The sequence below is a fragment of the Salmo salar genome, chromosome 11 (genome assembly GCF_965601325.2).
Source record: "Salmo salar chromosome 11, fSalSal1, whole genome shotgun sequence".
NCBI classification, from domain to species: Eukaryota; Metazoa; Chordata; class Actinopteri; order Salmoniformes; family Salmonidae; genus Salmo; species Salmo salar.
The window spans coordinates 82,900,450-83,044,628 of NC_138301.1; the positions used below are offsets into that span (position 1 = coordinate 82,900,450).

The 144,179-nt window shown below is 43.7% G+C and overlaps 3 protein-coding genes, 1 long non-coding RNA gene and 1 other non-coding gene across 28 annotated transcripts; 2 read left to right on the top strand and 3 right to left on the bottom strand.

Annotated features, from left to right (window-relative positions):
* Positions 1 to 10,084: 10,084 nt before the first annotated feature.
* On the bottom strand, positions 10,085 to 10,212 carry LOC123725284 (U6atac minor spliceosomal RNA). Its single transcript, XR_006757785.1, has one exon. It is a non-coding gene; the product is annotated as a U6atac minor spliceosomal RNA (small nuclear RNA).
* Positions 10,213 to 10,508: 296 nt separating this feature from the next.
* LOC106562964 (uncharacterized) lies at positions 10,509 to 17,174 on the top strand. The gene is made up of 2 exons (XR_001319151.3): positions 10,509 to 14,952; positions 15,058 to 17,174. It is a non-coding gene; the product is annotated as an uncharacterized LOC106562964 (long non-coding RNA).
* LOC106562963 (formin-binding protein 1) lies at positions 16,119 to 119,736 on the bottom strand. Of its 21 annotated transcripts, none has more exons than XM_082958099.1 (17): positions 119,431 to 119,736; positions 76,382 to 76,497; positions 66,074 to 66,130; positions 65,770 to 65,917; positions 49,484 to 49,546; positions 47,746 to 47,850; positions 41,900 to 42,028; positions 40,806 to 40,952; positions 38,911 to 39,114; positions 36,150 to 36,338; positions 27,822 to 27,857; positions 23,725 to 23,834; positions 23,318 to 23,450; positions 22,860 to 22,990; positions 22,567 to 22,739; positions 22,197 to 22,355; positions 16,119 to 20,217 (listed from the first exon to the last, which is right to left on the bottom strand). In XM_082958099.1, the coding sequence occupies exons 1-17, from the start codon at positions 119,452 to 119,454 to the stop codon at positions 20,210 to 20,212; spliced, it is 1,932 nt and encodes a 643-aa protein (XP_082814225.1). In that variant the 5' UTR covers positions 119,455 to 119,736; the 3' UTR covers positions 16,119 to 20,209. The 21 variants fall into 21 exon arrangements, with proteins under 21 accessions (XP_082814225.1, XP_082814222.1, XP_082814221.1 ...); XM_082958096.1 differs by lacking the exon at positions 119,431 to 119,736 and adding an exon at positions 109,855 to 109,939 and having other exon boundaries at positions 22,567 to 22,736; XM_082958095.1 differs by lacking the exon at positions 119,431 to 119,736 and adding an exon at positions 109,855 to 109,938.
* A 3,633-nt stretch (positions 119,737 to 123,369) lies between these two features.
* On the top strand, positions 123,370 to 129,874 carry rexo4 (RNA exonuclease 4). Of its 3 annotated transcripts, none has more exons than XM_014127945.2 (9): positions 123,370 to 123,390; positions 125,341 to 125,571; positions 125,724 to 126,085; positions 126,384 to 126,536; positions 128,264 to 128,457; positions 128,636 to 128,724; positions 128,822 to 128,896; positions 129,007 to 129,081; positions 129,179 to 129,742. In XM_014127945.2, the coding sequence occupies exons 1-9, from the start codon at positions 123,385 to 123,387 to the stop codon at positions 129,326 to 129,328; spliced, it is 1,335 nt and encodes a 444-aa protein (XP_013983420.1). In that variant the 5' UTR covers positions 123,370 to 123,384; the 3' UTR covers positions 129,329 to 129,742.
* Positions 129,875 to 131,237: 1,363 nt separating this feature from the next.
* LOC106562965 (calcium channel flower homolog) lies at positions 131,238 to 139,176 on the bottom strand. 2 transcript variants are annotated; one of them, XM_014128117.3, is made up of 6 exons: positions 139,038 to 139,176; positions 138,472 to 138,644; positions 134,815 to 134,887; positions 134,556 to 134,681; positions 134,027 to 134,134; positions 131,238 to 131,630 (listed from the first exon to the last, which is right to left on the bottom strand). In XM_014128117.3, exons 2-6 carry the CDS (start codon positions 138,575 to 138,577, stop codon positions 131,543 to 131,545), a joined length of 501 nt encoding a protein of 166 aa, XP_013983592.1. In that variant the 5' UTR covers positions 138,578 to 138,644; positions 139,038 to 139,176; the 3' UTR covers positions 131,238 to 131,542. The 2 variants fall into 2 exon arrangements, with proteins under 2 accessions (XP_013983592.1, XP_013983591.1); XM_014128116.3 differs by having other exon boundaries at positions 138,472 to 139,066.
* Positions 139,177 to 144,179: the final 5,003 nt, after the last annotated feature.

Here is a 144,179-nt window from a genome sequence, read left to right on the forward strand (position 1 = left end):
TGAGGGTAGTGCATATGGCCCAGTACATCACTGGGGCCAAGCTTCCTGCCATCCAGGACCTCTATACCAGGCTGTGTCAGAGGAAGGCCATAAAAATTGCCAGACTCCAGCCACCCCAGTCATAGACTGTTCTCTCTGCTACCGCAGGGCAAGCGGTACCGGAGCTCCATGTCTAGGTCCAAAAAGCTTCTTATTAACAGCTTCTACCCCCAAGCCATAAGACTGCTGAACAGCTAATCAAATGGCTACACGGACTATTTGCATTGAACCCCCAGCCTTTTTGTTATGCTGCTGCTACTCGCTGTTTATTATCTATTGTCTACACATAATCACTTTACCCCTACCTACATGTACATATGACCTCAATTACCTCAACTAACCTTTACCCCCCCCCCCCACACACATTGACTCTGTACCAGTACCCCCTGTATATAGCCTTGTTATTGTTATCTTATTGTTGCTCTTTTATTTTTAACTTCAGTTTATTTAATAAATATTTTTCTTCACTCTTATTTTTCTTAAAACTGCATTGTTGGTTAAGGGCTTGTAAGTAAGCATTTAACTGTAAGGTAACGGTAAGCTAACACCTGTTGTATTCGGCGCATGTGACAAATAACATTTGATTTGATTTGAAGAAGAAAAATGGTTACATTTCTTTAAAAAATGAGTAATGTTCTAGGAATGTTCTCCAACTAGTTTGACGTTGGGAATGTTCTCAATAGTTCAGAGAATGTTAAGAAGCAACCTTATTCTGTGGGAATTTCAGTACTTCAGCATAACGTTTCCAACACGTTTACTCATGGTTTTATTTAGTCATGTTCTCAAATTGTACATAGAACATTGGGAAAGCTTTACATAAAAACCACAATAAAGCTTTAATAACATTCAGAGAATGTTCTAAGAATGCTATTTAAAACATACATTCCATCCTCAGCGTCAACAAAACTATCTCTATCCTCTATCTTGTTAAGTGGGTTCAGGTGTGTTGGCCACGCCCGATCTTAATGAGTGCTTCGTATGGGTAAAAAAACACAGCCAAACCCTTCCTAACGACGCTGGGCCAATTGTGCGCCACCCGGTCGTGGCCGGCTTCAACAGAGCCTGGACTCGAACTCAGAATCTCTGGTGGCACAGCTAGCACTGCAATGCAGTGCCTTAGACCACTGTGCCACCCAGGAGGAATTCAGTGAAAGTTTTAAAGTTCATAAAAAAATTCAAATAACTTATCATTTCCAGTTCTCAGAGCATTAATAAAACCTTCCAGGAAAACATTAAAGGAACAAGAGTAAAACGTTCCCAGAACAGACAAAATTTTCACTTCTGTTCTCAGAATGTTTAAAAAATGGTCATTTTTACCACTCGGGAAATATATGGCTAGGTTCCCATAATCATAGTGAAATCATAAACATACGTTCCCACAACTTCCAAGGAACCAAATGTGCTAGCTGGGTAATGACTACAAGACTAGGAGAAAGGAGACTAGAAAATGAAAAGTGATCAAGAAAGATAATGAAAGGAGAGGGGATGAGATGAGATGGCCTCAGTTCTCTTGGATCAGTCTGTCTGGGCCATAACCCCATGATCACTTTCAGTCAATAATCCTGCCCCTCTCACCACAAGCCAAATGCCAGCAACTGATCCTTGGCCCAGCAAGAGGTGATTTTTGAGAAGAATTAAATCAAAATTAATAATTTTTACATTGTACCCTTTTCTATTTTTTCATCAATATATTTTTCTTAGCATTTCCAGATGTTTCTCAGGGAATAAGCACATTTCTTGGCAGGACATAGCTCTCCACTGCTAGCACATAATGCCCCGAGAACCATATGTTTCTTGGAACTTGGTGAGAACGTGGTTGTCCTATGGTTATTTTGCATACAACTTTCCCAACACTTTCTGGGAATGGTGCAGGAAAGTTGGTTGGCTATGGAACATTCTCAGCACATTTAAGGAACACACAAAAAAAGTAATAGTCTTGGTATTTCATTACTTTAACAGAATGGGTTTTTTTTTTGTATTTTATTATTTTACCCCATTTTTTCCCCTAATTTCAATTACGATCTTGCCTCATCGCTGCAACTCCCCAACGGGCTCGGGAGAGGCGAAGGTTGCGTCATGCGTCCTCCGAAACATGACCCGCCAAACCACACTCCCTAACACCCGCCCGCTTAACCCGGAAGCCAGCTGCACCAATGTGTCGGAGGAAACACTGTTCAACTGACAACCAGAGTCAGCCTGCAGGCGCCCAGGCCAGCCACAAGGAGTCGCTAGAGTGCAATGAGCCAAGTAAAGCCCCCCACGTTCTAGGAACGTTCCCCAACTGGGAATGTTGCTACATGCAACAATTTCTAATACACTGCTCAAAAAAATAAAGGGAACACTAAAATAACACATCCTAGATCTGAATGAATGAAATAATCTTATTAAATACTTTTTTCTTTACATAGTTGAATGTGCTGACAACAAAATCACACAAAAATAATCAATGGAAATCCAATTTATCAACCCATGGAGGTCTGGATTTGGAGTCACACTCAAATTTAAAGTGGAAAACCACACTACAGGCTGATCCAACTTTGATGTAATGTCCTTAAAACAAGTCAAAATGAGGCTCAGTAGTGTGTGTGGCCTCCACGTGCCTGTATGACCTCCCTACAACGCCTGGGCATGGTCCTGATGAGGTGGCGGATGGTCTCCTGAGGGATCTCCTCCCAGACCTGGACTAAAGCATCCGCCAACTCCTGGACAGTCTGTGGTGCAACGTGGCGTTGGTGGATGGAGCGAGACATGATGTCCCAGATGTGCTCAATTGAATTCAGGTCTGGGGAACGGGCGAGCCAGTCCATAGCATCAATGCCTTCCTCTTGCAGGAACTGCTGACACACTCCAGCCACATGAGGTCTAGCATTGTCTTGCATTAGGAGGAACCCAGGGCCAACCGCACCAGCATATGGTCTCACAAGGGGTCTGAGGATCTCATCTCAGTACCTAATGGCAGTCAGGCTACCTCTGGCGAGCACATGGAGGGCTGTGCGGCCCCCCAAAGAAATGCCACCCCACACCATGACTGACCCACCGCCAAACCGGTCATGCTGGAGGATGTTGCAGGCTGCAGAACTATCTCCACACATTATCCACGGCGTCTCCAGACTGTCATGTCTGTCACATGTGCTCAGGGTGAACCTGCTTTCATCTGTGAAGAGCACAGGGCGCCAGTGGCGAATTTGCCAATCTTGGTGTTCTTTGGCAAATGCCAAACATCCTGCATGGTGTTGGGCTGTAAGCACAACCCCCACCTGTGGACGTTGGGCCCTCATACCACCCTCATGGAGTCTGTTTCTGACCGTTTGAGCAGACACATGCACATTTGTGGCCTGCTGGAGGTCATTTTGCAGGGCTCTGGCAGTGCTCCTCCTGCTCCTCCTTGCACAAAGGCGGAGGTAGCGGTCCTGCTGCTGGGTTGTTGCCCTCCTACAGCCTCCTCCACGTCTCCTGATGAACTGGCCTGTCTCCTGGTTGAGCCTCCATGCTCTGGACACTACGCTGACAGACACAGCAAACCTTCTTGCCACAGCTCGCATTGATGTGCCATCCTGGATGAGCTGCACTACCTGAGCCACTTGTGTGTGTTGTAGACTCTGTCTCATGCTTCCACTAGAGTGAAAGCACCGCCAGCATTCAAAAGTGACCAAAACATCAGTCAGGAAGCATAGGAACTGAGAAGTGGTCTGTGCTTACCACCTGCAGAACCACTCCTTTATTGGGAGTGTCTTGCTAATTGCCTATAATTTCCATCTGTTGTCTATTCCATTTGCACAACAGCATGTGAAATGTATTGTCAATCAGTGTTGCTTCCTAAGTGGACAGCTTGATTTCACAGAAGTGTGATTGACTTGGAGTTACATTGTGTTGTTTAAGTGTTCCCTTTATTTTTTTGAGCAGTATATTTTACTGTGAGAAAATATATTTAAGTGAATTCATTAAGCCCTAATCTATGGATTTCACATGACTGGGAATTGGGCCTCACAATGGGCCTAAGGAGCTCATCACAGTATTTCTGTGCATTCAAATTGCCATCGATAAAATGCAATTGCATTTGTTGTCCATAGTTTATGCCTACCCATACCATAACACCACAGCCACCATGAGGCACTCTGTTGACAGCGTCGACATCAGCAAACTGCTTGACTACATGACGCCACACAAGGGGTCTGCGGTAGTGAGGCCGGTTGGACGTACTGCCAAATTCTCTAAAATGACGTTGGAGGAGGCTTATGTTAGAGATATGAACATTCAATTATCTGGCAACAGCTTTGGTGGCCATTCTGGCAGTCAGCAAAACTTGAGACATCTGTGCGCAATGTAGAGTGGCCTTTTATTGTCCCTAACACAAGGTGCACCTGTGTAATAATCATGCTGTTTAATCAGCTTCTTGATATGCCACACCTGTCAGGTGGATGGATTATTTTAGCAAAAGAGAAATTCTTACTAACAGGGATGTAAACAAATTTGTGCAAAATATTTGACAGAAATACGCTTTTTGTCCATATGGAACATTTCTGGGATCTTTTATTTCAGCTCATGAAACATGGGACCAACACTTCACATGTTGCGTTTATATATTTGTTCAGTATAGTTCGACAAAATTAGATCACCAAATTCTAACACTGCACCTCTGCACGTCTTTCCCTCTCTCCATCTTTATTCCTCTCTCTCTTTCCCTCTCTCTCTTAAAAGTTCTTACGGCTGAAATCCTGTTAACGGGATCGATATGACAACAGCCAGTGAAAGTGCAGAGCGCCAAATTCAAAACAGCAAAAATCTCATAATTAAAATTCCTCTAACATACAAGTATTGTACACCATTTTAAAGATAAGATTCTCATTAATCCAACCACAGTGTCCGATTTCAAAAAGGCTTTACATCGAAAGCACACAAAACGATTATGTTAGGTCAGCACCTAGTCACAAAAAAACATACAGCCATTTTCCAGCCAAAGAGAGGAGGCACAAAAAGCAGAAATGGAGATGAAATGAATCACTAACCTTTGATGATCTTCATCAGATGGCACTCATAGGACTTCATGTTACACAATACATGTATGTTTTCTTTGATAAAGTTCATATTTACATTGGCGCGTAAACATATTTACATATTTACAGTTTACATTGGCGCGTTATGTTCAGAAATGTTTTCAAATCAAAATCAAATGAAATTTATTTATATAGCCCTTCGTACATCAGCTGATATCTCAAAGTGCTGTACAGAAACCCAGCCTAAAACCCCAAACAGCAAGCAATGCATGTGAAAGAAGCACGGTGGCTAGGAAAAACTCCCTAGGAAAAACTCCCTAGAAAGGCCAAAACCTAGGAAGAAACCTAGAGAGAAACCAGGCTATGAGGGGTGGCCAGTCCTCTTCTGGCTGTGCCGGGTGGATATTATAACAGAACATGGTCAAGATGTTAAAATGTTCATAAATAATAATAATCATAGTAGTTGTCGAGGGTGCAACAAGCACGTCCGGTGAACAGGTCAGGGTTCCATAGCCGCAGGCAGAACAGTTGAAACTGGAGCAGCAGCACAGCCAGGTGGACTGGGGACAGCAAGGAGTCATCATGCCAGGTAGGCCTGAGGCATGGTCCTAGGGCTCAGGTCCTCCGAGAGAAAGAAAGAAAGAGAGAAAGAGAGAATTAGAGAGAGCATATTTAAATTCACACAGGACACCGGATAAGACAAGAGAAATACTCCAGATGTAACAGACTAACCCTAGCCCCCCGACACATAAACTACTGCAGCATAAATACTGGAGGCTGAGACAGGAGGGATCAGAAGACACTGTGGCCCCATCCGATGATACCCCCAGACAGGGCCAAACAGGCAGGATATAACCCCAACCACTTTGCCAAAGCACAGCCCCCACACCACTAGAGGGATGTCTCCAACCACCAACTTACCGTCCTAAGACAAGGCAGAGTATAGCCCACAAAGATCTCCGCCATGGCACAACCCAAGGGGGCGTGGGGGGGGTGCCAACCCAGACAGGAAGACCACGTCAGTGACTCAACCCACTCAAGTGACGCACCCCTCCCATGGACGGCATGGAAGAACACCAGTAAGCCAGTGACTCAGCCCCTGTAATAGGGTTAGAGGCAGAGAATCCCAGTGGAGAGAGGGGAACCGGCAAGGCAGAGACAGCAAGGGCGGTTCGTTGCTCCAGCCTTTCCGTTCACCTTCACACTCCTGGGCCAGACTATACTTAATCATAGGACCTACTGAAGAGATAAGTCTTCAGTAAAGACTTAAAGGTTGAGACTGAGTCTGCGTCTCTCACATGGGTAGGCAGACCATTCCATAAAAATGGAGCTCTATAGGAGAAAGCCCTACCTCCAGCCGTTTGCTTAGAAATTCTAGGGACAATTAGGAGGCCTGCGTCTTGTGACCGTAGCGTACGTGTAGGTATGTACGGCAGGACCAAATCGGAAAGATAGGTAGGAGCAAGCCCATGTAATGCTTTGTAGGTTAGCAGTAAAACCTTGAAATCAGCCATTGCCTTAACAGGAAGCCAGTGTAGGGAGGCTAGCACTGGAGTAATATGATCACATTTTTTGGTTCTAGTCAGGATTCTAGCAGCCGTATTTAGCACTAACTGAAGTTGTTTTTTTTGCCTCCAAAAGCGCCGGTGACTTTGCAGAGAGCCACATCAATTTACAGAAATACTTATCATAAACTTTGATAAAATATACAAGTGTTATGCACAGAATTAAAGATACACTTCTCCTTAATGCAACCGCTGTGTTAGATTTCAAAAAAGCTTTACGGCGAAAGCAAACTTTGCAATAATCTGAGTACAACGCTCAGACATTAAAACAATCCATACAGATACCCGCCATTTTGGAGTCAACAGAAGTCACAAATACCATTATAAATATTCACTTACCTTTGATGATCTTCATCGGAATGCACTCCTAGGAATCCCAGTTCCACAATAAATGTTTGTTTTGTTCGATAAAGTCCATCCTTTATGTCCAAATACCTCCTTTTTGTTTGCGCGTTCAGTCGAGTAATCCAAATGCACTGTGCTCGCGCAGTAAGTTCAGACGAAAAGTCAACAAAGTTATATTACAGTTCATAGAAACATGTCAAACGATGTATAGAATCAATCTTTAGGATGTTTTTATCATAAATCTTCCATAATATTCCAACCGGACGATTCCTTTGTCTTCAGAAATGAAAAGGAACACACCTAACTCTCACGGGAGCGTGCGCTATTGAGCTCATGTCATTTTCTCAGTCATCTGATTCCAATGGCTCTTATTCTCTCCCCATTCACAGTAGAAGCATGAAACAACATTCTAAAGACTGTTGACATCTAGTGGAAGCCTTAGGAAGTGCGAAATTACCCCACAGACACTGTATACTGGATAGGCAATCACTTGAAAAACTACAAGCCTCAGATTTCCACACTTCCTGGTTGGATTTTTCTCAGGTATTTGCCTGTCATATGAGTTCTGTTATACTCACAGACATCATTCAAACAGTTTTAGAAACTTCAGAGTGTTTTCTATCCAAATCTACTAATAATATGCATATCTTAGCTTCTGTGCCTGAGAGGCAGGCAGTTTACTCTGGGCACCTTCTTCATCCAAGCTACTCAATACTGCCACCCATCCATATTAAGACAGGATTTTTCAAATTGAATCTATACAGAAATGTTTTTGTAAAGGAAAACAATAATGAGGAAACTGTTCAGACAAGGAGCTGGCTTTGCATGGCTATGCTGCGCAACCAAACATGAACCCATGTATCCTATGACTCATAAGATGTAGAGCGCCAACATACACCATTTGAATTGCTAGTTTAAATTTCATGTGAAAATACTGTGACAGGAAACTCTACTCTTTACACCCGCAAAGTTCATTCGATCCCACAAGATTGCTTGCAGCAGAGAGAGAGAGAGAGAGAGAGAGAGAGAGAGAGAGAGAGAGAGAGAGAAAGAGAGAGAGAGAGATGCGGTATCTCTCTGGTTGCTTGGGGTTTAAGGTTTGTGACACACAGATCTCAGGTCTCCTTCTCCCCAGATTAACTTTGCTTCCACCTTTCTTTCCCCTACTAATTAGCACTCAGCAAATGAGAGAGGCAAAATTATAGGCTAGTCAGCGGAGTGACTGCCCACTGCCTGCAGGAAAGTGAAAAGTCGGTCCTAAACTTCAGGTCCTAAAACATAGGCAGGCCTGCATTGTAAATGGATAACATCATCAAGAGATGTCTTACGACCACCAGCTAGGCTACTGTAGCTGTGAAAGTGCTAAAAGGGCGTGTTCATGTATAGTCCACACACATACTGTAGGCCTATCTATCTACAAATGGATGCAAGGGGAGGCAGATATAATTAATCTAAATAATTAGTCTATTATTCTATACTGCTTCTCTGTAACCTTGTAGGCCTTATCCCCAATAACCTTTTTTAATAGTTAATATTGTAGGCCTTATCCCCAATAACCTTTTTTAATAGACTGTTGTTGACAATGTAAAGGTCTTAAAGCCAGCTGGCAGTTGACCATGGTCATGATGTTGATGTAGGGGAGTTGGACAGCATTTGGGGCTTTTTGTTGGGACCAGCACAGCACTGAATAAGCCATGGAGCTCCACTGGGCTGCAGACAGCCCCGGTCCAAAGAGTACTTCAGCGCTCAGTTCAGCCTCAGCTAGCTGTGTGGAGGGGAGCAGATCGGCGGTGACAACATGTTTATTCCAGATGGAGAAGAGGACCGACCAACCAACAGACCCAGCTGCTGCTGACCTACGTTTTACTCTCACATCTTTCCCTTTTCGCCCTGCTTTTCAAAATGAATCCCCCTTTCTTTCTGCTCCGACCATGGTTAAAAATTGCTGTTCTTTCACTAATTGAATGAAAACAAAACAAAAACAAATAGAATAATCACCATGGATTTGAAGTGGGCTTTATTTGATTTTTTTTATGTGGATACTTGTGTCAACCCACGTTTGTTATTTTGTTTAGGCTAGCCTACCTGACAGCGTGGGGTTTGTTGTCAGTGGTCCAGGGACTCTTGACTCCTGACTCTTCACTGATGCTGTCTGTGTTTTGACTGCTTTTCCTTTAATTCAGTTCTCATGAAGTACACATACTCATTTCAACGGAAATCATGCAAACAGTCTTGGCTGTGAAAAAGGCTCCCATGATTGAGAATTACTGAGGAAGGGAATGGAACTGATGACACACAACAGGGTTGAGCTCTGCAGTGCAGGGTGTTAGAGATACGGCCCCTCATTTTTTCCTCTAGAGCTGAAATTGAACATGACAAAAACCTAATAGAACAAAACCTAAAGAACTTGTTCACCTCTATACTGGCACAGACTTTAATATCTCAGTAGCCGGAACTCTCTCAGTTCAGTCCAGGCTACTACCCCGCCTCAAGGCCTGCCGGCTACAACATCAAAATCTTATCAAAGTCATTGATGAGAAAGGTTTGATACTGGTTTCAGTGGGGTGCACATATTAGATAGAGCTATAGCAGTAGAGAAACCCAGTCATACACTGCTGCAATACCTATCCCACCAGTCTGCCTGCCTGATGTAGGAGCCACAGACACACACACATACCGAGGTGTCCTGCTGTGGTCTGGGCAGAGGGCCCTGATGTCTTACACAGAGACAGAGACAAATATTTGAGCAATCTTTATTACAGACCCTTCAGCCGCAGGCTAGGCATAACTTTTTGAGGGATATGGATTGAGGCAGGAATTGATCTTGTTCTGTCTTTGGTAGAACATGACTGCTCTCTTCTGGTCATTGAAAAAACTTACACAAAGATTTCAATATGTAATTAAGACGCATTCTCATCTGCAGTACAGTGTTACATGTTGTTATCGGTTTTGTTTTGTTTTGGGGCATGAGTAGCAACTTAATTTTGTGAATATTAATGCCAATTGATAATTCTTCAAACCAAAAACAGCCAATGAAATAACTGTCCTAGTGAGGATAATGGTTCATAATTCTTATCATGCTTTTTGTGTGTGTGAAATACATATTTCTGTGAGTATTAAATAAATTTCAAGATGTATCAATTAAAAACTTGGTTGAAGATGCCACGAAGTAAGTGGCAATGCCTTAACCATATGTGTGTTGAAGGCCACTAGGGCCTCTTCCATCCTTGTCAAGGGGAGTGCTAACCTTCTCTCCTTTCATACAACACAACAACACAGTGGAAATTATCGCTATATAAACCACTGCTAGCATATCAACTTCTCGGTCATGGTTAGTATAATTTTATCTACCCTTTTGGGCAAATATACAATAACAGGAAAAAGTACTACTTCGCCATGCGTGCAATATTTTCTAACATCCAAATCAGTGGTTATATACGTTTTATTCTTTGTATTAATATATATACCCAGAATGCAATTTAATTTTATTTACATATTATTAGTGTGGGCCAATGACATTAAGTTATAGATACGACGTTTTTCAATCCAGGAAGTCAACAAAATATTTTCGAAATGGAACCAGGTCGTTTTAAAACAAAACGATACGCTAAGAAACAACTAGGTGTCTGATTTTCGTTAGTTGTCTACCTACTTTCGTCCTCGTCTCGAAGACTAACAATGTTGTTTGTTTGTAGTTCGCTGCGGTTTTCTCCCCTCCAGCCTCTATCAGCTGATGCCAATGATGTGTACAGTATGAAGTGTTACGTGTGAGACGTTGGTATATGAGGCGTTATACGTGTCTATACCTCGATTGTAAAATGTAATATTCAACTAACAACTGGTGTTTTTTTGTACTTTTTGTATTTTATTAGGATCTCCATTAGCTGTAGCAAAAGCACCAGCTACTCTTCCTGTGGTCCACACAAAACATGAAATATTACATAATGCAGAACATGAATAGATAAGGACAACTCAAGGACAGAACTGCATACATATTTTTTTTTTAAGGCACACGTAGCCTACATATCAATACATACAGAAACTATCTAGGTCAAACAGGGGAGAGGCGTTGTGCTGAGAGGTGTTGCTTTATCTGTTGTTTAAACCAGGTTTGCTGTTTATTTGAGCAATATGACATGGAAGGAAGTATCGTGCAATAAGGGCTCTATATAATACTGTACGCTTTCTTGAATTTGTTCTGATTTGGGGACTGTGAAAAGACCCCTGGTGGCATGTCTGGTGGGATAAGTGTGTGTGTCAGACCTGTGTGTAAATTGACTATGCAAATAATTTGGGATTTTCAACGCATGAATGTTTCCTCAACTCTTAGCCGAGAGACTGGCATGCATAGTATTTACAGTTGAAGTCGGAAGTTTACATACACTAAGGTTGGAGTCAATAAAACTCGTTTTTCAACCACTCCACAGATTTCTTGTTAACCTGTTATGGCTAGGGGGCAGTATTTTCACGGCTGGATAAAAAACGTACCCGATTTAATCTGGTTACTACTCCTGCCCAGTAACTAGAATATGCATATAATTATTGGCTTTGGACAGAAAACACCCTAAAGTTTCTAAAACTGTTTGAATGGTGTCTGTGAGTATAACAGAACTCATATGGCAGGCAAAAACCTGAGAAGATTTCATGCAGGAAGTGGCCTGTCTGACAAGGTGTCGTTCTTCTTGTCTCTGTTTATTGAAGAGTGAGGATCTTAGCTGTCCCGTGACACTTCCTACGGCTGCCATAGGCTCTCAGAAGGCGGCAAAACGCTGAATCGTGGCTTTGCAGGCTCTGGCTGAAACAAAGTAGCGCGTTTGGGTAGTGGCTGGTTACAGTACTGTGAGACTCAGGCTCGTGCCCGCGTCGACCGAAAGCTTTGTTTTCTTTCCTCTGTTTAGCTAAATGGACATTCCCGGTCGGAATATTATCGCTTTTTTACGAGAAAAATGGCATAAAAATGGATTTTAAACAGCGGTTGACATGCTTCGAAGTACGGTAATGGAATATTTAGATTTTCTTTGTCACGAATTGCGCCATGCGCACGACCCTGATTTACCATTTCGGATAGTGTCTGGGACGCACGAACAAAACGCCGCTATTCGGATATAACGATGGATTATTTTGGACCAAACCAACATTTGTTATTGAAGTAGCAGTCCTGGGAGTGCATTCTGACGAAGACAACAAAAGGTAATCAAACTTTTATAATAGTAAATCTGATATTGGTGAGTGCTAAACTTGCAGGGTGTCTAAATAGCTGGCCCTGTGATGCCGGGCTATCTACTGAGAATATTGCAAAATGTGCTTTCACCAAAAAGCTATTTTAAAATCGGACATATCGAGTGCATAGAGGAGTTCTGTATCTATAATTCTTAAAATAATTGTTGTGCTTTTTGTGAACGTTTATCGTGAGTAATTTAGTAAATTGTTAGCAAATTCCCCGGAAGTATGCTAGTTCTGAACGTCACATGCTAATGTAAAAAGCTGTTTTTTGATATAAATATGAACTTGATTGAACAAAACATGCATGTATTGTATAACATAATGTCCTAGGTGTGTCATCTGATGAAGATCATCAAAGGTTAGTGCTGCATTTAGCTGTCTTCTGGGTTTTTGTGACATTATATGCTAGCTTGAAAAATGGGTGTCTGATTATTTCTGGCTTGGTACTCTGCTGACATAATCTAATGTTTTGCTTTCGCTGTAAAGCCTTTTTGAAATCGGACAGTGTGGTTAGATAAAGGAGAGTCTTGTCTTTACAATGCTGTGAAATAGTCATATGTTTGAAAAATTGAAGTTTTTGTATTTTTGAGGAATTTTTAATTTGCGCCACGCCTATCATTGGATATTGGAGCAGGTGTTCCGCTAGCGGAACGTCTAGATGTAAGAGGTTACAAACTATAGTTTTGGCAAGTCGGTTAGGACGTCTACTTTGTGCATGACACAAGTAATTTTTCCAACAATTGTTTACAGACAAATTATTTCACTTATAATTCACTGTATCACAATTCCAGTGGGTCAGAAGTTGACTGTGCCTTTAAACACCTTGGAAAATTCCAGAAAATGATGTCATGGCTTTAGAAGCTTGTGATAGGCTATTTGACATCATTTGAGTCAATTGGAGGTGTCCTTGTGGATGTATTTCAAGGCCTACCTTCAATCTCAGTGCCTCTTTGCTTGACATCATGGGAAAATCAAAGGAAATCAGCCACATACAAAAATTGTAGACATCCACAAGTCTGGTTCATCCTTGGGAGCAATTTCCAAACGCCTGATGGTACCATGTTCATCTGTACAAACAATAGTAAGCAAGTATAAACACCATGGGACCACGCAGCCGTCATACCGCTCAGGAAGGAGACACGCTCTGTCTCCAAGAGATGAACGTACTTTGGTGCGAAAAGTGAAAATCAATCCCAGAACAACAGCAAAGGACCTTGTGAAGATGCGGGAGAAAACCGGTACAAAAGTATCCATATCCACAGTAAAACAAGTCCTATATCGACATAACCTGAAAGCCCGCTCAGCAAGGAAGAAGCCGCTGCTCCAAAACCGTCATAAAAAAGCCAGACTACCATTTGCAACTGCACATGGGGACAAAGATCGTACTTTTTGGAGAAATATCCTCTGGTCTGATGAAACAAAAATAGAACTGTTTGGCCATAATGACCATCGTTATGTTTGGAGGAAAAAGAGGGAGGCTTGCAAGCCGAAGAACACCATCCCAACCATGAAGCACGGGGGTGGCAGCATCATGTTGTGGGGGTGCTTTGCTGCAGGAGGGACTGGTGCACTTCACAAAATAGATGGCATCATGAGGGAAGAAAATTATGTGGATGTATTGAAGCAACATCTCAAGACATCAGTCAGGAAGTTAAAGCTTGGTCGCAAATGGGTCTTCCAAATGGACAATGACCGCAAGCATACTTCCAAAGTTGTAGCAAAATGGCTTAATAAGGACAACAAAGTCAAGGTATTGGAGTGGCCATCACAAAGCCCTGACCTCAAACCTATAGAAAACTTGTGGGCAGAACTGAAAAAGCGTGTGTGAGCAAAGAGACCTACAAACCTGACTCAGTTACACCAGCTCTGTCAGGAGGAATGGGCCAAAATTCACCCAATTTATTGTGGGAAGCTTGTGGAAGGCTACCCGAAACGTTTAACCCAAGTTAAACAACTTAAAGGCAATGCTACCAAATACTAATTGAGTGTATGTAAACTTCTGAACCACTGGGGAACGTGATGAAAGAAATAAAAGCAGAAAAAAATCATTCTCTCTACTATTATTCTTACATTTCACATTCTTAAAATAAAGTGGTGATCCTAACTGACCTGAGACAGGGAATTTTTACTAGGATTAAATGTCAGGAATTGTGAAAAACTGAGTTTAAATGTATTTGGCTAAGGTGTATGTAAACTTCCGACTTCAACTGTATAAAAGCCCTCTAACTACAATGAAGAGGAAGACGTGCCGCTTTGTTCTGGGCCAGCTGCAGCTTAACTAAGTCTTTCCTTGCAGCTTTCAACCACACAGCTGGACAATAATCAAGATAAGACAAGACTAGAGCCTGCAGAACTTGCTTTGTGGAGGGTGGTGTCAAAAAAGCAGAGCATCTCTTTATTACGGACAGACCTCTCCCAAATCTTAACCATTGAATCTAGATGTTTTGACCATGACAGTTTACAATCTAAGGTAACACCAAGTAATTTAGTCTCCTCAACTTGTTCAACAGCCACACCAGTCATTACCAGATTCAGCTGAGGTCTAGAATGCCGCAATAGAGTGATTATTGGAAGACACTACAACTCCTCATAACAGACACGTGTAACGCCTGAAATGTAACGCCTCATACTGCATTCGGTTACATTCTACTATTGTTTACTTATTGTGCATCGTGTTCAATGGGCCAAGAGAATGAAAATACAAGCGACAGAACGTAGCAACACTTTCCTGTGGATATCTCCAACTCTTACCGCCAAAAGGACCAGCAGCATGTACAACCGGTAAAGTAAGTGTAAATATCATTTTATTCAACATTCTGGCTTGTAGAGACTGTCTTTTTTAGGTGCGACTTCGGTCAGACAGAAAATCCATGGAGTAACCATGATAACAGTCTGATGTTTAGGCAAGCCCCAAGACAGAGACTCTCCAACCCTAAGTTGTCCAACCATCCCTACTTCACCCTGGAGAAGCTGGGGCCTGTGCTTAGACCGCTGGAGGTACAGTCAGAGACCTGAACAGCGACTCCTTCAACTCTCTCCCTGTCTCTATCTGTTTCTTGCTTGTAGTCTTGTTTTATTCTCGCTCTGAACAGCTGCTACCTCATTTAGTAGGTGTATGGATGCTCTGTTTGTGTAACGGCATTGTTGTCAACTCCTCTTTCTCCTCTTTCTCTAATGTTTATCTTCACTGATACGCCAGTATTTTAAAGTGTGCCCGACAACTGATGTAAAAGGGCTTTATAAATACATTTGATTGTACCCAAGTCTTTATACTGCATGTATTGGTTATCTAATCTTTCTCACTGGTAGGGTTCTGTTTTTTCAGATGGTTTCACTACAACAGGTGATGATACCAGGCAAGTAATACGCCAGTCATCTGACGATTTCACTATCAATACTTTTACTTTTCTTCTGACCAACACATTCCTCGCCTTTCCCAACTTCCCCGTTCTCCCCCAGTGGACAGTGTGCGACTTGAGTTTAATCAGTTGTCTGTGGTGGATCGTGGACTTGTGCAACCTGTGGTTATACTGGACCTCGCTCAGGTAAGCTAACACCCTCCCCATTCTCAGGTGATTCACCTGGTATTGTCACAATTGTATTCAGTTCTAGTCAAGTTTATTCCATTTTAACCTCTAACCCAGGTTGTTTGTTCTTGGGAAAAAAACTACTTGAATGACTAAACTACTAAACTGGGCAGAAATGACAAAAAGTGTCAACATTAGCCTGCTAATAATCACTGAAACAAAAGGTAGACAGTCAGGGACCATCAGCATTTCCAAACATGATGGAAAGAGGAGTATTTGTGGGGCTATTTGACAGCAGAACGAACACCAGTCTTAGACTTGGAGAGCATCAGAAGCTCCAAAAATGATGGATAATGGAATTTCCCCCCTCAAATTGTCCTTGCACAATGTGGCAGTGTTGTTCTCCGGACCACAGCGAAGACTAGTTATTTTCAACATGTATTTAATTGGCACAGTTTACACAATACAAAGTATTCAGTGCTCCGAAACGCAAGCATATACCAAATGGAACACAAACAAAAAAAAGTGCGAAACACACCATTTGGCAGACTTTACAAAACAAAAACAATAAAACAAAGTCTTATCAAAGCGAGAGAAAAAAGTAACGGTAGGTCCTTTTAATCGTTAAAACCTTAAAAATAGACTGTTTATTTCCTTTTTTTGTCTTAGTTGAATCAATATTTATTTATATATTTATATATATTCTCTCTAATTCCAACAAGCCATTTCTTCTGTACAGATGCGCTGGGGCCAGGCTGAAGGTCTAGGATGGTCTGAGTCCAGCATTAGCAGGAGGAGATAAGCAGATTCCCCTCTATACTGGCTCGCTTCTGAGTGGGTCTATCTGTCTGTCAGCGCACTACAGATATGCAACTTCTGATGGTCTGCATGGAAATCAGTTTTGCCTTTTCACTTCTCACAAACAAAACAACTGCCAAATGAATATCTACAATAATCAAAATAAGAGATGGACGGATGGGAATAGCAAAAGGAGACTTTGACCTGACCTGATTCTCGGCCAAAGAACTTATAGATTTGCGCTGCTTCTATATCATGACAAGTAACTGGGACTCCAAATGATGATGGATCACTGTTCGTTTGTTGTTCTAATGATAATATACAGGGTTTGCATTGATACAATTTCAGTTGCTGCTCTTTGAAATGTTGCTTGAGTAGGAATATTGTAATAAAAAAAAGTTTCAAGACACTCTTGAGCCTGGTCAAAGTAGTGCACTAAATAGGGAATAGGGTGCCATCACTAACGGCTTCATTAGACAAAACAAATATGTGTTATTCATTACTTCATCTGCGGTGACTTCAGGTAGATCAAACAACTGGTTTCATCATTATAGGTGGTTTGTAATTCAGGTGCAACAGTTTTCCAGCTAAAGAAACATCTAGCTACAAAATAAAAAGCTAAAATCTCTTCGACCCAAAATTGGTAAAAAATAATGACAAATAAAATGAACTAAATAAAAAAATGTAAAATGTATGTGCCTTTGAGAGAGGGAAACAGTGGACATCATCATCTCTGTAGATGTTATGGGTAATCTACCTCGACCGCCGCATAGAAAATAATACCCCCCCCCAAACCTTTATAAAAAAAAAACAAGAGACGTCTTGACCTATTCAACATACCACAGATAATAGAATGACATCTGTCTTTACACTAAGTGGTAGGATAAATCCATAGAGAGAGATAGAGGACTTTAGTGCCTAAAAGCCCATTTTATCATGGGCAGTGCCATTGAGGACTTTCACCATTTTGAAGTAGTCAACTGGGTGGGACTTCCTATGGGTTAAGGAAGGATCACATAATTCCATCCAGGTCACCAGGAGGGATCAGCCAATGAAGTATACGCATGAGCAAACATTCCATAACTGCAGGTGGCAGTAAATTGCCAACCTTGGCTTTAAACCTGTTTAAACCTGTTCATACACACTCCAGCTGGCAATATGCACCCTTTTAGTTTGTTTGCCAACTCGTGGTAGAAGAAAATGGACTACTTCAAAATGGAGATGGCCTCAATGGGCTGCCCATGCCCTCACAGATGCCATAATGGGACAGATACAATGATGCGATGTCTATCTAAGTCTATGGATTAAAGTAGTTAAGGCCCAAAATGAAGTCTGTCTCGTCTCATATTCAGTCACACACAACCTTGTGGGAAAGAAAGTGTGTGTGTGGATCACAGTATTACAATACTTCCATATACAGTAGTAAGTGGACCATGCAAATTACATGAGAAATTTAACTAATCCTCAAGTTTTCTTCCGGGGACATTCTGTCTGTTGGGTAGGATATACAGTGGAGACGTTAAACAGCACAGTATGTATCCACAGGATGAGGCTAGTTGAAGCTAACGGCCACTTGCCTTCGACACACTTCTCAAACATGTACAATGTCAGCCAACAACATTACATACAGTATAACAAATTGACAAATTACATTTTATAACCATGTACTGTATGCATAAAATTATTCAGAAACAGAAGTTTCGGAATCCAAAACTTTCTTAGCTGAGATTTTGAGCAGGAGGAGTTACTGTGAGGGAGAGCACACACTCACTGTTAAAAAAACACAGGTAGGTGAACATGCTTTCAGAGACGAGGAACAGTCAAACAGCAACAAAACAAAATAAGGAAGAGCTTGTAGAGGATCCCCAAGCACAGAACCCAAAAGGTGACAAACAGGTTAAGAAGTGTAACAGGCAATGTGTGTTAACTGAAATAAAAAGCAACATGGGCAAATCAGTAGGGTGGCGAGCCAAAGAGGAGACAGGGCATGCATGCATACTGCACGCACTGCCTGAGAGAAGCCCCATCCTAAGCTGTGACATGGCCATCAACGCAGCCAATGACCAGCATCTGCCACCTGTTGGTGGAGGGGTTTGAGGAGGGGAGGGGTGTGGCCAGAGAGAGGAGCAGACGGGATCAGTGGTGTAAAGTACTTAAGTAAAAATATTTGTAAGTACTACTTAAGTCATTTTTTGGGGGTATCTGTAATTTACTTTACTATTCATATTTTGGACAACTTTTACTTTTACTTCACTACATTCCTAAAGAAAATAATGTACTTTTTACTCCATACATTCTTCCTGACACCCAAAAGTACTTGTTACATTTTGAATATGTTGCATTTCACTCACTTATCAAGAGACCATCCCTGGTCATCCCTACTGCCACTGAGCTGGCGGACTCATTAAACACGAATGCTTCGTTTGATATTTGTTTGAGTATTGGAGTGTGCCCCTGGCTATCTGTTGATTAAAAAAACAAGATAACAGTGCCTCCTAGTTTGCTTAATATAAGGAATGTGAAATAATTTGTACTTTTACTGATAATACTTAAGTATATTTAAAACCAAATACTTTTATACTTTTACTCAAGTAGTATTTTAATGGGTGACTTTAACTTTAAATTTAGTAATTTTCTATTAAGCTATTTTTACTTTTACTCAAGTATGACAATTGGATACTTTTTCACCGCTGGATGGGATGCCAGTAACAACACATGATGGTATGGTAGGGAGAGAGTGCAGGTGAGGTGAAGTAATGAAGTAAAGTGAACCTGTCCCCTTTCCCACCCCAACCCCTCTCGGTCCTGGAGCTCCTAGTCCTGTCCACTCCCCAGTCACGTATGGAGGATGTACATGATACTGACAGACACCACAGAAGACACACACTATAAATGAAGCTTTTTCATACACACATACAGTAAGAAGACTAACCGGTCCATGTTTTAGTCCATTTGAAACCTGCAAAATATGGAGCTGCAGTCTGAGAGAGTGGAATGACTGCGTTGTTTCCATTGGAACTCCACGGCTCTCCAAGTGATGCTGAATCTGGACGGTTCCTTCTGTGATGATGGCTCTGAGTCAATGAGTGAGTGAGAGAGAGATACTGCAACTGTATCCACCTGATTGGTTTGGATGCTAGGGTGGACTGGAGGGACACGGTTTGGCTTCCTGTCCAGCCTTCCTGTCTGATGGTCTGGTCAGGTGAGATGGTATGGGTGGGGTGTGGGGGGAGATTGTGTTGCTTCTTCCCCCCTTCCATGGGGGGGAGCTGGTCTTGTCTCTGACCACACCCTGCAGTGCTTTAGGAAGGGGGTTGGGGAGGGGCGGCATGGTAGCGGGTTGGGATTTGAGGCGAGAGAGCTAACAGCCGCCATGGTAACGCCGCGTAGCGGAAGCTGAGTTAGTACATCGAGAAGCAAAGCTTTGCAGGGACAACGGAAGCAAAATTATAAATGTGTAATGGACTATTAAAAGATTTACGGGTGCAAAATTGGGATGCTTATTATTGTTGCTTCTGGTCAGAAACTGTTGCAAAAGAAGAGAACTCTACGTATGTATCGGGTTGGAAATTGAGATACATCATAATCGGTCTCCCGTTTTTGTCTCGGTCATGTCTCTCTCTCTTTCTGACTCTATGACAATAAAAGGAACGTGAATGTGGTTGCTCTGTCTCCGAGGCTGCTTGCCCTGCCATTTCTGAGCCAGCCTCTCACACTTTTAGGAATCTGCAATTTGAAAGAAAAATAAAAATAAAAAAAAAATGAAAAAAGAACACGTTAGAGAGAGATCTCAGGGAAAGAAAATGTAGTTCACATACTAAATGAGGTGGAAGAAGAACTATTCTTTGCAATTGCCTTTGAAAGGAAATAATATTGTTCTCTGGTGTTAATATCAGTTGCTGTATCTTAAAAGTCATATTTTTTTATGATACTGTTTCTAAATGTTAATCTGGTGTGTGAATCTCTCATTTCCAAAAAACAAAAAGAGACACTTAAGCTTATAACAATGTCAAACATGCACCAAAACATGTTATGTAAAAAAAAGAAAAAAAAGAGAAAATGACTACCAACATAACATGCCTCACATTTCATTTGGACCCCCGTTTAGCAGGGGGATGAAATGGTTGTGTTAATAGCACTGTCAGAGACGGGATTACTTTCACCGCTATAGGAGAAAGAGTTGTGGAAGCGTATTTGTTGAGCTTTTTGAGATTTGACAACAAAGTTGGAGTCTCTTCCAAGTTGCCTTTTGGGCCTATGTTTGCACAATTCAGTAATCTTCAAAAGAGAAATGACTGGATATTTTAGAGGCATAAAACAGTTTCAACACCATACTGTAGCACAGACCATGCTTCTCAAATGGACTCATCTGCACCGAGGTGCTAATCAAAACCCATGCATGATCTGGCAACCAAGCACCAACGTTACAATCAGCCACACAACAAAAATTCTGTTCTCACAACGTTCTCACCGAGAATGAGGGAGAGAATAATGGTACAGCTCATTCTCAATCCTGAATTCCTCTACAACCGTTCTGGAAAATAAAGGCCCAGAAAAAGAAATAGCTCCTTCCTTGGACCTTTTAGTCTGTGACATTGGTGCATCTTAACAGTAGATGAGTGAGACAATCCAGGATAGAGGAGTTGATATTCACTGAGCGCTAATAGCCTCCTGAGCTACAGAATGCAGTCCTATGTATAGGGGTGAAGCATTGTGATTCGGTACATTCATTTGTCACAGTACAAAAAAAATATGATTGCATATGTTTTTTGTTGTTTTTTTTTTACAGCAGAATCAAATAATAATTTGCTTATTTTTACATTGTACAATCTAGCATGCTTTACTACTGGAGACAGCAAGCAGGTTTTTTTTCCCCACACACACGATCCCGTGGTTTAACCCCCAAAAAATGATTATATTATTTTGTTCTCTCCAAATATCACCTCGATACTGGCCTCTGTGGGAATATGATTCAGTGGTTAAGACCATCAACATATGTAGTCGAACATACACACACTTACATTTTGCCTTTTTGTTTTCATCCTGACCACAACTCTAGTCTACCTTTGAGGCCAGTTGCTATATGATAAAGTATACCTTTGTCAGGTGATAAGAACATTTTTGGGGAAATATGACGGCATGCATATCAAGAACAAAAAAGCACTCATTGAAATAGTCCTTACAACCGGCCCTGATTCCCATTGAGTTGACTGGAAGTAACGACAGACAGTTCTCCTGGCAAACAAGAGGAAACGAGGAGAGAATTCTCTCAGAGCCAGTGGGAAAACAATGCTCCGGGGTCAAGTTTCCCCTTGGTACAGATCTAGGATCAGCTTCCCCACCCCCAATCATGACCTTAACCATTATTGTGGGAAATGTAAAACCAACCCAAGATCAGTGTCTAGGGATAACTTCACCCTACACCAAAAACAACCAATACCTCTTTTAAAACTATCCTGTCTCCCAAATACATTGAGATACCCATCACATACAACACCACAGTGCATGGGGCCGGTCTCAGCTACATGGTAATCATGACAGAGGCACATGGAGACTTCTGGTTGGTCCATCATTCAGAGTGGAAGAGAGTGGGAGGAGTGTACTCGACTCCCCAAGCCCCCCCCCCCCCCCCCCCCCTGAAAATGAAAAAAAAATGCCCTCGGCCCCAAAAGAAAACCCCTTCAGTTAAATGTATGTCATAGCACCTTTGGCGTTTGTTTCCAAAAAGACCTCGACATAAGATGTGGGCACGTAGCCTTCCTCCTCTTCGTTCCTGCGGACACGTGTCCAGCCGTCACCTTTATCCTCCTCTATCACATACAACAGCTCTCCCTCCGTCACTGATATAGTCCCCTCATTATGACCTAGTGGAGGGGAGGGGGAGGAGGAAAAGAGATGGAATGAGAAAGAGAGAAAGTGAGAAGGAGAGGGGGGGAAGAGAAAAGGAAGAGAGAGAGAAAGCCAGTAAAGTGTCAAAACAAGGTGGACGAGTGTTATTGTTGCATATCTCTCAAATAGTCAAATAGATGTTCCAGCCCACATTACCCGTGTTGTTGTCTCTGATTGGTGTATTACCTGTTAAAGGTGTATTACCTTCAAATTGGTAGATGGCTTTACAGGTGCCGATGGTAGGCAGCGTCTCCTCATCCCCATCGTCAAACTCATCATCAAACTCTGGAGTGTTGGCCACGGCCACCTTGACCTGAGTCTCTGAACTCTGCTCCTCTGTGTAACTGCCATCCGGGCTGCTCAAGGACCAACACACACACACATAGTAACTATAGCAACCTCACAACACAACATTACAGTAACAAACTACAAAGTGTTGAGTAATGGAGTGTGTGTGTGTGTGTGTGTGTTTACTGTACCTCTCTCTGTCCTGTGCACAGTTGTTGGCAACTGTGCTACTGTTGCTGTTCTGTGTCTCGTACAGACCACTCTGTCTCCTGGGAGGATCGCTCTTCGATGGTAACCTCCCCTCCACCTCAGCTAGCCATCCCTGGTACACACGCGCACACACGCATACGTTAGGATTGTGAGATGAGATTTGCTAGAGTAGTGCAGTCCAGAGTCAGATATAGCCTTGTTACTAAGGCTCCTTGCTCTTTTACAAAGCCAGAACAAATAGCAGCCGCCAAGGCAGTGCATCATTTCCAAATAAGGAAGAGAACTCAGGAGCACTCTACTGTTTGATCTAATAATGAGGTACTGTCTTAGCAAAGCCGAACAAGATAACTATGCTACTAACAACACGGAGTCCGTCCAGCATCTAGAAATAGAGTACATTCCTGTCTGGGATAGGTCGAGAGGGTTTATCATGACTCACCTCGAATTTCTGCACCTCGGACTGCAGTTTCTCGATGTTCATTGCCATCTCTACTATGCGGGGGTCCACACTGGCAGGGTCACCCATCTGAGGGTTCTTCTCATACACCCCCTTCATCTTAGTTAGGGCATCTCTGACGGCCAGAGGAAGAGAGAGTGACACATGAATACTCAAGACATACTCCGACAAATAGATAGCCCAGTCTAATGCTGACCAAGCCAACCACATTTCCCCTAAATCTACCCGAGTATCTATATCCATCCCGAAGTTTTACTGGGCAAATTTTGGTCCATAAATTGGCTGACAGTAAGGACTTGGGGGAGCTTTTAGGGAGGAGTTATGACATCATTTCCATACAAATATGGCTGAGGCTTACGTTGCAGATACAGACACACACACACACTTACTTCTGGTCCATCTCTTTCTGGATGTCCTTGTTTAAGTCGTCTATCTTGGCCTGAAGCTTCTTTCTTCTCTGCTCTGGGGGCAGGTGGCTGAAGTCCTCTGGTCCAGAGCCCTTATGGAGAGAGAGAAATTAAAAATGTAAAAAAGAGAGAGATAGTGGAAGAGAGGAAGAAAAAGTAAATTTCAGGAGCATTCTACATCGTGTCTCTAAACGGATGAATATACAGTATAACATATTCTAACACCCCTCTCAGATGTTCAGTATCTCTATGTAACACCAGAATCCTTCAGGTGCAGTACCCCCCCCCCCCCCCCCTTACAGTAAAGCCATTGGGATGAATTAATTTCCCACCGTTGAGGGTTGTGTGTCTGATAGAGGTATGATGGCTGATTAACCAGAATTAGATACTGCAGCTCTAGCCTCTACCGTACTTGTGAGCCATTCAACCACCTTTCACCTATTCAGTCCCAAGCCTAAAATTATATTAGGATGTATCACATTACTTCATATCCAGTCAAATCACATTTCGGTGTTCATATTTCAGTATCACCATAACTGTCAAGAGAGAAGCGTAAAAGGAGGTAGTGTTTCTGAAATGGAAACTGTGGGGCCATTTAAGGGCAGACAGGATTGCATTTCCTAATAAAGGAGCTTCCTGGATAGAATAAATATCGATCATCTCTGATGATGGTGAGTCATTCTCTCTGTTTTCTGTGTTCAATTGGGCCTGCTCCACTTTCCAAAGCTGCCTGAATATGTCCTGTATATACTGCAGTTCAGAGATACACCACTTGGTGGTACTATTTGGTTACATTTCTTACATACACTTAGGTAATTATTGTGTTACAAATCACTGTACAGCAATACAATACAATGGATAATTATACATTAATTAACTGTCATGGTATTGTTAGCAATTAAAATGGGATTCATTGTTGCTTTCCTCACATTTTTATATGTTGCTTTCAGATTGGCTTCTTTGACTAGCCATAGTATTCATGGTATTTATCTGATCATGTGCTCGGACTGGATATATTAAGGCTCAGACCACTATACTTGTAACATAAAAGGGACAAAGGTCAACGTCCTACTTCGCCAGGGGTCAAGGGTCAGAGGTCACTGGGGTTTACTGGTGAGAAAGCAAATATAAACACAGCAGCAGGCCAGGCTACCATGGCGATGATCTTCCTTACCTCATCTAGCTGCACTGCGTGCAACACTTACCAACCAGATAACATGCAACATGGTCTGGTTCATGCTCAAATTCATACTTACAGAATTTATACAAATGGTTGATCACTAGAATAAAGAACACCCTGCTTGCTGTTGATTGATGACAGGTGAAAATTATTTAATGAGACAAGGTGCTATACAGGTGATACACAATATATACAAAATTATGTGGACACCCCTTCAAATGAGTGGATTCGGTTATTTCCGCCACACCTGTTGCTGACAGGTGTATAAAATTCGAGCACACCGCCATGCAATCTCCATAGACAAACATTGGCAGTAGAATGGCCTTACTGAAGAGCTCAGTGACTGTCAACGTGGCACCGTCATAGGATGCCACCTTTCCAACAAGTCAGTTCATCAAATGTCTGCCCTGCTAGAGCTGCCCCAGTCATCTGTAAGTTCTGTTATTGTGAAGTGGAAACGTCAAGGAGCAACAACGGCTCAGAGTACTGAAGCGCGTAGCCCGTAAAATCGTCTGTCCTCGGTTGCAACACTCATTCCTGAGTTCCAAACTGCCTCTGGAGGCAATGTCAGCACAAGACCTGTTGCAGCCGCACACAAACCTAATGCCAAGCGTCGGCTGGAGTGGTAAAGCTAGCCGCCATTGGACTCTGGAACAGTGGAAACACGTTCTCTGGAGTGATGAATCACGCTTCACCATCTGGGTTTGGCGTATGCCAGGAGAATGCTACCCGCCCCAATGCATAGTGCCAACTGTAAAGTTTGGTGAGGAGGAATAATGCTCTGGGGCTGTTTTTCATGGTTAGGGCTAGGCCCCTTGGTTCCAGTAAAGGCAAATCTTAATGCTACAGCATACAATGACATTCTAGATGATTCTGTGATTCTAACTTTGTGGCAAAAGTTTGGGGAATGCCCCTGTGCACAAAGCAAGCTTCATACAGAAATGGTTTTCCAAGATCAGTGTGGACTGGCCTGCACAAAGCCTTGACCTCAACCCCATCGTACACCTTTGGGATGAATTGGAACGCTGACTGCGAGCCAGGTCTAATTGCCTAACATCAGTGCCCGACCTCACTAATGCTCTTGTGGCTGAATGGAAGCAAGTCCCCGCAGCAATGTTCCAACATCCAGTGGAAAGCCTTCCCAGAAGAGTGGAGGCTGTTATAGCAGCAAAGGGGGGCGGACCAACTCCATATTAATGCCATTGACTTTGGAATGAGATGTTCGACAAGTAGGTGTCCACATACTTTTGGTCATGTTGTGTATCTTTACCCAGTAACTTACCTGTTCAACATACATTTCACACTCAGATATACATTTGTATATCTACTTGATTACATTTAATCACTGGTAACTGATCTTGATCATTTCTAATCTCTTGCCAAAGGATTTGTTTGACATGCATTTGTCAATGTTGACCACTCAATAATTATTACTACACACAAAGTTATGAACTAATGATTATCATGTGACTTATGTTATTGTGGTTGACTAAGGCGGTTCTACAACAATTATTTCAAGGCAGACGATTCTGTAGTTTATGATTCATCAACTCAAAATTCCCACAGGGCTCAATGTAGAAGTCTGATGCAGAGGACTTGAGTACTGTCATAGATGGAATTTCAAATACGTTTCTACCTAATCTCATCCACCACCAACTCTCTCTCTCTCCAGCAATTGAGCCTGGGGAAGAGGTTAGTTTCTACGTAGAATTAGGAATCAGAATATTAGAATGGACATGAACCTTCTTATGATGGGACCAAAATCTGCCATTTTGGTCAAGGAGTTGGTCAAACATGGTTTGCCAGTGCTGTGATAAGACATTGTGTAAAATAATGCATTTACAGAATTGATCTTTGAGAGGAATGATTCCATAAATGTTTCCAAATTATCAGCCAATATGCCAACATTCCATTCTAACAATGCAGTCAACCCACAGCCAATACAGTACACTGGCTGAAGTCAGTTGATGATAAGACATTGACAGGTTGTAAACAAGTATTGATATTGTATCATATAACAGCACTCACAGATTTCCAAGAAAACCAAAATTCAGACATTTATGCCTGTTTACATATATTTTACACATTCAATTGGTATAAAACCTGTATAAACTCTATTTATAATTATATGACAATATTTTAGGTTGACAATAATTCCAGTACACAATTACTGATATATGCCTTACTTTTATTTTCCAGGATTATGTCTCTACTGCCATTCATTCCAGTAAGACTGGTTTTGATTATTTCTCTCTGACCAATATGGATGCCATTTTCACCCCATTCTGGAACGTTGAGGGTTTATGACATAGCCCCTCTAGTAATGTAATAGGATCTCTGAGTGTCTACCTGACTGAGACAAAAAGCTCAATTTCATTTGTTCCCATCTGTTCTGCATTTCAGTGGAAAATACTTGATATTCCTGGAAGGCTCGGCATCGTCTGGACGTTTTAGTTTAGCTCTTTTTGGGCCATTAATTTCTACATCAGAACCACTCTGAGCTTGGCAGCTAATGCTGAAAAATATCATCTTTAGAGGCTTGCACAGCGCATACTAAGAACACTGTTAAATTACTATTTATCAAAATCAGCATGTATCACATCTTTGATTTTACAGTATCTACCCTATATCTTTGATATCAGCTATGATTATGATGTATCTATTGGAATCATCCATCTTTGCTTCTAACGAGTATGAGGACAAATCAAAGGGGATGGAACTAGCAGACAGACAGACGGACAGACAGACCTAAGTTCAAATACTATTTGAAATCATTTCAAATACTTGACTGAGCTTGTCTGTTGCGATGAAATGAAAGAAAATGATTTCAACGATTTCAAATAGTATTCGAAACCCAGGTCTGACGGACAAACAAAACATTAACTGTAATTCTGATCACCTCAATAAGATTCCGGACGTGGGAATTGAGTGTGATCTGCACAGAGCACACAGGCACAGTGGGGAGAGACACAACAAACAAAAATAATACACACACACATACACACAAAAAACAAAAATTATGAGACAACAACAAGGGTCTGCATCTGCAAAATCCATCCTCATGTCACAACAAAAGGACTAAATAAATAAAAGACAACGGATGAAAGGAACCAAACACTAACAAACAGCGGTCACACAGAATTCTCAACCACGTTGCGGTACTAGGTGGACGTGCACACGACCATCAGAATACGGTTCACGCCACGAAGGTCATGCAGTGTTACGGTCATGCTTACCAGCTTGAGAGAAAGCTTCATGGGTAGAAGAGAGGCGAGAGAAACGTCAAGAAGAGCAGGAGAGAAAGAGAACAGATAAAAGTCAGACAACAGCAGAATAACACATAGCAATTGGCCATTGCGGTTCCTCCTGGTACTGCATGCACATGTACAGCATGTCGTTAGTTGTTGACATGGATATTGAGAAGAAAAAGCAGTTCCTTAGCCAAACTTCACCATATGAGGAAAATAATTGGGTGTTTCAAAACCTGGAAAGGGGAAGGTAGAAGTCTTGGATGCCTTGTATATGATAGATTGCTGCGGTCATTGGATTCGAAGATGTTCATCTTGACCAAGGTGATAACCAGAGCTTTCACAACTGAACAGCGAATGCATAGACCCATCAGGTATGAGAGCATTTGTGAAAAATGACAGATCAGATACGTGAGGTGCAACAGGTCTGAGGCTCTTTGCAGATGCTGGTTCGTTTGGACGCTCCCACAGTTTGTTTTGATTACAATGGAAAACAAAATCTGCAATACCTCAGCGAGATGCTATTCCAAGACAATAACCGGTCATTCTCAGGACTATCTATCTCCCTTTATAACGTATGGCTCTAGTTAACTCCTTTCTCATCTGGTGAAGTTCAACGTCAGGTTTCAGGGATGAATGACAAAATAAGAGTTGGGTTTTAAAATGACTTGAGGTGATGACAAGGAAGCCAACTCACAAGTCTAGACTGCACAGGACGGCGATTGAGAGCGAGCAAAGTGAGAGAAGGAGAGACAGAGAGAGAGGTGAGTCGAGACACCCACTGCAGGAAAACAGGAGGACAGAGGATGGATGATAACACACCCCTCTCTGTTCTCCCTGTACCCCCTCCCCACACACACACACACACACACAATGACAGCATTTAACAGCAGGGGGCGCTGGCTACGTGTGTCACAGTAAAGCATGATGACAGTTCACATGTTCACGTAGAGACAGTATGTTTCAAACAGTGACATTCACTCATGGGAGAGGTGAGCCTGAGTGCCAGTCTGTTTGGGCCAGTCTGAGTTGTCAAGAAAGCACAAACAGACTAGCACTCAGACTAGGGAGAAGTTGCTCATAGATTCAAAGCTATACCAGGCAGGATACATGCCCATGAGCACAAGTAATCAGGAGCTAGTAGCAACCTTCTTTATCAATGAGTTCAGTCAGATCAAACTACAACCATAACCACTTGGTTCATCAAAGATTCATGATTAATGATAAGTTTGATTTAAAGGACAATTAAGGCAAATGATAGAAGAAGAAAAAAGAGAACTGGAAAAATCATAATGTGAGAGGTTGCTTCGGTTTTATTGCACATGTAGTGATTGCACTATTAAAGATGGTTATAGTTTATTGTGAGCTCCATGGTTATAGAGAGGAGCGATACTTTTAACACCCACTGGGTCGCTCCAGCTTTAATCCCTGTAATGACTTATTATGAGGACGTAGTTTGTAGGAAACAAAGGAAAGAGATACTTTAACACACACTGGGTCGCTCCAGCTACAGTGAATGACCTGTAATCCAGTTAACAGCTCAAGGGCTGCACTCGGGGGCCATGATGAGGCCAGGCTATACTCCCTTTGGTCCTGTAATCAAGTCATTCACCTGGAATGGCCTTCGATCAGCCTCCCCATCGTGCCTAATTATCCCTCTCTACACCTCTCGACATTGAAAATTGTTCTCACTGTGCTATTTCCGTTAAGAACTGCTGGTGTAATAGACAGGGGAGGTCTGTTGTTCACTAGTATCTGTTGTAGCTGAGTGTATAGGGTCAAAACGTGACTTGTCAGACATCTCAGACAGATGGGTATATACAGGTACATGGTATACAGATAGGCTATGGTGCCATGGTGCCAGCACACAGAAGGAAGCACTGGAGGGGTGAATTCTGGGTAGACTAAACCCCCCAAAAGTGTTATGAGCACCACAACCCAATGTTGTGAACCCCAGAAAATAAGATGAAGGAGAAAATGGTGGGGAGACCATCATTCACCGTGCTTCAATCCCACTTCCTTAGTTTAAGGGTAGTGCTTGTGACACTTTGAGAATTGACCCCTAAAAAATGTGCACTGCAGCAGGAGTCCAAGGCGATTCTGGGGTTGGTGGTGTTGCAACAGAAAGCACCGCAAGCTGAGATGTGGGACAGGAAATGAGGTAATCCCTGGTTCTGATCATTTGGATACTGTGGTCTTATGACAGGGCAGAAGGGCCATGTGAAATACAGTGAGGCAGTCACAGACACTAGCCTCATTTAGAAGGAAACAAAAATATCTAAAATGGCAAATGTGTCTAACTGGAAATACATTATTATTTCTATGTATTGTCCTTGTTTTTTAAAGAAAAGCACATTTTTTGTCCATTAAATGAGCATCAAATTGATCAGAAATACAGTGTAGTCATTGTTAATGTTGTAAATGACTATTGTAGCTGGAAACTGATTTTTTTTTAATGGAATATCTACATAGGCGTACAGAGGCCCATTATCAGCAACCATCACTCCTGTTTTCCAATGGCACATTGTGTTAGCTAATCCAAGTTTATAATTTTAAAAGGCTAATTGATCATTAGAAAACCCTTTTGCAATTATGTTAGCACAGCTGAAAACTGTCGTGCTGATTAAAGAAGCAACAAAACTGGCCTTCTTTCGACTAGTTGAGTATCTGGCGCATCAGCATTTGCGGATTCGATTACAGGCTCAAAATGGCCAGAAACAAAGAAATTTCTTCTGAAACTCATCAGTCTATTCTTGTTCTGAGAAATGAAGGCTATTCCATGCGTGAAACTGTTCCATGCGCAAACTGGCTCTAACCAGAATAGAAAGAGGAGTGGGAGGGCCCAGTGCACAACTGAACAAACGGACAAGTACATTAAAGTGTCTAGTTTGAGAAACAGACGCCTCACAAGTCCTCACAAGAAGGCCAGCATCCCGGAGTCGCCTCTTCACTGTTGACATTGAGACTGGTGTTTTGCGGGTACTATTTAATGAAGCTGCCAGTTGAAGACTTGTGAGGCGTCTGTTTTTCAAACTAGACACTCTAATGTACTTGTCCTCTTGCTCAGTTGTGCACCGGGGCCTCCCACTCCTCTTTCTATTCTGGTTAGCGCCAGTTTGTGCTGTTCTGTGAACGGAGTAGTACACAGCGTTGTACGAGAGCTTCAGTATCTTGTCAAATTTCTCGCATGGAATAGCCTTCCTTTCTCAGAACAAGAATAGACTGATGAGTTTCAGAAGAAAGTTCTTTGTTTCTGGCCATTTTGAGTCTGTAATCGAACCCGCAAATACTGATGCTCCAGATACTCAACCAGTTTTATTGCTTCTTTAATCAGCACGACAGTTTTCAGCTGTGCTAACATAATTGCAAAAGGTTTTTCTAATGATCAATTAGCCTTTTAAAATGATCAACTTGGATTAGCTAACACAATGTGCCATTGGAACACAGGAGTGATGGGTTGCTGATAATGGGCCTCTGTACACCTATGTAGATATTCCATAAAAAAATAGTCCGTTTCCAGCTACAATAGTTATTTACAACATTAACAATGACTACACTGTATTTCTGATCAATTTGATGTTATTTTAATGGACAAAAAATGTGTTTTTCTTTCAAAAACAAGGACATTTCAAAGTGACCCCAAACTTTTGAACGGTAGTATATATACTGTCAGTGTATCATCATTATATGAGACTACTGTCTGTGCTACACATGGCTGAGACACAAACATATAGTTCCTAATTAAGGCACGCACGCACGCATTGGCCAACATACACACTTACGACATATTGTCTGGCCTCGAAAGCGTACGTGGGTATGCCCTGAGTCCTCCAGTCTTTGTGATAACAGAGCGAGAGAGGGCGAGTAGGAGGCTGCTGCCATGGTTATGAGAGAGAACAACACAGCTTCATCAATCAGCACAGGGCTACTAATGAGGCTAATGGGTTTACTCTCTCTCTCTCCCGCACACACACACACACACACACACACACACACACACACACACACACACACACACACACACACACACACACACACACACACACACACACACACACACACACACACACACACACACACACACACTCATTCAGTGACTTACATCATCCATCTCTCTTTCTTTCTGTGTTTTCTCACAGAAACACTCTCTGACTCACTCTGATGATGCTGTCATCATTTATCCTTGCTATGTCACACACACACACAGACACTCTCTCTCTCTCTCTCTCTCTCTCTCTCTCTCTCTCTCTCTCTCTCTCTCTCTCTCTCTCTCTCTCTCTGTATATCTGGCGTTGGCTCAGAGGGCTGAGGAATGACAGGCCCTCCCACTGGGGGATGCTGGGTAAAGCATCCCTCTGCTGTGCAGCTGTTGGCCAAAGACTGAACCCACAACCCGACCTACAGACACAACTAGCATGATATTAAAATACACACTCATATCACATGTTATATAACCTGTCATAAGGAAAGAAAACTGACATCGGCCCTCTCAAAGATATCACATTTCATAACTAATATTTTGCTCAGTCAATACTGAGGTTTATTAAAGTGATAATATTCATATTTTCACTCACTAATAGCACCTGTACAGTGTAGTGCTGTACTACGATATCGACTAATAACTTGGTTCGTGTGACCATAGAATTAGGAATTAGAATACTACAACGGACATGGATCTTCTTATGACAGTATAAAAGGTCAGCCATTTTGGTAAGGGAGTTGGTCAGCCAATGCTGAGATATTGTGTAAAACAATGAATTTGAAGATTGTCTGCCCAGTATGTGTGTTAGCTAATAGCCAGCCAGTTTAAGTGGAATGATTTCAATAATGTTTCAAATTACCTGCCAATATAACATTCCATACAAACAATGCAGTCAACCTACAGCCATACCCAGGCTGAAATCATTTGATGATAGGACATAGACAAGTTGTAAATGCAACAAGTACTGTATCATATTATAACAAAGCTTTCCAAGAAAACAAACATTGGGACATTTATGGTCTATTTACATATATATTTTAGAGACTATTTATACAGGCAATTTTTATAAACCTGTGTAAATTGTATTTCTAATTATATGACAATATTTTAGGTTGACAATAATTCTATTACACAATTACTGATATATCAAATGCCTTACTTTTATTTTCCCGCATTAGTAAGGGCAGGTAATGCATCACCTATCCCTCTAGTGCCATTCATTCCAATTAGACTGGTTTGGATTTCTCCCTGACCACAATGGATGCGATAAAGAGGTCAATGGGGGGTAGACGAAGGACGCCGGATTGGCGCACATTCAACAAATCTGATCTAACAAAGTGGATATTCGTCAAATCCGTCAGGATTTATGTATTGTAACAGGCCCACAATGTGCTTACTTCAGTTAGATTTTTATATTTTGGCCTGTTTTCGCTGCATAACATTTAGAAGCTGTCCCTTTTCAGTTTTAGAAGACGTGACTGTTAAATGCTAACTCTCGTTCGTATAAGCTGGTAGCATAGCTAGCATACCTGAGCGGCAGGTAGACTGGCGGTTAAAAATGTTGGGTCAATAACCAAAAGGTTGCTGGTTCGATTCCCTGAGCCGGCAAGGTGGGGAAAATGTGCCCATCTGCCCTTTGAGCAAGGAAGTTAACGCCCAACTGCAACTGCTCCTTGGGCACTGATGACGGTGATTAAGGCAGCCCCCTGCACCTCTCAGATTCAGAGGGGTTGGGTTGAATGCGGAAGACACATTTCGGTTGAATGCATTCAATTGTGCAACTGACTAGGTATCCTTTCCCTACAGAAACCGGTGGTGGTAGTTTTTAACTGTAATGCAGTTGATTGGTGACGATGACATGAACATGTGTTGGGGTTGACATCCGTACAAGCAATTTACTCAAATTTTGACCTCAACATTGTATGAAATAGACATATAAACAATAGCCTAAATGTTGGTTCATTTTCCTGTGGGGCAATGAGGAGATTCAGGATGTTCCCCCATACATTACCATGGCATTTCCATTGTTTTGGTAGAGTTAGATTCACCTCTTTACCGCATGTATAGCTGCCATTTTCATGCCATTCTGGAACTTTGAGGGGTTTGACATAGCACCTCTAGTAATTTAATAGGATCTCTATGCGTGTGACCACAGTGATAGAGGGCTTCTTTAAGAGGCCTTGTGGATTACTGTGACACTGAGGTGCTGTGCAACTGAGCAGCTGTTTAAGCAGGGCAGGCAATATGGCCGCACGTTCCAGCTTGGGCAGAGCAGACGGCTCATGTTTGAACTGACTTCTCTACTGCTTTTAAAATTAGTTCCTAAAAGAAAAGAAAGTTTAACACAAAACTGATGTCTACGAGTATTCTTAACAACGTTAATATACACATACAAAAACAACAGAAATACTTCATCAATATGGATAATGAAAAGGAGTGAAGAGGATGTTGAGAGATTCATATTTAGCCCTATAAATCTTAAAACATAGGCAATCTCGTGCTCAATACGTGGCCCTGCCCGACCATAACAAAAACCTGACCTTTTCCCTTTCTTTCCCTTCATTCAAATGTTACAGAAAGGTCATAGAGGAATGAACTAATTTGAATCTGCAACATTAACAGAAAACAATGCTTCAGATATAGAACTACCCTGGCCTGCCAGTTTAGAAGATGGCCATTACTCCACTTCCTGTTCGGGAGATGTTCACTTCCTGCTAGATTTGCCCCACTTCCTCCTTCTCCTGACCTTCAATAATTTATCACTGAGAGAACATTGTTTTTACTACTACTACTACTACTATTGTTCCTTTGCTTTCACAGACATCATACGTTGTGGGTCGGGCTATGAGAAATATATGGCTCTAGTGCATTCTAACTGTTGCCCTTCAAAAGATACAAACATAAACAAACTTTATTAGTTGAGGCCGGAAGGAACACGTGAGCAGTTTAGCACGTTCTTGACGTCAAGAGGGAGCTCTGTTGGCCCCGTGGGCGTGACCTGGACAGGGATCATGGTTCTGGCTGATTTAGGAATAGAAACTCGACATGACACCAGATAGCTGCAGCGTGTGTGTGTGTGTGCCTGCAGATAAAGAGGGTGTGTTGAACCCCAGGGCCGTCTAAAAAAGCCCTGCTGCAAGCCAGGCCCGGCCCGTCAGACTCAGTGACTCAATCAGCCTATAACACCAGCGCAACGTCCTAATCAATATACTGTGACTTTTGACCTTATGCATAATCTTAACACGTTATACTGTTACTGAATTTCAGTTCGACCCAGATAGGCGGAAGGAAGGAAGTAATTATTGACTAAAGAACAAAACTTCTTCCAGTTGCTTATACTCTCCCTATTACTACATCTAGCAATGTATCTCATTGCATCATCATGGCAACTCTCCAAGGAGAGCTACAAGGTAGCAGGATGCCCACTCGTGTCTGTCATTGGGAGGGAGCTCTGATGACACTGTCATTGTGTGTGAAGCAGTTTTAGAGTTCAAAGTGGAGATTGAGGAAACAGGTTGGAGAGTTCATGAGTTTATGTCTGGAAAGACAGACAGACAGACGACTGAGTATGTGATTCCGCTAGCGCAGAACTATGGAAGCATGCTAGAGAAGCGGAACACAGATACAGACACAGGCAGAACGCCGTATGGAGGAGGCTGGAGGATAGACAGAGTTGTCCTAAATAGATTTGGACCAGCACATTTCATTTTAAGGTTGAGATGTTATCTCTGGAACACTGGGAAATCATGAAGATCTAATCGATAGCCAATTCAAGATTATTAAGAGATACCTGAAGAATTTAGGCCTGATGCCACCTGGAGTATAACCTCCCCCATACAGCGATGCCACAGAGCTAGGAGACAGGCGAGCACAAACACACACACACACACACACACACACACACACACACACACACACACACACACACACACACACACACACCGCACTCTCTCACGGACACACAACCACAAACACTCACAGCACGATACACACTTACCCCTCGCCTCAGGCTCCGGAGGCAAGTCATTTTGGGTTTGGAGGCCATGAACTCATTGAAGCGATTGGAGAGGGGCTCCTTGTTCTGCTTGGGAGACTGGGGGTCGTTGGGAACAGCAGAGGGTGAGGGGGGGCTGGAGGCTGGGGGGGCAGGGGGGGGCTGGTGCGGGGACGTTAACAGGGACATAAGCTACCAGTATGAGAGGGAGCCGTGACGGAGGACAAGAAGAAGAGGAGGAGGAGGAAAAGGGGCAGAATCAAAACGAGAGGACAAAAAAGGAAGGAGGGAGGAACACAAAACGAGATAAATAAGGGCCCAAATAATGTTAAAAACAGGTAACAGAAAAACCCAACGGGAACAAAGACAACCAAAAGAGATATCAAACACAAACAAACCCAGTGTCATAAGTAACCAGCTGTTATGTGGTATAATCTTGTCAGACAAACAAACGTGAAGTAAAAACAACTTGTCAAGCGATGGTCGTAACATTTCTAAACAGAGTGAGTCAGAAGTGTTAATAGAGTGTTATTGCAAGGTGCTGCAGCTGCCACACATTTAAACAGACAGCTTTACAGGAAGCACATGCAAGCTTCCATTTTGTAGCAAGTGTTTTTTTTGGGGGGGAAACGTCATCACATGCGAGCTCTTGGACTAGAAATTCACCATATCCTCCGAGATGTGACAGTGGCTGAATTTCAATCACAGAAACCTAACTTCTGCAATCCCAAACCACTTAATGCTCAATTAATGAGCTATCAGCCCTTTGGGAGCTAGAGAAAGATCTGCAATTTGTACTGACAGATTGCTTTGCTACTCAGCGAGAGAACATGCATGAAAGCGCTTTGGATACCCATCTTTTAAAACCAAAGTTAATGAAACGTAAATAAATCAAGTAAATGGTTTGCTGCTCTTTTAATTCAGAGAGGAGTTCTAGTTGGACATAGATATTCTAAATATAGCAAAGACTAGGATCGAACACGTGTCTTCTGTATCGGCTCTGCTCTGATACAAGTCTCACATGTTTTTACTGTGCAGGTAGCCTACTTGTTAGAGCGTTGGGCCAGTAACTGGAAAGTTGCTAGATCGAATCCGCGAGCTGAAAAGGTAAAAATATGTTGTTCTGCCCCTGAGCAAGGCAGTTAACCCACTGTTCCCCGGGCGCCAAAGACGTGGAGGTCGAATATGACAGCCACCCGCACCTCTCTGATTCCCTGTATGTGTGTGTCTGTGTCCGTCCAGGACATTCTGTTCCCCTAAAGGCGTAGAATGCTTTGGTTAGAACGAGTGCGCTCGTATACTCCCATAAAAGATCTTCGCTTGAAAAACAATAGTACTGTTTGTCCCTCTTGGGATGCCGTAGCCAGTATACACTTTCTCAAAATAGTACGAATTAATCTAAGATAACTGAAAGAAATCTGTCATTAATTTTGACGTTTTGGCAGAGGAGCTCCTGGTCGCGCAATTTTACATCTAACTGAGATGTATGGTGCAGTATTTCTCAAGTGAAAAAATGTGCATGAAAATGAGTCGTCTCTCGTTGAATGACTTAATTGAAGAATCCCTTCTGTTGACCAATCACCGGTGAAGGGGCGTAGACTTCGGCTACCGAACTTGGGCTTGCCTCAAGAAAAAATATTGTGTGCACGAACAGCAGAAAAACATACCTTGCCGAAGACCAAAACAAACAAAAACGTCACAAAATGTCATAACATACGCTCAAACTGTTTGGGATGGGAAGCATCCGGACGCCTTTACACTCTCAGGGTACAGTATGTGCATGGCCTCACAAAAAGGGTAAGGACAAACACCCTGTCATTAGTTGTCCCTTACGCTTTAGAGTCTCATTAAGATAACACACTTACATTATAACAGGATGAACACCAAACAAACGACACACATCATGCTCAAACCGCAGGGAATCGGCGCTAGCGAGCGACATGCACACCCACACGCCACACACGCTCAAACCCTAGCTCTATCATGAAGTGACACCATTAGGTACGAATGGTGCCACTTCCAACCTTAGACCCTCATCCCAAATGGCCCCGTGTTAGACAGCCTAGCCGGACAGAACCAAGGGGCCGTGCTGTGGGAGAAGAGGCCATTCCAGACAGACCCCCCGGTGTAAGAGGAGGGTCAGTGAAGGAGACTGTTATTAGGCTACAGGACAGACAGTCAGTGTGCAGGGGAGTGAGTTCATCTGTCCGGCCCAGAGAGAGGGAGTGGAAAGGAGGAAGGGGGGAGGAGTGGTGGGACTCAGTTATGGAGGATGCATTAGTGGGTTGTTGTTGTTGTTGTTAACACGTTAAAGTTAAGAGTTGGTTGGTGGCTCAACGACAGTGAGGATGATGATGATGACCAGTGAGTAACCAGCGGGGGGGGGGGGGGGGGGGGGGGGTAAAGGGTGGCAAATAATAACACTGACAACACTACTAACGTACTGTAATCACAAAATCACTGCAAAATTACCAGAACGATAAATAACAACCCAACAGAACTATAATGACAACCCAAATGAAACATTAAAGTCACATTTTACTGTTATTTACTACACAGTAACACCAAGACCTACAACAATGTCCCCTGAAGTCTCGGATAATTATCGAAGCCCTGTTAAAGACAGTATGGCCAAAAACAGTGCACATTCTTGTCCTTTATTCTTGTACAGGGAGAAGGAAGTGAGGTCACAAAACCTACCCCCAAATCTAGGCTTGACCTTCGAGTATGTGTGTGAGAGAGAGTGTGTGTGTGTGTGTGTTACCTTGTTCTTGTTCTTAATGAAAGGCCACAGTTTGCCCTTGCTCTTGCCCCCGCTGGGTCGTTCCTTGGCCTCTCCTCGTGAGTTGGACAGGCTGGTTTCAGAGACCGTCCTCTTCATGGACTGGCCTGGCCCATAGTCCTCAAATTCTACGTCCCCCGGGGGCTCGAACCCAGACTTATACGACTCCACCACCTGCTTCGAGTCCTGGTGGGGTGGGGTTAGGTGGGGAGAGCGATAGTAGGGGAAATTCAGATCTTATGGCTAAACAAACATTTGGATATGACTGGATGGAGAAAAGATATAGACAGGATTGAAACACTGATCGAAATAAACAATTCTGTTCACTCTATTTCTATTCCTAAAACCAGATTGTGTTTTCCTCAACCAAGTCCAGAAATAGCATAGGACAGAAATGTTCTAGACCAGGAAAACTTGATTTGTTATTGTACTATTTCCAGTTGTTGTTATCAGTTCATTACTTCAGCTCAATCAAGATGGATGCAGAGGGTGACCGGAGGTCGAGGAGGCTCCACAGCCTGAACTGAGGAAGAGGGGAACGACCTGGAACTGTCACACAGGAGCTATGGTGAAAACACCAGACGTCAGGGACTGACAGTCAGGAAGCAGCTCATTAATCAGCAGGCTGTGAGGTCTTGATCTCTATCCTATCTATACTGATAAGGTCAAAGGTTAGAGGTCATCAGCCTGGCCGCTGCCCTGAGGTATATATGGTTCTGGTTAGAGAGGGTATGGAAGGGAGACGTTCCATGTGACTCTGTTATTCCTATTTCGTTTACTGGAAAAGGCAAAAGCACAAGCCTTAGCTTAGTCATCTCCCCTCCTTATCTAACCCACACACAAACACATCAAAAGCTGAAGATTTTCTATTGCTTGCACTAAGATATGTTCCGCCATCTTAGCATACTGGATTGAATGCTTGAAAAATCTAATTGTTTTGGCCAATATCAATGACTTGAGATAAAATAACAACATGGGTGTTTGTTATGTGGTTAAGTGCATCAATTCATCTTCTCCCAGTTTTGTAGGGAACTGCTAGTTAACTTTGAGTGTGCAGACAATAAACTGGCCAGATCCAGAAAAGCGGCTCCCTCCTGCCATGATGTAGTGTGATACTTAACTTAGCAACATTCTCCGTCAGGCAGAGGAGAGAGAGAGCCCCTCGGCGAAGACAGGAGGTTGGCAAAGACAGTTGTTAAATTGTGAGTGTAATTGTGAATTTTCGCTCTCAAAGCGAACCTTATCGCTCTCTCTCTTCCACTTTCCTTCTCTATCTCTGTACCTCTCTCTCCTTTACCTCTCTCTCCTTCACATCTCCCCCATCTCTTCCTCTCCCACACTGCCTCTCTCTCTCTCTCTCTCCTTCACATCTCCCCCATCTCTTCCTCTCCCACACTGCCTGTCTCTCTCTCTCTCTCTCTCTCTCTCTCTCTCTGTAGACATATCTCTCTCTTCTCTCTCTCTCTCCCTTACTCTCACTTCCCACTTTCTCTCATTACTGCTCCTGCTACCCTGCTGTTTTCCCAGCTCGCTCTCTGAAACCATTAACTTTAGGAGTGTCAGGAGACGGGGTCTAAATTAGCCCAGTGGTGATTGGTTGAGTCAGGTGGCTGAGTGAGTGAGTGACAGGGCTCCAGGGAAAGGAGTCACACCAGTTGTAATCCCAGGTTCTATTACGACTGAGCAGATGAGCATTTGAGGCAGATAGGCGAGGCACATATCTCCAGTATTTTTGAATTTAGTCATACAATAAAACACATAGTACCCACATAGTTGTGACTTGGTACTGTACTAAACTCACAATCGTGTGTGTGTGTGTGTGTGTGTGTGTGTGTGTGTGTGTGTGTGTGTGTGTGCGCGTGTGTGTGTGTACTCACAGTCTTTGGCTCAATGGACTCGGCAGCCTTAGTCATTCCGTCTAGACATTTCCCTACGATAGGCAGCACCTCGCGGTCCACCTCCGCGTACGTCTTCATGGACACACCCACCCTCTCGATCCGCCTCTCCTCCATCTCCTGGAGTTTCTACACACCCACACAAACACGTCATGTTCAGCACGCATGACAATGCTATTACAAACACCTGCTCACAGTAGCCCTGAAGTTGCCCCACACTACGCTGCTGAGGGGGTAGGACTAAACAGACTGATATATAAAGACATGATAGGTCAGAAGAAGTCGGGTCAATGCCCCACCAAATGTTCTGAACGCAGTGGTTTCAGGAACTTTCCATAGGTCTGAAAATGTTCTCTCTGTCTCTCTATTGTTCTCTATCCAGTGAAAAGGACTGTGGTGTTAGAGGTGCTCCACGTTTTTCCATTGGCTCTCAGGGAGACATACGAGAATTGGAATACTTTCTTCTTCCACTTGGAGCTACTCTCTGGACCTGTGTGTGTGTGTGTGTGTGTGTGTGTGTGTGTGTATGTGTGTGTGTGTGTGTGTGTGTGTGTGTGTGTGTGTGTGTGTGTGTGTGTGTGTGTGTGTGTGTGTGTGTGTGTGTGTGTGTGTGTGTGTGTGTGTGTGTGTGTGTGTGTGTGTGTGTGATATATTGGGGATGAGAGTGTAGTGTAGTAATGTATTACCTGGAATATATTGGGGATGAGAGTGTAGAAATGAATTACCTGGAATATATTGGGGATGAGAGTGTAGTAATGAATTACCTGGAATATATTGGGGATGAGAGTGTAGAAATGAATTACCTGGAATATATTGGGGATGAGAGTGTAGAAATGAATTACCTGGAATATATTGGGGATGAGAGTGTAGTAATGTATTACCTGGAATATATTGGGGATGAGAGTGTAGTAATGAATTACCTGGAATATATTGGGGATGAGAGTGTAGTAATGAATTACCTGGAATATATTGGGGATGAGAGTGTAGTAATGTATTACCTGGAATATATTGGGGATGAGAGTGTAGTAATGAATTACCTGGAATATATTGGGGATGAGAGTGTAGTAATGTATTACCTGGAATATATTGGGGATGAGAGTGTAGTAATGCTCATTCTGCTCCTGGTTGAACTTGGTCAGGAAGTTGGAGTATTCACTCTTACTGTCAGCAGCCATCTGGTGTCTCATCTGAGCCTGCTGCCGCGCCTGAGGAGGACAACAAACACAAACACATGCACACCACACACACACACACACACCACACACACACACACACACACACCACACACACACACACACACACACACACACACACCACATTTAATGAACTTGGTGGCCTCATGACACACACACACACATACAGAGAGATTACTCACACATACGCACAAGCATAAACGCACACACACTATCACAGGTGCAGGTCTGTGGAGGGAGTATCAGTAGCAGCAGCAGCCATTGGTGATGAGTGAGAAACACACACGTGAACAGGAAAGAACCTTAGGAGCGACAAATACCCCCAACTTAACCCTTGAATGGGAGGGATGGAATTCACCACAGACTAAAAAGTTATATTTCATGTCATCTGTCATATTGATAAACCATCAACATCGACAAAACAAACATGTCAAGGGACATGGCCAAAGTCTCCTATATCTCAGAGTCGTCGCCCCCCCCCCCCCCCCCCCCCACACACACACACACACACAGACAGAGGGACAGACAGGTGGGAGAGGTTTCATCTCCCCATTCCTCCTCTTACACATCTTGGAGGACAGAGACACAGTCTAGCCCAGACTTCTCCACCCACACATTAACCAGAGTTACACACACAGCCAGCTAATGGGGAAGGACACAACCTCTTCGCTACCACACCTATACAGAAGGCCCGTGAATGCGTGTAAGAGAGAGGCAGGTGTGCGGAAGGATAGACACACACCACCATGGCAACACGACTGATGACAAAACCTCTCAGCCCCTTTCACATCCTGTCGACGCTCTAGGAAGTAAACAGCAGCTAACCTACGTATCTCTGTGATACGCCACTCCCACCTCTTCTGTAGAAGACGCTTCAATCTCTATAACAAATCTGAAAGCTCAAAGCTATTCCGAGACTGTAATGTCTTACACACATCAATGTACCTTACAGACGAAAATGTGGTAATGGTAGTGTGAGGGTTTTGGGAAAAGAAGAAAATGGACAGAGATAACTTTAAGATGCTTTTGCTTGCATAGTTCCATAAGCCAAGCAAGATGTTGATTCATGTGAACGGTATGAGTATAAAGCAAAGCAGAAGTTTACACACGTTCGAGTGACTAAGATATCAATTCTCTGTTCTCACACAGGAAAAAAAAGAAAACAGGTACAAAGACACCAAAGATAAGTTATTAAAGGTAAAAAAACACAAAACAACTACAATACAGAGCTATACAGATATACCTGAGAGGACATATGGACATTGTCCAGTACTGGACAGAGTACAGATATAGGACAGTGCTCAATGAGAGTCGGTGTGGTCACTAGCAAGGCTTGAACAGGTGATTGTGTTTTGGGGGTGACCTGTGTGTATGTTGAGAAACAAGGTCGAGACTTGAGACGGTGTGTGTGTGTGTTCCCACAGATATAACACATGCTCTGCCCAGTGTGGACCTACCTTGTGGGAACTTCGCTTCAAGGTATGGCAGAAAAATAAATAACAACAACAAAAACACACACAAAAGTGTTAGCCACTTCCTGCTGAACAGGACCCAGTTTAGTCGTAGTAGCAGAGAGGTAAAATACTTAAGTAAAAATACTTTATAGTACTACTTAAGTAGTTTTTTGGAGGTGTCTGTACTTTACTTTACTATTTACATTTTTGACAACTTTTACTTTTACTTTACTACATCCCTAAAGACAATTATGTACTTTTTACTCCATACATTTTCCCTGACACCCAAAAGTACTCGTTACATTTTGAATGCTTAGCAAGACCTTAAAATGGTCAAATTCATGCACTTATCAAGAGAACATCCCTGGTCATCCCTACTCACTAAACACAAATGCTTCACTTGTGTTGCGCGAGTGTTGGAGTGTGCCCCTGGCTATCCGTAAATTGAAAAAACAAGAAAATGGTGCTGTCTGTTTTGCTTAATACTTGAAAGGAAAGGAATTTGAAATTATTTATAGTATATAAAGTATATTTTAGCAATTACATTTACTTTTGATACTTAAGTATCTTTAAAACCAAATACTTTAAAACTTTTACACAAGTAGTATTTTACTGGGTGACTTTCACTTTTACTTGAGTCATTTTCTATTAAGATATCTTTACTTTTACTCAAGTATAACAATTGGCAACTTTTTCCACCACTGAGTCATAGCTACATGTCCTGGACCAATGAGGATGATTTCATCCAGAGAAGGGGAAGTAGGTGGATGATGGGTAAATCAACACAAAGCTGTGCCAGAACAGGGTAACAACATCATGTTAGGGCTACTTTAACACTGGTATTATTAACCACAGTAGCTAAACAAATACAGAATCACTTTTTTGTTGCTGAGAATTTTCCTGCAAAGCAGTGTATTGGGGTTTTAAAAAGGCTTCTAATGTTTGTAATTTCCACTGAAATGTCCATAATTTATAATCCACATAATAATTCACAGGATTATGTTCCTTCAGCAGCAAACTGGCTCAAATTAAGATCCTACATCTGTAGTGGGGACGTGGGGCCATTCCTCAATCATGAAAGTGGTTGTTTGAGGGGCTCCAGACCAAGTGGTAGGCCTATCGTGCCTTTCTAGAGTACTTTACAACTGAGACGTGAGGGGCACCGAGCAGTAGACCTTCTTTTCTACCATCTTCAGTGCTTTCCAACTAAGACAACACTCCATAGGAGACTCGGTGAAAGTACGGGGTCCACACAGAGCCATACTGTCTAAATCTAAGCGGTGAAGCAGCCAACCCATAATTGTGGTATTTTTCCCATCAGTGGAAGACAGGAAGCTGTGAGGTTTGCACCAGCTGCTTACCAAACCACAAGAACCCCAGCTCAACAAACTCCAGTCTCTCTGATTATACCGACTGCTCTGAGATATGGTCCTAACTGAGACTACACAGCCTTGGATTTCCCTAGTCCAAATATATCCCATGTGGAATACTGCTATTATTTTAAACATAGTTAGGAGTGTATTAAGGTTAAGATTTACAACAGTTTCCGCATTACTGAATTCTCTCAGCAGTGCTTGAGATAACATACCACAAGATAAACACATAAAAACACAATCCAACACTTAGTGATCCAACCATCACCATAACTCAAATCAACATATTCATGGTTGGGGTGGTGACATGTCGTGCCTTCCAATGATGTAATACTCCAAGGTCTTCGAAATGACCGAGGAGGGAATCTGTCTCTTCAGACAGAGTAGAGCAAGAACACATGGAGGCGTTTGGTTTCACATGGCTGAACTGTCTGCCAGGATCATCTATCAGCCTCTTACATGGCCTGGGTGGCCCTTTCCTAAGTCAATGACCAAAAGCGCTCTCTTTGGCCTCGTGGGTGGAACGTTATTAATGTTTCATAATAAAAACCTGATGAAAATCCAGTGTTTCTATGTCAAACAGTTTCGTTATAGTTCAGTCTTCAGTGATGTATATAAAGTGTAATATTGGGATGCAAACTTAAAACTGAATACATTTCAATCTGACGTGGTACAGGTGTCCTCTCCTTTTTTAAACCCATAACCACGTGTGTGCGATGTATACCTTTGTTTCAGAGTAGATTTGTTCAAGAATACCAAGAATTGCTCTGTGTGTGATAGATAGAAAGTGATAGATTTAGTACATGATTTTGTACTAATTGATCTCAGTGTGTTTGCAGTCTTGTGTCCATGATATTATGTGCCAGTGTGAGAGAGAGAGTTGAGGAACACAGGTCACATTAAAATAGTAAGGCGCCATCCACCCCAGCTCTAAGATTCCCAGACCCAAACAGAAAAAAACGCAAATTTTCCATCTGATACTGTGATCAGAATGATAGCGGGCCGTTTATGATCTGCCACGACAACAGCAACGAGACAAACGTTGAGTAACTGTTGGAAAGAATAAGGCACAGAGTAAAAGAGCAGATGCCCGGAAATGATGTTAAAAAAAAAAAAAAAAGGAAGGAAGGAAGGAAGGGAAAAATTGAAATGAACGTCCCAATGTCAGCTGGGTATATTATAAAAGAGAAAATGAAAGCATATCTATTTATGCGTTTTATTTTTCTCCATGTCTTCAGAGAGAGAGTGAATCGGAGTATGTTAAAGGAGGAGAGTAAGGTCAGAGTCAGACAAACACCCACACAACAGATACTATGTCTGAATAATTTAGGAGCTGTTAACACTGCTGCAGTGTTCCATTAGATAGAAAAACACACAACTGGAGAACACAGGAAAGTGTGTACTGTGTGTGGGGGTACAGTGTGAGTGCTTACAGACTCATGCTTATCTATGACTGGGCCTGTTTACCACAAGTGGAATGTTAATGTATCAGACAATCCACTGGCAATGATACGCTCTACATACAACACTCCCAAGAGCTATGTTGCCTTCTCTTACCATAACATGATATAGAGTGTCACCAATTTTACGTTGACTAACATCAATCTTCACATGCAGTAAAAACATCCTTGTTATTACTAAAGACTTGTTGGTTTCTCATAACTAAGCAGGAAATAACTTGAGAGATAATTTACAAAAACATAGAGGACTCATACACAGTGCCGCTGTTGTTTCCCAGACTTGGTTATGTGTCTGTTTTTGTTGTTGAGGGAGAATCAGGGCTGATATTGTATCTCAGTTCAGTTCCTGTCAGTCCAGTTCTGTACAGTGCTGCACTGGTCCGAGCCAATGGTCTGAGCCCACCCATTGTGGCTGTTTGGCTGTGAGTCAGTCTCAGTGGGGACAAAGAGGCTTCTTGTTCAGGCCTGTATTAGCATCATAATCGGATCTGAACCATGTCAGCTCTGAGCTCTGAGCCTGGGTCGCTGCTGGGCGGACTGCTGATGAAGCAACACGCCGGGATGGTGGCGGTGGTGACCCATGATGCCTTGCAGCATGGCGTGGCATGGGCGGCACTGTGTGGGTTAAAGGCAACGACGTCAGAGGCTATTCCGATTCCCGACCGATGATTTGGGACACAGGAGGTGGCATCGACACAAGGCCCCAAAGGCTTTTTATAAAAGGTCCCAAAGGCTTTTTATATAAGGCCACAAAGTGTGGTGACTGGTGAGATTTGCCAGGGAGAGCAGAAACACAAATATACAGATAAACAGACAACACATTCACACGACTCAAATACTACTTTTCCCAGCACGCATGGAGGGAGAGTTGGATAGAGACAACAATGTACACACACACACAAACACACACACAACCCCCCCTCCCCCAACCCACACACGGACACAAAGCTGGTTGTGCTGCCAAGCGACACGGTAGACAGGCAGGCCACAGTGACTGGCTACTCTGCTTCTGGCCTGGCCAGCAGTGATAATGAGGACTCAGTCAGTCCTGCTATCAGCCGTGATGAGAAGTGGGAGATCACTGTTACTGTGCTGCTGCTGACTGAGAGAGACAAGGCCAGCCTGTACAGAAAGCCCTGCAGCGAAACAAACTGTTACTGATGCCTCACTCTCATGAGGTGGGTGAGAGAGGGAGAGAGAGAGAGCGAGAGAGAGAGAGAGAGAGAGAGAGAAAGAGAGAGAGAGAGAAAGAGAGAGAGAAAGAGAGAGAGGGGGGGTGATACAGTACAAAGAGAGGGATTGGTTGGGTGGTGAGCAGGAGAGCGGTGAGCACCTGCATTTGGTTGGTTGGTGTTAAGCAGGAGAGTTTGTGATTGGTTGGTGTTAAGCAGGAGAGTTTGTGATTGGTTTGTGGTAAGCGGGAGAGCAGTGACAGAACATACCTTCTCCACGTCTGCCTTCGTCACATTGATGTCGGCGTCCATTCTCTCAAAGTACTGCTGCGCCCTGTCCGCCTCTTTACAGTCCCTCTCGAATCGCCGTTTACTCTGAGGGGAGAAGTCACACAGTTCATTCAGACGTCACTCATACATATTATGGCCTAGATATGCTCACTAATATAGCATTACCTCAGTCGGTGCAATATATCTACTGTAGTATATCATGCTGCAGACTTCACTCATATACAGTATGGCCTAGACATCCTCACTAATAATATAGGCTAATATACATTTGCCCTTTGGAAACTTGGAGAATGGAGAGGGGTTGACGTCACACAGAGTGGAATTCATATAGTTTCAAATTAGACATTGTGTGCCATAGACGTCAGTTATCCTACATTGGACATGCGGCTTCTGACACAGCCAGAGGGTCTCTCTCTCTCAAAGTCAAGTCTGTCTGAAGATTAAATAAATGTTCATGGTGGCCGTTTGTGTGCAAAACCATCCCTTCTTCCATCCCTCCCTCCATCCTTTGCTCTGAACAATTTGTGTTTGTTCTTTGAGGGTGCACTCTGATCCCTGCCTAGCTGCTCCAAGCACAATGGTAACATTGAGGACAGAAAGAGGGAGGAGAGCTGCCATGTTCTCTCTCTCTCTATATACAGTATATTTTTTCCTCTCTCTGTTTTCTCCCTCTTTCTCTCTCTCCCTCACTCCTTCTCTCTCCATCTGTTTTCCTCTCTCTGTTTTATCTCTCTCTCTCTCTCTCTCTCTCTCTCTCTCTCTCTCTCTCTCTCTCTTTCTGTTTTCCTGTTTTCTCTCTCTTCCTCTCACTCCCTCAAAGGACAACCACACCGTGATAAGGAATGCCCTGCACAGACTCCGAAAAATCACAGGGATAGGCTCTCCTTTACAGAGAAAACAAACACATTGACACTCCTTCCACTCCTTCATTTGTTGGCCTCTCCTGCTTCACTACTTGTGATCAGCTTGGAGAGAACCCTTTATTCTAGGCTTGTCCAGGAAAAATGCTTCAGGAATGCATAATAATTTGCTGCAGTGTCCTTGAAACTCTACTCGACAAAGCTGTTCTGCGATCCAGAGGTTCTCGATAACATTCTTCAGTGTTTATGAGAACCTCAGTCTGAATTGTTAACCTGTTAACCTGTTAATGAGGGAATATCTTAATCTGCTTCCATGCATTCTGACCAGTCTCTGGCAGTGCATTTAACAAGGCTAATGGTCAAATGTTATTATCAATTAAACCTTTGATACAAATCTACTTGTCCAGGAAGCATAGGGCACCACACAATTTCACCACCTCCACTTCACTTCTTAATTTGATCTAATCTCAATCTCAATCTGAGATGCAGTTATGACCGTTGATAAACGTTGAGCTCTGCTGTTCTAGGCTCGACAATCTTTCTCATTCACAAGAAAAGGACCATTGTTTTCGGTTTAGTTTCTCATTGGGATGGAATGGCTTAGGGAGGTAGGCTGTTTTGCGGCTGTATTTTATGAGTATAATCCTGTGTAAATTCCTGCCTAGTGATTTTTATTCAACAGTTCAATACATTCAATACCCACTAAACTTGACTAGCTGCCATTCTCACTGCCAGGTAATGGGCTTCAGTTTTTCCACCTACTACACTGCAATGTAGCAACTGCATGCACACTATGACTATTGGGTTGTCATAACTGTAGTAGTACTCTGACTACATTTACTGCACACAGTACTCACCGACTCCAGCTGTTTCCACGAGCATTCAATGTGTTGCTGTGCTTTACGTCCATCGTGGAAATGCTGAGAGAAAGAGAGAGCGAGAGGGAGAAACAGAGATTATTATTATTATTATTATTATTATTATTATAATGTCTGCTTATAAATCATATCTACTAGGGCAGTGGATCAAGAGATCAAGGGCAGCGATCCTGCTCTCGATAGAGTGATAGAGAAACAGCGAGAAACGGGGGGATAAAGAAACAGAGGTTAGAGAAACGCTGAGTTTGCCCTTGATGAAAGAGAAGGAAGGCAGATGAAATGAGGGGTGGTTGGTGTTTCTGTCAGGATGTATGACTCACGCCGTGAAACACCAGGAGATTCTAATTACAACAGCCAACATAACGTACTTAAAAAAAAAAAGCAGAACAAAACAGAAGCTGGTTGGTAAGTTAGAGCAGTGTTTTCCAACCCTGGTCCTCCAGTACACATTTTTTTTTATTGTAACCATGGACAACAAGCACACCTGATTCAACTTGTCAACCAATCATCAAGCCCTCAACGAGTTGAACGAGGTGTGTTTGTCCAGGGCCACAACGGAAATGTGTACTTTTGGGAGAACTCGAGGACCAGGGTAGGGAAAAACACTGGGGATTAGAGTGTAGCACTGCAGAGTCTCATGCTCTGACACTAGTGACATACTACAGGAAGGTGAGAGCAAGCTACTGATGATTACCATGCCTGGGGATAGGACACCCATCTTCTGGTGGCCAGAGCCCAGAGGGCCAGAAAACAATTAGGCTGTACTGAGGCATGACCATGGACGGTGTGTGTGACTCTGTGTTTGTGTGTGTGTGTATGTATGTATGTATGTGTGTGTGTGTCTGTGTGAGCGAGAGAGAGAGAGAGAGAGACAGGGGAAGAGGGATTTAGAGAGGGGGGAGAGAGAGAAAGAGAGCGAGAGAGAAAAGAGAGAGAAATGGAGGGGGAAAGGAAAGATAGTGAGAGAGAAAATGTTGTGATAGACAGGAAAGACAGGGAGATATAAAGGGCAGCAGGAGAGGAAATGACATAGAAATACCCAGACAAACACAGATAGAGATTGATACAGAGAGAGATATTCTAAGATGGCTGCCAGTGCCAGCCTTGCCAAGCGTGGCATATTGCACACGGAGGACATGGCAGCTGTTGGTCTGGGCACGCTCAGTAAACACGCTGGGTGTTTTTCTAACAGGCCCCACTTGGCCTTCCCCCCCTCCCGGGAAAGAATGAGAGAAGGAGATGACTGAGACCACACTTGGCCAAAAGACAGAGCACGTTTCTCTGCAGCCCTCTTAGTGAAAAACTACTGGTATATAAAAGAACGAGTACTTCTTCTCTGGATTGCCATTGAACATGTTAAAAAGACTGTAATAAAGAGACTGTAATAAACCAACATAAAAATGTGTGTTGTCAGTTATAAAGGCCTAATAATTTATCACTCCTATTATAAGACCTGGATAAAACATTTAATTGAAGCAGTTGATATCAACAACGAATGAAAGAGAGCTATCCCCAGCAGGCACCAGTCTGTGCTGGTCTCAGCCTCAGTAGCTGTGTAGCTGTGTTAAATATCTTCCCCGGGTGTTCAATAAAGGACACAGGCTATTACACAGCATGAAAATCCCAGCGATTGTATTTCAGTGACGTGTCAGTGCTTCTAATCTAAATGGCCTCTGCCAGTAACTCTTGTATTCAGCACACACACACACACACACACACACATGCCTACAGGCACAAATGCATGCATGTCGCACACAACACACAAACACACACACACGAGCACACGCACACACACGTACTTACACACGCACATACGCGCGTACACACACACACACACAAACAAACACACACACAAACACACATGAGAAGAACTTAACAAGGAATTAACATCTCCCCAATTAATTGTTTACAGTACATGTCAATCAATGGCTAGGCTTTATGAATGAACTGGGTTGACCTTGGGAATCTCAATTCTCACTTCCCTATCTCACTGGTAAAGTCATGACTATCTTTGGGGAAGCTGAGTCAAAGGAAGAAGTCCTCAAACTGTTTCAGAGGAAGTCCTTCAGTTCTTAAAGGGAATGGCTCACCCACACAATGGTGTGAGCCACTTTAAAGGGTATGTAGCATAAACGTAACCACATGTAACATATGGATTTGTATTAGTATACACATCAAAAGTCCCAATGCAGTTTTTTTGTTCTGTATCTATGGATGCGACACAGTCGTTCGTTCTAAATGTTCCATTGCCGTACTGGCTGGGAGCGTTCTTATCTCTTTCTTGCTAGCTAGCCAACTACGGCTAACTACCAGTCACGTCAAACAGCGCAGCCAGAATAACAACAGTAGTTGCATTTACATTTGCGATCATTTAAGGTGTTTTCAGGTGACATTTATTTGGAGACATCCATATAACAATGAGCTAATGAGGGGCGATTTCACCTGGCATAGAAAATGTGCTCACTCGTCAGGACACTGTTGTTCAGAGGAGCTAGCCAACAACACAGCTAACACAATCACTTCAAACTGAAGCTGGAAAGACTGCAAACTAGCTGCACTTAAGTTTTGTTTGACCTTTTTTCAATTGACATTTCTTTGTATATATCCATAAAAATGTGGCCAGCTGTCCCATAGTAATGAACGTGTCGGGAGTCGGGACGAGACAGCTGGCCACATTTTTATGGATATATACAAAGAAATGTCAATTGAAAAAAGGTCAAACGAAACTGGAGATCGAATTTGAATATTGAAACAATGTTGCAAATGTCGGAGAGACAGATAGCAAGGTTTATACAAATCTCCGCTGTTGAAAACTAAATCTTAGTCTAAAAGAAATGTGAGAAAATGTGAATTTAATAAATACCGGAACAAAACAAGAAACACGAGTAGCGTACAGACATGAAACAAAGAAACATAATCAATAACGCCTGGGGAAAGAACCAAAGGGAGTGACAGATATAGGGGAGGTAATCAGGAAGGTGATGGAGTCCAGGTGAGTCTCATGAGGCGCAGGTACGCGTAACGATGGTGGCAGGTGTGCGTAATAATTAGCAAACTGGCAACGTCGAGGGCTGGAGAGGGGGAGCGGGAGTAGACGTGACAAGATGCTTTTTATAGTGGAGATCAAGTTTATAAATTGCCTGGCTGGGCTGATCAGACAGTGGATTGCGCAGTCAGATGGAACAGAGTAAATAGGCATTTTAACTTCATAGATTTAGCCGGTGGTAACTTGTGGAATAGACACTGGCTGGAATGCGGTTTTAACCAATCAGAATTCAGGATTAGAGCCACCCGTTGTATAAATTTGCAACAACCCAAAAACATAACTATGTTTGTACTTATAGGTAACCAGATCGTGACTACAACTAAGTTAATACATCTTTGACCACACTGTGTTGTTACATTGGTGAGTAATATCTCATGCTTCCTACCCTTTAAAATGCATTGGGGAGTCCAGTGGTGTAGTCAAGTGTCTCAGCTCTTCAACTGAAAATATACTAAAGGGTCGCTCCCCAAACTCCCCTTTAAAAGGTAACATGTTTGTAAATTGATCTTAACTGACAGAATAATATTTACTTCCTCAGGTCGCCACACAGAGAGGCAGGCGGCAAGTCATTTCACAAGACACAAGACACTGAAAAGACCGGATCAAGTGGCATTGTTAATGTCCAACTCTCTCCGTCAAGCAAATATTTGTTTCTCCATGACAACATTTCTGAGGGAAGTTTACGAAACCAAAGGCAATGGAGACTGTGTGTTAGGGGGAAGACAGCCAACTCTCCATGTTGTTTCAAACACTTCTTCCATCACATCACAGATAAACAAACCACACTGAGACTGTGTTCCAAATTGCGCCCTATTCCATTTATATAGTGCACTTCTTTTGACCAGGGCTCATAGGGAATAGGGTGCCATATGGGACACATACTGAGACACTAACACTCCTCCCCAAACAAGCTACTCTTGAGAACAACCAATGCTTCAGTACTGTAGTACACAGGGCTGTGATGGAATATATAGTCCTACAGTATGTGGCAGAGATGTATGGCTATACGATGCATGGATGCCATATGAAAACATTAGCGAGTCTAAAGTAAAATTAGTTTTCTAAGTGTATGATTCTGACCTGGACAGCTTTAAGAGGCATGGGCACCATTTAAAACAAAAAGAGTCTGCCTCGTGTTTCTGATTCAGACCCATCTGCAATAAAGATACTGCAGGTCTAGTCTGATGAGAACATAGACTACACTCTTAAAACAAAAACAAAAAGGTTCCAAGGGTTCCTCTGTGGGAAGAGTTCTACAAGGAACCAAAAGGGTTCTACCGGGAACCAAAAGGAGGTATTCAAAGGGTTCTCCTATGGGGACAGACAAAGAACCCTTTTAGGTTCTAGATAGCATCTTTTTTTCCTAAGATTGTACATGTGCATCTGTATGGGCAACATAGTCTACAGACAGTGCTTCTCAGTGTCTGCCAGTCTATCCGGCCATTTAAAATTACTGGACTGCCTTGCAGTGATCCACTTGGCCCCGGTCCATCCAGAACGTATGGTCCACACCAGGGGAGGGGAACACCCCTCTTATCTCCCCTCCCACATAGCCTCCCCTTCTCCTATCCTCCTCCTTCCCCTCTCCTCCACTCTTCAGAACAGCAACATGTGACTGCCGGGGCTTGGGGCTGCCAAGGAGCCCGCTGGCATTTCAACAGGTCAATGACCTGAAGCTCTGAAGGCTCTCACATTCAGAGGAGGGGAGACTGGCAGAGAAACATGCATTATTGATAGGCTGATTAATGTTCTAAACATGCACTTTAGCTTGTATTCCCCTCAGTCTAAATTACCATGTTCTTGACTTTCTCTCTTGACTTTCTTTGCTGGTTGCCTAGATTTGGGGTAATGATTAAGAATGCGGGTTGAGTCCAAGTCAGGTAGAAGAGATTTTGAAAAGATCAGTAAGATGAAGTGTCTCATGTGATGCCAGGTTCAGTTGGTAGCCCTTTACTTGGACACGTGTTCTTCTCCCAGACAAAGGATTTGTCCACTATCCTCCTGATACAGAAAAGAAAAGACTCTCTCACCAACATTTAGACTCACCTTACAAAAAATGATCTGCATAGCTGTTAGTGAACCCCCTGAACCACACACACACAATCTCTTTAGTTCTTCAGAGGATTAGATCCATGAGAGAGAGAGAGAGAGAGAGAGAGAGAGAGAGAGAGGGGAGGGGGGGGATTTTTTGAAAAAATGGTAGACCTGTAGCCTTATTGTGTGCAAAGTATAAGATCATATCTCATATCTAAGCCGGTCATCATCCCACCTGCTAAATCAGATTAGAAAGGTGGCCTGTGAGTCCTTTCCAGCAATCTATCAAGGTTTTGCATCCCTCAACACACATTCTGACCAGTGGACTGAGGGCCAAGAGTGAGTCCTACCCACCCTGAATGGCACTGCTGCTGTTGCGTGGGCAGTGCAGGAGGTTGAGGGTCTGCTGCTGTTGCGTGGGCAGTGCAGGAGGGTGAGGGTCTGCTGCTGTTGCGTGGGCAGTGCAGGAGGGTGAGGGTCTGCTGCTGTCATTCATGACCCCAGAACTGGGGAGTTCAAGGCAGTTAGAAAGAATGTGATGTACACAACATGTGTGAATGCACGTTCTCCGGAAGGGGAGAAGTCAATGAGGTGGGCTGAGTTGTTTGGTTCAGGCACTTCCCCAAAAGGCTGTTGGTGATCATTATACAAGCGGCCAATCGACAAATGGACAGCTGACCTCCAATGGAGGATTGGACCAAAGCCACCAATAGACATCTGGTGCACTGAAATCCAAGCGTTGGAGAGGCTTGTCCATTTTGTTCTGAGCCCGAGTCGTAGCTCATCTCTTCATACAGTGTCCAAGAATGATAGGGATGTTTACCCTGCTAACCAGCTGGTTTTCGGCCATGGGGGAGGTTTTCTCTTCCAGGCTGTTCATTCTAGGACAGTTTCAGGCACAGGGTTGTAGTAGTCCTACTCAACTTTCTGTCAGCAGTAGCGAGGTTAGCCATCTGGAAGACCAAGTAGAAATGTTTACAGAGACAGGGGTCTGTGGATGTGGTGGATATGCTCAAGGGGTTAGTGGCAGCAAGACTGAAGGTGGAGTTTTCCTACTACAGATTGCTAGGGAACCTTTTCATCCATACATGGGGTCTTCGGGGGGGGGGGGGGGGGGGGGGGCGTTGACAATGAGTGGGATCTGGAGTTGTTCCCTTAAACCCTCTCAAACTTCTGTTTTTCTCACAGGCTGGTACACATGAGCACAGTGGTGCTGGTGCATGATTTCAGATTGAATACTCATGTACTGTACAGTCTTGACCCAATAAAATGATTAAAAAGTACTTCTCTCACACACACACACACACACACACACACTCTCTCCCTGGTTCTCTCTCACGTGTACACATACACACACACCATGCCAGGCTCATGAGTCCAATCATCATTCTCTCTGAGTGATATGTATTATGGTGGGAGCTGTGGGACTGGAGTGGGGAATAGATGGACTGGGCAAGAGGATCAGATGTGTATTATTGGGTTCTCTGTGTCTCTGGCACCAGCTATTATGATCAGTGTGCAGGTGCACATTTTTTCACTGTCAGGTCTGGAGAATTAGTGACCCGAGTGCAGCTAACCTTATCGAAGACACACATACACTAACTCTGACTGACGGATATAAAGACCCACAATTTATCCACCAGTGTGTCTGCACAGACACAGACATATCAGACGCTATGAAAACATAGTGAAACACTACCCTTCATGTTTAGCTCATTGAAGGACACTTCAGACAGTATAGAGTTACAGTGAGGAGCAGTCATTTATGACTGGAGTCTGGGTCTGTCTGGGGGGAGACAACAGGAGACCTCAGCCCTCCTCTTCCTCCTCCCCTCTCCTCATCCATGTCCTCCTTCTGCTCCCCTCCTCTTCCACCTCCTCTCTTTGGTTTTTATTTATCTTTCCACACAACAGGAGAGGAACGTAACAGGCAGAGCAAAGCAGACTGTCCCAGCCTCCAGACCAGCTCCAGATACAAAACATTCTCAACGACTCAGCTGCACTGTCTTCCAATGATGAATGAGAGCTGTGTCCCTCGCCAAGCTAGCCAAGGACATTTATGACCCTTTTGTTTTTCCCTTTTAATTTTTCAACAGATTTTTTAAATCATTTTTTCACATCTCTAACAGTTGGTTTTGTTAAAATTTTATGGCCTATGTGGACAGTTGTCACATTGTGGTCTGGTCAAAATTTCTGGGCAACCTCTTATCCCCAAACACACTGCTAGAGTGAGGTTCTTTTTTTCAAAATAGGCCTAAACAGATCAGGCAATTAATTTGATAAAATCATCAGAGACCCATCATCAAGACCTCTACAAGTGTGCTTACTAATCATCTAGTCCCAGCGCTACTGCCAGCATGTTTACTTCATATAACAACACAGAAATACATTAAAATACCATCAGAAGCCCATCAGGACATCTACAAGTAGTCCAACTAATCAGCAATCCCAGATGCTCTCGACAGCGTTTAACAGTCGTTACAAGGTCTTTCCAGGCCCTTATTACGCTACAGCATGCAGCTAAAGCCTTCTGAGTGGGGCAGGGCATGGAGGTCCATAGAGGACAGTCAGCTAGTCAGCAGACCTGTGTTCAAATACATGTGTATTTGAGTATTTGTTATTTAAATACTTTGTTCTGTGTATTGAGTATTTTCAAATACACAGCCCAAAACAAGTACTTTTATTTTAGTCTTTGAATGATTTTTTTTTTTTTTTTTTAAATAGTCAACCAAATTGTACTTGAATGTATTTTTCAAAAATGGTTTAAAATACTATTTTCAAATACCTGGGTTAAAAGTATGGGAGTATATTTGAGTCAGTGTATTTTACTATTTTAAAATACTTTCCAAGTGTTTTTCCAAATGCATTCTAATATTCAACTACTTATTTTTCTCAAATAAAGGCTATCTGAATAAACCTGTTTTTAAATGTATTGAAGAGTAATTGAAATACCTGAAATACTATTTGAACCCAGGTCTGCTACTCAGGGCAGGCTGTGTGTTGTTGCTGAGTGACCATCTTAATGATTCCTCAGCATAAACTCAGCAACTCTACTAAGGCCTCAGAGACTTAGCCGTCTCATCCCATATTAACCCTGCCTGCTCTATACACACCATGTGTTGTCATCTGGCTAGCCTCATCCACCCTTGGATATGGACTGTGCTGTGCTATGTTTTTATGGCAGCATTAATGTTCTAGACCAGCATGCTTCACTCAAATGTGTCGCTCAAATCTCCCACTCTACATGACTCAATGAACTCTGTGTACACATATTTCAATGTATGTATTTAGCCTAATTGTATGTAAAAGTGTGTCCATGTGCGGCACCTACTTTGAGGCGGCAGTGACTCTTCTTACCTCTAGGGGCCTACTACAGCACTAAGACCATAAAGATGGATATCTTACATAAACCAGACCCACCTGGCCTGACTCCCAGTGGAGAGACTGCTGTATACCGTAAGCTCAGAAGCATCTGGGAAGGAGGAGGACTGACCCTCTCTCACCTCGTCTGCCCCCTTCCCCACCTCCCCCTGTCCCCCAGAGCTGGGCTTTCTGAGGGTTCAAACAGGGAGAAATGGGAGGAGAAGGAGGATGAAGAGGAGGGGGAGGGAGGCAGGGAGGGTGGGAGGAGAGGAGGTGGGGGTTCCAGTCCAAAACCCAGCTCCGTAACTGTGGAATTAATGGAGGTTAGGGTATTCATTTAATACTCCTATCAGTCTGTGCTGTAGATCGATTATACCTGTGCTGTGCTGTCCCACTGAAAGGCCAGTAGGCCACTGTAAGCCCCCAGGAGGGCCAGTCGTAGACAAGAGTGACTCAACCATCCTTTAATCCCTCTGTCGGTCTATGTCTGCAGATATCAGTCTGTTTCTATAGCAAAACAAATGGCTACAGTAGACACTGATGATTGTGTTAATGATTGCATGTGTCCAAAAGATTAAAAGAGAGGCAGAACTTATTCCCATTCCCTCACAGCTAAATAACAGTCCAGTATCTATACATATTAGGCTACTTACTCTGGGCCAAACGCTTAGCATAGAGGGTCTCTCTGAAGAAGGCCACCTATTTCCATTCTAGACTGCTTCTTCTGATGCTTCATATAGCCAATACTATGTTACTACAAGCAAACTAGCAAACAGACACAGATACGCTCATAAATTATGAATAAGCATGTGTAGCTCTCGGGCTTCGCGTATTATCGACATGCACAGACATAACGTTCTATTTTCAACAGCACTGTCACAACACAGGTGCTCTGTACAACAACCTGTTCCAGTCTGTTTCTGCTGCGTGTTTGGCATGACAACAACTAGGAAGTTGGCTGCTAGACAGAGCTAAAAACAGACTGACCACCAGGTTACAGCACTCCACAAACAAGCTAACAACCTGATAGCACAACAAACAGCCACTTCCACATGCTGTAGTATTCTTATCAATAAGGAAATAATGACAACATTGAACAAAGAGCCAGAATTGAGCCCCAGACAGTGTCTCTATGGGCCAATAAACCAGGGTATGACTGACTTAGGGTTAGTTACAGAGGGAATAATAGGAAACTGTAGCTGAATACTGGAGAACAGAGTCAGTTGTAAAGAATACGATGGGAGACAGAGTGCTGGTTTCAAGTGCAGGGTGCAGCAGGTGTTTATTTGCAAAGGACCACAGGAGGAGGCAGGTAGTTGGGTCCAGGGACAGGGACAGGCAGAAGGTCATACACAGAGACTCCAAAAAGGTAACAGTACAGGCAGGGAAAAGGCTAATAACGTAGTCTGTGAGATCAGGCAAGAGGTTGACGACAGGAAATCTGATAGGCTAAAGTACAGGCAGGGAATAGGTAAAAAACGTTGTTAGTGAGGATGGCCAAAAACTATGATACACATGAGGACTTTCATCACATATCCAGTGGGTCAGAAGTTTACATACACTTAGTATTTGGTAGCATTGCCTTTAAATTGTTTAACTTGGGTCAAACGTTTCAGGTAGCCTTCCACAAACTTCCCACAATAAGTTGGGTGGATTTTGTCCCATTCCTCCTGACAGAGCTGGTGTAACTGTGTCAGGTTTGTAGGATCCTTGCTCGCACACGCTTTTTCAGTTCTGCCCACACATTTTCTATAGGATTGAGGTCAGGGCTTTGTGATGGCGACTCTAATAACTTGACTTTGTTGTCCTAAAGCCATTTTGCCACAACTTTGGAAGTATGCTTGGGGTCATTGTTCATTTGGAAGACCCATTTGCGACCAAGCTTTAACTTCCTGACTGATGTCTTGAGATTTTGCCTCAAATAATTTTTCTGCCTCATAATGCCATCTATTTTGTGAAGTGCACCAGTCCCTCCTGCAGCAAAGCACCCCCACAACATGATGCTGCCACCCCCGCCCTTCACGGTTGGGATGGTGTTCTTCGGCTTGCAAGCCTCCCCCTTTTTCCTCCAAACATATCATTATGGCCATTATTGGTCATTATGGCCAAACAGTTATATTTTTGTTTCATCAGACCAGAGGACATTTCTCCAAAAAGTACGATCTTTGTCCCCACGTGCAGTTGCAAACCGTAGTCTGGCTTTTTTATGGTGGTTTTGGAGCAGTGGCTTCTTCCTTGCTGAGCGGCCTTTCAGGTTACGTCGATATAGGACTCGTTTTACTGTGGATATAGATACTTTTGTGCCTGTTTCCTCCAGCATCTTCACAAGGTCCTTTTCTGTTGTTCTGGGATTGATTTTCACTTTTCACACCAAAGTACGTTCATCTCTAGGAGACAGAACGCATCTCCTTCCTTAGTGGTATGACAGCTGTGTGGTCCCATGGTGTTTATAGTTGCGTACTATTGTTTGTACAGATGAACGTGGTACCTTCAGGCGTTTGGGAATTGCTCCCAAGGATGAAGCAGACTTGTGGATGTCTACAATTTTTTTCTGAGGTCTTGGCTGATTTCTTTTGATTTTCCCATGATGTCAAGCAAAGAGGCACTGAGTTTGAAGGTAGGCCTTGAAATACATCCACAGGTACACCTCCAATTGACTCAAATGATGTCAATTAGCCTATCAGAAGCTTCTAAAACCATGACATAATTTTCTGGAATTTTCCAAGCTGTTTAAAGGCACAGTCAACTTTGTGTATGTAAATTTCTGACCCACTGGAATTGTGATACAGTGAATTATAAGTTAAATCATCTCTGTAATTGTTGGAAATGGGTCATGCACAAAGTAGATGTCCTAACCGACTTGCCAAAACTATAGTTTGTTAACAAGAAATTTGCGGAGTGGTTGAAAAACAAGTTTTAACGACTCCAACCTAAGTGTATGTAAACTTCCGACTGTGTTCAGGGGCTGCGTTCAGGGGATCTATGTGTTTGAGAGTGTGACTTGGAAGCAGACGTTACATCAGTCATCTCTATCATGCAGATAAAAACAATTTACTGTCCTTAAAACCAATAAACTGACAAAAGCTATGGGATGGGGTGAGGGAGGGAAAAGCCCCTTCAATGTTGGCTTACAGAGAGGCTATCTAATGCCCACTATCTCTGGATGTGGGCATTTGTTGGTTTAGAGTTAGATACGAGGCTAGCTGGCAGTCCTCAAGGCAACATTATGATTGTAGCCAAATGTTATTAAATTGAGCAGGAAGATGGATGACGGACTACCAGGTGACGAGTGTGTATGTGTAAGAAATGTAATTAAAGACTGGAAAAAAGAGAGGTGAATAAATAAAGAGAGCAAACTGCCCTGGGAAAAGCAGAGAGATGGAGGAGGTGGGAAAAAAGGAGGGTGTGCACGTGGGTAGGTCGGTCACAATAGCATCCTGCAGGCAGTCTGAGGGGAACATTTCTAGTGCATGAGGGCCAATCCTTTGGGAGCGGGGCCAAACACAAGGCAAGACAATAGACAGACCCAGACCTGAGGCCAGACCCAGGCTGAGCCAAGCCTGGCTAGATCAAACCAGACCCAAAGTCTACAGACCAGGGCAAACCCCGAGGGCCTGAGGATTCATCTTCAAACAAACTCAAGAGACAGTTAGAAGAGCTCCCTGGAAATCCCCCTCTCTGAGGTCGCAATCTCTATGTTGTTCTAACTGAGCTTAGGAAAAAAATGGCTGAATCAATAGTCCTTTTCCTGCTGTGGTCTTTTTAGGGAAGCTCAAGAGGGAGGGCATACAGTGTCTTGTCCTTGACTGTGTGGTGTGTAGACACATGCTTAGCGAGGTCAGTGGGAAAGGTCATGTCAGCCACTGACGACCTGCAGCTCTTTACAGTTTTCAACTCTGATGTATTCCCTAGCAGAGCTTCCGTGACATGATGGGCCGTGACAGTTTTTCTGACAAACTGCTCTTTTTCTAGTTGAGTAGTTTCCCCTTGCCTCTGACCAAAACTAATGTCTTAAAGGTGGCCTCTATTTTGTTTTCCTTGAATCCTAACTAAGATATTACTACTGTCTTAATGCATGTTTACAATGGGAAAGACAAATGTGTTTAAAGGGGGTTTATAAGAGAAAAATAACCTCTAAATGATAGATTTGTTCCATTTAAAGGAGTCATAGGCTGCAACCCTAATGGTACCTATTATCTTTGGTCAAAAGTAGTGCACTATATAGGGAATAGGGTGCCATTTGGGACACACCCATAGAGTCATGTGTTGGCCCAATGGCCAGTCTTTGGGGGGCTGGCTGTGTATCTACAGTATCTTGACACAACTATGACCTCAGTGTACAGGATAGGGCAAGCGGATGGGATAGGCCTCGCTCTCTCTCTTTCCTGTGGGCAAGTGTGTCTGGGTTTCTGGATAAAGCTTGAACGTTTTACTGTCTATAAAATAAACTGTATGTTTAAGGGTAAGTAGTGTAGAAGAGCAAGACTGACCGCAAACATAGACCAATGGACAACCAGATAAGATGGCGCCAACAGACACGGCAGCCCTGCACTGAGAACCCAGCTGACAACCTCAGTAGGCTGAAGAAATTTGTCTTGGCCCCTAAGACCCTTACAAACTTTTACAAATGCACAATTGAGAGCATCCTGTCGGGATGTATCACCGCATGGTATGGCAACTGCACAACCCGCAACCGCAGCTCCAAAGCAACTTTGCAGTATTTCGGGTTTTTTGTGTGTTATATCTTACATTATTAGCCCAGAACAGTTTTTTGTGTTATTACATACAGCCGGAAATAACTTTTGAATATCAGAGCGGCGGTAACTCTCCAGCATTACGACCAGGAATACAACTTTCCAGAATTGGATCCTTTGTTCGTACCCCCCAGGGCAATTGAACTTATCCCAGAGGCTGCTCCAAGACAGCGGCGGCGGAGAAGAGGTATTCGGAGTGGACTTCTAGTCCGACTCAGGAGGCGTGCACACCATCCACCACTTCCGAGTATATTAGTACGTAATGTTCAGTCTCTGGACAATAAAGTAGACGAGCTCAGGGCGAGGATATCCTTCCAGAGCGACATCTGTAACATACTCTATTTCACGGAATCATGGCTCTCTCCGGAAAAACTGTCAGCTGGGTTCTCAGTACATCGCGCAGACAGGAATAAAGAACTCTCCGGTAAGAAGAAAGGCTGTGGTGTATGTTTCATGATTAACTAATCATGGTGTGATTGTGATAACATACAGAAACTCAAGTCCTTTTGTTCACCTGACCTAGAATACCTCACGATCAAATGCTGACCGTATTACCTCCCAAGACAATTTTCTTCGGTTATAGTCACAGCAGTGTATATTCCCCTTCAAGCCGATTCCACGACGGCCCTCAAGGAAATACACTGGCTTTTTGAAAACTGGAAGCCACATATCCTGAGGCCGAATTTATTGTAGCTGGGGATTTTAACAATGCAAATTTGAGGAAAATGCTACCGAAGTTCTATCACACATTGACTGTAGTACCTGCACTGCTAAAACACTCGACCACTGTAACTCCCCCTACAAGGACCTCCACCGCCCTCCCTTCGGCAAATCAGATCACAACTCCATTTTGCTCCTCCCTTCCTATAGGCAGAAACTCAAACAGGAAGTACCTGTGCTAAGGTCTACTCAACACTGATCTGACCAATCGGAATCAATGCTTCAAGTTTGTTTTGATCACGCTGACTGGGATATGTTCCGGGTAGCCTCTGAGATTAACATTGACATATACATGGACACGGTGACTGAGTTCAACAGGAAGTGTATAGGGGATGTTGTTCCCGCTCTGACTATTAAAACCTACCCAAACCAGGAACCATTCATAGATGGTGAACCGTTGACCTCAGGTGGTGAAGGTAGGAAACAACACCTCCACTTCGCTGATCCTCAACACAGGGGCCCCACAAGGGTGCGTGCTCAGCCCTCTCCTGTACTCCCTGTTCACCCATGACTGCATGGCCACGCACTCCTCCAACTCAATCATCAAGTTTGCAGACGACACAACAGTAGTGGCCTGATTACCAACAATGACGAGACAGCCTACAGGGAGGAGGTGATGGCCTTGGCGGAGTGGTGCCAGGCAAATAACTTCTCACTCAACGTCAACAAAACGAAGGAGCTGATCGTGGACTTCAGGAAACAGCAGAGGCAGCACACCCCATCCACATCGACGGGACCGCAGTGGAGAAGGTAAAACGCTTCAAGGTCCTCGGCCTATATATCACTGACAATCTGAAATGGTCCACCCACCCAGACAGTGTGGTGAAGAAGGCGCAATAGCACCTCATCAACCTCAGTAGGCTGAAGAAATTTGTCTTGGCCCCTAAGACCCTCACAAACTTTTACAAATGCACAATTGAGAGCATCCTGTCGGGATGTATCACCGCATGGTACGGCAACTGCACAACCCGCAACCGCAGGGCTCTCCAGAGGGTGGTGCAGTCTGCCCAACCCATCACCGGGGGCACACTGACTGCCCTCCAGGACACCTACAGCACCCGATGTCACAGGAAGGCCAAAAAGATAATCAAGGACATCTGAAAAACAGCTTCTATCTCAAGGCCATCAGACTGTTAAATAGCCAGCTACCACCCGGTTACTCAACCCTGCAACTTAGAGGCTGCTGCCTTATATACATAGACATGGAATCACTGGCCACTTTAATAATGGAACACAAGTCACTTTAATAACGTTTACATACTGCTTTACTCATTTCATATGTACACTACCGTTCAAAAGTTTGTGGTCACTTAGAAATGTCCTTGTTTTTGAAAGAAAAGTTCATTTTTGGTACATTAAAATAACATCAAATTGATCAGAAATACAGTGTAGACAATGTTAATGTTGTAAATGACTACTGTAGCTGGAAACGGCAGATTTTTTATGGAATATCTACATAGGCGTACAGAGGCCCATTATCAGCAACCGTCACTCCTGTGTTCCAATGGCACATTATGTTAGCTAATCCAAGTTTATCATTTTAAATGGCTAATTGATCATTAGAAAACCATTTTGCTATTATGTTAGCACAGCTGAAAACTGTTGTCCTGATTAAAGAAGCAATAAAACTGGCCTTCTTTAGACTAGTTGAGTATCTGGAGCATCAGCATTTGTGGGTTCGATTACAGGCTCAAAATGGCCAGAAACAAATAACTTTCTTCTGAAATTCATCAGTCTATTCTTGTTCTGAAAAATGAAGGCTATTCCATGCGAGAAATTGCCAAGAAACTGAAGATCTCGTACAACGCTGTGTATTACTCCCTTCACAGAACAAACGGGCTCTAACCAGAATAGAAAGAGTGGGAGGCCCCGGTGCACAACTGAGCAAGAGGACAAGTACATTAGAGCGTTTAGTTTGAGAAACAGACGCCTCACAAGTCAACTGGCAGCTTCATTAAATAGTACCCGCAAAACACCAGTCTCAACGTCAACAGTGAAGAGGCGACTCCGGGATGCTGGCCTTCTAGGCAGAGTTGCGAAGAAAAAGCCATATATCTGTCCAGTGTCTGTGTTCTTTTGCCCATCTTAATCTTTTATTTTTATTGGCCAGTCTGAGATATGGCTTTTTCTTTGCAACTCTGCCTAGAAGGCCAGCATCCCGGAGTCGCCTCTTCACTGACCGACAGTCTACTGAGAGACAGACCAGAGAGATGGATGGCTGGATCAATGGATGGGAACAAATAAATAGAAGATAGATATCACATACTGTATAAAATAATAGAGTCGAATAGAAAATAATATACAGTACATGGAGGGCATCAGAACATAAACAGGAAGTGTGGTCTCACCGATTTCCTCTCGGCCTTGAGTTCCGTGAGGTACCGCAAAAGTTCTGTGATGATCTGAGAGGTCAGGTTCTCAGCGATGACTTCGTGCTGACCTGCGTAGTCGTTCAGCTCATTCAGTGTCGACAGGAAGGCCCGGCATGACGTGTACCTGACAGGTCAGAGGTCACAGAAAGTGATGTCAGAGGAGGGGCTGACACAGCAATTGATGTGTCATGACAACATGCTCAAATAGTGTCATTCATTGAAGAAGAAAAAAAAACTATCAATGATTTGCAATGGTCGCATTGCAAAGTCTCAAACTCACTTGTTCTCCTCCTCCTCTTTTGAGTTCTTCTTGGGTTGATACTTCTTTGATAGATTCCTGTGAGGAGAGAAGAACCATAGCTCTGTTATTTCAGTACTGAGTAACAATATGTTGGCTAGTTTCTACTATTTTAACAATAGGTATACTATCCCATTGGGTTGATACAATAGGACAGCAGGCGGCTGAACATACCCTAACTCTACTGTATGCCTCCTCCATTACTGATGTCCATGTCACTGTGCCAATGGATCATCCACTACTGTTCAATCTGCCAGAGTGCTTTATACCATTGCCCCCCTCCCCTCCCCACATCCATCCTCCATCCTCCATGAATACACAATCAGTCACCAAGAAGATGCATGAGACGAGTGAGTAGAATAGAACAAGCCAGCACTAGTAGAATGCTGAAAAGGGGGGGTTATGGTTAGGGCCAGAAGATTTTCCAGACCACGTGACCTGGCCAGGACAAAATCTCTGTCTCTCTCGCTTCCTTCCTTCCTTCCTTTCTTCCTTCCTCTCTTTAACCCTCACTCTGTCTCCTTCATTTCCCCTGTCGCTTTCCCTCTGTCAGCCTCTCTCGCTGTGTGTTTGTTTGCTAGCGATAGTCGGCGCAGCTCCTCACCTATTTCTGGTTATAGCTCTGTACCTGCTATATGTCACACAGTTTAATAACCGTCACATGCACGCACTCCGCACATGCACGCACACACAGTAGGTTACTCAATCTACACTGAGTGTACAAAACTTTAGGAACACCTTCCTAATATTGAGTTGCAGCCCCTTTTGCCCTCAGAACAGCCTCAATTCATCGCGACATGGACTCTACAAGGTTTTCACAGGGATGCTGGCCCATGTTGACTCCAATACTTCCCACAGTTGTTTCAAGTTGGCTGGACGTCCTTTGGGTGGTGGACCATTCTTGATACACACGGGAAACTGTTGAGCGCAAAAAACCCAGCAGTGTTGCAGTTCTTGACACACTCAAACCGGTGCGCCTAGCACCTACTACCATACCCCGTTCAAAGGCACTTAAATATTTTGTCTTGCCCATTCCCCCTCTGAATGGCACACATACACAATCCATGTCTCAACTGTCTCAAGGCCTAAAAACTATTCTTTAACCTGTCTCCTCCCATTCATCTACAATGATTGAAGTGGACGTAACAAAGTGACATCAATAAGAGATCATAGATTTCACCTGGATTCACCTGGTCAGTCATTGTCATGGAAAGAGTAGGTGTTTTGTACACTCAGTGTATGTACAGTAGACTCTACCAGACAGCCAATAAAAACAGGTAAACCAATTAGAAGAATCCACCTAGAAACGGCAACACACCACACAAGCCAATTAGACTTCAGCAGACAGATGCAGAGCGAATCAGGAAGCAATGAGGCATGCTGCTCGGCAGCCAGGCAGAGAATGGTGAGTCATATCAGGGCTCCACTATGCCACCATTTTACTCGCATATGCACCTAAATATTTTGCCGTGCGACCTGGAACTTTTTATTTAGGAGGACCAGTACACCTCGAAAAATGAAGGATTCTAGCTTCATTACTTGAAATATTTTTTCATTGTGCTCCTAAATGTATTTGTGTGCACTGACATTTTTCAACTTCGGAGCACATGTGTTCCTTGTAAAGAGCGTAGATCAAATCAAATGTTATTTGTCACATGCGCCGAATACGACAGGTGTAGAATATACCGTGAAATGCTTACTTACAAGCCCTTAACCAACAAGACAGTTGAAGAAACAGAGTTAAGAAAATACTTACTAAATAAACTAAAGTACATATTTTTAAATAAAAACTAACACAATAAAATAACAGGGGGTACCGGTACCGAGTCAATGTGCTGGGGTACAGGTTAGTCGAGGTAATTTGTACATGTAGGTAGGTGTAAAGTGACTATTCATAGATAATAAACAGCGAGTAACAGCAGTGTAAAAACAAAGAGGGGGGGGATGTGTCAATGTAAATGGTCCGGATGGCCATTTGATTAGTTGTTCAGCAGTCTTATGGCTTGGGGTTAGAAGCTGTTAAAGAGCCTTTTGGACCTAGACTTGGCGCCCTGATAGCGCTTGCCGTGCGGTAGCAGAGAGAACAGTCTATGACTTGGGTCTTTGACAATTTCATGGGCCTTCCTCTGACACTGCCTAGTATATATGTCCTGGATTGCAGGAAGCTTGGCCGCAGAAATGTACTGGGCTGCTACCCACTACCCTCTGTAGCGCCTTACAGCCGAATGCCGAGCAGTTGCCATACCAGGCGGTGATGCAACCGGTCAGGATGCTCTCTTGTCGTGCCCTCTTCACGACTTTCCTGGTGCGTTTGGACCCCGCATATTGTAGCTAGGTCTTCTCACTCATGCATGGTGTGTTGTTTACTATGCTGATGTTTGGACCATTAACCCTCTCATTGGGAATAGAGGTCAGGTCGCACATGGTGAGCACAATGAAGGTCAATAGAAACACTAGAATATCAACAGAACCCCTGCGACGTCGTGGTTATTAATATTAATGGTCAATGGGGGAAAAAAAGATATGAAACGACTGCTGCCTCTTCAACGACTAAGCTACTGCAGCAATATAATAGAGGCAATACTAATAATACTGGTACGACAACTGTAATGGCCATTGACAGTAGCAAAGGTCACTATTAGACTACCATGTAGGCCTAACTCTGCCACTGAGACATGCATAGGCCTATGAGTTCCTCCTCGACAGTACTAGCATTTAAATGCCACGCATGGGATGGGTTTAAAAAAATGAATGAACGAATCATGGATGTGGTAAAAACACTACAGCATGTCTGCTCGTTCGCTCTCGCTCTCTCGCTCTCTCTCTCTCTCCCCTTCACCACAACCCCCTACTATTCTCCCCTGGTGTCTGCTCTGTTGCCAGGCAGATCTACCTCTTCCCCCGCTCTTCTTCGTTTTCTCTCTTGCTTTTACCCTGGCTGCCTCTCATGGCCAGATGTCATTTCAAAATGCATTTGGCTTTCCTCCTCCTCCATAGAGTATTTAACCAACACACAGACAGACAGGGGGTGCTCATAAGACTTAACAAGGATTAGACCAGTGTGTGTGTGTGCCCCATATTTGGTGATACTGTGTCATTTTCTCTAGACAGTGTGTTTGTAACACCCACACCCCCATTCTTCTTAGTAGTATGCACAATGATAGTCCTTAGCCGACTGTACTCTACTGTACTGTGGATTATGCCAATGTGTGTTACTGTGCTTGGGGGAGGAAACGCAATGCACTGTAGCCTTCTGTACTATATTGAAACATTGTGCGTGTTTATCCATTCGGTACAGTGGAGGAGGATTTAACCTAGATTATACCAGCGCATGCTGTTTGGTTTGGTGAAATGGTAGGCCTAATGGTACTGTGCACTGCGTATTGTGCAGCCAGCCATGCCGTCTGTCTACACACTATATCATGCACGGTTTTAAATACAGTGACCTCCAAAAGTATTGGGACAGTGACAATTTTGTTGTTGTTTTGGCTCTGTACTCCAGCACTTTGGATTTGAAATGATACAATGACTATAAGGTTAACGCACAGACTGTCCGCACAAACATCATACCCCCCCAAAATGCTAACCTCCCCTGTTAATGTAATGGTGAGAGGTTAGCATGTCTTGGGGGTACGATATTTCTGTCTAACTTTCTCACTCATCCTTATTCACGATCCATTCATAGTCATTGTATCATTTCAAATCCAAAGTGCTAGAGTAGAGTCAAAACAGCCAAAAATGAGTCACTGTCCCAATACTTTGAGCTCACTGTATGCATCTGGTCTAATTTTCGACCATTTCTCTTTTGATAATGTCTCTTGATGCATTGTAGTGTCATGTTATCTGCAGAGCAGAGCGAGGTGTTTGTCTTGTTGAGCAGTCCATTCTAATAGCTGATGCAGAGGTGCTAACCATCTGTGAGATATTTCATAAACAGCAGAGAGCTGTCGCCATGTTCAGGCCCAGAGACCATATAACAGATCTATCAAAGATTTAACAGACGCCACAGCTCTATCAGAACTCACATGGACAAGGTCAAGCTGCAGCAGAATTACAGCAGTGAGGCGAAAAACCTCAAAAAGGTTAAAGAGAGGGAGGGGGGGTCAAAGAGACAAACACAGGGTAGAAGAGAGGCAGGAAAGAGAGGGAGGGGAAGAAAAAGAGAAAAAGAAAAAATCTATGAATCTAACTTCCTCCAGCATAGAGGTGTGACGAGGAGCGGATGATCAAAGGGCCAATTTCATTAGCGTTTATTAGATCTAGGAGGACTAGGAGTGATCCAGGTAGGTTCAATCTGCTTTAACGAGCTAAATTGATTGGTGGGAGAATAATTTGTCCAAAGATACACATACAATGATGCACATTGTGTCAAAAAAATAACAGAATAACCTTGTTGAAGCTTTAGAAACAGGGCTATCCATTCTGTAATTTGTAAATCATATTTTTCTGTGATAGCAGTAGGTCATGTGGGTGAGAAACAAATGTGTTTGTGTAAGCAGAGTCAATGAAAACATCCAACCGCCACAAATGCAGAAGGTCAGGTTCCATAAAGCACATCTATGGAGCGATTTCAGAAATTGTACTTGAATTGAATATATTTGAATTTGAATATTTGAATGTTTAATACACAAATAAAACAATTGAATTCAGAAATTGTACTTGTATTTCATGATTTGAAACTGAATTGAATGAATATTGCATTCAGTTTTAAAATGACAATTCAATATTTATATATTCCGTTTGAATATGGTAGTTATTGCATTCATTGTCTGTGTATCAAGTTGACAAACTATAATTTCAAGTTATTCCAAGTTTCATAAATTCAACTTCTCAGATGCATTCAGATTCAGTTCTCTAAATTCAGATTCAAAACCAGAGACAACATCCTGGTACCAGCTAGGAATGGTAGAGGAGAACACAGATGAAATCAAACACTCTCTGTGGTAAACATACGTTTTCTGGCGGTTTCTGAAGCCAATTTGGCTCTAATGTTTGAACCACTTTAGCTATAAGCTATGATGACCCCATTCCTGAAAGCTAAGAATCTCTGGAGCTGTCACGTCCTGACCAGTAAAAGGGGTTATTTGTTATTGTAGTTTGGTCAGGGCGTGGCAGGGGGTGTTTTTCTGTGTGTTTTGGGGTTTTGGGCATTCTATGTCCTTTTTTCTATGTTTTTGTATTTCTTTATTTTGGCCTGGTATGGCTCTCAATCAGGGACAGCTGTACATTGTTGTCGCTGATTGGGAGTCATACTTAGGCAGCCTGTTTTCCTTTGGGGTTTTGTGGGTAGTTGTTTTCTGTCTTGTGTGTGTTCACCTGGCAGAACTGTTGGCTTTCGTTTTCTTGTTTGTTTTAAAGTGTTTTATTAAATATAATTATGACCACTTACCACGCTGCATCTTGGTCCCCTCTTCCAGACGATTGTTACAGAACCTCCCACCACAACTGGAACAAGCAGCGTGCTCGGGAGGAGATGGACACCTGGTCTCATCAGGAGTGGATTGGGAGGAAAGACTGGACTTGGGGCCAGGTGATCGACAGATATCGGAGCCTACCCGGGAAGAACGAGAGACAGCCCCAAAAAATTTTTTGGGGGGGGGGGCACACGGGTAGTTTGGCTGGACCAGGGGTGAGGCCTGAGACAACTACCCGTGCTTTTTGTGGTAAGCATGTGCCTGCCTCTCGCACTCTCTCTCCAGTGCGCCTGCCCAGCCCAGTACGTCCTGTTCCTGCTCCTCGCACTAGCCTTGTAGTGCGCACTCCCCGTCCAGAGCCTCCGGCGACAGTTCCCCGTCCAGAGCCTCCGGCGACAGTTCCACGTCCTGAGCCTCCGGCGACAGTTCCACGTCCTGAGCCTCCGGCGACAGTTCCCCATCCTGAGCCTCCGGCGACAGTTCCCCGTCCTGAGCATCCTGCGACAGTTCCCCGTCCAGAGCTTCCGGCGACGTTTTACAGTCCGGCGCCTGCAGAGACGGCCTACAGTCCGGAGCCTACAGAGACGGCCTACAGTCCGGAGCCTACAGAGACGGCCTACAGTCCGGAGCCTACAGAGACGACCTACAGTCCAGAGCCTACAGAGACGGCCTACAGCCCTGAGCCTCAGCCTGGTGAGTCCTGTGCCTGCGCCCAGAGCCAGGTCTCCTGCAAGTCTCCCCAGCCTGGTGCGTCCTGCGCCAGAGCCGCCTGCCCGTCCGGCGCAGCCAGAGCCCGCCCCACCCCGTCCTGCGCAGCCAGAGCCACCCGCCCATCCGGCGAAGCCAGAGCCGCCCGCCTGTCCAGCGCAGCCAGAGTCGCCCGCTCTAGAGGCGCCACCTAAGTGGGGTGAGCCAGTGGTGGAGCGGGGTCTGTGTCCCGCTCCTGAGCCACCTCCATAGGGGGGAGGATTGGGGAGGGGGGGTGTAGCACAAGAACCGTCATTGACGGTGGCCACCCTCCCTTCCCTCCCTTTAGTTTGGGGTTATTGTTTTGTGAGTTTTTGTTTCAGGTGCATTCGGGGTCTGCACCTTTGGGGGGGGGGGGGGTACTGTCACGTCCTGACCAGTAAAAGGGGTTATTGTAGTTTGGTCAGGGCGTGGCAGGGGGTGTTTTTCTGTGTGTTTTGGGCATTCTATGTCCTTTTTTCTATATTTTTGTATTTCTTTGTTTTGGCCTGGTATGGCTCTCAATCAGGGACAGCTGTACATTGTTGTCGCTGATTGGTTTTCTTGTTTGTTTTAAAGTGTTTCATTAAATATAATTATGACCACTTACCACGCTGCATCTTTGTCCCCTCTTCCAGACGATCGTTACAGGAGCATGGATGTGCTTGTTGTTGCCTTCTATGAAGATGTAGTTAAATAGCCCTGTCATAGCCCGTCTAAGGATAGCCTTTCCACTCCCTATTTAATCTTGCTCTTGTGACTGACTGGGTTCGAACCAGGTCTCCTGCATGTCACAAGACTGTTAGCCCACTTAGATGAAGCCCATAGGGATTAGTTCAGGAAGCTAACACAAGTCTTCAAGTCTTGGTTACATTTCACCCCTCTTTGACCTCATACTCAGAGATCACAGCACCAATATAACTGACTGGGTCGAAATCAGGCCTACTGCACAACAACAACACTTTCTGTGGCAAACAGAAGCAGAAGGATCTGTACACTCCATTTAATTAGAGTGCAACAGAGGCGGTTTGGTGATCCATCCATGTGATGAGTAACCTCATAATTACCAGACTGATTACCGCGTGTAGCGAACCATTCATGTAAGCTCGTGGGATCAGACTGCCCGTGAGGCTATGTAATGAACAACCTTGGCTGAGACATGAAGACGTGTGTTAGTTTGACTGACTGGGTTCTAACACAGGTCTCCTGTGCACTAGAAAATGCAGCTTTCTTATCACACGAGCATGGTCACAGAACCACCTGTGTTACACTTCACCCTCCTTTGACCTACTTGAAGAGATCCATCCAAGTCACAGGACCAATGACCAACAGTCTCAACCGAGTCAAATGTTAACCAGGGGCAGACTGGGACCAAAAGCTGGCCCTGGCATTTTGAACACACCGGCCCATTCTTTTCCGTGCGGCTCCCATTATTAGCCAAATAACTTTACGCAAAAAACTCATGTTAGACAGGCCCACTGGGCGAAAAATTTACCAGTCTATCTGGCATTTGCATGAAATGCCAGATGGCCAGTCTGCCCTGCTTGAAACTAGAATGTCTAACACAAACTAACACGTCAAACCAACACGTCTTCAGGTCGCAGGCAAGGTTCTCATCACATAAGCATGGATCACCAAACCACGCCAAGTCACTTTGCTGGATTTTGAAGACTTGTATTAGTGTAGCAGATATTTCAAAGTATCGCAACCTTGCGCAATTTGAAGTAGGCCTTTTTTTAATAGCATGATGGGTTGAAATGCTTCAGGAGGGCGGTCACATGTGTTTTCTAGGCAGAAGTCCTAAGTTCGAGTCTCCATATGAGCTGAATCAGGGCGAAGCGGTATTCGCTAAGCAGGCAGCGTGACGTCCATTACAATGGTGTCACTGGACTCGGATCTACAGTTGCGCTGGTTCGACCGCTGGGGTCGCTGTGGGGTGAGTTAAGGAGGTGAATGTAGCAGATAGGGATCTGTGAAACTCACTTATCAGCCTGAAGTGTCGCTCCTTGCACAATTTTCAATAGCGCGGTGGGTTGGAGTGCATCAGGTGAGCGGTCACGTGTTTGTGAGGCAGAGGTCCTGAGTTTGAGTCTCGGTATGAGCTAAATCATGGGGAAAGGGTACTCGTTCAGCAAGCATCGTGTCGTCCTTTACATGAACTTATCTTTATAGGCTTTAACTAAGTGGGCTAACTCAGTCTTGTGACACGCAGGAGACGAGTTCTAACCCAGTCAATCACAAAAGCAATATTAAATAGGGAGTGGAAAGGCTACCCTTAGAAGGGCTATGACAGGGCATTTCAACTATACTGAACAAAACTATACTAACGCAAAATGCAATAATTTCAAAGATTTTTACAGTTCATATAAAGTCAATCAGTCAATTGAAATAAATTCATTAGGCCGCAATCTATTGATTTCACATGACTGGGAATACAGATTTGCATCTGTTGGAACAGATATTTAAACCTATGGCCTGTGGAATGTTGTCCCACTCGTCTTCAATGGCTGTGCAAAGTTGCTGGATATTGGCGGGAACTGGAACACACTGTCGTAGACGTCAATCTAGAGCATCCCAAACATGCTCAATGTTAAATAAAGGTTAAATAAAATAAAAATAATAATAATAAAAAAAGCCCAAACATGCTCAATAGGTGAGATGTCCAGTGAGTATGCAGGCCACGGAAGAACTGGAACATTTTTAGCTTCCAGGAATTGTGTACAGATCCTTGTGACATGGGGCCGTGCATTATCATGCTGAAACATGAGGTGATGGCGGCGGATAAATGGCACAACAATGGGCCTCAGGATCTCACCACGGTATCTCTGTGCATTCAAATTGCCTTCAATAAAATGCAATTGTGTTCATTGTTCGTAGCTTATGCCTGCCCATATCATAACCCCACCACCACCATGGGGCACTCTGTTCACAACGTTGACATCAGCAAACCGCTCGTCCATACGACGCCATACACATGGTCTGCGGTTGTGAGGCTGGTTGGCACTGAAATCGCTCCATAAAATACTATCTCTGTGTTACAGATACCAAAGTCAGACACAGACAGAAACTAATTAGGGAATGTGGTGTGTGTGCGCTATGCATGCAAACAGAGAGTGAGGAACTACTAGTTCTATTATCTCCTTGGTAAAGGAAGATTTATCTAGAAAGAGAAGGAGGTGGGGTTAGGGGTGCAGAGGAGGGGTGCTGGATGGGGGTTGGTCAGTAGTCAGTACTTAGAGTCTTTAGCCCTCTTATGGGCCCTCTCTAGGGAACGAGATAAGGGATTTGGGGGAAGATCCCTGCTGCTTGTTGTTGGGGTGTAAGAGGACTTAGGAAGAGTATCCCCCTCACCCCTACCCTCCTTCCTGGGGAACCAAATCCCCAAATGTGGGTTGATGGAATTTGAGGGGAGGAAGAGCGCAGGTTTAAAAGGGGGGGCGGGACTAAACCACTGACACTCCCCCGTGATTGGAAAAAAATTAATGTGGGTCAGCACTGGCTGGGGATGATAATAATGATACCTCGTCACTATGGCAACACATGCCCCCAACCCACCCCCCACCTTGCCGCCAACCTTACTTCCTCTCGCCTCCAGCGGAAAACAGCGAGAGAAAAACACTATCGTGCCAGAGAGAGAGAGAGAGAGAGAGAGAGAGAGAGAGAGAGAGAGAAATGAGAGAGTGAGATGCAGAGAGAAACAAAGAAAGAGAGACCGAGAGAGAAACAGACAGCTAGAGAGAGAGAGAGAGAGAGAGAGAGAGAGAGATGGAAAGAAAGAGAGACAGACTACCACTCCAGGCATCATTGTTCTGTTTATTTAGCCCTCCACCTGACTAAAGCTAACATCGCTGAGTCTGCCAGGCTCTCTGATACGACCTCACTATAACCAACACAGTAGCGATGTGCTCACTGCAGGCTGAATGAGATGAACACCGTCAAACTTTCATTGTCTTTGCCTGTGTGGAAGCATGACATGCTTGTTTTTAACGGCAGTGAAATATCTTATATGTTATAATTATGTTATACTCTGTATGCTGAAGAAGGCTGAGACTGAAATGATTAAATTATTGAGGAGTACTATCCATTTCATTCACTCGTGAAATAGGCCTAGACTTAGGTCATAACTGGGCAATAAAGAAACAGAACTCACCTAATCTGCTTTGCATAGTTGATTTCAATCTCCGATCGCTCTTTGACGAATTTGGTGTACCTCTCCACAAACTCGATGCCCGACTGTGTATGCTTCTCCAAGTTATCAAACTGATCCTGTAAACAGAGAAGAGAGAGAACGATGCACGAATGAATATAACATCCCAATACAGCGCTAACGTTTTTGATGCAGCATTCTGAGATTTGGTTAGGGCAGCCATCTTGCAGTGACACAAACCTCACTACAGTAGTTGCCAGGACCAAAAGTTGACTACATAACCTTTTCCATGTGTGTTGATAACGTGGCAACAGCTTTGAAATGTCAAGAGGTTTAACAGTTCCAGATATCCATTATAATGGCGGTACATTGCCTATACAAATTACTCAAAGCAACACTGTTTGTGCTAATATTTTCCCTTCTCAAAGGCCAAGGGTTTTACAGTCAACAATTAGACCTACTCTCTCGCGTTGCTGCTGCCACTTAACTTATTATCCAAGTCTATTTGGCACACCTGCCTTCTAATAAGGTAATAGGGTAAAACAGAAAGAGTTGAGGTCATTTAATTTAACAGTGGGTCTAGCTAGCTTTTCTAACTTAGTGTTGTTTGTTTGTTAGTAAAAGTCTTATGGGCCTGGTACTTCTTGGAGCTAGCTGTACCGATTCCAAAGAGACTGTTTTTACCAGCCAAAGCCACCAATCAGACAAAACGCTTGACTTACTTTACAGACTGTCTGATATGTGTGATTCATGTATTGGATGCCATTGTGGGGTTTTGGGGTTTCTTCTAAACAGCTAATAGTGTGGGTATGACATCCATGGTCCTCCTAGTCTCTTAATATTGCTGTACACTAGTGGTTACCAGCAGAAACACCTCCGCTGATGAACTCCTTGACCCCCACCATTTACAAAAACACATTCAGCCTCCTCTTCACTTCCAAGTAAAAGACTTTAACTGTCGGCTACTTTTAGCCTACAGTGAAATGTATGACTATGGCCAGTGACGGTGTCTTGTGAAAGGCTAACCCACAATGGCCTTGTAAAGTATTCATAGATTAATTCAGTTATTCAACCTAACTGTACTCATCTGTACCTTGGAGTTGAACAGGAAGCATGAGGTGCATTATAGTCACACGAATCCTTCTCATGCATCGTCTCTCCTCTGTCATATAGCCTAAGTACGTGTAGAATAGAGAAAAACTTGATGATGCTGCATAATGTTATTAAAGCTAAATCAGCGAAATCACCACGTGGCAGGAAAAATATAAATACCTTACAAACAGGGTAGCCCCTATACAAGAGGAACATACACACCAAAAAATGTGAGTTCCTCATCAGTCCTTTGGAAGGGTGATGGTTCTATGTGGAACCATAATGACTCAAAGAACCATTGGAGCTATTCAATGGTTCTTTGCAGTTCACTAAAGGGTTATTTGCTCTTTTAGTGACAATTCAAATGCTGGGGAGGCAGCTCATTCGGGGCGTGGTTTGCTCATAGTTCTTTTTGTGCAACAGTGAGTGAGAGTGTCATTCCAGTTTATCTAGTGTGTTGTGTTATGCCATCACATATTATATATGACTATGGCCAGTGATGGTGTCTTGTGAAAGACTCATGTATAGCCTTGTGTCAATTCAGAACGGTTCTCAATTTTTTCATCATGGGCCCCCAGCTGTTCCAGAGGTAGCTCACTGGACTAGACTTGTCAATTAACACAATAATAACACCTATGCTGCGCCACTATAGAAATTTTGTATTTTACCTCCTTTTTCTCCCCAATTTCAGTCTTGTTTCATTGCTGCAACTCCCCAACGGTCTCAAGAGGCGAAGGTTGAGTCATGCGTCCTCTGAAGCATGACCCGCCAAACCTCACTTCTTAACACCGCCCACTTAACCTGGAAGCCAGCTGCACCAATGTGTTGGAGGAAACACTGTTCAACTGATGACCGAAGTCAGCCTGCAGGCACCCGGCCCGCCACAAGGAGTTGCAAGAGCACAATGAGCCAAGTAAAGCCCCCTCGGCCAAAACCTCCCCTAACCACGCTGGGACAATTGTGTGCTGCCCTATGGGACTCCCAATCACAGTCGGTTGTAACAGCCTGGGATCGAACCCGGGTCTGTAGTAGTGACGCATCAATCACTGCAATGCAGTGCCTTAGACCGCTGCGCCACTCGAGAGGACCGACACCTATGGAATTTTAACAATAAAACATGGTGCGGATCCAGGATTAAAAAAAACCTGTATGGTTCTTCACAAGGATTTCCAAAGAAGCTTTCAGATTGAGATTGGTTCTATAAAGACCCATTCTCCATAAAGGTTCTATAAAGAACACAAAAGAATGGTTCTAAATAGCCCCAAAGAGAGTTGTACCCATAGCGGAACCCTTTTCTGGTGCTATATAGAACCTTTTGTATGGACTCAGGAGAGGCGAAGGTCGAGAGCCTTGTGTCCTCCGAAACACGACCCAGCCAAGACGCACTGCTTCTTGACACAATGCCCGCTTAACCCGGACGCCAGCCGCACCAATGTGTCGGAGGAAACACCGTACACCTGGCGACCGTGTCAGCGTGCATGCGCCTGACCCACCACAGGAGTCACTAGAGCGCAATAGAAAACCCTCCCCTAACCCGGACGACACTGGGCCAACTGTGCGCCACCCCATGGGTTTCCCAGTCATGGCCACCTGCAACAGAGCCTGGACTCGAACCAGGATCTCTAGTGGCACAGCTAGCACTGCCTTAGACCACTGCGCCACTCGGGAGGCCACTATATAGAACCATTTTAAATTTCACTTTATAGAACCTTAGAAAAGTGTTCCTTATAGCACCATTTAGAACCTTATGAGGATGGTTCTTTATTGAACCTTCAAAAAAGGGTTCTACTGTATCACCAAAAAGAGTTCAACAACAGTTATAAGCCAAATAACCCCTATCTGATAGTATTGAGATGTTTGAAATGTTTGTACGTGTAGCTTACAAAAAACATCCCTACTGTAGTAGAGGATAACACTCCAGTGCACCACAGGACATCTCGCAATCATGCTTCTCTACAGCTACCATTCACTTACAGTATTCACAGGAACAAATTCACCTTGGTATAGCTCCAACAGTCCCCCATCATCTGTAGTCCACCTCACCCAAACAAAATGAAAATGTCTCTCCTCCTCAACCCAACCAAAGTTGAATCCCTCGGTGCAGGATATTCCCCAACTGTCGACCGAGCTACTGTCCCAGTCAGCATGACAGGGTTCTTAGTGGGGGTGTCTTTTGTGCTGCTTTAACAGCTGCTTTTGTGCTGCTTTAACACAGCCAGCCTGCTACAGCCAGCCTGCTACAGCCAGCCTGCTACAGCCAGCCTGCTACAGCCAGCTCATTGACACAGGAAGTGGATGTGGGTTCTGCAGTTAAGTATATGGGTTTGATGAAAAAAACCTTTTTGGGGGACAGTTATTTTTTTCTGTAGGCTATCATTAGTGCTGAGCGAATAGTGGCTTTTTTAGGTCGGTTCAGTTTCGGTTAAATTATTAACAAATAATCAAGTTTCGATTTCAGTCTTCATTATTTTTGTAAACGCTATGCATTATGTGGGTTGTAAAATACTGTAAAAAACCCCAGAATAAAACAATTAATAAAAGTCCCATGATGGTAGTGACTTCCCATTACTGCTTATTTATTCACATTGCTTTACTTTAATAAAATATTTCAGTTGAAGTATATATTAAAATGTGTTTTATTTGATTACTTTATTATTTCATTTCAAGTCATCTCATCTCTATAGAGCTGCTGCCTATGCTGTCTGACAAAATCACTATTTTAGTAGTTCTTCAAAGTAAATAAGGCATACTTTTATGACTGCTGAATACCAACTATCAATCACTTAGTTCATGTATTTTCAGGTAGAGATAGCTACGTGAAACATATGCTCTCTATCCCTCTCCAACGTGCTATCTTCTCTCCCTCTCTGTGTCTGCCCCACACTAACCTGATGTAGCAGGCATAAAAGAAACACATAGACCAGACAAATAGGCGTGCAATAGATTATGGTCATTGTAGTAAATACCATGTTTTCTGCACTAAACTACATTGAATATTGGCCTGTTGGAAACTACAACTCCCTACTACATCGCACTTGATCTGATTTATCTTAAAAAAAAAAAAAATGCACAATGTGCGCAATGAGCCCAGAAAAAAAATTAGCAAAATGGAATTCAAATAACCAACATTTTGGTTTATTGCTCAGCACTAGCTACCATTGTTATAGCCAGCATGAGGCCAAACATGTTTTTACATAGGTAGGCTACATGATATCAACGGAAGGGAATGAATAACCGCATAAGAAACCTGTGAATGTAGGCTAGATTGCTACTGTATGTACAGTATGTAGCATAAAACATACTATGATCCCTATCTGGGGAAAACAAGGACAACAGCAGCATATATGTATTCGGTTGAAGGTTCACACCTGAACATCCGTCAGTGGACCTACTCATGTGAAGAGAATTGTAAAACATTTGGCTAATCTATTGAAATGAAAAGCCATACCCGTGTAGCTTCCTCTCATATCATAGTTTTTCTTTCTTTGTCTTTATCCTTCACGCACTCTCTGCAGCATGCTCTCCTCTTTCTTTCTCTCTCTCTCTCTCTCTCTCTCTCTGCTCCCTTCCTCATCCCTTCCTCCCTGAAGCGCTGCTCGCCACTCATTGCCAGCCTCTGTGCCAAATAGATTCAGCAGATCTCCTCACAGTGTTTGGTTAATTAAAACACTGGATAGCGGCCACTCAAAAAGGAGCTCACCGTACAAACACATAATGAGCTTCCTCCGAATAAAAATGTGCTATAATACAGAACTTCTCCACACCCCGCTGCACCCAAACACACCACGCACTAACACACACACACACATCCTCCTCACTCACACACGCATCCCTCCACAAAAGTAGGAGGACCACTTTAGAAATTAATGTTTCAAGTTCTACCCTCTGGGATCGAATGCATATCTTGTCAATGTATTATTTGACCCAAAATACGGCTAAAATACGGCTAGGCTAAGTCACATTACCCTTCTTAGTTGAGGCAGTTGAGGCAGCATGGTATCCTATAGTCGCAGGGGGGGAAAAATCCACCCTTGTCCAACGTCAAAAATCCAACCAAGGTCCAACTCTCCTCTGCCCAGAGTGGAACAGCCAGTTAAGCCTCACTGTGGTTAGGTTGGAAAAGGTATCATTCTCCAGAAAATACTGACGGTACCCAGCCCATTGAAAGTACACAGAAAGGGTTACCAAGGAAGTCCAGTGACCATTCGAAGGGTCAAGCGCACTATTCCTTGACCCTATTTCCACCAAGGAGACCAAAATCTACCCTGGTGTGTCTGAGAGAACGAGGGTCCCGGAGCAAGAGAGAGGGATGCAGTACTGAGACACACATACACGCACTCCTACACACACTCTGCATCTGCGGCCAGCCGTAGCCTGGGAGCATGCAGGCTAAATGCTCCGTCAGGCGTGAGGTGAACTCAGTGGGATGTCAGAGGAGGAATGATTCAGAGAGAGGGGGGAAAAAAAGGATAGAGGGGCGTAAAAGAGGTGGAGAAGAAAGAAAAGGAGGGGTTTAGAGGGAGGGGACTGGACTGGAGAAAGAGGGAGGGGTCACTTTGATGAAAGATGACCGACATCCCCTCATTCATTACGTGGAGAACACAAGGCAGGACTGTGGGGGACACTTCTGGGAAAAGATGTGTCACAATGTGACACATGTGGTCTGAATACATGACTAAGAAGACACATTCTACCGTATAAGAGAGAGGTCAGAAAGACACGCGAGAGAGAGAGAGATCTCAGAAAGAGGAGAGAGAAGAAAGGGAGCGAATGGCTTTCCACTAGAAAGGAAAAAAACACCTTGGCCAGGCGATTCCCACAGGTGGAAAAAGTGATAATAAATTATGAATAATACTGCATATCAGAACAAAATATCAAGGAAAACTACAGAGATTATAGGAATCTGTGTCAAAGGTGCACTCCAATATCACAGAAAACCATCACTGCAATTCTCTATTGCCTTGACACATCAAAACAATGTGTTTAGACAATCCAGAAGAGGGAGGGGGCCAGACAGTCACAGCATTTGTAGTCTCGCTCACCAGAAACTGGGCGCTCGGCTTCATGAAACACTCCATCTTCATTGTTTCAATCTATTTCTGAATCCGAAATCTATAGAAATTCCCTGTCAGCATCTGCCTTCATGTTCAAAACCCCTCACGCTGTCCCATTGTTTCATTCCGAGGAAAACACCCTGACTATGGGACACAGTCCCTCTCTCTCCTCTCACCCCCTCCTCTCATTCTTTCCTCTCACCCCCTCCTATCCCATGGCCCCCTGCTCGTGCCCCACTTCAGTATCAGCTGTAACCTCTGACCTCATTTCCACAGCGATCTGGGACAGGCAGAGCCGTTCCTACACTTGTTGTTTCAGGCCTTATCCGATCCACTATTGTGCTGCACATCGGATTGGCCCATTTAAGTATATTTAGTCAAATCAATATACTGTACCGTAGGCTATATCACCCCACTCCTCCATGAGATGTGAGAAGGCTTGAAATGAACAACAAAGGAGGCACTAAGGAGCCTAATGCTACAGTATGTCACAAAAACACACCAAGATGGGCTTGTTTGTGGTAAAGTAGCTTAGCAAAGGATTTCATTTTTTTATGCACTGCAGCACTTGTGAATCTAAACTAATGGCACATAGAAATAGAGCTAAAATTCCAGATCAGATCACTTGGGTTTTTATCCACACGGATGACACACAGACAGTCTCTATATTATCTCTCTCTCTCATCACAATCTCCCTATTCCATTCAAAATCAAAACCAACACCATGGCTACTATCTGAACTAGGTTTGTGTTGGCCTATAGCCATGTATTAAACATATATCTATATATCTCTATACTATCTCTATACTACTATATGGCTCTGTGTAGGTAGGCCTATGTACTGTCATGCCTATTGACAAGCATTAGCATGCAGGGGAACGCAATCTGATTTTATATTCAATCCCATAGCTTGGTTTGGTCATCTCTCCAGGGCTGCTATTAAAACATACATGATCTAGCTTCTGAGTGCTCCTCAGCCTGACCTCTGTGCTACCCTTCTGTGTCACTCCTGGTATTATCCAGGCAGCTCTCTGTCTGTGTCTGTCTGTCTCTCTCTCTCTCTCTCTGTGCTACCCTTCTGTATCACTCTTGGTATTATCCAGGCTGCTCTCTGTCTGTCTCTCTCTATTTTCTCTATTTTCTCTCTCTCTCTCTCTCTCTCTCTCTCTCTCTCTCTCTCTCTCTCTCTCATGGATCTAATCCTCTGAAGAACTAAAGAGATTGTGTGTGTGGTTCAGGGGGTTCACTAACAGCTATGCAGGGATTATTTTTTGTAAGGTGAGTCTAAATGTTGGTGAGAGAGAGAGAGAGGGAGAGAGAGAGAGAGAGAGAGAGTCTTTTCTTTTCTGTACCAGGAGTATAGTGGACAATTCCTTTATCTGGGAGAAGAACACGTGTCCAAGTAGAGGGCTACCAAATGAGAATGGACCTTCTGGCCGCATCCCAAACCACTATTCTTCTTGTTCATCCTCTCTCTCACTTCCTTCTTCTTCTCCTCCTCTTCCTTCTCCTCTCTCCTTAGCCCCTCACTGTAATCTAACATAGAATGAAAGGTAAAATATAACTTCTGTTGGCACTGAAAAATAATGCAATGACTTTGCATAAAGCCCCCTATGCAATAACCTGGCTAGTTTCTGCCCTTTTTTTCAACCATAGAGGGTGGTAGAGGGTAACAATGCCCCCATTATGCTGGCCCCTGAAGGTGGTCAACAACACTTAGATAGGGTCTGCAAATCATTGACTACTGCCAAGTATTTTGGAAAGCTCTCTCTCTCTCCCCCTCTCTCCCCCCCTCTCCCTCCCTCCCTTGACATCGCAACTCTCCAGAGAGACTGCTGTTGTTGCTTCTGTTTAATCTCTGTTCAGAACAGAACACCAAAGAGCCGCAATCGTGTATAATAGAGACAAGACGTGTATAATAACGGCCCTGTAAGCTCCAACATAGGATGATTCACCACGACAGGCCTTGGAAGAAGACAACAACTTCTGATGAAACGTTTGACACGGCACCCTCTCTTTTTGACGGGAGAGAGGACACAAAGAAAGATCATGAAATCATCAATCCAGAACCTTCCAAAAAAGAGGGAGCGCAAATAAACAAAGCCAGATCGAGAGAAACCTCCTCTATAAGCTTTTTAGATTGCGATTCCGATTATTTTATTGGCACCTAACCCCAGGTTGGTTCTTTGCTGTTTTTCTTTCATACCAAAGAAAGACTGTAGTAGACCAGGCAGAGTCAAAAACCCTTCTGATCATTACAGGCTAGGACTAGTCTGTCTCATACCTTACCATAAGTCACAATCCAAATGCTGTAGCCTGCCCATCCACAACCAACTACCTCCAACCCTTCTGTACAGGTCAGTGTTTTCAATCAATTGAAAGCTGTGCCCAGTGGGAAGAGGCATTCAATTGGCCATTAGAAAGAGAGAGGGGAGGGGGTCAGTGTTTAAGGTTGAACAGGTCGTCTGAAATAAGGGAACGCTATCTAATAGCCTGTTTAGTAGTTGTCCAAGTGAGCAAGAGTCATGGACTTACATGTTTCTGTGGGTCACAAAATCTTAAGGAAACATGCACGCACACACACACACACAGACACACACATACCAATCAGGTGCTAAAGATAGGCCTACACATAGCTAGCTTATTATCGCATAGTCACAGAAATGTCATAAATGGGAGTGAGTCTACAAAACACCATGCTTTCAAACACATCGTCTGCACTCTGGAGTCATTATCTAGCCTATATAAAACGGTTATTCACAAGTATCAAGTTATTTGTGTTTTTTTCTATGGTGTAGGTTGTAGGGCCTCCCGAGTGGCGCAGCGGTCTAAGGCACTGCATCGCAGGTGACTACCTCATGGTGCCTACCTCATGGTGACTACCTCATGAAGCTGGTGGAGGGAATGCCAAGAGTGTGCAAAGCTGTCATCAAGGCAAAGGGTGGCTACTTTGAAGAATCTCAAATATAAAATATGTTAAACAAAAAAAGTGTTATTTCATAGTTTTGATGTTATTTCATAGTTTTGATGTCTTCACTATTATTCTACAATGTAGAAAATAGTAAAAATAAAGAAAAACCCTTGAATGAGCAGGTGTGTCCAAACTTTTGACTGGTACTGTGTGTGTGTGTGTGTGTGTGTGTGTGTGTGTGTGTGTGTGTGTGTGTGTGTGTGTGTGTGTGTGTGTGTGTGTGTGTGTGTGTGTGTGTGTGTGTGTGTGTGTGTGTGTGTGTGTGTGTGTGTGTGTGTGTGTGTGTGTGTGTGTGTGTGTGTTTGTGTGTGTGTGTGTGTGTGTGTATATATATATAGGCTGTCATTGTAAATAAGAATTTGTTCTTAACTGACTTGCCTAGTTAAATAAAAATATAATGAATACCACTAGTAATAATGTATTTTTTTTTATTTTAACTAGGCATGTCAGTTAAGAACAAATTCTTATTTTACAATTTACAATGACGGCCTACACCGGCTAAACCCGGATGACGCTGGGCCAATTATGCACCACCCTATGGGACTCCCAATCACGGCAAGTTGTGATACAGCCTGGATTCAAACCAGGGTGTCTGTAGTGACGCCTCGAGCACTGAGATGCAGTGCCTTAGACCGCCACTCGGGAGCCCAATAATATCATGCAGACAGAAAACATTAACATCCAGAAGTAGCATCGTCTCCCACTGCTCCTCCAGAAATAATAGTCATACCCCAGGACACATGTGGAGAGAGGGGGGGGAGATGTCCCAACAGAGGTGACACAGAGAGACAGAGGGGACAGATGTTCTGCTGGGCAGATAGACAGGAGGACAATGGGACTATAACTAAAGAGGGCTTTAAAAGTCATTGTCTCGGTCAGAGGTCCTTCACATCATAGTAGAATAGAATAGAAGTGTGTAGCAGAATAGAAGTGTGGACCAGATGTTATGAGTAGGGCTAAGAGGAGACTTTCCTGACCATATGACCTGACAAGGAAAAATGTATTGGCAATAGGCCTAACTACAGCCCAGAGGTTTTCCTGGTCAGTTCACATGGTCAGAGACAAACTCCCGGCCCTTGTTACGAGGAATAAGTAATTCCACTGAAAAGTACCACATAGCATTAACATTAGGCTGATTAGGGTGATTTGGTTTCTTCTAAATAACAGACCAGGATAATAATCAGGAATTCCATCCTGATCTTAGCATCTTGAGGAAAGTTCCCCAGGCTTTGTTGCTGAGATACTGAACTACTGGACCTAAGCACCAAGTCATATGATGTAGCCTAAAGTCCTTAGGACTTGTGGTCCTTACAACTCATTATCTAAATAAACATACAGAGCAAACGGTGAGCGCCACAGGTCAGTATATCAGTGTCAGTATTATCGTTGTTTTGCTAATAAAGTACTTTCCTAATACGGCATTATCTTTGATCTCTTATAGCCTAAATGTCATATCTATTTCACAAGCGTGGGAGGTGAAAGGGTGGTTTCAATGAGGTCTTTCTAAGAATATCTCTCAACGAGAAACTCTGATGAACAATAAATCTGTGATCGGTTGGTTGGTTGGTTGTGTAAAAGCTTTTTTCTCCCCCAATCGGTCATGAGCTCATTGTGATGAATACCCCATTGGTGCTAACAAGTCTACATGCACCGACAGAAGTTCTGGTCCTTGCCTGTCTAATAAACTACAGCAGGATAGAGGAAAATGTCTGATTGCTCAGTAGTTTTCCTATTCTAAACAACCAACAAATGTCATGTCATGACATATAACAATCTCCCCCCTCTCTCTCTCTCTCTCTCTGTCTGACCTCAACACAAAGGCACAGTAGAGCAGAGAGGAGAGTTGTACTCTGCAAAATAGTTGTTTTGTTTCCTCCCTGCCCTATCAATGCATTAGGCTACTCCAGCGTGTCTCACGAGTATGGGCGTCCGACCACCAGGGCAAATATTTAGTGGGAGATGCCGACCTGGGTCCCGAGCACACAGAGGCTTTGTCCATTGGACTGGGTAGGAATAATAATCTCCACTGGAGGACTCAGTAACCCCTAGGCGGAGGGGACAGACACACACACACACACACACACACCACACACACACACACACACACACACACACACACACACACACACACACACACACACACACACACACAAACACCACACACACACACACACACACACACACACACACACACACACACACACACACACACACACACACACACACACACACACACAAGTACCTCACACGCACACACACACAGGGCTCCACTGGACAGTGAGTATCACCACAAACACTTGCCTTGCTGAACTAAAAAGGCACAAAAGCACTTTAAGTGCCCCCTTCAACCCCATCGCCCCCCCACCCTACTCCCCCTAAACAATGACTTTACACAAGACTGTAATGATTAACCTAGACTGAACCTCTCCCTTCCTTCCCTTCTCTTGATGTGGCCGTTTCAGCCTGTTCTGAACCACAAGCAATGACTCCTCATCAGCCTGACTAAAACCAGCTCCGATCTTCCCCATGCAATATAAAAAGCCTATATGGCGTTTAGAATATAAGTTCTCCCTTAATATTTAGCCTCCTATAAGCATACTTTTGTTTCAGCTGTCGGAGAGTTTTACTCCAGCCAGTTGAGCTGTTGATAAAGTAGACAAAACGGTCCTCTAAAAATATGTATACACACATCCTTTTTTTGCATAAACGCAGCTGGCTGAGTGTGCTGACATCAGCATGTGTGTTAGTGCTGTTGTTTGCATGCCATGCACATATTTATAGAAACATGACCATGGCTAGTCATGGTGTGTCTGTCCACACGTGTGAACGTGCGTACACGCGTGTGGGCTTGCTTTGCATGTGTCCTTCCGTGTGTGTATACTCAACAGAGTGGGTCCTGTAAAAGGCTAGGCAACGCTTTTCCCATTTCTCATAGAGATTATACTGTCAAATCACACCACTGTTTAGTCAGTCAAACCCTTCACCAATGTTGGTTAGGGTTGAGTCTGAGCTGTCCATCACCTCACTGGCCCCTTCGCCCTCTCCTCGCTCTAGTTGAGAAACAGGAAGTTGCTACTGTTCTGCTGTTAGCAGGGCTCTAAAGTGAGGCCATTGTGGTCGCATATGCTCCTAAATATTTAGCTGTGCTACTTGGAATTTTATTTTGGGAGCACCAACACGACTAGGGGAGAAAAAAAATCGCCAGGAATAATCGTTGTTATGATTAGGCTTTGCTGTACTGCTGCCTCCGAGTGCCATAGCCCGCGGGCACCTATAGTGCACCTATATCAAGAGCACCTATAGGCCTAAGGCTCGTCAATCAGATGGCTTAGATTACAGTGTCTGCAGCTTGCTCGAGTGGACAGCAAAATTGATACTGTGAGAGTTCCAAACGTTTAAAAGAGAGACTGTCAACGAATACAGCAAAGAGCTGCTGTTTTTATGAGTGAGTTCATGTTTACGTTTTCATTCAGCTCTGTCAACCCTTTTAATTCAACACTTTTATAAGCCAAAAAATGAGCTTCTCCCTTATTCCACTTCAACCAGCACTGCAGCTGCAATGAATGAGTGTATCAAAAGGCTTGCATTGTTATTATTAGTGGAAATATTTCACTTTCTCTGGTCATAGGAGTAACAACATGAATTTGTGGATGAGGCCAAAATAATGCGGAGTGACTCGAGTTTCGCCATCAGCTGGAAGACGGTGTCCCCTTTTTGGTCATGGTCAGTCTCAGCGGACGGTGAGAGAGCAGAGGGCTGCTCCCTCCCTCCCGCCGCTGAAACTGATCATCAGATGCAGGAATCATCAGTAAATTGAAATAAATAAAAAGTTTCTGCCCACTCAGCTGTGCTTCACAAGCAATACAACAACTGATCTATTACCGGTGTGATCATCAACCTTAAGTTTTGAAATATCATTTGGAAATGGTCTGAGAAGAACAACATCAGCAAGGCAATTCAAGCATAGCCAATATGCACAAACCTCTGCCACAGACTGTTTTTAATAGGTTATTGTTGCATAGGCTTAAGATTTTTAAGTCATTTTTTAAATAAATCTGAGCAGTAGATCTCAGCTTGCAGGTATTTGTATCAACATTTTACCTTTTTATAATAAATGAAAAACTACATTTCACCTCCTTCCTATAGGCTATAGTAATCAACAAAAATTCCAGACTTTGAACAAGCTACAGTCATGACATTTTGTACATACAGTATATGCATCTCCTCTTAAGCAACACGTTTCCCATAAGGACTAGGGCTGAAAGTCCTTTAGGTGCCTTTTGGCAAACTCCAAGCGGACCTTTCACTGAGGAGTGGCTTCAGTCTGGCTTGGTTTTTGCTCTGACATGCACTGTCAACTGTGGGACCTATATAGAGAGGCATGTGCCTTTCCAAATCATGTCCAATCAATTTAATTTACCACAGGTGGACTCCAATCAAGTTGTAGAAACATCTTAAGGATGATCAATGAAAACAGAATGCACCTGAGCTCAATTTCGAATCTCATAGCAAAGGGTACTTTGTAAGTAAGGTATTTCTGTTTTACATTTTTTATACATTTGCAAACATTTCTAAAAACCTGTTTACACTTTGTCATTATGGGGTATTGTGTGTAGATTGATGAGGAAAACAAACTATTGCATCAATTTTAGAATAAGGCTGTACCTTAACAAAATGTGGAAAGAGTTAAGGGGTCTGAATACTTTCCGAATGTACTGTATATGCTTTATAATGCTTTTGAATCGCACTTCCGGTTTTGGTGGGAAATACCGGGTTTCCCGAGAGAACAGTGATTTATTCTTGGGATGGAACATTTGTAAAATACTGGAAAAACATTCAACCCCCATGAGGACCTAAAAGCTCAGCCCATTACATTTCCTGCATTTTTTTTGTTCCCCACCAAACTTTGAACAAGCATATCTCCTGTCCCTTTTGAGCTACAGTCATGAGATTTTGTACAGTGCCTTGCAAAAGTATTCATCCCCCTTCGCGTTTCATTTAAATGGATTTATATTTGGATTTCATGTAATGGACATACACAAAACAGTCCAAATTAGTGAAGTGAAATGGAAATAATTACTTGTTTCAAAAAATTACAAAAATTAAAAAATGGAAAAGTGGTTTGTGCATATGTATTCACCCCCTTTGCTATGAAGCCCCTAAATAAGATCTGGTGCAACCAATTACCTTCAGAAGTCACATAATTAGTTAAATAAAGTCCACCTGTGTGCAATCTAAGTGTCACATGATCTCAGTATATATACAGCTGTTCTGTAAGGCCCCAGAGTCTGCAACACCACTAAGCAAGGGGCACCACCAAGCTAGCGGCACCATGAAGACCAAGGAGCTCTCCAAACAGGTCAGGGACAAAGTTCTGGAGAAGTACAGATCAGGGTTGGGTTATAAAAAATATCTGAAACTTTTAACCTCCCACGGAGCACCATTAAATCCATTATACATTTTTTTAAGAATATGGCACCACAACAAACCTGCCAAGAGTGGGCCGCCCACCAAAACTCACGGACCAGGCAAGTAGGGCATTAACCGGAGAGGCAACAAAGAGACCAATGATAACCTTGAAGGAGCTGCAAAGCTCCACAGCAGAGATTAGAGTATCTGTCCATGGGACCACTTTAAGCTGTACACTCCACAGAGCTGGGTTTTACGAAAGAGTGGCCAGAAAAAAATAAGCAAACACGTTTGGTGTTCGCCAAAAGGCATGTGGGAGACTCCCAAAACATATGGAAGAAGGTACTCTGGTCAGATGAGACTAAAATTGATCTTTTTGGCCATCAAGGAAAACGCTATGTCTGTTGCAAACCCAACACCTCTAATCACCCAGAGAACACCATCCCCACAGTGAAGCATGGTGGTGGCAGCATCATGCTATGGGGATGTTTTTCATCGGCAGGGACTGGGAAACTGGTCAGAATAGAAGGATTGATGGATGGCGCTAAATACAGGGAAATTCCTGAGGGAAACCTGTTTCAGTCTTCCAGAGATTTGAGACTGGGACGGAGGTTCACCTTCCAGCAGTACAATGACCCTAAGCATACTGCTAAAGCAACACTCAAGTGGTTTAAGGGGAAACACTTATATGTCTTGGAATGGCCTCGTCAAAGCCCAGACCTCAATCCAATTGAGAATCTGTGGTATGACTTAAAGATTGCTGTACACCAGCGGAACCCATCCAACTTGAAGGAGCTGGAGCAGTTTTGCCTTGAAGAATGGGCAAAAATCCCAGTGGCTAGATGTGCCAAGCTTAAAGAGACATACCCCAAGAGACTTGCAGCTGTAATTGCTGCAAAAGGTGGCTCTACAAAGTATTCACTTTGGGGTGTGAATAGTTATGCACGCTGATGTTTTCAGCTTTCTTTGTCTTATTTCTTGTTTGTTTCACAATAAAAAATATTTGAATCTTCAAAGTGGTAGGCATGTTGTGTAAATCAAATGATACAACCCCCCCCCCCCCCCCAAAATCAATTGTAATTCCAGGTTGTAAGGCAACAAAATAGGAAAAATGCCAAGGGGGGTGAGTACTTTCGCAAGCCACTGTACATCTATGTATCTGCTCATGAGAAATAAGTTTCCCATAAGGATCTATAAGCTCCGCCCATTCACAAAAGGTGAACATTCTGAAAGGGTGTGTCGACTATCTACAGGCACTGTAATTCTATACAGATACAGTTAACAATGTATAAATGTTGGCAATGGGTGTGCGTTAGTTACACATAATATCTCAGACACCACTGGCCCTATTTTGACAAAACTTGGGTGAATGATATGTCTTGCCATGGAGATCCAACATTAACAAAATTACACTGATTGGCAAAAGGGAGGCGCTATAGCAATAACTGAAAACTTCAATGCATCTCTCTATCAAGCAGTCAAGTCCGTTCTCTGACGTCCCATCCATTGTGAGCTATCAGTGCGGATTTCCGGCGAGGGAAAAAATACTTAATTGTTTGAATAATTGTCACAAATTGGGGGGGTGCTGCCTCAATCGTGGGAGACAGCATGTTTACTGTTGCCTTGTTTAAGTTGGGAGCACCAGTGCTACCAATTAAAACATGTTAATTTAGATCCCTGGCTGTGAGTCACTGTAACTGGAAGGGTGGTAAATGACTCATTCATTGAGGCCTTTACAGCAGAAATCATTTGGGCTTTGCTCATCAGGGAAGTCCTTGTCAGTTGTCCAACTGATTGTATTCAACTGAAATGTGTCTTCCACATTTAACCCAACCCCTCTGAATCAGAGAGGTGCGAGGGGCTGCCTTAATCAACATCCATGGCACCCAGGGAAAAGTGGGTTAATTGCCTTGCTCAGAACAACATATTTATACCTTCTCAGCTCGGGGATTCGATCCAGCAACCTTCCGGTTACTGGCCCAACGCTCGAACCACTAGGCTAACTACCGCCATGTGACAAATAAATGCGCTGTCCCTGAGCTCAGAAGTTCAACTGACACCAAGTGACAGTAGATTTGTGCTAGTGTTACATAGCCTACATTTAATTTAAACCAAGTAAGGTTCCTTCAGATACTGTATCATGTATTTTTTTAAGTAATGCATTGCAGATTCAATTGCTACTAAAGGTATTCTACAGACTGTGGAGCTCAGGTGTGTAACTGTCTCCTAACTAAGACAGAGATGTTGAAGATGAGGAGAGAATCACCAGTTACTGATATACACTCACAGAGCTGGTAATCTTCATCTGCAGTATGGTCTGCAGATACTCCTCAAACGGGGTCAGCTGCTGGGTCTCATGGCTCAACCCCGTCCCTGCACCCATCCCCGGGTTCGGCGCCGAAGCCCTTCTCAGCACATCCGTTTTCATCATGTCTGTTTTGGGCGAGCACACAGTGTCCAGGAGTCCAAAGAACTCACTCCGCCTGCGCAACATGCTCATGGTCATTGCACACCAATTTAGGAGAATGTTATAGAGCAGCCAATGACTTTAATCCATTTCAGAAGGTGAAAAACACAATGGTGGAAAATAATACACGTTTTGACCAAGATGTCCTTTGTAGATCACAACAATAAGTCCAACAGACCGAAGATTCTAACAAAAAAGAATGAAAGAACCAAAAGGGGCAAAGATAGAAGCCAAGGATGAAGAGAGACTTCCAGAGAGACTTCCAGAACCAATCTAACCAGTCTAGAACTTTACCAGCACTTACCCAGAATGCCAAGGGCTCATGACATGACTCAGTAGAAACCTGGTTTTGACGTGGTTATTAATCTGATCACAAACCCTTTCGACCTCACCCCGACCCCTCCGCTACCCCACCGCCCAATCAAATGTCACCGTTCTCTCGGAGATTACTACATCGGGCCAATGAACACACGTCAGCCATTGTTCTTAGAGCTGTTTTTCAGAGTTTGTTATTTTTGAAAGAGATCAAAGTCTTATTTCTTACATAATCGCATTTTGTCTGGAATAAAAGGCAAACGGTGAAAATAAAGAGAGATTTCTAGGATTTAACCAAACATGTGATAGAGCTATGCAGATGAAGAGTGGGTGGAAAAACATATAGCCTAAAGCATACTGAACTATAGGCTTATAGGCTCTTGCTGGTATAATATATTAGGTGATTGGAACACATCCATACTGTTTAAGGAAATTGGAACCCATCCAGCTTTCCAATACTCTAGAGCCCTGAAACTCAACGATGGACCTCTGATTTAGATCTTGGACACCCAGTGGGTGCAATTCATTATCAGGTAGAACAGAAAATCAGCAGGCTCTGGACCTTGTAGGGTAAGAGTTGAATACCTCTGCTCTAGAGGGTCTCTGTTCAGGATCTGATCTGGTCTGCTCGACCAGGGATGGGCAACTCCAGTCCTCGGGGGCCTGATTGGTGTCACACATTTGCCCCAGCCCCAGCAAACACACCCGACTTCAATAATCGAATCAGGATCTTCAGTTTAGAACGCAATTAGTTTAACAGCTGTGTTTGCTAGGGATGGGGAAAAAGTGTGACACCACTCCCACGAGGATAGAAGTTTCCCAACCCTGTGCTAGACCTTGATAACATTGGGTGGCTGGGTGATATGGGAGGGTGATTCCAGTTAGTCCACATCTTCCCAGCTGCACGGTGTAGGCCCTGTGCTGTTGTTACTGTAGGCCTTACAATGCTATCTAGTGGTCCTACTACTTTCCATCAACGAATCAACCTTAAGCTCCAAACATACAGCCAACTGGCAGCCTCCATGCCCTGCCCTGCTGCAGACTAGCACTCACGCTGAGCATAGGGGTGTTTAATGGGCAAGGGCGAGCAGTTAACAGTGAATGTAATGTCACAACAATGGCACCCCTGCCCAGAGGACCAGCTGTCCAGAGATAGCACTGTGGTTGAATCCAAATTGACACCATATTCCCTATGTAGTGCACTACTTCGGACCATAGTAGTGGTCAAAAGTAGTGCACTAAGTACAGTAGGTAATAGGCTGCCATTTCAGACGCAAGACTCAATCCCTCTCCAAGGCCACCAACACTAGGCTCATGCAGGTCCAGACCACAGTCAGCAAGGGAAACTCTTCAGAGCATTTCAGTTACAAGCTATCGTAACGTGCAGTGGTGTCATGCACCCCCAAAATCTGAGGGGGCATAAAGGATGTGAGGATGGCTATTTCCTGCAATCTAGAGCCATAATCATTATGCTTAGTTCTATGTCAAAAATATGTTTATTTTTCTGCATATCTAAGCATACACTCTTAGAAAAAAGGGTTCCAAAATGGTCATTCAGCTGTTCCCATAAGAGAACCCTTTTTGGCTTCAGGTAGAACCCTTTTGGGTTACATGTAGAACCCTCTACCTGGAACCAAAAAGGGTTATTCAACGAGTTCTCCTATGGGGACAGCTGAAGAACCCTTTTAGGTTCGAGATAGCACCTTGATCTGTCTGTATCCTCCTGACAGGTGGTTATTCTGTTAAAAAGGATCGGACCCTTATTTTCAAATTCCGCCTAAAATGACTTACTCAAATCTAACTGCCTGTAGCTCAGGACCTGAAGCAAGGATATGCATATTCTTGGTACCATTTGAAAGGAAACACCTTGAAGATTGTGTTAATGTGAAATTAATGTAGGAGAATATAACACATTAGATCTGGTAAAAGATAATACAAACAAAAAAACATGCGTTTTCAATTCTTTTTGTATCATCTTTGAAATGCAAGAGAAAGGCCATACATTCAGATAGGAGTATAGGTGTGATTTAGATTTTGGCCACCAGATGGCAGCAGTGTGTGTGCAGAGTTTCAGACAAATCCAGTGAAGAATTACATCACTACATAATAAGTCTGCCAGGAGTTTGCCCAAATGTCCAGGTCTGTGCCCAAATAATTTGAGCTTCCACTTTTAAAAATCCACCTTTCCAGAAACAAGTCTCTCACCGTTGCCGCTTGCTATAGACCACCTTCTGCCCCCAGCTGTGCCCTGGACACCATATGTGAATTGATTGCCCCCATCTATCTTCAGATCTCGTGCCGTTAGGTGACCAAAACTGGGACATGCTTAACACCCCGGCCATCCTACAGTCTAAGCTTGATACCCTCAATCTCACACAAATTAGCAATGAACCTACCAGGTACAACCCCAAATCTGTAAACACAGGCACCCTCATATATATATCATCCTAACCAACCTACCCTCCAAATACACCTCTGCTGTCTTCAACCAGGATCTCAGTGATCACTGCCTCATTGCTTGCGTCCGTAATGGGTCTGCGGTCAAACGACCACCCCTCATCACTGTCAAACGCTCCCTAAAACACTTCAGAGAGCAGGCCTTTCTAACCGACCTGGCCCAGGTATCCTGGAAGGATATTGACCTCATTCCCTCAGTAGAGGATGCCTGGTTATTCTTTAAAAGTGCTTTCCTCACAATCTTAAATAAGCATGCCCCATTAAAAAAATGTACAACCAGGAACAGATACAGCCCGTGGTTCACTCCAGACCTGACTGCCCTTGACCAGCACGAAAACATCATGTGGCATACTGCAGTAGCATCGAATAGCCCCCGTGATATGCACATTTTCAGGGAAGTTAGGAGCCAATATACACAGGCAGTTAGGAAAGCAAAGGCTAGCTTTTTCAAACAGAAATGTGCATCCTGCAGCACAACTCCAAAAAGATCTGGGACACTGTAAAGTCCATGGAGAATAAGAGCACCTCCTCCCAGCTGACCACTGCACTGAGGCTAGAAAAAACTGTCACCACCAATAAATCCACGATAATTGAGAATTTCAATAAGCATTTTTCTACGGCTGGCCACGCTTTCCACTTGGCCACCCCTACCCTGGTCAACAGCCCTGCACCCCCCACAGCAACTTGCCCAAGCCTCCCCATTTCTCCTTCAACCAAATCCAGATAGCTGATGTTCTGAAAGAGCTGCAAAATCTGGATCCCTACAAATCAGCAGCACTAGACAATCTCGACCCTCTCTTTCTAAAATGATCAGCCAAAATTGTTGCAACCCCTATCACTAGCCTGTTCAACCTCTCTTTCATATCGTCTGAGATCCCCAAAGATTGGAAAGCTGCCATGGTCAGTCATCCCCCTCTTCAAAGGGGGAGACACTCTAGACCCAAACTGCTACAGACCTATATCTATTCTACCCTGCCTTTCTAAGGTCTTCGAAAGCCAAGTTAACAAACAGATCACCGACCAGTTCGAATCCCACCGTACCTTCTCCGCTATGCAATCTGGTTTCAGAGCTGGTCATGGGTGCACCTCAGCCACGCTCAAGGTCCTAAACGATATCATAACCTCCATCGATAAGAGACAATACTGTGCAGCTGTATTCATAGACCTGGCCAAGGCTTTCGACTCTATCAATCACCACATTCTTATCGGCAGACTCAACAGCCTTGGTTTCTCAAATGACTGCCTCGCCTGCTTCACCATCTACTTCTCAGACAGAGTTCAGTGTGTCAAATCGGAGGGCCTGTTGTCCGGACCTCTGGCAGTCTCTATGGGGGTGCCACAGGGTTCAATTCTTGGGCCGAGTCTTTTCTCTGTATACATCAATTATGTCGCTCTTGCTGCTGGTGATTCTCTGATCCACCTCTATGCAGACAATACCATTCTGTATACTTCTGGCCCTTCTTTGGACACTGTGTTAACATTTTTAGGATAGGGGGTAGCATTCTGCATTTTTTATGAAAAGCGTGCCCAAAGTAAACTGCCTGCTACTCAGGCCCAGACGCTAGGATATGCATATAACTGGTAGATTTGGATAGAAAACACTCTAAAGTTTCTAAAACTGTTAAAATAATGTCTGTGAGTAAAACAGAACTTATTTGGCAGGCGAAACCCTGAGGACAAACCCTCCAGGATGTTTTTTTTGTTGTTGAGGTGACAGTGTTTTCAATGTTTTTTTTACATGTATCTAGATTTCTAAGGCACTTGCTTGCAGTTCCTATCGCTTCCACTGGATGTCAACAGTCTTTAGAAATTGGTTGATGTTTTTCTTTTGAGTAATGAAGAATTATGGCTGTTCAGAAAGAGGGTCGAGTCTAGTGTACTGTTGTGGTTGGGGCACGCGACCTGAAAGCTCGCTCCACTTTGTTTTCGTCTGGTATTGAACACAGTTTATCCCATCTTATATTTTATCGATTATTTACGTTAAAAAATACCTAAAGTTGTATTAGGAAAGTTGTTTGAAATGTTTGGATTAAGATGACAGGTAACTTATTCAATATTTTGTAGTCATGTTGCGCGAGTTGGAACCGGTGTTTTTATGAATAAAACGCGCCAAATAAATGGGCATTTTGGATATATAACGACGGAATTTATCGAACAAAAGGACCATTTATGATGTTTATGTGACATATTGGAGTGCCAACAGAAGAAGATCTTCAAAGGTAAGGCATGAATTATATTGTTATTTCTGAGTTTTGTGTCACGCCTGGCGGGTTGAATTATGATTGTCATGCGTTTGTTTGATGGGGTGCTGTCCTCAGATAATAGCATGGTTTGCTTTCGCCGTAAAGCCTTTTTCAAATCTGCCACGGTGGCTAGATTAACCTCTTACATCTAGACGTTCCGCTAGCGGAACACCTGCTCCAATATCCAATGATAGGCGTGGCGCGAATTACAAATTCCTCAAAAATACAAAAACTTCAATTTTTCAAACATATTACTATTTCACAGCATTTTAAAGACAAGACTCTCCTTTATCTAACCACACTGTCCGATTTCAAAAAGGCTTTACAGCGAAAGCAAAACATTAGATTATGTCAGCAGAGTACCCAGCCAGAAATAATCAGACACCCATTTTTCAAGCTAGCATATAATGTCACAAAAACCCAGAAGACAGCTAAATGCAGCACTAACCTTTGATGATCTTCATCAGATGACACACCTAGGACATTATGTTATACAATACATGCATGTTTTGTTCAATCAAGTTCATATTTATATCAAAAAACAGCTTTTTACATTAGCATGTGACGTTCAGAACTAGCATACCCCCCGCAAACTTCCGGGGAATTTACTAACAATTTACTAAATTACTCACGATAAACGTTCACAAAAAGCATAACAATTATTTTAAGAATTATAGATACAGAACTCCTCTATGCACTCGATATGTCCGATTTTAAAATAGCTTTTTGGTGAAAGCACATTTTGCAATATTCTAAGTACATAGCCCAGCCATCACGGGCTAGCTATTTAGACACCCGGCAAGTTTAGCCTTCACCAAAATCAGATTTACTATAACAAAAATGTTATTACCTTTGTTGTCTTCGTCAGAATGCACTCCCAGGACTGCTACTTCAATAACAAATGTTGGTTTGGTCCCAAATAATCCATCGTTATATTCGAATAGCGGCGTTTTGTTCGTGCGTTCCAGAAACTATCCGAAATGGTAAATCAGGGTCGAGCGCATGGCGCAATTCGTGACAAAAAAATTCTAAATATTCCATTACCGTACTTCGAAGCATGTCAACCGCTGTTTAAAATCAATTTTTATGCAATTTATCTCGTAAAAAAGCGATAATATTCCGACCGGGAATCTCCTTTTCGGCGAACAGAGGAAAAATCACAAAGACGGGGGCGGCCAGGGCACGCGCCTAAGCCCACAGTCCCTTGATCGGCCACTTGAGAAAGGCGATAATGTGTTTCAGCCTGGGGCTGGGATGACGACATTCAGGTTTTTCCCGGGCTCTGAGCGCCCATGGAAGACGTAGGAAGTGTCACGTTAGAGCAGAGATCCTTTGTAAAAGATAGAGATGGCAAAGAAGTTCAAGAAAAGGTCAGAAAGGCCACTTCCTGTAAAGGAATCTCTCAGGTTTTGACCTGCCATTTGAGTTCTGTTATACTCACAGACACCATTCAAACAGTTTTGGAAACTTTGGAGTGTTTTCTATCCAAAGCCAATAATTATATGCATATTCTAGTTACTGGGCAGGAGTAGTAACCAGATTAAATCGGGTACGTTTTTTATCCAGCCGTGAAAATACTGCCCCCTAGCCATAACAGGTTAACAAGAAGTTAAGCTTTAATTTGGTGTATTGCACTTGTGAATATATGAAAGTCAAATATTTCTGATTAAAAACATTTTTTTTCGCTCTCTCCTATTTCACCGGATGTTGTGGAAACGTTCCGCTAGCGGAACCCCTAGCCGTAAAAGGTTAACTAACCTCCAGATGAGCTTCAATGCCATACAACTCTCCTTCTGTGGCCTCCAACTGCTCTTATATGCAAGTAAAACTAAATGCATGCGCTTCAACCGATCGCTACCAGCACCTGCCCGTCCTTCCAGCATCACTACGCTGGACAGTTCTGACTTAAAATATGTGGATAACTACAAATACCTAGGTGTCTGTTAGACTGTAAATTCTCCTTCCAGACTCACATTAAGCATCTCCAATCCAAAATGTAATCTAGAATCGGCTTCCTTTTTTGCAACAAAGCATCCTTCACTCATGCTGACAAACATACCCTCGTAAAACTGACTATCCTACCGATCCGTGAGTTCTTGTGCTGACGTTGCTTCCAGAGGCAGTTTGGAACTCGGTAGTGGGTGCTACGCGCTTCAACACTTGGCGATCCCATTCTGTGAGCTTGTGTGGCCTACCACTTCGCGGCTGAGCCGTTGTTGCTCCTAGACGTTTCCACTTCACATTAACACAACTTACAGGGGCAGCTCTACCGGGGCAGCTCTAGCAGGGCAGAAATTTGACGAACTGACTTGTTGGAAAGGTGGTATCCTGAGGGTGCTACGTTGAAGGTCACTGAGCTCTTCAGTAAAGCCATTCAACTGCCAATGTTTTTGCTATGGATATTGCATGGCTGTGTGCTTGATTTCATACACCTGAAATAACCAAATCCACTAATTTGAAGGGGTGTCCACATACTCTTGTATATATAGTGTACTAAGGAAACCTCATAGAGAATGCTAACTAAATGCTAACGAGTGTATTGCGAACATTTTGAAGATGCTCACCACTTAGCTAGATAGCTAACTAGCTACTAAATTAGAAAACCAAATGCACAATTGCAGAGCATCTAGCACATTTCAGACAGTTAACTTAATAGTAATAAGATATCTAGCTGGCAAACATTTATTTCGGCATGCCATACTGTAATTAGATCACCTGGCACACTCTGCACGACAGTGAGTGACTCAAAAGGCTCCGGTCTCTTTTCGTTGGTCTCTTTTCGTTGTGTGCGTGTAAACAAACACCATGTGACTGGGGACTACTATAAGCTACATAATAATGCGACAGATGAAATGAAGAACACAATGTTCTTCATCTCCTAACGTACTGCACAAGGTGACTGCAGGTATTTACTTAAAAAGTAGCTACAAATATTCAAATGTATAAAAAAAAAATCGAATAAATAGTTTATACGGTATTGACGGTATTGGAAAACCATCCTGTGACTTTTTCCAATTATTATTACTACAGAAAAACATTAAACAAAACATTTGGTTTCATGGAGGACTGACTAGAATTGTGAGGATGACCACACAATTTATTTTCATCATGAGCCAAATCTATTGGTTTCTACCCAAAGTTACAAAGGAAATGTTGTGATCTATTTAATAAACACAAGAGACCAGCAAAATGAATAAACAAGTGTGTTGGTATAGCATGAACAGCGGCATCTATTGGTCAAAACCTGTTACTTTCACACTACTTTACGGGAAATAATGCAACCGGCTTCAATAATTAATTGCTCTGAACAGGGAGAAAAAACATCACTAGATTCACAGGGAATACATTACATAGTATGGGCTATGTAAGCAATACTTCAGGCTGCAACTTCCTACTACTTGTCAAACATAGAGAACTGACGATACTGTATACTGGTTGTTGGGGTGGGATTGACGTGTGTTCCGTGGGTGGCTTAAAAAGGAAAGAAAAGATCCTCATGTCTTTCTCATTGGTAGGAAGAAGTTTGGTCCAAATCGGATGTTGGATACCGTATTTATTTATTTATTTGATCTGAATCCTATAAATTCAAATGACCAATTTGGGTGCAATCAATTAATTTATCTGAGATACAATTACATTTCAACAAAATAATTTTTCAGGAATGCCAATCGTACCTGTTTCTAACTACAGAAACAATTTCAGAACAATCTGTGATGGTGGGTGTCATGGCGTGCTGAAATGACACGGAACGACTCACCAAAAACCTCTGTTCATAAATAGCCCATAGCCTTTCACTGAAGGCTAAATGAAGGAGGATGGAGTAACTCTAGTAGAAGGACTTCTCGTTTTACCATGGCCCTCCCAATTTTAGTTACCACTGCTTCATATCGCAGTCCAGGAAGACCACCAGGGTCATTTCACATTTCACAGGATCAAATCACCCCCTAGTAGGAATCCACCTCAACACAACCTCCTGCCAGCCACTATACACCCAACGCTCTATTTTGGGGGGCTCAGATTGCCTGTACTGCATGTCTTTTAAGCAGGCACACACCCTCCAGGTAAACACGACAGTGTATGGTGTCTGTTCCTGTGTTTTCCTTTAGTCAACACTCCAACACCGTACATAAATCTTTGACTAATGACATAGTACCTCTCTCTACACCACGTAGAGGCCCGGAAAGGCCGTGACCTCATGGTCTGTACGGACATAAACACAGACAGAAATGGCAAGGGCAAAAATGTGGCCGTAAAGGTTAAAGTGTCGAGATGGGGCAGTATAGACCTACTCTGTGTAGTGACCACGACAACGTTAATTAGGCTTCTCCATCTCTGTGTTTCTAATGTTCATAGGACACATCTTATTGCTCAGATACTTCCACAGTTGCTTTCTGTCTGCTTGCAGTAAATAGGCCTGTCATCTGATTTAGACCAGGACAACCATGTGAAGTAGGAAACAACCCTCAAGTCTTTTGTGAACTGACCCTTTCTCTCTCTCCAACCATCAGAGAGGGTTTCATGCAGTCTGGACTGGAGACATTTCTGTTTATTAGTCATTTAGTCAGTTGTGATTAAAGATGTTTCCTAAACCACCAAATAAGGAATGCTGTTTTGGTTGCGTCTACTGCTCTGGCTCCTGGCTGTCACTCTGGCAAGTTCCTTTGGATGATCTGGCAGAACACCGTGTCTATCCATATATGGTTTGATTTATGGTAGGTATGTGGAGTGAGGGATAAGATTGTATTATGTTTGTGTGGTCAAACTTTACTGTACCTCAATGGGGCTAGTTGGAGACTAGCTGCATGCATGAGTATGTATCAAAGTAGGCCATTGTGGAAATGAGAACCGGGTCTTACGTAAGAGAGAGAGACACGCCAGCCTACTTATGCACCTTCCTCTCATTTCAAACAATCTATCACCCAGACTGAGAATGTGCCTGTGGATGGGGATGAAATGGTATGCCCTTGCAGATGGTCCTTCTGGGGGAATGGATGTTGTCAGGGACATACTGGTTAATTAGTCTGCTATGGATGGAAGAGCAAAGATGTTCTGCAGTGATGAGAACAATAGACATGAAAGCTTCGGGCCACATAGGGTTACAGAGACTGCACTTTGGGGCGATGGGGTGGGTTCTACACTGCTGTACAATCTAACATGGACAGACATCTGGCTATTAGTTTTGATTCAACAATTGAAAGTTAATGTGATGACTTTACAGATTTGAGGAGACAATGTCCTCACCAACATTTAGACCCACCTCACTAAAAATAATCCCTGCATAGCTGTTATTGAACCCCCTTCCCCACACACACACAATCTCTTTAGTTCTTCAGAGGATTAGATCCATGAGAGAGAGAGAGAGAGAGAGAGAGAGAGAGAGAGAGAGAGAGAGAGAGAGAGAGAGAGAGAGAGAGAGAGAGAGAGAGAGAGAGAGAGAGAGAGAGAGAGAGAGAGAGAGAGAGAGACAGACAGAGAGAGAGAGAGAGAGTGTGGGGGAAGCAATGTAGGCTGGATCATTCTACTCTTACTCAGATACATATTCATTTAACTGACACAAGAGATAGGCCTGGGCCAATCACTTGAATCTCTGAATCACTTGACATCAAACGGCCATTAAATGCACCTGCCTTCCAAAGCACAGAGCCCTCGCTCTTTCATATACTGTAAGCACATCTGGTCTGCATATTATCTCAAAAAAATCGTACGTTTTATTGTTTTTGTTGTTTTGACTTCTATTTTTTCTATTTTAATTTTCTTGTATGTATTTGCTGCTTTAGGTTGCGGGTCTTATTTTTCAACAACAATCAGTGCAGTAACTAACTGCATGTTGGAATTGAAAAGACAAAATATTTTATTTTTATTTTTTATCTCTACTATGAAATCAGTGGAACACTGGACATGCTTGCCAGCCGTAGAGCCCTTTACAAACACGTCTGTTGAGAGTGACTTGTACCATACCCTCTCTATCTGGTCCCTGAGACTAATTTGTTTCTGGAGGTGTGTCAATAGCTTTCGGACCATTTCCCTGCATTCTTTATCACCGATGGACTGATTTGTGATATCATACTGTGGCCAGTTTGATTCTCTCTCTGTCATTTTCCTAACATCCTTTACAATACATTTATAGACACATAGTCTACACTGCAAGGTAGGACTCCACGCAGAACTCTGTGCAAAACGATGGAGAACTATCAGGGTATCGCAACAACTTCCTGTTTCAAAGGTCTGTTTCCTCTCCAAAGAAACAACAGTTACTTCTACCCAGGGGACCAATCAATGGACCAGTTTCCTTTGAAAAGAAAAAAGAAATCCACACAACACCTGGCATAATGAACTGCTGTCCCACGGTGATTGAAAAACAGGAACAATTTAAATACCTGATGGCGGCGATATAAGAAAACAGACAGGCTGAGAGGCACACTGTTCATGTCATATGTGTTACACTAGAATGAGCTCATTCGTAGTCGTCTTCCAAGATTTCTCTCAAAAGGGTTTCTAATGAGAAGATTGTGATCAGCACTGGCAGTCTGTTTATATTAGCAGAGCTACAACAGCCACCCTTTTTTCTATACCACCCTCTTTTAAATTTACGGAGGAAAAGATGTTAAATTCACCAGACGTAATGTTGACATTAGCTGGTCAGTACATTCCAAAGCTCCCTACTAGGGGCTCTCGTTGAGGTCACAGAGACAACAGTAGTGAAACCTGAGTTTAGAGTAAAGAGGAAATAATGCAAACTTTTACGAGGAAGAAACATGGAACTATGCCTACTGGACCTGGGAGGCGTTCTCCTTCTTCATGTTAGCCAGGTGAAGCGAAAAATGAAAGTGTATTTGGACAGGAGAAAATCAAACATTACTGAAACTTATGGTACTTGACCATTTGACTACATTTGTGAGAGGATAGTGATGCTGTCTCTCTGTCGTCCAAAGAAAAAGTCCTCCATCAGGACATGAGAAAGACAGCATGAGAAAGAATAGGTCGACCTTGCGGCGATCGTCCTTGTTGGATGCACGACACACTAGAACAGACTGATGCAATCATCAGCCAGTCATTTGCCTTTTGCCCTGAGAGAGAGAGCCAAATCAATGACGAGTCAGGAGTGATCAACCATGATGGCTGCACTCGATACAGATCAATCCTGGGAATCCATGCTCTTTATAAACAACCACACATCATTATAGCCTAGATACAGTGCAGGTTAAGTTCATTTTGGATATGAGATCTCGAGTGAAAAGTCAAGGCCTGTTTTGCCTCTCATCACTCAAGGCAAGAGCAATCAAATGTTTCCAACATGAGCATAGCTCTATCATGTCAGATATCTTGATCCAGAGCAGCAGATAGACTCCATCACAGACCACACATTAGGCCTGGGGGAAACATCGATATCCTGGGTCATCATCACTAAATGGATGAGCTTAACCCGGGACCTGGCAAGTGGGGCACACACTGTGACATCATCATTGTCAGACAGGGGACAGAGAAAACAGAGGGGACCCATCTGGCACGTGTCACAAACCGTTACCCATGGGGACAGGGCTGGGGCTAGTTCCTCCACATCGCCCCACCCAAGAGAGAGAGAGAGAGAGAGAGAGAGAGAGAGAGAGAGAGAGAGAGAGAGAGAGAGAGAGAGAGAGAGAGAGAGAGAGAGACAGAGACAGACAGGACATTCTGTGGTCTGACGCAGAGATGAGTTGGAACATTGGAGGAAATCCTGTTCTCATATGACAAGCAAACATACACAGTTTGCAAGAAGAAATGGCTAGATTTATATTTTATATTGTTCCCAACATCTGTTCAGCTCAACTTTCTATCAACGGTGAAGTCAACAACATCTTGGTTTGTTTGTGTTTTCTTCTTGCCTGCATCTCAAGAGTCAATCTCAAACCAGATAAATATTTATTCAGTTCATGTTTTAGGTTGCTAAGCAACACGTGTGGTGCAAGAGCCAATAATATGCATGAGGGGGGCCCAGGGTCAACTTCTGCTTCAGAGAAACACTGGTAGCACTCACTTGTTCTGACTTCTCTCTCTGCGCTTGTGATCCAGGCTCATCGTGTGTAGGCCTACATCACTGATTAATACTGTGGAAACCTGTGGTGAATGTTTCAATTCAATTTCACTATCGGTTATTTCCTCAACACAAGCCTGTAGCTTCAAACAGTCACAGACAAAACACCCACTTGACTCGAGAGATGTGCAAGCTATTAATAAGCAAGTAGTCTGGCCTACACATATCTTCAATTCACCCCAACCATGAACAGCAAGTGAAAATATCAAGATATAATGCATTAATCAAGACGTGTTTCCTTTTCATCCCCAACTGAAAGTACAAAAGCCAAAAAACTTAACTGGACTGGATCTAAGGTTTTGATTGGGCCACTTACAGTAGCTCATTTACAATCTGGTGATTCCTTGTTGAGCAGTATTATTGAGTTGTTGTTTCATATGCCTTGAGATGTGTGTGACAAGTTAAGGAAGAGAGCGATGATTGCGTTTTGTCTTTTCGGTCACAGCAAGGAACGCAGGGAGCCGACACAAGACATGACAAATGACAGTCATTTGTTCCCCATTATTGTTTACTGGGAAACAAATAGCAGACAGCGTTAGGGGCGGGGGGGGGGGGAGACCAGGTTCAGGTGACACACTGATTCACACAGGTGATTCACACAGGTGGCCAGGGCTACTGTGATTAGGCTGCACTCGTGTTCTCTCACGGTGTTGATGAGAGGGTTACAAAGACAGAGACGTCTCCTGACGATTACAGGTCCTACAGCACAGTGAGAAGGAAGACCTGAGTCCTTCCCATAGGATCACAGGGATGGGGCCACACAAAAACATGTCCCCAACAGTAGTAGGGGAGAGTGGGGGGAGACCAGACACTCCGACACCTGTCCTAAACGAGCTCAGTGTGTGTGGTAGACTAAACCAGATTAAACAGAACCCATTTGAATCATAGCGCCATGGTTCTGCTATTTGTCATTGAAAACGTGGTTGAGAAGTTTCCTTTTCCCCCTTAACGCTTCACTCTTCTCTCCTCCTCCTCCTCCTCTTCCTCCTTTGTGTAGCTCCCGACTGGCGCAGTGGTCTAAGGCACTGCATCTCAGTGCTATAAGCATCACTACAGACACTCTGGTTCGAATCCAGGCTGTGTCACAACCGGCTGTGATTGGGAGTCCCATAGGGCAGCGCACAATTGGTTTGGCCGGGGTAGACTGTCATTGTAAATAAGAATTTGTTCTTAACTGACTTTCCTAGTTAAATAAAAGTTTACTTTTAGTGTAGCCTGTCGTTGAGTTGACTACCGGTTTCAGGAGAGCAGTTCCCTTTAGGGAAAGAGACTGAGAAACTGAGGAGGCACATCCCGTGAAACCACACAAAGACAGAAAGGCAGAAGTAATATGAAAAGCAACACATAATATCATGCAAATCATTAGGCTACTGCTATCATGCCTGGGGAAAATCTGCATATCCCTACATCTCTCTCACAATCTCTCCCTGTCTTTCTCACACTTTCCCTCATTTCCCTAAAACACTGCACTCCCTTTACTGCCTTCGCTCTTTCCTTCTCCCCTTAACCCTTCACTCTTCTCCTTCTGTCCTCCTCCTCCTCCTCTTCCCCTGTGGAGAAAATTGGTTCTCCTTATCTCTTTCAATGCTCCTGAGCTCTTTCTCCTTTGTCCCTCCTTCCATCCTTGGAGTCATGTGGAAGAATTAGAGGTGAACCTAGTCAGGCGGTGAACCTATTCAGGCCTCCTTGAGGGTCAGAGAGGGAGTTAGGGAAGAGGGGGAGGGGGAGACATTAATAACACTGCCACTCGGCAGGTGGGTGAAGGAGTTGTGAAAAGAGGGAGGAAGAGGAGGAGGAGGAGGAGGAGGAGGAGGAGGAGGGAGTATGGAACCCCCCGTCCCAACAGGGAAAGGGGACGTTGGGCCTATCTCCCCCACTAGGGTCCCAGTCCCCTGACCTCCCACTTCATTAAAGGAAAGGTTCACCCACTATGAATGTTAATATTGCTCTCGAATGAGCCATTTATCATGTTTTAGCGAAATTCCTACCTTCGAGAAATGTTTCATTTAATGGAGGGTCTAGCACATTTCTCCTATTTGTCTGCCTCTTTAGCCCAGGGTGCATATCATGGTGCAGTTGCCAGATATATTATAGAAAGGAGATAGGAATCCAATGAATGAAGGAACGTATCACACACACCCCTCCCCCCAGCAGACTGTCGACCAATCACGTGCACACAGCCATGCAATCTCCATTGCAACATTAGCAGTAGAATGGCCTTACTGAAGAACCCAGTGTCTTTCAATGTGGCACCGTCATAGGATGCCACCTTTCCAACAAGTCAGTTTGGCAAATTTCTGCCCTGCTAGAGCTGCCCCGGTCAACTGTAACTGTGGAAGAACTTGACTGGCCTCACTAATGCTCTTGTGGCTGAATAAAAGGAAGTCCCCGCAGCAATGTTCCAACATCTAGTGGAAATCCTTCCCAGAAGGCGGGACCAAGTCCATATTAATGGCCATTATTTTGGAATGAGATTTTCGACGAGCAGGTGTCCACATAATTTTGGTCATGTAGTGTAGCTATGTTTGCTAGCTAGCTAGCTATCCAGCCCATAGAGAGAGCATTGCATTGTGGATTTTGTAGTGAACTTGAGCCACAATGATTTTACATTTATTATAATGCCAAAATTAAACATTTGTTCACAAAAAATAATGTTCTCAAATATTAGTGTTTTTTAACACTGTAAATTAAAGGAATGGGGTGGATTTTTCCATTAAGACTCTCTCATTGAGAGGAACAAGCAGGCTTGGGTTTCAGCCCTGGAAGTGCCCTGAATGTCAAGTGAACAGCATGGGGTACATGGCAAGGGACGTGGACCCTGGGGAAATCCAGGGCCAGGACAGGGGTGTGGATCGGAACAGCGGAGGAGAAGGAACTCAGGAAACTAGAGAGGAAAGCCACATCTCAAACTCTAAAACCTTGGGCCATTCACAGCTCAGTACTGTACTCAGTACTTACCCAACAAGAGCTCGGCATTGTCTGTATCTATTACAACTATCGATGCATGAGCGCCAGTCAAACAAACAAAGCCCATGAGGTTTAGATTAATCTCAGTGAGTCTGGGACTCCAGCCCTGCCCTGTGGCTGCAGTCTGGAACCCTCCACTACACTACACTAAAACAGTGTGAGAGAAAAGCAACTTGAGGTACTTTCAAAGGGCCTCCTCGAGTCCCCGACAAACCACTTTCCCCTTCTCTATTAAATTAACGGGTGTCGGGCCAACAGACAGGCATGTGGCTACAATTAAACCACTAGACCCAGGCTAACATTCCTCCCTCGTCTCCCCCGCTGCTGCTGTCCCCATCGAACCTGTCAGCTAAACATGCAGCTATTAAGGGCCAAGACTGGCACAGAAATGTGTTCAATTTCTTGTTGTGGTTCAGCCAAAAAAACTCACTTTCAGTTGCTGCTCTTTGAGCAGTGTCGTCCTCCCTGATTCCATCGGCCGGTCAATGAGAGAGTGAGAGCTGCCTCAATGTGTGTATGGGAATGTGTGAGTATAAGTGAGAGTACCTACAGTGTCAGTCAAAGGTTTGGACACACCTATTCAAAGCTGTCATCAAGGCAAAGGGTGGCTACTTTGAAGAATCTCAAATCTAAAATATATTTTGAGTTGTTCGACACTTTTTTGGTTACTACGTGATTCCATATGTGTTATCTCGTCGTTTTGAGGTCTTCACTATTATTCGACAATGTAGAAAATAGTTAAAACAAAGCAAACCCTGGAATGAGTAAGTGTGTCAAAACTTCTGACTGGTACTGTATGTCTGTGTATGTTTGTCTGTCTCCTTCTCATGCTAACCCTGGCCAAACTCCTATGAGAAGTGAAAAACTAAAAAGAGTGTTGAACTTGTTAAAGTAATAACCACGAAAACGTTCTCCCCTTTCAGAGCCTGGATTTGAGCAGTGTAGTGTGTAGTATGTGTATGGTCTACTTGCTATGATCCCTCTAGCGTAACTGAATTAAGAGCTTATTAGGATTATAGGAACGTAAATGATTAGGCTTTCCTCTGTCATGGAATGTTGCCATGCTGAGTGGCGACCCGTCGCTCAGGGCAGGTGGGGCAGAGCTCCGACCTGAAGATCACTGACGTCATGATTCGACCTTGTTCCCAGTTGTTTTGAAAGCACCATAAATCCAGAGGATGCCAGACTTTGATGACAACATTTTATGACAAAATTTGCCCATGAAGGACCGCCGCGCCACCATCCTGTTCAAGTGAGCACAGCACAACAAGGGGAGTCCAAACATGTCTTGTATGCTGCTGTATAAGTGATGCAATATGCCAGGGAGATATGTACGCTATGGCTAAGAAAGTAATACTAAGTGTATGTTGTGTAGTAAGCTGTTAGTAGCCCATGTGCCTCACCCTATGTCACGTCCTGACCAGAAAAGGGGTTATTTGTTATTGTAGTTTGGTCAGGACGTGGCAGGGGGGTGTTTGTTTTATGTGGTTCAGGGTTTGTTGGGCTATGTACTTATGTAAGAGGGGTGTTTGTTTTATGTGTTCCGGGGTTTTTGGTCTATGTTCTATGTTAGTGTATTTCTATGTTCAGTCTAGTCTATCTATTTCTATGTTTAGTTCATTGGATTGACCTTCAATTGGAGGCAGCTGTTCCTCGTTGCCTCTAATTGAAGGTCCTATGTATAGGGGTGTTTTTGTAATGGGATTTGTGGGTAGTTGTTTCCTGTTTGTGTCTGTGCACCTGACAGGACTGTTTAGTGTCGTTCGTTGTTTTGTATACGTGATTTGTTTTTTCTTCTTTTGATTTAATAAAGAAGATGAGTATACACGTTCCCGCTGCACCTTGGTCTAATCCTTACGACACCCGTTACAGAACTCCTCACCACCAATGGACCAAGCAGTGGGGTAAGGAGCTGCAGAGGAGCTTTCGGGAGTCGTGGACCTGGGAGGAGATCCTTGCCGGAGAGGGACCATGGAGGAAGGCTGGAGTGGACCGGGAGTGTTTTGTTGGAACATGGTTGGCATGGAAGCCTGAGAGGCAGCCCCCAAAAATGTTTTTGGGGGGGGCACATGGGTAGTTTGGCTGGGCCAGGGTTGAGCCCTAAGCCAACTCCCCGTGCTTACCAGAGGCAGCGTGGTACTGGTCAGGCCCAGTGCTATGGGGTGATGCGCACGGCGTCGAGGCCAAGCATCCACAGGACGTTATGCTCGGTGCCAGCTTCCTGCATTTGCCGGGGGAAGCGGGCACCAAGCCAGTAAGGGTGGTGCCAGTCCTGCGCTCGAGACCGCCAGTGCGCCTTCACGGCCCAGTGTATCCTGTTCCCACTCCCCGCACTAGCCCTGAGGTGCGTGTCTCCAGTCTGGCATCTCCAAAGCCAGCACCGCGCACCAGGCCTTCAGTGCGTCAGCCCAGTCTGGGATGTCCTGTTCCCGCTCCTCGCACTAGCCTTGGGGTGCGTGTCTCCAGTCTGGTACCTCCACCACCAGCCCCACGCACCAGGCCTCCAGTGCGTCAGCCCAGTCCAGCTCGTCCTGCTCCTGCTCCTCGCACTAGCCCTGTGGTGCGTGTCCTTAGTCTGGCACGTCCTAAGCCAGCTCCACGCATCAGGTCTTCAGTGTGCAGTCCCCGTCCAGAGCTTCCTGCAGCAGTGCCTCGTCCAGAGTGTCCGGCGACAGTGCCTCGTCCAGAGTGTCCGGCGACAGTGCCTCGTCCAGAGTGTCCGGCGACAGTGCCTCGTCCAGAGTGTCCGGCGACAGTGCCTCGTCCAGAGTGTCTGGCGACAGTGCCTCGTCCAGAGTGTCCGGCGACAGTGCCCCGTAGAGAGATGTCCCACAGTCCGGAACCGAGAGAGACGGTCCACAGTCCGGAGCCGAGAGAGACGGCCCACAGTCCGGAGCCGAGAGAGACGGCCCACAGTCCGGAGCCGAGAGAGACGGCCCACAGTCCGGAGCCGAGAGAGACGGCCCACAGTCCGGAGCCGAGAGAGACGCCCTACAGTCCGGAATCGGCGCAGCGAGAGTCGCCCTACAGTCCGGAATCGGCGCAGCGAGAGTCACCCTACAGTCCGGAATCGGCGCAGCGAGAGTCGCCCTACAGTCCGGAATCAGAGCAGCCAGAGTCGCCCTACAGTCCGGAATCGGCGCAGCCAGAGTCGCCCTTCAGCCCGAGGTCTCCAGCAACGCGCATCAGCCCGAGGTCTTCAGCGATGCGCCATAGCCCAGAGACTTAATGAGTATTTAGCGGGGGTGGACAGGGTAGGTTGGGGAGTAAGGCCGGAGCCTGAGCCACCTCCGTAGTAGGGGGTTGGGGGAGGGGCGGGGCGGGTGTAGCACAAGAACCGTCGGTGACGGTGGCCACCCTCCCTTCCCTCCCTTTAATTGGGGATTATTTTTTTGATTGTGTTTAGAGTTATTGGATTAGGTTTTGTTTTGTTGTTTTAGGTGCATCCGGGGTCTGCACCTTTGGGGGGGGGGGGGTACTGTCACGTCCTGACCAGTAAAGGAGTTATTTGTTATTGTAGTTTGGTCAGGATGTGGCGGGGGGGGGGGGGGGGGGGTTGTTTTATGTGGTTCGGGGTTTGTTGGGCTATGTACTTATGTAAGAGGGGTGTTTGTTTTATGTGTTCCAGGGTTTTCTGGTCTATGATCTATGTTAGTGTATTTCTATGTTCAGTCTGGTCTATCTATTTCTATGTATAGTTCATTGGATTGACCTTCAATTGGAGGCAGCTGTTCCTCGTTGCCTCTGCTTGAAGGTCCTATTTATAGGGGTGTTTTTGTAGCTGACAGGACTGTTTCGTGTCGTTTGTTGTTTTGTATACGTGATTTGTTTGTTTTTCCTTCTTTTGATTTAATAAAGAAGATGAGTATGCACGTTCCCGCTGCACCTTGGTCTAATCCTTACGACGCCCGTTACACCCTAATAATTTGGTACCTTTCCCCCTCATAACTTAGCCTACTGTTCTGACTTGGTGGTGCACATGTAGCCTATAGCCTGTTTTAGATAAATGTTATAGCTAGTTTCATCATAGCGATTGATGGTTTTTGCGACTGCACTTGAAGTTATTGGAATTTTCCAGATTGACTGACCTTTATGTCTTAAAGTAATGATGGACTGTCGTTTCTCGTTGCTTATTTGACCTGTTCTTGAGATAATATGGACTTGGTCTTTAACCAAATAGGGCTATCTTCTGTATACCACCCCTACATTGTCACAACACAACTGATTGGCTCGAACGCATTAAGAAGGAAAGAAATTCCACAAATTAACTTTTAACAAGGCACACCTGTGAATTTAAATGCATTCCAGATGACTACCTCATGAAGCTGGTTGAGAAAATGCCAAGAGTGTGCAAAGCTGTCATCAAGGCAAAGGGTGGCTACTTTGAAGAATCTCAAATATATTGTGATTTGTTTAACACTTTTTTGGTTACTACATGATTCCATATGTGTTATTCCATAGTTTTGATGTCTTTGCTATTATTCTACAATGTAGAAAATAGTCAAAATAAAGAAATGCATATAGTGAATAGATCAGAGTGGCAGCAAGTATCAAACCTTTAATGGTTGGGTGTTTAGCCATGTCCTTTTGATTTGTTTTGCCCTGCACTCACTGCCAATTTAGAAGCATTTGTTAAGGTCTCTACAAGTGCAAGTGATATAAAACACCAACTATTAATTGGTATGCTGTAATACATAATTACATATAGTCTAAACAAAGGAAGCACTCCCAAAGCCGAAGCAGAATTAGTTCGGTGGAGATCTTACACACCTACATTTAGAAATGTGGAGAGATGGTCATGAGATGGTGTTTGGGTCCTAATATTAATGAGGTAGAACTACTACCACATATCACTTCAATTGGTACAGCACTCTCACTAATGGGTGCAACAAGTATAGCCTCTTATAAAGGCACGCCTCAAAATGTGTTGATGAGCCACAACAATACCAAGTGCTCCAAAATTACAGTATGGTACTGTATTCTGTGGGGGTGCTGGCTGAGACTAAGCTGTGCATACACAAGATACTGGTCTCCTTACTCAACCCTTTACTTATGCAAAAAAAAGATCAATTGGCATTTCTGAGGCTGATGAAATTAAGCCAGGGAGAATTTACCCTACACCACCGGGGTGTCCCAGAGTAGTGTCAGAGACCTGTGGCAGCACACATAGAGAGAGAGGCAGGGAGAGGTCCAGTGTTCATACCTCCTGCTGGGTTACAAGAGGGACACAGCCACCTCAGGAGAGACTACATGCCCTCTGGACCAGAGAATGATCCACAGAGATTAGGCCTACACATGACATATTAAATATGGCACCAGTGGGCCTATATTTAGTACTAGGTCCGAGAAAAGGTATTCATAACAAAACAAAACAAACCTAGTGAACAGGTAGGAGTAATCTGCCTATTTATTTGAATGTCATTTTGCATCATTAAGTATAACAGTGAGGAACAACAGCTAGGCCTACTATATAAGAACACTGAATTCGGAGCTGCAAGGCCAAGAGAAAGGATTTGTCCAAAAGAACTAAGAGCCAATAGAATGTGAGTTAGATTTACCGGGTCACTTCTGAGTTCGGTCTACAATGTTCAAAACTTTCTGCTCTCTGTGTCAAGTGGAAAATGCCTGTTTGCAGGTCAATAGAAATCAGATTATTTCTGAAGTCAACCTCATGTAAGAGGAGAGAGAGAACTCGAATGGATTTTCCAATAAACTATCTAACTGAGACTCCTTTTACCTCAGTGGCAGGCTGTGTGCAGTGTAGGAGTAGCCTATGGACGACATCACTACTAGCTGAAGGAATGAGGCGATGGACCTATTCCTTTTCATTTAGACATGACAAGATTCATCCCCAGTATCATTACGTGGAGGTAGGCTATAATCTACCACTGTGATTCTAGTCATATGGAATGCAATAACTCTAAACCTGTTATGTCAGCCCATCGGTAGCCTATTACTGGTATTATTCACTCGTAATGACTCGCCACACACACACACACACACACACACACACACACACACACACACACACACACACACACACACACACACACACACACACACACACACACACACACACACACACACACACACACACACACACACAAGTACCTCACCAGAGGTATCTGTTTAATGAGAAACATAAATAAGTTGAATGACCACATAGGCCTACAGCAACTCTTGTTGACCACAGTTGTGTGTCAAATTCACTCTCACAACCACTCCAAAAAGCATTGGGGAGCTGCTGCTTTGTTACAATGAAGCCAGAGTTGAAAACAGATAGTAACTAAGAACGATTTTCAATTAAACAGAAAAGAGCAACTAACCAAAACAGCACTGTACCATTACTACCTAAATGGAACATTCTCTCTCTAATGATGGGTAACCTAACCACATTATTTAGCCTGCAAAGAGGCTTATTCTGGTCTTTCCCCGCCTTTTCTTTTCAAGACCAGCAGAAACCTCTGAGAGCGTCACATCACAAGAAGTCTGTCCACTAGGTCTATAACTCTCTCCAGTGATGTTCTTCTCGAGTGGTTGAGAAACACAGCTTAACTGTGACACTGACTTCACTTCCTGAAATATCACTTCCTCACTCTGTGTGTGCTCAGGCCGAAAACACCATAAGCTGAGCTTGATAAGACCCATGTGGCAACACACCACTCCTTCCCTTTCTGTCACATATAATTTAAAATTATAAAACTGGCCTTGAAGAAAGCAATCAGTGTAATAACATAGGAATAAATAACGTAACACTGGAAACATTTATTTGCCACTCAAGGTAGTCCGCTCTTGTGTAATCTTGGTTCTACACATAGGCCTACAAAAGTAAGTTAAGATGCACTTGAAGAGTTTCATTCCAAAACGCTATATAATCATTTTCAGAAATGTTGGTGAATTAGCTTTTATTGTTTTAAAGAAATTATGAAAGAGCTTGGTGTATTTTTCCCACTATCTAATCATGGCATGGGGTTGTTCAATGTTTAAAATCTATCAATTGATGGTTTAATTTCAGAGAGACAAATAATAACGTTTTATTGCAAAATGCTATATATCCGCCTCACTCTTAGAGATATAAGTAGTACTGCTAGGTTTTATACAATCAAATGTAACAAATGACAAAACATTTTATAACGAAATGTACAAATAATACATTTGTGACATCAATATTTAGAAGAAAAAATCAATTATTCACCACTGTAATATAAGATATGTATGTAAATCATTTATTTACATTTTGTATTTTAGTCATTTAGCAGACGCTCTTATCCAGAGCGACTTACAGTAAGCGCATTCATCTTAAAATAGCTAGGTGAGACAACCACATGTCACAATCAAATATACAGGATATGAACATTCCATTCCAGCTAAACAATTGACATAGCGTTTTTTATCTAAAATCTATGAATGAAAAATCATAGAACACTAATATTTTAAACGCACATGAGGGTACCCATAAGCAATCATTTCAGAAGAAAAAAAGCTGTGAAAAATTGGTGGATATAGAGTTTTGGAAATAAACTCTTAACTTTTTCTACAAATGACAGCACAGAGATGTCACCACGGGACAAAGGGCGAAGACATTGCCGACCCCAATTCTTAAATTGGGTTTTGCATGACAGCAAGGGACACCGAACACACTAGCAGCTTTACAACTACTAGGCTACAGTACATCCCCAGCTCACACCTGTAGAGGTCTGTTTGGTCGTAAAAAAAAAAAGAGTGTCTGGTTCTTATTCAGCCCTATCAAAGCACTGAGCATCTAGTTGCAATACATTATTTGCAAACGCTCCGTCTCCGCTGTGAACACTAGCACTGTATGCTTTTCTGAAAGAAAGCAGACAGGAAAGTGTTTTGGAACACTCTGGGGCAATGCTCTATCATCGTTATCTGGCCAGCAGAGCACTGCATCTTGGTTAGGCAATAAGCTAGCGCTTAAGAGCGTTGGGCCTGTAACGGAAGGTCGCTGGTCCAAATCCCCGAGCCGACTAGGTGAGTAATCTGTTGATGTGCCCTTGAGCCAGGCACTTATCCCTAATTTTCCCTGTAAGTTGCTCTGGATAAGAGCGTCTGTCTGCTAAATGACTAAACTGTAGTAAGAAAAATAGGGCTGATGTCATGGCACAAATACGAGGCCTCAGAAGCACTAAGTGTTCGCCATAAACTTGGACCAGGGAAATGATTGGAGAAGAATTCAGGAGAACTGACCCCTTTGTAGCCCTCTTCTTCTCCCCACCTCTCTCTCTGGCTCTCTCTACCTCTGTCTCTCTCATGAGGTGAAACACGTACCAGATTTAACCATCTCCAGACCCCGCTGCTTCTCCATCTGCTAAAACTGAGGCAGGGAACTTAGCACAAGCACACACACAAGATTTCCCACTTCCCTGTTCCTATCACTGAGATTGAAGCATGTTTCAGATGTGAAGTACACAACACGCAATCAAGCAGGTTCTAATGGCATCCCACACTGTCACTTCACCAGTAAATTTGGAACCAGTGGCTAATTTTACAGCACAACAACAACTTCTGAAACAAAAGGCAAACAAGAGGAATTCCACAGGATGTGACTGCTTATTAGGGCTCCATAAAAATAGCTGTGGCAGTCCTGTAATCTTCTTTATTCTCATGCCGGAGTTTATGACACATTACGTGGGATTTGGGTTTTGTGTGTGTGGTCTGTTTTAGGCCTGTATCTTGGAATCCATCACATCTGAAGCCCCTCTTCGAATATAGAATTACGCTGCTTGCTTTTGGGCACCAAAAGCAGACAAGCTGAAATAAGTGAGAGCCTTTCTTCAAGGCTATTATACAGGGATCGATGTCTGTTGTACATCAACTAACTAGCATACATTTTTCTTCAAATTTTGGTATCAGGGCATGTGAGTGGGTAGATGAAATGTGGCATCATAGCTGTGGAATTTGCAGTGGTATTCAGCTCTTCCCCCCTGCTTCTATTTTACTTCCTCACCCTCTTCCTCCTCCCCTTTATTTAAAATAAAGTTGGACAGACAGCCATCACACGGTTTGGTTTCGCTAAATCAAGTGAGCTTTGACAATCCAGCATTGTACAACCAGTTTTGATTATGGTGCTTGCTTGATTGCTGGTTCTAAGCGTGAGTATGTGTGAGACATGGGAGGAGAACTGACTGTCATACAGCACAGTGAGTGAGTTGTGTCAGAGTTGGTTCTGAGAAACCGCAGCCCTGGTATATCCTGTTCAACTTCCAACTGTCAACTCAGACTCTCCTCTGTTGCCAAGACAAACCATATATAGGAAGTGTGTAGGCCGCTTAAATCTAAAACAAAATCCATAAGCACTGATAAGAATCCATCATATACTTGCCGCTCTTTTTGTTCAATATTCATACAATGTAGGTGGTTGAGTATATTAGGTCTTTTCAGAGTTTATAGGTACCACACTACCACCAAGCATTCATTTACATAAAATAATGTGTAGTCAGTGTCCATATGTAGGCTATTACAATGTGTTCAGCTTTCTCATAACAAGGGAGATCAATTAATGTGGTCAGGAATGGAATAGCAGTGAAATAGATGAAGCACAAGCACTGCCTGGAAACGTGAAGAAAGGGGTGTGTTTCAGATACGCATGTTAGTGTTATGTTGAATTGTATTGAATTGAATGCATAATAAAATATCTCAGTGAATATCCTCATTGTGATGTACAATCTACAACAGCCACATGCACATCGGTCTGGAAAGCCTAACTGCCCCAGTTAGAACTGGACATATTGACCACGTCAATACAATAGCCTAGGCTACATGTCAGTCAAGGCAGAGAACATGATCAATTTGAATTCGCCTTCGTTGGAATGAACTGATTGACTACTGGGAAATATGGTACGGTTTTTATAGCAGTTATTGCAATGTAGCTAATAAACATCCAGGCTTGGTTTGCAAGCACTGTTGAGTCTTCGGGGTATTTCCCACTATTGATAGCCACTGATAGACCGTTATCTGGGCTAATAAATAAAGCTCTGCTACTTACCCATAGCTCTGACCCCCAGCTCATGGTTCCAATGCGATTTCCTCGTAATAATCCACGATTCAGACGGGGTGTATCGATGGTAAACCACTGAGGCGTTTTTTTTTTTCAATTTTAAATCTTGCTTGCAGGCTGACTGTCTCTTCGTGAGCGCCCTCCGAATTTGTCCTTCCCTCCCCGGTGCGTAATTTTTTTTCTTCTTCACCTCCTCATTCTGTCTTCTACAAAATGGCCAGAAGCCGCAGCGTAATCTTCAAACGGAGTATGTGGTGCTGCTGTTCGGTGCTGAGGGCGGGCACCGCAATGACAGCGGCGGAGGCGCGTGCACTCAGAAAACGCACAAGAGTTTACGTAGTGGGGGGTGGGGGGGGGGGGGGCGTTCGGAGCCACAGATGGTTGTTTCGTGTGACAATTGATAATCACGTTATGATATGTATTTTACACTGCGGTGACTGCCACCGATTTGCTCCTAAACCGTCCGTGTTTTGAATTAATTAACCATGATACTCATATGGAGTAACGCTAATAACAAATCATCATATTATTAATGGGCCATATAATATCATGGCCATTATCGAAGTTATAAAGGTTATGATGCATAAAGAATACTTCAAATGTATGTTGAAGTGTGATTTGGGTGTATTGTTCTGAAACAGGACGAATGTGATTAATCATTAAGACAACACTGCTCCCTGGTGTTAAAGTATTTTTGTGAAAAACCTTTCTACGCAATCTCCTATTGGCAGTGGTTATCGTGGTTATTGCTGGGAACCCGAAGTTATCTGTTCAGAGAGGCAGGTTGAGGGGATTTGGGGCATGGAGGAGGGTTTGTTGTATTACTATATGGATAACACAACGTCGTTTTATTGATCTGTGTGTCAGTGTCAGCAGAGTATGCTACCTTGTAATTTAGTCTTATAAAAAAAACATTATGCTAATGAGAGGAGGAAAGCAGTCCCAAGCTGGACAGAGGAGTGTGGGGCAATGGTGAGGAGTAGGAACAGGGCATTTAGAGTACTGAAAAGGATGCATAACTTTCAACATCTGATTCAGTGTAAGCAGGCCCTGGTGAGGAGAACTATCTGTCAGGCAAAGAGGTCATGTGACACCATTGGAAGGGCGACACCTGTGGGAGAAGTGTGGGGGATGATTAAAAGGATGAGTGGGGTTAGAAGGGAGTGGGATTATCCAGTGTTGAGGAGTGAGAAGGATGTGGCAGTGACAGATGAGGAGAAGGCAGAGATGATGGCCAAAGCGTTTGTCCAAGGCATAGCTCTGCAAATGTGTCAGAGGAGAGGCAGAGGGGGAGAGAGAACGAGAGAAGAGTGTCCTGGAGTGCTGGATAGGATGGAGGATGTAAATAATGCATTGAATGCACCATTTACCATGGCAGAGGTGAAAAGGGCAATAGGTAAGGCTGGGTTAACCTCACCTGGGAAAGATGAGGTGTGCTATGTTATGTTGGCCCATCTTAGTGATGAGGCACTGGATAAGGTATTGGTGTTGTACAACACAGTGTGGGAGGAGGGGAAACTACAAGGCAGCTGGAAGTAGTGGTACCAATCCGGAAGCCAGCGAAGGACCCAACGAGGCCAACAAGCTATTGGCCAATAGCTTTAACATCACATGTATGTAAGACTATGGAATGTATGATTACGGAGAGGCTAATTTACTTCCTGGAGAGCAGGGGGCTAGAATCGCCACATCAGACTGAGTTCAAGAAGGGAAGGGGAACTATGGACCCAGTGCTCTGCTTAGAAGCAGAGGTCAGGATGGCTCAGGTGAACAAGGAGACTGTTGTAGCTGTCTTTTTTGATGTGGAGAAGGCGTATGATATGATGTGGAAGGAGGGGTTGTTAATCAAGCTTGATATTATGGGGATAGAAGGAAGAACGTACAACTGGATAAAGGATTTCCTGTTTGGAAGGTCTATCCAGGTGAGGGTGGGAAAGTCACTATCAAGCAGCTACCTGGTGGATAATGGTACACCACAGGGGAGCATGATTAGTCCTCTGTTGTTCTCAATCATGATCAATTATGTTTACTCTCAGGTACAGCCAGATGTTGGGATGTCGTTATTTGCAGATGATGGGGTCTCATGGAACAGGGGAATAAATGTGCCATACATAGTCAGGAAGGTACAGGAAGCAATTGAGGAGGTAGAGCGGTGGGCATTAATGTGGGGATTCAGGTTCTCTGTAGAGAAAACTCAAGTGTTCTTTACCAGGAGGAAGGTGGGAGATGAGGTATGCTTGATGTTATATGAGAGAAAGTTGGAGAGGGTGGGGACCTTCAGGTTCCTTGGAGTGTACTTTTACAGTAGACTGACCTGGACAGAACACATTGAGAGAGTGGTGGGAAAGTGTAATAAGGTACTAAATGTGATGCGCTGTCTGACAAGGAAGGAGTGGGGAGCTGGGCGTTCCTCATTGAGGAGCATGTATGTTGCATTGATCTGATCTGTAATAGACTATGGCAGTATAGCGTATGGTTCGGCAGCCCGGACCTCATTGGAAAGGCTAAATGTCATACAGGGGCAAGGACTATATGTAGTGGGGTGTTTCGGACGTCCCCAGTGGCTGCACTACAGGTGGAGATGGGGGATATGCCATTGCAGATTAGGAGACAGTAACTGGCAATTAATTTTTGGGTCAACCTACAGGGACATGGGGTGTCTCATCCTGTGAAAGGGATTTTACAGGAATGCTGGGAACATGAGCGAAGACAGAACACAAGCTTTGAGTGGGTGGGTAATCCCCAGGCGAAGGAGATGGGACTGTATTGAAGGGAGTTTAGTCCAACGGTAGCTATTCCTGTAAATCCACCATGGCTACTCCCGCCTCCAGTAGTTCATCTAGAAGTGTTGGAGAGACTACAGAAAGATAGGGAGGGTGTTGATCCATCTGATTTGTTTAAGAGACATCTGGATACTGTGTATCAGGATTTTGTGGCCATTTACACAGATGGCTCAAAAGATCCAATGACAGGACGTACTGGGTCAGCATTTGTAGTGCAGGAATGTGGGGTGGAAGTCAGGAAACATATTACAGATCGTCTGGCTGTATATGCGGCGGAGCGGATGGCCATACTGTTGGCCTTGCAGTGGGTGGAGGAAGTCAAGCCACACAGAGTAATTATTTGCTCTGATTCATGTGCAGTGTTGATGAGTCTCCAGTCCTTTAGCTCACGTAGCAGACAAGACCTGCTTTATGAGGTGCTACAAACCCATTGCAGGATTAGACAAATTGGTATACAGATAAGATTTTCTAGGGACCCAGCCCGTATGGTGTGGTGGGGAACGAGGCAGTTGATGTACTGGCTAAACAAGCGCTTAGAAGTGGGGATGTTGAGGTTGTAGTTTCAATGAGCAAGGCAGAGGCAAAAAGCCTGATATGGACAGTGATGGTGCAGAGATGGCAGGAGCAGTGGAGGCCAGGCATTTTTTTCAAGTACAGAGGAAGGTCGGGGAGGGGAGGATGGCAGGAAGGGACAGAAGAGAGGAGGCTAATTTATATAAGATTAAGGCTGGGACACAGCCAGTTGAATAAGACCTTAAATGTGATAGGAAAGCATCCAATGGGAAAGTGTGATTATTGCCAGGAAACGGAGACCGTGGAGCATGTATTGCTACAGTGTGGGCAGTATCAGAGGGAAAGAGAGAGGCTGAGATCTAGTATGTGGGAGAGAGGGATACAGGAAATTAGTTTAAAGAATATACTGAGTAGAACGTCATTAGATATAGTCTCAAATAGTTTGTTATATTTTTTAAGAGAAACGGGGCTGGCAGGTATGATTTAGTTTCTCCCTGTCTCTGGCCCACACTCCAGTACAGTAGGTGGCGGTAATGCGCCATAACGTTGGATGCCAATCGCCGATAAACCCCACTGAAGAAGCGGACTTGCTGTACGCATTGTATAAGCACGGCGTAGATTTGATCCATAGTTCGGGGAATGGGAAATGGTGGTGAGTAGCACGGATGAAATGGAGGAAATTGAGAAAAAGTTGGTGAAGCAACAGCTGTGCTGGAACGCAAACAATATGGGTGTCAGTTGTGATGATATAGAGCAGGAGGATGAGGGACAAGGACCGGAATGGTCGGTAGTGGAAAGATAGGAAAAAGAGAGATCATGATACAGAAAGCAGTGGAGCATCTAGTAAAGAAAGCATGAAGAGGGCCAAGGTTGGAAGCAAAAGTACTTACGTGTTGGTGTGGAAAGTAGTGATAGTGTTTGATGAGACCACAGGGCCTCACTTGCACCCTATCCAACTAACTAATGCCGTAGAGAAAGAGGTAGGTGAAGTGAAATTATCTCGGTTAATTGGAAATGGTAGATTGTTAATATTGTGTGGTAGCCTGGCTCCGCAAGAGAAGCCATGTCCCTGGTGCTTATGCTAGATTGAGGAGAGTCATCACTGGGGTCCCAATATCTATGTCTATGTGAAGGGAGGCAGAGTGATTGAGGCCAAAAGGTTGATCAGTAGGAAAGAGGGTCAAAGAAGTGAAAGCTTATCAGTGATGCTGAGGTTTGAGAAAGTCTTGCCTGGAAAAGTACAGGTAGGATTCCTTAGTTTCAATGTTAGAGAACTTGTCCCATATGCACTGCAGTGTTTTAAATGACAAAGAATGTGGCGTGTCGCTGCTCAGTGTAAAAGAAAGAATAGATGTGCCAAGTGTGGAGGGGCACATGATTACGGCGAAGCAATGTGAAGGTTAAGTGTTGTAATTGTGGGGGAGAACACAGTGCAGCATTTGGTGGATGCCAGGTACAGAGAGAGGCTAGAGAGGCTCAGAGATATAGGATTAGTCATGATGTATCATATGCAGAGGCCGTCAAACAGATTGGTAGAACTACAGTGCGGACTGATGGAGCTTACATGGATGTACCTGTAGTAAGTGGACCTACTGTCGGGGCTGGTGCTTCTGATGGTCCTGGCATGGTTTTGAGGCCTGTTCAGAAATCTTGTGCTCATGAACTTTGATAATGAATAAAATTGTCTTCATAGATTTTATTGGTAAGGTTATCAATACGACTCGGGATGTGGAAAGCAGAAATGCCAGGTTGAAGGTTATTGCGGAGACAGCAAAATAGATATTGGGGGTAACAGATTGAAATGGTTGTTGACATGCAGAACAATCCTAAGGGTGGAGTGTTTCAGCATGATATAGATAAAGTTTAATGGGTGTGGTAGAATGTGATTTGTGATTTATTTGGTTTAGAATTTTTTTTCTTCATGGTAGTGCTGAATTCAGCAGATCGTGATTGATCGTACATTCCAGCACAGTAGGTGGCGGCATGCGATTGTTTGCGGACCGCCATGATAGCATAGAAGAAATGAAAGAAGAAGTTGTTTCTAGGAACCAAGACCAACCCTCGTTTCCTGTCGGACATTCACATTTGTGACACACTGCAGAAGTACACATTTCAGCACGACGTACGGAAAGCATGTGTATATATATATCTGTTTGTAAAGCATAACGAGTTTGTAAGTATTAATTTAGGTATTTGTAGAGGTGAACTATTGCGGTTCAAACCGTGATTACGGATTAGTTGTATTATTATCATTACTTTAGCAAATGTAATTAGCTAGCTTATTTACGAACTAATGCTTGATCTCCTGATCACATGTTAGCAAAACTAGCTAGCAAGCTAACTTCATCCAAGAAGTCAATTTACTGAGCAACAGGACGTTTGAAGTATAGTCGGCTGTCACATATTAAGTCAAAGGCTAGTCGCTTAGCAATGTTTACTTTTTAAAATGAGACGTGAAGACTAACGTTATAATGAAAGTGCAGGCTGCCATTACACTGCAACTTGTCTTTAGCAGCTATAGTTAGCTAACGTTAGCTTGCATCTGCCTTCCACTCAAAAATTCCGAAGAGAAGAATTGACAGCCATATTTTCTCAATCAAAGCTCAGTCCTCGAGATATGATGTCTAAAGTCAAGCCAGAGAAAACGGACTCTGCTGCTTCTTCTAAAACGCCAGAATCCAGTCAGGACCAAAAGAAAAAGAAACCTGTAAAGAAAAAGTTTTTTGAACACACCAAGAAACAACCAGTGGCAAAAGATCAAGGTAAAACCAACGTGTTGCTTCCTCCGAAAGATGCCAAACAGTTTTCAGCCAACTGGAAAACGTTACTAGAGGTAAGGACTTGGTTATGACTTAGCTAAGTAAGAAATGTTGTGATAAAGATTTTGGCAAGATGATACAGACCTGAAGGCATTGGTGCAATGTCATTACTGTCTAAAATGGGATGTTATGATACTATTAAAGCTCGCTCATTCTCTACTTGCAGGTGTTCAAATCCAATCCCCTGCCAGTAAAAAATAAACCAGTTCAGCAGAACTCAAAGAAGGAAGTCCATAAGAAACCCACTAAAGACATTTCAAAGAAGGACGAGGTGGTGGTGGATAAGAAGCCTGCTAAAGACTTATCAAAGACAGTGAATGATGCCAAGCCCATGCAGGTGAACAGTAGGAAAGTAGGGAAGGACAGTGCCGTTCCCAATAAATCCCAGGTGAATGGGAAAGGTCCAGGAACATCGGGGACAGAACAACCCAAAGCCAAGAAGAAGAAACAGAACAATTCCCAGGTGGCAGGTAACACACAGATGAAGAAGATGAAAATGGAGGAAGTGGAGGAAAAGAAACCCACTGAGTAAGTCCGTCCAGTGTTACCAATATTGCTCATAAGCAAAATATCTGACAGGTGTGTGTGTGTGTGTGTGTGTGTGTGTGTGTGTGTGTGTGTATAACTATTGAGATTTTGACTTCAACAACCTCTCACTGTTGTGAAAAGCATGTGCACGGTTTGTGTCTGAGTGTTCAGTCACTTCTATAGGTTTTGATGCAAGTTTGACAACTGACTAAGGTCAAATTGTCACATTATTTCCACTGGCACCTCAGTGTTGGTTAATGTGTGTGGGGGTTAATACATATAATCTGTCCTCTACTAGATCGGACATGTGGTTTGATGACGTGGACCCTGACGACATTGAGGCCACAGTTGGGACAGAGGCAGCAGATATCATGAGGAAGATGCAAGGCACTCGGAAGACGGATGCCCAGACCACAGAGAAGGCGCTGGTCAAGGACAGGGGGTTTGAGGGGTAAGTTAGAGGACACCAGCAGCTCTTAATAGTAAGGTGTATATCTGCATGTGCTCTGACAGCAGCAGCTGAGTTGGAAAAGTAGCGCTTGCTATAACAGACTACACTGCGTGCACAATTATTAGGCAAATTGTATTCCTCGGGATTAATGTTATTGTTGAACAAACACAATGCTCTCAGTCAATCCAAAATGTAATTGAACCTCAAACCTGAATGTTTAACAAAGGAAAAGTGAGTTTTGTCTTTCTCAGGGAAATATGTGTGCACAATTATTAGGCAACTAAATTACAAAAATAATTTCTCTCAACTCACTTGTTTATTCTCAATCTTTAGAGTAAGTGTAACAGATAAGTAACACAAAATGACAATTATATAACATTTTTGGCCTTTTAAAAATATTCAGTGACCAATATAGCCACCCTTATTTTCAATAACTGCCATGAGCCTTCCATCCATGGAGTCTGTCAGTTTCTTGATCTGTTCATGATCAATTTTCACTGAAGCAGCAACCACAGCCTCCCAAATGCTGTTCAAAAAGGTGTATTGTCTTCCATCACTGTAAATCTCACGTTTGAGAAGGGCCCACAAGTTCTCAATAGGATTTAAGTCAGGTGAGGGAGGGGGCCAGGTCATTATTTAGGCATCTTTGAGGCCCTTGCTGGCTAGCCAAGCAGTGGAGTTTGACGAAACAATCTTCCAGAAACTGACAGTAGGTTTGGGAGTTGAGTTTCAGTCCATCTTCAACCCAAAAAGGTCCAACTACCTCATCCTCAATGATAGCAGCCCATACCAGTACCCCTCCTTCACCTTGCTGGCACCTGACTCAAAGTGGTGCCCTGTGTCCATTACTGATCCAGCTACGGGCCCATCAAGAGTCACTTTCATTTCATCTGTCCATAAAACCTTTGAAAAATCTGTCTTCAGGTATTTCAGGTATTCTTTGCCCAATCTTGACACTTCAACTTGTGAATCTTATTCAGTGGTGGTCTTGTTTCAGTCTTCTTGACCTTGGCCATGTCTCTGAGCACTTGACACCTTGTACTTCTAAACACTCCAGGTAGGTTGCAGTTCTGGAATACGGTGGCACTGGAGGATAATGGGTTCCTGGTAGTTTGACGTTTAATTCTTCTCAAGTCTTTTGCAGTTAATTTGCGCCTTTTCTTCCCCATGCGTTTTTTGCGCCCCAGTTGACTATTCGCAACAAAACGTTTGAATGTCCGGTGGTCACACCTCAATAGTTTAGCTATTTAAAGAGTGTTGCATCCGTCTGAAAGGCATTTAACATTTTTGGCTTTTCAGTGTCAGTTAAATTTCTTTTTTGGCCCATTTTACCTGAGGTAATGAGGCTGCCTAATAATTATGCACACCTTGATATAAGGTGTTACTCACTTTCGCCACACCCTCCCTCATTACACAAATACATATCACCTGAAAATGATTAAATCCAATAAGCATTCAAGTTTATGTGGTTTGGAGTTCGAAAATGTGAATAGAAACAATGATAAGATCAGAATACTCACTTGCCTAATAATTGTGCACGCAGTGTATATGTCCAGATCCTAGATTAGCAGTCCTACTCTAAGACACTTTGTGGATATGGGCTCTGAGCTTACTTCACCATAAGTACAGAGCAGAATGTTGTTGGCTCTCTTCAGTCACTTGAATGAAATGATTTCTCTGGTGTGACCAAGGCTTTTTCTCTCCCTGTTCATCATGGCACCCGTCAGCCTAACCAAGGCGGTAGCTATGGACTGTGAGATGGTGGGTGTGGGGCCAGATGGAGAGGACAGCATCGTAGCCCGGGTCTCCCTTGTCAACCAGTTTGGGAAGTGCATCTACGACAAACACGTCAAGCCCACAGAGAAGGTGACAGACTACAGGACAGCTGTCAGCGGCATCCGGCCAGAGAACATCAAAAACGGTGCCCAGCATGAGCCAAACTCAGACCTTTTTTAACACTATATTAATGTTCTTATGATGGCGTTGGAAACGGCAACAAGCTCACTAAACCCTAAAACAGTTGTCTTATTTTTGGACTAGATTTTCTGCGCATTGTTTTCAAATGTGACTTGTGTCATCAATGCTGTTACATGCTGCAGGTGAGAATGTGAAGACTGTACAGAAAGAGGTGGCTGAGATCCTCCAGGGGAGAACGCTAGTGGGACACGCCATTCACAATGACCTTAAGGTACACTTCTATGATATAACCTACACTAACTAAAACCTGACTTGACTTGAGATCATTGTCAACATTTACATAAACTTTTCATACTGAAATCTTTCAGATTTTGCTCTTGGATCACCCAAAAAAGAGAATCAGAGACACCCAGAAGTATAAACCTTTCAAGAAAATTGTGAAGGTAAAGACAGGTTTTTTTTGGGGGGGGGGGGGGGCAGGTATTATGTGTGACAGAAGGGGTTATAATAACACTATTTGAGCAAGATATGAACATTGTTATTTTCTTTTCAGAGTGGTCGGCCCTCTCTGAAACTCCTGTGTCGGGAAATACTTAACGTCAAAGTACAGCAGGGAGAACATTCATCCGTAAATCAGCTTTTTGTCAATATTTTTTTATTTTCTAGATCACAAATATACAGTAGTCCTCTGTGAGCCATAGCCAATGTCTGAGAATGTTTTGCAGGTCCAAGACGCCCAGGCGACTATGAGATTGTACACGATGGCGAAGAAAAATTGGGAAGCAGAGATCAAGGCTAGTCATAACAACCCAGACTTAACCAAGAAGACCAAAGAACCAAGGAAGCCCAAATCAGCAAAACTCAAATTAACCTGACTGGTTCTGAAGTCTTAACTGCATCTGTCTGTCTAATGGGACTGTGGACTAACCATTGACTAGGTGCCACAGAACAGGTGGCTTGACTGAATTAATAACAAGTGTCTTTGGGAAGTGGAGTGAACTCGCACATATGTCTTAGTGAAGAGTCATTTTAGGAATCTCGTTCGTTGACTCATAAGGATTGCACAAATAAGTTTGTTCAAATCCCACTCAGCCCAGATCACTCATATCTTAGTGCTCCTCCAACTATGCATCGATCTTTAATTCATTGTCTGGTACATCCTCTTCCGTGTTCTTTTTGTTCAGATCGGGTTTTAAAATGTATTCTCATATCTAACATCCACAAGTTAGGTTTAGCGAAGATGTTGCATTTGAGGGCTTTAACATGAATTAAAAGTGTGATATCTTCAATCACATGCAGTATGTAATGTTTTTACACTTATGTGCATGGATCATGTAATAACTGGGAAAAGTCAGGCATTGTTTAAAAGGCAGAATGTTTTTATTTTGTCAGATGGGGAGAGAACAATACCATATAAGCAACAGTTTGTGTCCTCCTTTTGAAGTTCCAGATCATCATGACATAAATAAGTGACAAACTAAATTCAACATCAACACACAGAAGCATATGCACACACTCCTGACAGCAAACTACAGGTCAGTTCTCATTTCTGCTGCACGGGCAGGCAACCTGTTAACGTTTAAGATTAACGCTTCCCTTCTACGAGCCCATTGTTCCATAACACTATTGTGTAGCTGTGCTGTATAGTGTAGCCATGAAGGACTTCTGTGCCTAGAGATCATGATAAACTAAGGATTAGTGTCCCTCCTGTATATGGGCAATAGAGATCTCTGGTTTATTGCATGAAACATGCAGTCAACCCAGTTGCTTTCTGTGTCAGGGAAGGTAACAGTGAAGCTACATTAGACAGCTGCTAACATGCTTATGTTGCACATTAATGAACTTGAGCCTAAATAGTATTTTATATCGTATGCCTTAGTGATAGATTATCGCTGGTTTTCCTGCAGTGTTTCATTAATTTTTACAAAAGCTGGTTCATGTGGATAGTACCTTTGCATTGGTTAAAGTGACCTGCAATAGCATGTTAGCTAGTTATCCAGTATCTAGGAAACAAAATAGGCCTACCTGAGAACTGGTTGTGGGTGACCATTTCAACGAGTAACTAAATTATTTCCAATCCAGAGCTAGAGTGGGAAATAATCCCAACAGTAGCATGTTGCTGTACAACACATTAGTACCTGTGATCAGAGGTTGGACATAGCATTGTATATTTCACCTGACTGAGGGACAAAGGCAAATCATGGCTCTGTGTTACACACTAAATAGTCCCTGAATCAAGACACATTCCCTCAGTCCTTTAAAGCATGGTTCCATGGGGCAGATCCCACTACTGTATGTAGGTTCACAAACATTCTGAGGTGGCATAGATCAATCAGGTTCTAGAAGAGAACACCAATAGCATTTGAAAGGTTAAGAGGTGCTAAAGCAGCATAGCTATTCAACTCACATTCATAATCTGGTTTTCTCAAGATACACCCAACATGCAGCTGTTTGATTAGAAGCGCATTTTTAGAACGCAGCTCTTTTACATGCACTGAAAGCTGTTCAGATTCACGGTTACATCATTGTTCCGTGTCCGAGGTCCTCTGTAGGTACATTAAACCTAAACATCCATTGTATATCGCAAGTAACGGATATAAAACAAAAAAAGAGGACTTGTTATCTTTGGGTTTACTGGATGGAATGGATATACGTTTGGGATAACTCTCAATGGATCAATTTCCGGCGGCACAATGAGAGTAACATGATTTGGGGGAAAAAAACAAAGCTTTCACTATCGCCCAGGTTTCTTGAAAGGCGGTTTGGCTAAGAGGGTACATAACTTTTCCTACTTGCCAAAAAGGGTAACCCCGGTAACCAGGAAAACAAAAACAGCACACAAAAACAGCACAGCAGCTAAACCTTTACAATAAATGTCATGGAAAACAAAATTCACACTAAGGACCAAACAACATTAAATATAAATGGAAAAATTACACCAAGTAAGACATCAAAGATGCAGCCATTTAGGTAAATAAATAAACTCAGTAACTGAGAGGGAGGAAAGGAGAGGAGCAGGGATGACATCATTGTCCCTTGGTTAAGGATAGTGTTCCTCTGTGGAAAGGGATGATGGGATAGCCATCTCACTATATTGACCCGTCAGTCGTCCCGGTCATCTTCTCCTCATCCCCCTGTTTCTCGTGATTCAGCCTGGCGTAACTCACCGCATCGCCCCTGAAAGAAGCAGGGAAGAAAGCATGACAAGTCAAATCTTATTTGTCACATGCGCCGTATACAACAGGTTTACCATGTAATGCTTACTTACAAGCCCTTAACCAACAATGAAGTTACGAAAATATTTACTAAATAAACTAAAGTAAAACATTTAAAATAACAATGATGAGGCTATATACAGGGGGTACTGAATCAATATGCTGGGGTACAGGTTAGTCGAGGTAATTTGTACATGTAGGTAGAGGTAAAGTGACTATGCAAAGATAAAACAGCGAGTAACAGCAGTGTAAAAACAAAGAGGGGGGTGTCAATGTAAATAGTCTGGGTGGCCATTTGATTAATTGTTCAGCGGTCTTATGGCTTGGGGGTAGAGGCTGTTAAGGAGCCTTTTGGATCTACACTTGGCGCTCCGGTACCACTTGCCGTTCGGTAGCAGAGAAGTCTATGACTTGGTTTTTGGAGTCTTTGCCGATTTTTGGGGGGGCGTTCCTCTGACACCACCTAGTATATAGGTCCTGGATGGCAGGAAGCTTGGCCCCAGTGATGTACTGGGCTGTACACACTAACCTCTGTAGCACCTTCCGGTCGGATGCCGAGCAGTTGCCATACCAGGCGATGCAACCGGTCAGGATGCTCTCAATGGTGCAGCTGTATAACTTTTTGAGGATCTGGGGACCCATGTAAAATCTTTTCAGCTTCTTGAGGGGGAAACGACATTGTCGTGTCCTCTTCACATCTTTCTTGGTGTGTTTGGACCATGATAGTTTGTTGGTGATGTTGAACTTAACTCTCGACCCGCTCTGTCGATGTGAATGGGGGCGTGTTCGTCCCTCCTTTTCCTGTAGTCCACAATCATCTCCTGTGTCTTGTTCACGTTGAGGGAGAGGTTGATGTCCTGCCACCACTGCCAGGTCTCTGACCTCCTCCCTATAGGCGGTCTTCATTGTTGTCGGTAATCAGGCCTACCCCCATTGTGTCATCAGCAAACCTAATGGTGGTGTTGGAGTCGTGCTTGGCCACGCAGTTGTGGGTGAACAGCGAGTACAGGAAGGGACTAAGCACCCACCCCTGAGGGGGCCCTGTGTTGAGGATCAGCATGGCAGATGTGTTGTTGCCTACCCTTACCACCTGGGGTGCGGCCCGTCAGGAAGTCCAGGATCCAGTTGAAGAGGGGGGTGTTTAGTCCCAGGGTCCTTAGCTTAGTAATGAGCTTTGAGGGCACTATGGTGTTGAACGCTGAGCTGTAGTCAATGAACAGCATTCTCACATAGGTGTTCCTTTTGTCTAGGTGGGAAAGGACAGTGTAGAGTGTGATTGCATCATCTGTGGATCTGTTGGGTCGGTATGCGAATTGGAGTGGGTCTAGGCTTTCCGGGATGATGGTGTTGATGTGAGCCATGACCAGCCTTTCAAAGCACTTCATGGCTACCGACATCAGTGCTACGTGGCAGTAGACATTTAGGCAGGTTACCTTCGCTTTCTTGGGCACAGGGACTTTGATGGTATGCTTGAAACATGTAGGTATTACAGACTCGGTCAGGGAGAGGTTGAAAATGTCAGTGAAGACACTTGTCAGTTGGTCCGCGTATGCTCTGAGTACACGTCCTGGTAATCCGTCTGGCCCCGTGGCCTTGTGAATGTTGACCTGTTTAAAGGTCTTTCTCACATTGGCTACGGAGAGCGTGATAACACAGTTGTCCGGAACAGCTGGTGCTCTCATGCATGCTTCAGTGTTGCTTGCCTCAAAGTGAGAATAAAAGGCATTTAGCCCGTCTGGTAGGCTCGCGTCACTGGGCAGCTTGATTTCCCTTTGTAGTCCGTAATATTTTGCAAGCCCTGCCACATCCAACGAGCGTCAGAGCCGGTGTAGTAGGACTTAATGTTAATCCTGTATTGACGCTTTGACTGACGGTTAGTCTGAGGGCATAGCGGGATTTCTTATAAGTGTACAGATTAGTGGCCCGTTCCTTGAAAGTGGCAGCTCTAGCCTTTAGCTCAGTGTGGATGTTGCCTGTAATCCATGGCTTCTGGTTGGGATATGTATGTACGGTCACTATGGGGATTAATTATTGTCAGATTTTCCAAAGAGAACAGGGAGATGTTAAATATAATGTTGAATGACAGATTCACAGGGTTACTTTTTGTCACTCAAGGTTATAAGGAGTATGAACAAAGCAGTTCTCCTGTTACAAGACGTTACATTATTTTACATTTAATGAATCTTGTTACTGATTAATAACACCTGAAAATCTAAAAGTTGATTAAGAAATTTGAACTGAAAGGGGAAAAAGTGCGAGAAAGAAACAAATTACATCTAAAATACATACACTATGTACACACACACAGTACATTCAAACCAAAATGTTATCACTGAAGTGTAAATAGGAAAGTCCTACTTTTTGCCCAGGGAGGCGAGACCATAGAGGACTCCTGTAGCGAAGGCAATGGCATTCCCAAACAACGTGGTGATGGAGAAGCTCAGGAATATGGGAAACAGTGCCATCCTGGAAATAAGAAAAACGTGGATTGATTACAGAGAATATGAAGTGTTTTTCAACTGTGATATAGGAAAAAGTGCCATCCTAAAAATAAGACAAACGGGGATTGATTGATTACATCAGTGTTTCCCAAACTCGGTCCTTGGGACCCCAAGGGGTGCACCTTTTGGTTCTTGCCCTAGCACTACACATCTGATTGAAATAATCAACTAATCATCAAGGTTTATTTTTAATCAGTTGTGTAGTGCTAGGACAAAAACCAAAATGTGCACCCCTTAAGTGTTCCGAGGAAGGAGTATGGGAAACACTGGATCACATTAAACCTGTAGTGGGTTTATCAACTGGTTAAAGGTTAATTTAAATTCTAGGCCTAGACAAATGGACAGGTGAGACCTGTGAAGCCAGCAGGTCTCAGTCCAGTTCTTACCCACAATAGAAGAAGGCTTTCTGCCATGGCTTGAATTTGTCAGCTCTAGCCGCCACTGCATTCGCAAACTCAATGAACTGGCAGCAGAATGGGACTTCACACAGGAACAACACAAAGGCATTCAACCTTGAAACAGGAGGAGGACGTTAACACGGCACTGGTGAATATTTTTACACACACACACGAGCAAACACACAAAGGCACACACACTACTGGATGTAGGCATATAAGGATCATATTGTGGAAGACTGAAACTTACACCATCCATACTCCAGCTGCGATGTTTAAGGGGTTGACAGTGACACACATCCACACTCCTGAGATGGCACATGCTTCAGTGGGAGAGAAAATGATATTACATGCAATGTTACATTTCTCCTTATGCAACCAGATCAAGTACATACAGGCACAAATAGGGATACCATGAATACATACAGACTATAATAAAAGGAGGCTTTGTTCAGAGATGAGAAATAGTGGTATTACTCTGACGAAACCTTATTCATACAAACTCAAATCAAATAAAGCTTAACTAGAAACCACAAGGGCCTGCATTTGCCATTTAAACAAACATGGTTTTGATACCAGGGAAACCACCACAAGAGGCTCAGCTCTTCTCTGGCAGAGAGCTATATTTGAAACAAATAGGAGGCAGATGATGGGTATTAATCAGAGTTTACAGGCCCCCTGCTAAGATCCTACAAGGCCCCTGCTATACACTGCCTGGTTGGCTCTGCTGGGTGCTACCAGTCCAGTGGCCACACTGTGAGCATGATTAGGGACTCAGACAATGAACAGATGGGATACTTACTCGTATTACATCCATTGTACTGTGTACACACACAAGCTGGTACAGTCTTAAGTAAATTAATTCACACAGCATCTCATCAATGATGAGACAGCTCATCTTGTCTTTTGTACCCAACTTTGATTTTGGCAAAATTATTAACTTGTGGGGTTTGAAACCATTTAAAGATGCACTATGCAAAAATTGCTAAAGCCATTTCCTGGTTGCTAAAATTCGAATAGTTTGCCTAATTTCAGTTTGTGACAAAACAAGCACATAAAGTGTAGCGAATCATTGTACCATCTAAACCGCTGTGAAATATTTTCCATAACCGACAATATTGTATTTTCAGCTGTTTGAAACTGGTGTACAAAACCGAAAAAGAAAAAAAAACACGAAGCATAGAAATAGCGCTCTTAGAACAGATCTGCCACTTCTTAGACATGCTTTTAATGAGAACGACACATCTATAACTCCTATTTCTATGTGAATTTGGTCAGGTCACCCAAAAAGTTACATACTGCAGCATAAACAAATCTTGAAAACACGGCTCAGGATTTCTATCAGGAGAGAAACCTTACGCTACTAGTTGATGGAAATAAAAAAAATTAATTGACTCCCTTTTTCTCCCCAATTTCGTGAAATCCAATTGGTAGTTACAGTCCTGTCCCGTCGCTGCAACTCCCGTACGGACTCGGGAGAGACGAAGATCGAGAGCCGTGCGTCCTCCAAAACACGACCCCCTGCTAAGCCGCACTGCTTTTTGACACACTGCTCGCTTAACCCGGAAGCCAGCCGCACCAATGTGTTGGAGAAAACACTGTGCATGCGACCGGCCCGCCACAAGGAGTCGCTTGAGCGTGATGAGACAAGGACATCCCGGCCAAACCCTCACGACGCTGGGCCAATTGGGAACAAACCCAGGTCTGTAGTGAACGCCTTAAGCACTGCGATGCAGTGCCTTAGACCGCTGCGCCACTCCGGAGGCTCGTGATGGAGATCTTATACTAGTGTGATTAAATGAAACGTTATGATACCAGACGAGACCATTCAGCTAGCTAGCACACTCATGCCATATAATCACAGACACCCACACACAAGACGCACATACATGCAGTACTCTGCAGCAGCTAACATCAGAGGAAGCATATAGGACCTATCCTGCACTCTGATTCTACAGCATGCTGAATAATACAGAGCCCATTGACTATGCAACGGTCCTGCATGGGAATGTGATACAGCGGCCAATACTCCCGTATCACAGCCACAGCAAGGCAGGAAAGGGATAGGTGGGAAGGGAGGGCAGGGCTGCAATAGGCCTAATGCTGGGGAAGTGCAACGTAAGCACAAACATCAACTCTGTGTCTCACACAATGACTGTATATATGAATGGACAAAGCCATTGATCATGTGTCACCATACATTCCTATGTGAAAACTCAATGGCGCATTGAAGCCAAATTAAGTCGGTTATGATGGCGTCTCACGGAGACATGACATGTGCAGTTTGAGCTAGTCCAGAAAGTGAAGCAATTATTGGTACCTTGATTGAATTTTTTATTTATTTACACGAAAACTGACCACGAAGATTGCTATTTTTCCATTCACTGTAAATGGGGGATCCTGTTTCTGCTAACAATGCCTGCAGTCAGCCTTGAACTTCCATGGCTTTAATAAGAAGGGTAGTCTTCTCCCCTGGTCTCACACGGAGTCCCTGAGGGAAGATGTACTCTAGCAAACATTCTAAAATGGAAGCTATCACTGAATAGATATGACTTAGAAGATGTGTGCCAGTCAGGCAAGCAGACAGCCTATGATTGTGCCCATTCCCAGCCTCCTGGTGCAGTGAGGGGACAAGGGAAAAGGGGATACCTAGTCAGTTGCACAACTGAATGCATTTAACCCGACCACTCTGAATCAGAGAGGTGCAGGGGGGCTGCCTTAATCGACATCATCAGCCCCCGAGAAGCAGTTGTCGGGGGTTAAATGCCTTGCTCAAGGGCAGAACGGCATATTTTTTCCACCTTGCCGGTTACTGGCTCAACGCTCTTAACCGCTAGGCTACCTGCCGCAGAACACGTGACCAATGGGTTTAGCACTGTACAGAGAGATGTGGGGGTAGAGTGGTGTGCCAGTGCTTTGTCTGGGCAGACAGACAGGCTCAGTGAGGAGACTGAAGGCCTTGACTAAAACACTGTAATATTTCAAAGAAAGCACATCCACAGAGCTTCCTAAAGAGAATATAGCCTCATTATCCAACAGCACAATACTCACAATTCTGTGTGTGTATCAGCAATACTCGTATCACTGCCTGGTATGGCAACTGCTTGGCCTCTGACCTTAAGGCTCTATAGAGGTTGGTGCATACAGCCCAGTACATCAATGGGGCCAAGCTTCCTGCCGTTCAGGACCTATATATAAATTGTTCTCTCTACAACCGCACGACAAGCGGTACTGGAGCGCCAAGTCTAGGTCCAAAAGGCTTCTACCCACAAGCCATAAGACTGCTGAACAATTAATCAAATGGCCACCCGGACTATTTACATTGACACCCCCCTCCCTTGTTTTTACACTTCTGCTACTCGCTGTTTATTATCTATGCATAGTCACTTTACCCCACCATACAAATTACTTTGACTAACCTGTATCCCCGCACATTGATTCAATACCAGTACCCCCTGTATATAGCATCATTATTGTTATTTTATTGTGTTTATTTCTTTTTCATTTTTTACTTTTGTTTATTTAGTAAATGACTACTTATTGAACTGCATTGTTGGTTAAGGACTTGTAAGTATGCATTTCACGGTAAGGTCTACACCTATTGTATTGGGCGCATGTGACAAATACAACTTTCTTTTATTCGATTTTAGCCCATGTTAAATAAATAAACAATCTAAATGCTTCTTTGTGAATAGGCTAGTATGCCAGGAATAGGTCATGAGGAAAAACGTTAAACATGCTTCATGATCTGTCACTGTCATGAAAGGCATAGACCCCATTAAAAGATTTAGAGACTGTAGACGTGGAAGCCGGGTGCGCCAGGACCGATTAGAATCGGACGGTCGTGTATTCAGTCAGCAGGTGCAACCACAGTAGATAAGAAAATGGATGGTTAGCTTTTACTTACATACTCCGCCCAGGACCCCAGCGATTTTGCAGAGCCATCGATACCACCATGACATGCCATCATCATCGATGACAGGTTTTGGAGCTGCTGCCTCGTCGGAGTTCATTTTGCCCCAATAAATGATTCAGTGACTTCCCTTAGTCAATTGAACAATGGCCATTGGCTGGAGCTCACTAGGACAACAAAAGCTAACGTTACCTGGCCAACGTCAATGATCTTGCTAACAGTTGACAAAAACATATATTTCGTGTTAACGATAGCTTTGATCGTGTCTCTACTCTGGCTAGCTAGATTGATAACAATCTATGGTGGTTATCAACTGAGCATGGTTTTGTCTTCAAGATAGCTCATATAGCAAACTGGTTAGCTTAGACGCTAACGGTTGCCTCTGTCGCCAAAGCCTGTTAGCTTGTGTCACTGCCAGTCGCCAAAGCCTGTTAGCTTGTGTCACTGCCAATGTCTACCAACTTTCCTATCCAACAAACTTGCCAGTTATCAGTTTTTCTTTCAAATTATACAGCTACCATTATTCATTTACACCATTACAAAATTACGATTATTACGACCTGCTCTTTCCGCTGTTTCTTGTCCTGTCTTCTTCGGTGGGGTTTATCGGCGGTTGGCATCCAACGTTATGGTGTTGTACCGCCTCGTACTGTACTGGAGTGTGGGCCAAAAACAGGGAAAAACTAAATCCTACCTGCCAGCCCGGTTGTCCTTAAAAAAGATATCAAAATATTTGAGAATATATCTACTGACGTTCTACTTAATATACTCTTAAAACGAATTTCCTGTATCCCCCTTCTCCCTCATACTAGATCTTATTAGATCTCTTTCACATTTAAGAATTTATTGAACTTGCTGTGTTCCACCTTTAATCTTGTAAAAATAGCCTTGCCTGCCCCGAGTATCTCTATTCCACTGCTCCTGCCATCTCTGCACCATGAAGTCCACCTCTGTCCATATCAGGATTTTTGTCTCTTCCTTGCTCATTGAAACTACAACATCAACATCCCCACTTTAAGTGCTTGTTTAGCCAGTACATCAACTGTCTCATTCCCCTCCACCCCCACATGGGCTGAGACCCAAGTAAATCTTATCGGTTTAATCCTACCATGGGTCCTCATAAAGCAGGTCTTGTCTGCTACGTGAGCTAAAGGACTGGAGACTCATCAACACTGCACATGAATCAGAGCAAATAATTACTCTGTGTGGCTTGACTTCCTCCACCCACTGCAAGGCCAACAGTATGGCCATCAGCTCCGCCGTATATACAGTCAGATGATCTGTAATACATTTCCTGACTGCCACCCACATTCCTGCACTACAAATGCTGACCCAGTACGTCCTGTCCTTGAATCTTTTGAGCCATCTGTGTAAATGGCCACAAAATCCTGATACACAGTATCCAGACTTCTCTTAAACAAATCAGATGGATCAACACCCTCCCTATCTTTCTGTAGTCTCTCCAACACTTCTAGATGAACTACTGGAGGTGGGAGTAGCCATGGTGGATTTACAGGAATAGCTACCTTTGGACTAAACTCCCTTCAATACAGTCCCATCTCCTTCGCCTGGGTATTACCCACCCACTCAAAGCTTGTGTTCTGTCTTCGCTCATGTTCCCAGCATTCCTGTAAAATCCCTTTCACAGGATGAGACACCCCATGTCCCTGTAGGTTGACCCAAAAATTAATTGCCAGCTACTGTCTCCTAATCTGCAATGGCATATCCCCCATCTCCACCTGTAGTGCAGCCACTGGGGACGTCCGAAACACCCCACTACATATAGTCCTTGCCCCTGTATGACATTTAGCCTTTCCAATGAGGTCCGGGCTGCCGAACCATACGCTATACTGCCATAGTCTATTACAGATCAGATCAATGCAACATACATGCTCCTCAATGAGGAACGCCCAGCTCCCCACTCCTTCCTTGTCAGACAGCGCATCACATTTAGCACCACTGAGTTTTCTCTACAAAGAACCTGAATCCCCACATTAATGCCCACCACTCTACCTCCTCAATTGCTTCCTGTACCTTCCTGACTATGTATGGCACATTTCTTCCCCTCTTCCATGAGACCCCATCATCTACAAATAATGACATCCCAACATCTGGCTGTACCTGAGAGTAAACATCATTTATCATGATTGAGAACAACAGAGGACTAATCACGCTCCCCTGTGGTGTACCATTATCCACCAGGTAGCTGCTTGATAGTGACTTTCCCACCCTCACCTGGATAGACCTTTCAAACAGGAAATCCTTTATCCAGTTGTACATTCTTCCTCCTGCCCCCATAACATCAAGCTTGATTAACAACCCCTCCTTCCACATCATATCATAAGCCTTCTCCACATCAAAAAAGACAGCTACAACAGTCTCCTTGTTCACCTGAGCCTTCCTGACCTCTGCTTCTAAGCAGAGCACTGGGTCCATAGTTCCCCTTCCCTTCCTGAACTCAGTCTGATGTGGCGATACTAGCCCCCTGCTTTCCAGGAAGTAAATTAGCCTCTCCGTAATCATACATTCCATAGTCTTACATACATGTGATGTTAAAGCTATTGGCCGATAGCTTGTTGGCCTCGTTGGGTCCTTCGCTGGCTTCCGGATTGGTACCACTACTTCCAGCTGCCTTGTAGTTTCCCCTCCTCCCACACTGTGTTGTACAACACCAAAACCTTATCCAGTGCCTCATCACTAAAATGGGCCAACATAACATAGCATACCTCATCTTTCCCAGGTGAGGTTAACCCAGCCTTACATATTGCCCTTTTTACCTCTGCCATGGTAAATGGTGCATTCGACACATCATTTACATCCTTCCTCCTATCCAGCACTCCAGGATGTTCCTCTCTCGTTCTCTCTCCCCCTCCTCTGACAAATTTGCCGAGCTATGCACTTCGACAAACGTTCTGTTACTGCCACATCCTTCCCACTCGTCAACACTGGATAATCCCACTCCCCTCTGACCCCACTCATCCTTTTAATCATCCCCCACACTTCTCCCACAGGTGTCGCCCTTCCAATGGTGTCACAGAACCAACGCCAACATGACCTATTTGCCTGAGGGATAGTTCTCCTCACCAGGGCCTGGGCCTGCATATACTGGATCAGATGTTGGAAGTTATGCATCCTTTTCAGTACTCTAAATGCCCTGTTCCTACTCCTCACCATTTCCCCTCACTCCTCCGTCCACCATTGGACTGCTTTCCTCCTCCTCCTCCTCCTCCCTGAACTGTTATCTGTAGTCTCAGTAGCTGCCCCACACAAATGCTGTTCTCACCCAGTTATTCATACTATCCACATCCCCTTTCATATCCACCCGAGCCATCACCTGCTCTCTCAGCTCCTGAAATGTATCCCACTTTGCCCTTCCAAACACCCACCTGCGTACTCCATCCACTGACACTTCCTCCGGCCTACTGTGCATACTATGGGGTAATGATAACTCCTTACTGTCGACTCCTCCCATACCTCCCACTCACAGATTCCTGACATCGCACTAGACACCTGAGTAAGGTCCAAGGCAGAGTCTTTCCCTGTGGCTACACCAATCCTCATCCCTCGGGTCATCATTCAGGCACACCAGATCTTTAATTTCTATAAATTTTTCCATCACTTGACCATTTCCACACTATGAACACCCCCACAGCTGCAGCACTTTGGTTGTACATGCTCCCCTCCATACATGGCACACCTCTTTTTCTCTTTACAGGCTGTTGCCACATGCCCAAACCTCTGGGAGTTAGAAAATCTTAAAGCCTTTGGTACATAATCCCTCACATAGTAACTCATACAGTATCAGTCAAAAGTTTGGACACATACTCATTCAAGGGTTTTTCTTTATTTAGACTATTTTCTACATTGTAGAATAATAGTGAAGACATCAAAACTATGGAATAACACATATGGAATCATGTAGTAACCAAAAAAGTGTTCAACAAATCAAAACCTATTTTATATGTTAGATTCTTCAAAGTAGCCACCCTTTGTCTTGATGACAGCTTTGCACACTCTTGGCATTCTCTCAACTAGTATCATGAGGAATGCTTTTCCAACAGTCTTGGGTTGAGGTCAGTCAGGTGATTGTGGAGGCCAGGTCATCTGATGCAGCACTACATCACTCTCCTTCTTGGTCAAATAGCCCTTACACAGCCTGGAGGTGTGTTTTGGGTCATTGTCCTGTTGAAAAACAAATGATAGTCCCACTAAGTGCAAACCAGATGTGATGGCGTGTCGCTGCAGAATGCTGTAGTAGCCATGCTGGTTAAGTGTGCCTTGAATTCTAAATAAATCGCAGACAGTGTCACCAGCAAAGCAACCCCACACCATCACACCTACTCCATGCTTCCCGGTGGGAACCACACATGCGGAGATCATCAGTTCACCTACTCTGCTTCTCACAAAGACACGGCGGTTGGAACCAAAAATCTCTAATTTGGACTCATCAAACCAAAGGACAGATTTCCACAGGTCTAATGTCCATTGCTTGTGTTTCTTGGCCCAAGCAAGTATCTTCTTCTTATTTTTGTCCTTTAGTAGTGGTTTCTTTGCAGCAATTCGACCATGAAGGCCTGATTCACGCAGTCTCCTTTGAACAGTTGATGTTGAGATGTGTCTGTTACTTGAACACTGTGAAACATTTATTTGGGCTGCAATCTGAGGTGCAGTTAACTCTAATGAACTTATCCTCTGCAGCAGAGGTAAGTCTGGGTCTTCCTTTCCTGTGGCGGTCCTCATTAGAGCCAGTTTCATCATAGTGCTTTATGTTTTTTGTGACTGCACTTGAAGAAACTTTCAAAGTTCTTGAAATGTTCCGTATTGACAGACTATCATGTCTTAAAGTAAATGATGGACTGTCATTTGTCTTTGCTTATTTGAGTTGTTCTTACCATAATTTGGTCTTTTACCAAATAGGGATATCTTCTGTATACCACCCCTAGCTTGTCACAATACAACTGATTGGCTCAAACGCATTAAGATGGAAATAAATTCTCACACTCCTGTTAATTGAAATGCATTCCAGGTGACTACCACATGAACTTGGTTGAGAGACTGCCAAGATTGTGCAAAGCTGTAATCAAGGCAAAGGGTGGCTACTTTGAAGAATCTCAAATATAAATATATTTTGATTTGTTTAACACTTTTTTGGTTACTACATGATTCCATGTGTAATTTCATAGTTTTGATGTCTTCACTCTTATTGTTCAATGTAGAAAAAAGTCAAAATAAAGAAAACCCCTTAAGTATTCTAATAGCTCCCATCTCTTAACACTTTAGCATTGATAACTTCCCCAATCAACTATTTTATCACAGCCGTCAACCTTATCGGACTCATTGCCCCAACTCTCCCTTTCCTCCCTAAACTTCAGAATCACTTTTTGCTCCTCCTCACCTCCAAGCTCCCCTCACGACTTATCTTGCCCTTCCTCGGCACTCTCTACCTCCGAACTGTCGCTAGCGTTGGAAACTACGTTTCTCTCCTCAAACTTCCTTTTCTGCCTCCTCTCTGCCTCCATAGACGTCTCACTCCCCATCAAACCCCTACTCCCTTTCTATCCCGCTTTTTTACTCCCCCCTTTATTTGTACCACTATGCTCCATACTTGCTTCACTTTCTTCTCCATCACTATCTCCTACCATCTCTGACCCAGTCACAGCACAGCCGTGCCGAACCGCCCACACACCGAGTAAAGTTTGATT

Coding starts and splice junctions, on each gene's coding strand:
- LOC106562963 (XM_082958095.1), bottom strand. CDS start 109,899: ATGGAATCAGGGAGGACGACACTGCTCAAAGAGCAGCAACTGAAA. Junction 36,339..38,910: donor TCATTAAGAACAAGAACAAG/GTAACACACACA, acceptor TCATACTGGTAG/CTTATGTCCCTGTTAACGTC. Junction 22,991..23,317: donor CCGAGGTGCAGAAATTCGAG/GTGAGTCATGAT, acceptor CGTGTGTACCAG/GGATGGCTAGCTGAGGTGGA.
- LOC106562965 (XM_014128117.3), bottom strand. CDS start 138,577: ATGAACTCCGACGAGGCAGCAGCTCCAAAACCTGTCATCGATGATGAT. Junction 134,888..138,471: donor TGGGGTCCTGGGCGGAGTAT/GTAAGTAAAAGC, acceptor CTCCCACTGAAG/CATGTGCCATCTCAGGAGTG. Junction 134,135..134,555: donor AAAGCCTTCTTCTATTGTGG/GTAAGAACTGGA, acceptor TCTTATTTCCAG/GATGGCACTGTTTCCCATAT.
- rexo4 (XM_014127945.2), top strand. Junction 125,572..125,723: donor ACTGGAAAACGTTACTAGAG/GTAAGGACTTGG, acceptor CTCTACTTGCAG/GTGTTCAAATCCAATCCCCT. Junction 126,086..126,383: donor GAGGAAAAGAAACCCACTGA/GTAAGTCCGTCC, acceptor GTCCTCTACTAG/ATCGGACATGTGGTTTGATG.